The sequence below is a fragment of the Lethenteron reissneri genome, chromosome 18 (assembly GCF_015708825.2).
Source record: "Lethenteron reissneri isolate LAM-NWPU_2019-01 chromosome 18, ASM1570882v1, whole genome shotgun sequence".
NCBI classification, from domain to species: domain Eukaryota; kingdom Metazoa; phylum Chordata; class Hyperoartia; order Petromyzontiformes; family Petromyzontidae; genus Lethenteron; species Lethenteron reissneri.
The window spans coordinates 6,536,342-6,680,520 of NC_083796.1; the positions used below are offsets into that span (position 1 = coordinate 6,536,342).

Here is a 144,179-nt window from a genome sequence, read left to right on the forward strand (position 1 = left end):
AGTTGATTGGTCCACACCCGAGACAGCTTTCCTTCGAGCCTAGTCTCATATGGGTTGGACCAGATGACGCCAAAAGGCGCACAACTCAAGGACAATGCACCATCAGAGTATGAGAGCTCGGGGCAAGCATCTACACTATGGGGACCTCATTTGCCAGTAAAATATGATAATTGGTTCTTTACCCTTCTATCTGGCAACAAAACTGACACCTTTTTGCAAGGAGTCATGTTTGCATAGACCGCAATACCTGCAGTCATAATACAAACAAAAGAACATAACTCTGATAATGTGCACTGTCCTTGAAGTTGATTGGTCCACACCCGAGACAGCTTTCCTTCGAGCCTAGTCTCATATGGGTTGGACCAGATGACGCCAAAAGGCGCACAACTCAAGGACAATGCACCATCAGAGTATGAGAGCTCGGGGCAAGCATCTACACTATGGGGACCTCATTTGCCAGTAAAAATATGATAATTGGTTCTTTACCCTTCTATCTGGCAACAAAACTGACACCTTTTTGCAAGGAGTCATGTTTGCATAGACCGCAATACCTGCAGTCATAATACAAACAAAAGAACATAACTCTGATAATGTGCACTGTCCTTGAAGTTGATTGGTCCACACCCGAGACAGCTTTCCTTCGAGCCTAGTCTCATATGGGTTGGACCAGATGACGCCAAAAGGCGCACAACTCAAGGACAATGCACCATCAGAGTATGAGAGCTCGGGGCAAGCATCTACACTATGGGGACCTCATTTGCCAGTAAAAATATGACCCATCTGCGTTGAAGGACGAAGATTTAAGATGGACCCGGATGGCGGAGCAACTGGCAACCCTAAAAACCGTCATCACAGAGTTGTGTGACCTTGTCACGCCAAGGGCGGCGTTGGAAGGTGATGGTGGTGATCGGCAGGAGCCCGGGTCGTCTTCGATGGCGCCGCCATCGGCCACGCGGCGTGAAGACGCCATCTTGGGCGTGGCGCACCACGGAAGGCGGGAAGCCGCCATTTTGGGGCCGCCGCGAGGATCGTCCGCCATCTTGGCGACACCGCGTTGCGACGCCTTGCTGAACTTACCGCCGGAAGAGTCAGCAACGGACGGAAGCAGGCCAAGGGGCCGCAGTCGTCACCTTACAACCGTCAAAGAGTTCTCCATCGGGGGCGATTGGAGTGCGTTCGCCTGTAGATTTTTGGCGGCGGTACGTACGGCAAGGTGGACGGACGCTGAGGCACTGGAGGTGCTTCCGACTCTTCTTGATGATGAGTCCGTTCGTTTTTTTCGCTCTATAAAAGCTGCGAAGAAGAAAACTCTGCGAGGGGTGTTCGAGGAAATGGCGGACGCGTACGAGCCACCGGATGACGCCCATCGCCGATTCGTGCAGCGGCAACGCGCACCTGAGGAGTCACCTGTAGCGTACAGGGGCGCCGTGTTGGAACTCGCTATGGCCGCTTACCCGGAGACGGAGCCTGACCTGCTGGAACCACTCATCTTGGGGAAGATGTTGGAGTTGTCCCGAGATCTCGGCATTCCTATGCCGGCGTGCGGTCACGAAAAACTCACGTCCCGGACCGCGGCCAAGTGTTTGGACGCCCAGTTCAATCTCCGCCGCTGGAAACAGGTGACTGGCGTGGACGGGCGGTCCTGTCGTCGATGGGGGGGCCGTAGGGTGGGACCCTACGAAGGCCGTGTACGTGCCGGATGCGACCGGCCCAAAGGAGTTGTCGGCCGCCTCCACTCCGTGGCCGGCTCGAAGCGGGCCAGGGCCGCGGGCTCCGCCGCCGGCGCGGCCGCGTCGGGACGGGGTGCCCGCTGCGCGCCGCCCCGACGTCGACTGCTTCCGCTGCGGCCGTCGGGGCCACTATGCCAGGGACTGCTGGGCCCGGGTTCCGGGGCCGCCCCAGCAGGAGGCCTCGACAGCGGACGCCCCAAAGAAAGACCTTCCGGCACAGGCAAGTCGGTGCGCACCAGACACCCGGCAAGGCCTGACACCTTACTCATCGCCGTTGTTATGCGACGCGGATGTTGTAAAATACGGGAGGCCAGTATCTGAGCCTTGTCGCTCGATAACGCAGTGGCGTAAGCTGGCTCGGCGGGTTGTCGCGGCCGCTACCGGTTCGTCCACTGTACCTGGGTCCATCCAAGGGGTGGACGTACGTATTTTGGTGGATTCCGGTGCGTCCGCGACCATTATTTCGGATGTGATATTCCATCTTTTGAACATCCCACCGGGGGCCGTGAGGCCGGCTTACGCTTCCTGCATCGCTGCGAACGGGGGTAGTATGGGCATCGTGGGACAGGTGGACGCTAACATTTCTATCGGGGGTGTCTCGGCCTCGGGCGTTGTGTTGATTTCGAGGTCCCTGGCGGTTCCTTGCCTGTTGGGTACGGATTTTTTGGCTAAGATGCCCATTCTAATTAGAATCAATGAAAATTGCATAGAACTACCGGGGGGCCGGAAATTGGAATTTTTACAGTCCGCCTGGGGGCGACCGGCTCCTGTCGCCCAGGTGCAGGCGCTATCGGAAGTTTCGGTTGATATTCCACCTGGCTCTCAGATGCTCATTCCCTTACGATACCGGAAGCCGGTTCCGGGTCGGCAGGGTGCTTTTGGGATTTTGCTGTCGCCGTCCGCCGCGGTTACGGGCGGCTTAGCGCTGGTAGGGGCGCAAACTATTGTCCGTCCAGATCAGCGCCCGTTTTTGCAGGTGTTAAATGCGAGTGCTGAAAGCGTGTGTGTGCCGGCTGGTACCGTTGTGGCACATGCCACTACGGCGTTTACGGCTCAGAGTGACCTGCCGGACGGGGGGCTTGTGGGTGGTGTTTCACACGTTGGAGGGGTTGATGATCGTTGGATCGCCGAATTATGTGGGGAAAATTCGGCCCTTTCCACCGAGCAGCGTTGTGCGATTCATAAATTATTATCGAGCTATTCCGATGTGTTTAGCTCGGACGATTTGGACTTGGGACGCACCTCGCTTCTCTCTCATCATATCGACACGGGGGACGCTGCCCCTATCCGTTTGAACTCGCGTCGGATGAGTCCGGCTGAGCGTGAGCATGTTCGAGGGGCAGTGGAAGACATGTTGAAAGCGGATATTATATCTCCGTCTAATAGCCCATGGGGCGCGCCTGTTGTGTTGGTTAAAAAGAAGGATGGTAAATTGCGATTTTGTGTGGATTTTCGGAAGTTGAATAAAGTGTCGGTGGCAGATGCGTATCCCCTGCCGCGTATGGACGATTCTCTCGACGCCTTGTCAGGGGCTAAGTTTTTTTCAACGCTAGATCTCTCTTCGGGCTTCTGGCAGCTCCCCCTTGACGAGCCCTCGCGAGAAAAGACAGCTTTCCGTACGCCGCAGGGGTTATTCCAATTTAACTGTCTTCCGATGGGGTTGAATGCTGCCCCTGCCACTTTTCAGAGGTTGATGGAGTTGGTATTGACGGGGTTGCAGTGGGAGACATGTCTCATTTATTTAGATGATATTATAGTCTTCAGCCGCACATTTGATGAGCATTTACTGCGGTTGGAGGCTGTATTCGCCAGAATGCGTTCTGCTAATTTGAAATTCAAGCCTAAGAAATGTCATTTACTGCAACGCTCCGTTCGATACTTGGGACATATTGTTAGTGCGGACGGGGTGGCCACGGATCCAGAGAAAACTGCTTGTGTCCGGGATTGGGCAACCCCGGCCACGGTGGGTGATGTGCGTCGGTTTTTGGGGTTCGCCTCATATTATCGGAGGTTTGTTCCGAATTTCGCTACTATCGCCAGGCCTTTGCATCTCCTTACTGGGAAGGGGCATAAATTTGTGTGGGGACCGCCGGAGGAGGCGGCGTTTCGGAGCCTGCGCGATTTACTGGCTACTGCGCCGACGTTGGATTATCCGGATTTTGAACATCCCTTCATTCTGGATACTGATGCGAGTGACACTGGTATTGGGGCGGTGTTGTCCCAGTCAAAAGGTGGTGTTGAGCGTGTGGTGGCGTATGGGAGTCGGGTTTTATCTCCCGCGGAAACCCGTTACTGCGTCACTCGCAGGGAACTTTTGGCTATTGTGTTTTTTCTCCGACAATTTCGACCGTATCTGTACGGTCGGTCGTTTATTGTCCGCACGGACCATGCGGCCTTGCAGTACGCTCTTAAGATGGACCAGCCATCCGGACAATCGGCGAGATGGCTGGACACGTTGCAAGAATTCTCCTTCCAAATTCACCATCGGAAGGGTGTGCGTCACGCTAACGCGGACGCACTGTCCAGGTTGCCGCAACGATCCCCTTGTGCGTGTGCGTCGGGGACGCATAGGTGTGGACCGACTCAGCCCCCCCCTCAGCCTGTCGCGCTGGCAGTGGATGTTCTCGGAACTCCGCTTACACCGGGACCGGTTGATGGGGGACCGGCTGACGGGATTTTGTGTCTTCCAAGGTCTGTGTGGATTCGGGAGCAAATGTTGGACGAATCTTTGGTGTCGTTACGAAAACGAACGGAGAAGGCGGGTAAGGAAGTCGGTGCGGGTGGTAATTCGGAAACTGCTCTCCGAGATGGGTTACTGATGTGGAGGGAAGGGATACAGGAACACTGGCGTCTCGTTGTGCCTGCGTCATTGCGGTATGAGTTGATTAGATCTTTGCACTGTGACACACTTTTACACCTGGGGGTGCAGAAAACCCTATTGACGCTGCAACGAGACTATTATTGGCACGGCATGACGACGGATGTCGTCGGTCACGTTCGCGCGTGTCCCGATTGCGCCCGCCGTAAACCACCTAAACATCCATATGTTCCGCCGATACAATCGATTAAAGTATCTCGGGTTAACGAGCTGGTGGCGTTAGATATTTTGGGACCCTTTCCGCCATCCGCTAAGGGAAATAAGTATTTACTGGTGGGGGTTGAGTACCTCTCTCGCTGGCCGATGGCCTGGCCTTTGCCTGACCAGTCAGCGGCGTCTATCACTGACGCCTTTCTATTTGGGTATGTAATGGACAAAGGGGCGCCGGAGAGGCTCCTTACGGATCAAGGACGTAACTTTTCGTCCAAATTGTTGGGGGAGGTGTGTGCGGCTCTTGGAACTAAAAAGATACGGACGTCCCCCTACCACCCGCAAACGGATGGTATGGTGGAACGGTTGAATCGGACTCTGTCCGCCATGCTGTGCCATACAGTCGGGGAAAATCAATCTGATTGGGATTTGCATATCCCTGGGGTGCTTTCGGCGTATCGCATGACGCCGCACGCGGCTACTGGATACTCGCCGTTCTTCCTTATGTACGGCCGTGAGAATGTGCCGCCGATTAATGAACAGTTGGGAACCGGCGCGAGGGGGCCTGTTAAGCCTCTTCCTGAGTATATTAAGGACAACGTTCGGCGTGTCGCTGAGGCGAGGGAAAGTGCCCGCATGGCTACTGCCAAGGCTCAGGCCAGGAATGAGCGGTGTGCCCGACGATCAAAGGGGGAGTGCCCCTGGAAAAAGGGGGACCTGGCCTGGCTTCATTGCCCACAGGTGCGGCCAGGTACCTCTCCTAAATTACATAGACCTTGGCAGGGTCCGGTCCGCCTCATTGAGGTTCCCAACCCACAGTCGGCGCGTGTTCAGGTTGGTTCACGGCGCTGGTTCGTGCATACATCCCGGTTGAAGCCATACATTGCCCCGCGGCCGGATGCGTCATCTCCCGAAGTTGCCTTGCCGGGGTCTGTTGCTGCCGACTCGCCCTTGCCTGTGTCTGCTGACCCTGCGAGAGCGCCTGTCGTACCCTTCACAGACAAGCCGGCCGTGACAGCGCAGGGAGGAGGACGTTCCGCTCGTGGGACGTCGACTGGAGCCGCAGAACCCACGGGACCTGCAGCTCTTCCTATCCCTCCGCGGACGCGAGTACGGGATGTCTCTGGACGCGAGCGGGACAGTGGCGGGCCTCCAATGGCGACGGAAGAACTTGCGCCCGTCGCCCCTAAAACCCTTCCACGTTCCCGCTCGGCGGGTGGTCTGCCGACCGTCCGGGACGGCCCGGCTGCCCGTACTCGCTCGAAATCCCTCACGTTTCGTTAAAATTGTATTGTGTTGTGTTCTGGTTATATTGTTGTTGCATGCTTCGTGTCTTTTTACGTGTTGGCCCTTTACACCCGCATTTCTTGTCAGGTTGCAATTCAGCCGAGGTCGGCTGGATTTTCTTTATGGGGGAGGGTGATGTAATGCGGGCGTAAACGGCCCTCCGGAGGTGACGTCAGGAGGGGAGGAGTTAGGTCACGTGGGGGGGTGAGGGGTTAGGCTATAGAAGGAGGGGAACCGGAAGAGGACGGGGAGTGACGGGGAACCAGGAACAGAGAGAGGCCACGAAGGGCGAAGCGGAGGGTGGCGAGATCGCCACGAACACGGGGGAGCGAGGATCGGCACCGTTGGCCAGCGGTGACCGACCCGAAGCAGCGAGGAGGCTGCAGTCAGCAGCGGGGCTGCACAGAGAGTCAGCAGCGGGGCTGCATACAGAGTCAGCAGCGGGTCTGCATACGGTAGCAGCCAGAGGGTCTGCACATAGGGGTAGCAGCGGGAGTCTGCATAGAGGTAGCAGCGAGTCTGCAGGGAGGAGGTTACAGTAGATGAAGCAGAGAGTCAGAGGGAAGAAGAAGCTATAATAGCAGTGAATAGCCGGGGGCTACAAATACAGAGTTATAACAGAGTGCCGTGTGGGTGAAGACGAGAACCCAATAAAAGACACGAAGACAGAAGGAAGTGTCCGAGTCCTTTTATTACACTCTGATGGTGCATTGTCCTTGAGTTGTGCGCCTTTTGGCGTCATCTGGTCCAACCCATATGAGACTAGGCTCGAAGGAAAGCTGTCTCGGGTGTGGACCAATCAACTTCAAGGACAGTGCACATTATCAGAGTTATGTTCTTTTGTTTGTATTATGACTGCAGGTATTGCGGTCTATGCAAACATGACTCCTTGCAAAAAGGTGTCAGTTTTGTTGCCAGATAGAAGGGTAAAGAACCAATTATCATATTTTACTGGCAAATGAGGTCCCCATAGTGTAGATGCTTGCCCCGAGCTCTCATACTCTGATGGTGCATTGTCCTTGAGTTGTGCGCCTTTTGGCGTCATCTGGTCCAACCCATATGAGACTAGGCTCGAAGGAAAGCTGTCTCGGGTGTGGACCAATCAACTTCAAGGACAGTGCACATTATCAGAGTTATGTTCTTTTGTTTGTATTATGACTGCAGGTATTGCGGTCTATGCAAACATGACTCCTTGCAAAAAGGTGTCAGTTTTGTTGCCAGATAGAAGGGTAAAGAACCAATTATCATATTTTTACTGGCAAATGAGGTCCCCATAGTGTAGATGCTTGCCCCGAGCTCTCATACTCTGATGGTGCATTGTCCTTGAGTTGTGCGCCTTTTGGCGTCATCTGGTCCAACCCATATGAGACTAGGCTCGAAGGAAAGCTGTCTCGGGTGTGGACCAATCAACTTCAAGGACAGTGCACATTATCAGAGTTATGTTCTTTTGTTTGTATTATGACTGCAGGTATTGCGGTCTATGCAAACATGACTCCTTGCAAAAAGGTGTCAGTTTTGTTGCCAGATAGAAGGGTAAAGAACCAATTATCAACTCTGATAATGATAATGATATGCACTGTCCTTGAAGTTGATTGGTCCACACCCGAGACAGCTTTTCTTAGAGCCTAGTCTCCATTGGTGTTGGACCAGATGACGCCAAAAGGCGTACAACTCAAAAACAGCACACTATCAGAGTATTGAGCGCTCGGGGTAAGCATTTACACTATGAGACCTCCTTTACCAGTGGCAAAATATAGTGATAGGTTTTTACCCTTTCAACTGGTACAAAAACTGACACCTTTATACAAGGCATCATGTTTGCAATAACCACAACACAAGCAGTCAAAATGCAAACATTATCAGAGTTGTTTATTTTTGTTTGCATTTTGACTGCTTGTGTTGTGGTTATTGCAAACATGATGCCTTGTATAACGGTGTCAGTTTTTGCACCAGTTGAAATGGTACTGTTCATGAACTCTTGGAAGTGCTTGCACAAAGGATAGTAACATCTCATCCTGTGTTCTTGGAATCTATCACTATATTTTGCCACTGGTAAAGGAGGTCTCATAACGTATATGTTGTATATAAAAAAGCACATTATGCGCGCATACATACATGCATGCAGACAGACATATAATATTCATACAATAACCACATAGCCTCAGGATTTACTTTACGTTGTCTTTCAAGAAGGAAATACAAACTTCATTAAATAGCAAACACACTTGTGCACACAACCAGAATGTGTTTTCAAAATAAACAAGCCATCATCATCATGTTCTGCTCTTGATTTGGTGATTTGATATGTTTTTTATAATGTATTTATTCATACCACGCCTATGATTTGACTGAACGATGGATACAAACACATGTATTAATAGGCATTTAAGTGTTGTTTTTTTGGAGATCACAAACGACATGGCAATAAAGCACCGTTTATTAACAAGCTGTTCGCTAAGCGATGCAATCCTGTGTCCATCGTTTGTCCAGACAACCGTTTGAAGGTGAAGTCATTTTATTTTCGTTAACGTAGATGAATTTGACCTTTTAACACAACGTATAATTTCATAGACGAATGTAAAAAATGCCGAGTCCCGTGACTCAAATCACCCCTCTGCCATTCTTCACACTCCGGGCTCCTAAAGCAACAAGGCATTATTTCCCACAGGCATCTGCTGCTCGAGGCATAAGAGAAGCACAGTCCGCAATACCACATATATGAAAAAATAAGCCCATTCAATCTCCACTTGGCCGGACGACGAAACACAACACATAAATTACAGTACGGACGTGTTAAAGGAATGTAATATATATGCATATATATGGTTTTGACAGTAATATTATTATAATTTAAGCTGAGATGATTGGACGGGCTCAAACGCGATTAAGGATATATTTTGTGATATTAGTTCACTATAAAAAATCATGCTTATTGCAGTATTAAATGCTGTCATCCCATTATTTAGGCCAAGATTAAGGACATATATGATGTCTCTGCAGAATTAAATTGCTTAATATTGAGAATATTAATTAAACATAATTTTAGGCAACATTCATTGTCTTAAAAACATGTATATTTAAAAGAACAAATGAAAGTAATACTACTCATTTTTAAAGTGACACAGGATCACATTCTGTGTAAAAAGCATGCTAATTTGGCCGAGCAGTGGTTTTTCCCACTACCATATGAACTTGGTGACCTGAACTCGATTCCCAGCCACAGCTAACATTAGTGACGAATGATATCTGAACTGCTCGTGGCATCTCCCACCCCCTTCACCAACCCGTACTGAATGGCATAGTTAAGTCGTGTCAAATAGCCCTCATGACTGACATGGCATGGAGTGGCCTTCCTCCAGCAGTGAATTGATAACGGGCTGTATTTTGTATTTTTTATGGAGTGAGAGGAATGCGTGTCTCCACTGCTGGGATTCTCTGCCTCATGTCGTTGTTGACTGATATCGAATGTAACCATTGAATCAGTACTTAACTTGGCCACTACGACACACTCATTTCAGACACAGGATTACACAGCAGTAGTGGCACAATCAGGAGACAATGGCTTGCCGCAAATATTTAAATGTCCCCACGAAGGACATTATAACATACGGTTGGCATTAGAGCAACGGTTGATATAGCATGCAAGTTAAACCTCAAGAGCATCATGGCCAATGCTGTTGATGCCCTCACAGCTCACCAATGCTTTCAACCCTCCAGATCCCACGGCTGCCGCCCAATCATTAATCCCAACATCTGGTCTTTTCCCTTTGGTCGCCAGACTTGTAGAGACCATTCCCATGCCAGTTTCAGTAATCGGCCCTTCCTCTATCCTGCACACATTCTACTCAGCGCAAACTCGTTTTGTATAATAATATTTACAACACTTATCTGCCATGTTCTCCTCCAGACTCCAGCAGTGATTACATAATCCGTTTCGTCACAAAATACCTGGCGCCTGTCTCAGACACCTGTACTCAGATAAGGGGCCTTCCATAAATGACGTCACACACCTAGGGGGGGGGGGGGGTCAGACATTTGTGACGATGTGTGACGAGGGGGGGGGGGGTGAGAAATGTGACGTCACGTCAAAATGCGCAACTTTAAATAAATATAGACAACACGTGCTACTTAATTAAATAGACGTTTTAATAAATGTTTCTCCTACAACATCAGAGTGCAGTGCCACATTAAATACGCACTACAATGACAATAGTTGAAAGCGATTTGAAGCATGTTAAATTTGTTTGGGGGGGCAGAGCTTTGTGACGTCATATTTTAGGGGGGTCTGACTTTTTGTGACGCCGTGTGACGAGGGGGGGGGTCAAAAATCGTCCAAAATCAGCGTGACGTCATTTATGGACGGCCCCTAAGAGGAAAATATTATGTCAGGGAATATTGTGTCAATAGATCTATTTTGGACTTTAAAAATGGCATGTTAAATGTCACTGTACTGTATATCATAAAACTGACAAACTTGACTGAAAACAATGAGAACCCACTGTTATAGCACAAATATCAGTGTAAACCAAATTGAAAATGCTAAATTACATACAGTGAAAATAGTTAAAAGACAAACATATTTTCCCATTTTTATAAGGAACCACAGACAAGCTGGAAGGCAGCCAAGTGGTAATCCGGTACCAACAATTGCCCAAGCTCTGCAGTCCTCTATATGTTAAGATGTTTTCAGCCAAATAATGCGTCTTCATACGTATAGGCGGAAACTGGAGCAACTGGAGAAAACCCACGTGTGTGATGCACCAATACTATCCCATACAATAGGGACAAACATTATTAGTCCACACTTTTCTGTACCGCCTTCTCCTGACAAGCCAGGGTGTATACAGTACCTCGATGCCCAAGGTAAGGGGATTTTGCAGCATTGCGACACGTCAACTCAGCCTCCACAGTAAAGTCATCTCTCGTTATACGACAAATCAATATAAGAAATTTCGCAAATAAATTATAAATCCCGCGTGAACGGTGGCGGGGGGGGGGCAATGAATGAAACATTGCATAGGCTGTCGTTTGATGAAAAATATATAAATAGGTTGTACCCCTGGTTTAATTAGCTCAATTAAGGGAATACTTCGAATCATGTGTTTAAGATCAGAAACTGTGAGTTTGGTCTTCACCATACAAGTGCGTGTGGAAACAAGTCGTGCCACGATCAAAATAAATCTCTGAGGACCTCAGAAAAATAATTATTGATGCTCATCGGTCCTGAAAGGGTTACAAAACCATTTCTAAGGATTTGGGGATCCACAAATCCACTGTGAGACAGATAGTCTACAAATGAACCTTATAGCGGGACCCCGGGGTCCCATCATCCCCCGGCTATTACATAGACTGCGTTGCGACGTCAATGTATGTCTGTTGTGAACGATACGGCAATCTATTCCTCTCGGCGAACTCTACACGATGCGCTTTTTAAAGTTTAAAAGTTTTGTTTATGACTATGGCAATTTTGGCAACGACGGGTAATTGGTGAAGAACGAGAGGATTGATATCTGGTAGGTCACGGCGTTTATGTGCGTGGTGGGACTGGAGTCGCCAAAAATAAATAAATAAATTTTGATATTTACTAACGTTTTTCGGTCCCGCCATAAGGTTCAAATGGAGAAAGTTCAAGACCACAGTTACTCTACCCAAGAGCGGTCGTCCTACCAAAATCTTTTCAAGAACAAAGCAGAAAAATCATCAAGGATGTCACAAATAACTGATCCAATAATCTACAGGCCACTCACTGTTCATGGAAAGACAGCAAGGAAAAAAACACTGCTCTCCAAAAAGAACATTGCTGCCCATCCGAAGTTCGCCAAAGAGCACATTAGATGATCCACAAGACTTCTGTAACAATTTTCTCTGGACAGACGACTCACAGATATAACTTTTTGGAAGGAATGAGAAACGTTATGTTTGGCGAAAACCAAACAGTGCTTTCAAACAGAAGAACCTCATCCCAACTGCCAAGCATGGTGGTGGGAATGTGATGGTTTGGGGCTCCTGTGCTGCCTCAGGACCTGGACGGCTTGCCGTCATTGATACAACCATGAATTCTGCATTGTATCAGAAGATTATAGACGAGAATGTCAGGCCATTCGTCTGTGAGCTGAAGCTGAACCGAAAGTGGGTCTTGCAGCAAGACAATGATCCTTAACATGCAAATAGATGCAATTTTGCGTTTTACAATGGCCTAGTCAAAGTCCGGACCTAAACCCCATTGAAATGTTGTGGTAGGACCTGAAGCGAACTGTCCATGGAAGGTGGCCCTCAAATGTCACCGGGTTGAAGAATCAAAATTCCTCATATCCGATCTGAAAGACTGACCATCGGTTACAAGAAACGCTTAGTTGTAGTCATTGATGCTCAACGGGAGTGTCACCAGTGACTAAATATAAAGGTTCACATACTTTTTCACACGCGGTTATTGAATGTAGAATCATTTGAGGATAAATAAATGATTAAAGAGTGTCATGTTGTTCTGTGTAATTTGTTCAATCAGGTTTTCCCCTTTTTCTGGCAACAAAACAGGTGTTCAAGATGTTAAAACACCAAACTGAAATCTTTTACAAGGAATCATGTCTGCATTAACCACAATGCTTGTGGTCAGAATGCAAATAAAAACATACTCTGATGCATTGTCCTTGAAACTGATTGGCCCACACCAGAGACAGCTTTTTTGCCTCGTCTCAAATGGTATTAGACCAGAGGACGCCAAGTTTCAAGGACAATGGATATATTATCCTAGTTTGTTTTTTGTTTGCATTCTGACCACAAGCATTGTGGTTAATGTAGACATAATTCCTTGTAAACGGTTTCAGTTTGGTGTTTAACATCTTAACACCTGTTTTGTTGCCAAAAAAAAGGGGAAACCCTATCATCATATTTTGATACTGGCAAAGGAGGTCCCATGATGTTGTTCAATCAGGTTATCTTTATATATTATTAGGACTTAGATTAAAATCTAATAACATTTTAGGTTTGAAATACGTAAAATATGTGAAATCCTAAGGGATTCACAAACCATTTTCTTGGCGATGTAGGCGGCCGGGCGTGGTGCTGGCTACCCACCTTTTCGTAGGTGGCTGTGCCGTACCGTGCCGACCTTCATAGGTGCTCACTAACAGCACTTTCCCCAACAGTCTTGTTAAGGCTACACGAGGAGATATTTGCCTTTTGCCATGCTGCTGCTCTAAGTGGCTTGCGTGGAGCACTTTGGCAGTGTCCTGGTTCCCCTGCGCTCTGGATTCCATCGCTCTGGCTCGGCTCATTTTGTTTCCATCCATTGTGTTAATTACGCCTGGTGCAGTAATAAAATATGCAGGATTTCAGCCGTTCGTAACGTTCTTACTGCACTAAAAGTAAGTCAAGATGTTTGGAAAGAGGCCATCAAGTGCAGATGATAGCAGAGGTACAAAAAAGAGACCGGAAAGCAATTACCTTGGACTACCTGGAAAGTGTTTTTATTTCACGACTTATTTTTTTTGTTTTTTAATATCATTTATCATAAATGAATCGATTTTCTGTTAAATGTCCTTTGAAAAGATGTATTGCATTAAGTCCGGTTTTATTACGCCTTTAAGACAAGTTTTGTTTTCTTCCGTAGAAACGTATCTCCAATTATCTAATGGAAGTCAATGATAAAATAGGGTTGGACAAATGGAAAATCGCTTTACAGACTATTCAGCAACTTAGCTGTTCCGTATATAGAAGGATCCCCTATCGTATTCCAGGCGTGCGCTACTACCACCGAGCAATCAGCTTTACATTTTATCTGCTCGACATAATAATAATATGCGGGTGATTGCTTTACGAAATCACCATGTAAATGACTGGTTTGAAGCAATCAGCTATAAATCATTTGAATTCTTAAAAGTAAAATGGCCTGATAATACCAATGTTCCCACTGTGTTAATGTCATCATTTGTGTCACGAAGCTTTTTAAAAAACAATCATGATATTTACTTAAGGCTGATAATGACTTTTATAAATTTCTTCATCAACATATTTGTTGTTCAATGTACCTTTTGCCATAGTTTTAAGATAAAGAACATTGCTCCGAAATAATGTTGTCAGGCTTATACATGAAGATGCATGGGAATGGTGGTGGTGGTGGAGGAGGGAGGAGTGTGAGTCGGCAAGATCAGGGCATCACCGTGGGTTCGATCCAGACCCTGATTGCCTGTATACTTGAAGTTTGCATGTTCTCCCTGTGGTCGTGTGGCTTTTTCTCCGGCTCCTTCAGTTTTTCCTCCACATTTAGAAAAACGTGCGTTTAGAGTATTTGACTGTTATACATTTCCACATGGTAAGCCACTTCGTTGAGCTATCATTTGTGGCCAGGACAATTCTGAAAAAACATCTAAATAGCTCAGTGGGCCTTACCTGGTAAAATAAAACAAATATCTGTTGTTATCGTTAATGTATGCGTTTAAGGTCAGGTTTATAATAAGGGTTCCTGTGATATCATTTTTCATAAGATACCATAATATATTCTCACGATGAAGCAGAAATACAAAAATCCACGGCGATATTTGTGGGCACCTACAGTACTTGTGGATGCAGTCAGCGGTTCACCACGAACATTAAACCTGTAATCTGCAACACAATTTTCACACCGTCATGACGTGTCATAAATAACGCTGGTCTACAATTTTAGACGTCGTCTCATTCAGAGATGAAATGTGCTGTTTATTATGGATTTTGATGTACTGAATTTAAATATTACAATTAAAACAACTGATTGGCTACTGTTCCCAAGATATTGAAGTTTTTTTTTACATTTAACGTATATGTAGATAGTGTAGATAGTAGAGTTTTACTTATAAATTGTAAACTTAGGTTTTTTCATGTGTTTAGGGTTGCTTTACATGATAACATGTCACTTTTCCTGTTCATGTAACAGTTAAAAAAAATCAGCAAAAGGGTTATATAAATAAAATATCTTATGAAACAAAAGGCAAAAAAGCTATTATGTATATCTAAGTACATCATTTAGTCTTTATTCAGTGTCTACTCGGCGCTTCTTGGCTTGTCTCTTGTATTCATTAAATGGAGCATATCTTGTTACTGTCCAGCAATAGTCTGCAAGCATTGATGGGCTCCGTTTGCCCTGATCGCGTTTCTCCATTGTCGCAATCTCCTGGTGAAATCGCTCGCCATGCTCGTCGCTCACTGCTCCGCAGTTCGGTGGGAAAAAATCTAGATGAGAGTGTTGGTGTTTCACCATGTTTGTACCAATACTTATATTGAGCAAATCTCCCATACATTTGTATGTTAAAGTGTTTTGCATTATTCAGTTTGTTTTCAATTACCCTGTGAGCCAGGAAGCTCTTAAATCGGGTTTCATCAACAAGAAAACAACACCGCTTTTCCCGACACATGCAGCAAGTCACGGTAAAATAAATCAATAATAAAGAATAACAGATACGCAAAATAAAATATAGATAGTAAATCATAATTGCAATATGTAAACATTTTAACATAGATTATTATTAAAAAGCATGCTGTATCTCTAAAATTACTCATGGAAATCTGCCATATTAATTATAATACAAATACGGCCTTATATTGAGGAAATACAAAAACATAGAATTCACAAAAAAGGTCGTTTAAACGATGCACAAACAGTAGTCGCTTACAAGCAATTCATATTTGTACCTCGTATAACTCTTTATACATTGGCAGCTCGGCAGGAATTTACTTGAGAGTCGTGATTTAAAGTGAGTGATCGACGGAAATGACCGCAGACCAAGTTTTGTGACAATATTGTTCGACAGACGAGGGGCAGCCACCGAAAAAGCTCGTTCACCAAAACATGTTTTATATACTTAATTTGGAGCTTTCGTGACTGCAGGAATAACTCTTTGGTTCTTTCGGTAAAGTCACGTATAAAGAGAAAATAATACATTAAATACTACCATACGACGTTTCGATTGCAACACAAGCAATCATCATCAAGTATAAATGAAATGTTTAATATCTGGAACGTTCGAAATGCAAAAAAAATCCGTTCCTATTCAACAGAGAATGCTAGCAGAGCTAGCCTGTGTGATGTAAACTAAACTCTTACATCCCTCATCTTGATAATTGGTTCTTTACCCTTCTATCTGGCAACAAAACTGACACCTTTTGTTGCCAGATAGAAGGGTAAAGAACCAATTATCATATTTTTACTGGCAAATGAGGTCCCCATAGTGTAGATCCCTCATCTTGTCTCAATGCATCTCCACTTGTCTCTCTGCAGCTCCATTTGCCTCTCTGCATATCTGCTTCTCTCTCTCTCTCTGCATCTCCGCTTGTCTCTGCAGCCCCAATCGTCTCCCCCTGCAGCTCGGATTTGTCTCTGCAGCTGTTTTTTTTTGCAGCTCCATTTACCTCTTTGCAGCACCGCTTATCTCTCGGCAGTCCACCACTCTCGCGAAAAGAGCACCGCTCGCAGAGCCATGTCGGAGAGAGACGTGCTTTGGTGACGGAAACAGAGAGCTTCAAACTGGTGTCTCTGTGTTGCGAGGCTTTACCAAAATGTGTTTTTTTTAAGAGCAGGGGCACATGGGGCTTTTGAAAAAAGGTCATTGTTGTGCGCTATAAAAACCCAAGCCAGTCTCTATGAAGTGCACAATGCCTAGAATAAATAAATAAACTCTGGCTAGGTATGAGAGGAATTAGCCGTTTCCAGAAGAGATTAAAGAAATCTGGGGTAAAAACACAGATCTTAGGATCTCCGCCCCCGTAGATTATGGGAGTTGCAAATGTTAGGATGCGTGGATTATTGGAGGGCGTGTTATGGGAGTTCTACTGCATTACAATGATCACGATATCAGTTTCGCATCTGAAATTGTTTTTAACATTTTTATCATTTAGTTTTTCTGCGATGACATATTCAAGTATGGCTAAATATTTATTCAAGTTCTGCAACTGCAGTTAAATCCAACACAAGCCTTTCAGGAATCTTCTATTTAATGTGACTTTACAAACCTGCAATTCTTATAATGCACGCGCTGTCAGAAATGGTGTTATCATGTAATCACTGTTCCATAATTGCTTCGGAAAGCGTATTATAAAGCAATACATCGGTCACAGGATTTTATTTACTTTAATTATTGTTGTTAAACTTCAATTATTATGTCACAAATATTTTGTTAGGTATTTTAATGTTTGAGAAAAATAAAATGCACCACCTTAATCGTGACATTACAATATTTTGTTAATCTAACAAGACGATTACTGTGCCTCTTATATCACAGTATTGCCCCATCACAAAAACCCTCTATAGCATTTTTATACCGTATTTTTGAAATATTCCCCAGTGAATGAGCATGGATAATCCTTTGAAAATACACTCTAATTTAAATGAATATGAATATACCTATTATTTAGGTCTCAGCAGATGACTGCTGGCACACGCCTAAGTATGACTGCATTTAACTCTCTTTGCTTCTATAGTAACCACAGGGACTCGAGGGTGTGCTGACAGTATTAACAAATACCCCTCGACTTACGAACGGGTTACGTTCCTTAGACCCGTTCTTAAGTTGACATATTTGTATCTCGGAATTACATATTTAACTGTGCATACGTCCATTGTTATAAAATGTATTATGGTTCAACGTAAAAGGAATAAATACTGCATTGTATATACACCATAAAATAAAGTCACGTGAAAAGAAAACAAATCTGTTTCATTTACCTTGAGTCCTGATGCTGGTTTGTTTGTCAGAAGGAGGAATCGTTCCGCCCAACAGAAATAGTTCCACGGTTTCGGTTAGTAAGTACGACCGAACGTTCACAAGTAGGATGGTTAAAAAATAATGACGATTAATACGCGCACTAATCAATGCTCCACGCTTCCAACCGTGCATCTTTCTATTGCAGTACTGTTATCATATTGTAATACATTTATCATATTGTACTGCTGTTATTACATTGTACTATTGGTATTGCATTGCGATATTGTTATTGCATTCATCAGGTGATGGTGGTAACTGCATGTACGTGTAGTGTAAACGATTCAGAGACATAATTTCTCGGAGGCACTTTCTTAATTAACAACTTTCACGGTCTCGTCCACACACTCTCCACAGTAGCTCATTCTAGCCTGTACACAACACTAGCCTTCTAACACTGACGGCGCTGACTAAGATAGCCAACTACTATCCTTCATAGCGAAATATCCAGCGAAGACGTTTAGAAACGACGGCGACGAGACGACAGCAACGACGAGACGGGTCCATTCCCAGAACCGGCAGCCTCGAGCTCCCGCTCTCAGCTCCTTTTATGCTCCCAGCGCGGCCTGGCCCCGCCCTGACCGCGCCTCCCTTCTCGAACCCGCCAGCAGGTTCCAGGGGCCACCAGACAGGGTCCTCCGTGACCCTTGCCCCAGTTCCTCCGCCCTGCCCACACCCTGCACACACCCTCACTGGCATGTGTACTGTCTGTCCACCCTCACAGTTGCCGCTGCTGTCCACCAGCCGGCGCTATTACACTACATATGAAGTATTCAGAATGACGGCAGGAAACCTCTTGACGGGTAGCACACTTTTTATTAAACTTTGACTTGTCTCGATACACCGTGTGGTCACTATTCTTCACACTACACACACTTCACTGACACGTGTGGTCACTACCTCTCCCACTACACACTCCACTGACACGTGTAGTGACTATGGCTCACGCTGCATGCTCACACTGCATGCTCACACTACTCTCCAGCCCCGTAACGTCCTTGGAGCCTACAGACCCACCCCAGCTTGGGCGTGGGTCACAACCTCTGGGTCCCGAAAGCCGGCCCTCACACGGACGTTCGGCCCCGGGTCCCAGGGTCCCGCCTCTGGGTCACACAGAGCCCCGGTCCTTACAAGGACAGCGGGACTAGGTACCGCAGGGCCCTATCTCTTCCTCCGCCGTCTTCAATCTTCGCTGGTCACCAACTCCCCGAGCGCCCGCGCGCACCGCCTTATATAGCCCTCTTGCGGACCGCGATGTGAGCGCCCACTAGTCGACCAATCACGGCGCGCTGTTCCTATGATCCGTTTTCCCAGCGCGTGTTACCACTACACAACCAATCGCCCCGCGCTGCCACACGATCACTCCCTGTCAGCGCGCGTCACCAACACACAGCCAATCACCACCACATAACCCATGACCCCGCGCTGCCCTGTGATCCCTCACCGTCAGCGCGCGTCACCGGCACACAGCCAATCACCACACGCTGCCCCACGATCCCCACTGGCAGCGCGTATCACCACTACACATATGTAACATTGAACTTCTTTCGCACCGTACGTAGCCAACCGTGACAATCCAAAAAAGCAGTTCAAAGAAATAAGTTCTTAATCTAGACATAATCATGTATCATGCATTCCTCAACATAAGCAACTTTAGTTCAATACTGCTTTGAAGCTTTCGTGACTGCAGGAATCCATACTCTTTGGTTCTTTCGGTAAAGTCACGTAGGTATAAATAAAATAAAATAGTTCAATTAATTATTATATTTTCCAAGTTCATTCATTCATCTTCCAATCCAGATTAGAAATTAACATAGTCTTTGAGTAGTTTTATGTTGTCAGGTTTCTATATATCATTTCTGAAGTGGACAAAACGTAATTGCAGGTGGAACCCCATGGCGATATTCATGCCTGGCATTCACAGTGTGACATATCACACCTCTTACTCAACCCGAAATTCGCTGTCGACCTGAATATTGAACAAAATTTCTGCCCCCGGCCCAGTCGTACATAGTAAGACTGCCATTCTTGATTCAAAACTTTCGTGACTGCAGGAATCGATACTCTCTGGTCCTTTCGGTAAAGTCACGTAGATAGAAAAAAGTAATAAAAGAACACGACGTTTCGGTCGCAACACAAGCTGCCATGTAGGTTGTCGCAGCTGTGCTTTGCTTCCCCGATGTGTTTTCGGGATGTACTCCGTATTGTTCGGCACGATGTCCGACGCTCTTTGTGCTGGAAACATCTTGACGGAATTCATCTCCTCGTGGGGTGAAATGTCAGACAATGCCAATCAACATGCGGTACACCCCAGAAACCCCATCAGAGTTACAAATCGCAATCATAACAGCGCAGTGGAAAGCTTCCACTTCCCTGCTGTACTTCAGAATAATAAACTCTCCAGCACACATTGTTAGATTTAATGACAGCACAAATGAAGCAGCCTGGCATGGAGAGGCGGAGAGGCCACTTGATGTTTATATATGTGTTCTTTCACCTCCGATGCATCTTAAAAAATATGGATGTTGTATGCTGATGTAATTTGCCAAGTGTATGGTGAACTTCGCTCGCACCATACATAGCCAACCGTGCGAATCGTAAGTGTAGGAAAGTGTGAGATTCCATTTGAGCTTCAGATCAATATAATGGAATTTTGGCATGCGAGTGTTACGAGGCTGCAATGGTTGTTAATGCGTTGGTTTGTAATTGTGACTTCGGATAGCTGAAAGGGACTGAACCGCGTATTCATCTGAGTAATTGCTTGAACTGGTTCATTTATATTCAACCTCACACATTAAGAGACACCTGCCCATTACACGTTTATTGTTTGTTCATCAATAAATGCACACATTACATGCAGTTTCATTTACATATGAATTGAAAGCTAATGCTGCATACAGAGATGATTAGTGGGTTTCAAAGCTATGAAAATACATATTATTATAAATACAGCAAGTGCACAATAGATTAGATATTCGGAAAATATGTGTGCTGTGCAGTTATAGTGAGACACCGTACCATGGCTTCTAACAGCTGTCTAGATTTGATGCTTTGAATGCATATTTGTCTCCTGAAGTGGTGTGCGGTGAGGTCAATGGTTGGGGAGAAACTGGCTAGTATCAGAGCCAGATTTACACACATATGAACCCGATAGAGGTAGTTTAAATTCACCATTCAATTGGCAGGTTGCACAATGACTATTGGTTAGGCGGCCGTATATTTCATATTTCATATCAGCATTCTTTACAACACACGCATACAGGTCAGGTACGCATTCGATTCATGTTTTATTGGTGAATGCAGTTCCACTATTCATACTCATTCAACACAAATGAAAATATATATTGCATGGTCTTACCTTTACTTGTAAATTAAGTCCATTTGCCTATCCTTCTGGACAAATATGTCAGTGACTTTGTTGTAGAACTCCTCTTTATTCTCTTTTAGTTTGCAAAGTGTCTCCGTCTCAATAGAGATGATTGCCAGGGATGAAAGTCGTCCTTGGTCAGTCCGATTCCGACCGTATGTTTTCAGTCGTTTCAAAGCAGAGAACGACTTTTCAACGGACGCTGTTGTGGCTGGTATAGTGAGCACCACCAGCTGGAGTAACTTTGTCGCCTCGGGAACCGTCGGTATCAGATCGTTCTGGGCCAAAAATCTGAGGAGCTGTCCGGGTGATTTGCCTTCGTTCCTCACCATTTGTGAGCTATACAATCCGATGAGGTCAGCCTTTAGTCTAACAAAGTCAAAGTACCTTGCATATTTGATAGGCTCTGCAGTTTTGTGTCATCGAAATGTTGTGACATTTCATAAAATTTCGTGCAATCAACTAAACCAAGCAACGTTAGCTCACCGAAATGATCAAACCTAGCTTTCATTTGAACATTGATATTGTCCAGAATGTTCTAAAACATGATTTTCCTCTCATCTCTGATCGGCTGTTTACTTCGGGCATTGTCTGCCAGGCCAAGTGTGACGCATTTCTGCTCGAATCGATCATAGAAACTGTCAAACTCTTGTCTCTGGTGTTCCACAACTCCCATTGTGTCGCGGATTCACGCACAGCAGAATCCAATGTCCATTACTTTATTCTGCAGCACACGAAAGCGTGCATCGGTTTCATTAAAAATGCCCTCATATGCCATTATGAAGAAGCAGGTTGATGCTTTTGACAGCCAGAGATCATTTCCGGCGGCCATCATCAGGGTGTCATTGTCCCAACCATTGGGATTTTCGCTCATAATCCGGAAAACAGCACGCAGATCAGATTGGTACATGCTGATCGTCGGAACTAGTCTATAATTTGAACTCCATCTCGTGGGCGCTGCTCTTGGTAAACGTCGCTTCACAACATCGTCCAGTAGGTGGGTGCGCTTGGTCGACTTATTGAAACACGTCGCAATTCCCTCAACTGTTTTAAAAAACGTTTACACTCAGGCATACATTTTGCTGAATGCGAGAGCACCAGGTTCAATTTGTATGCATAACAATGGGTAAACATGGCTTTAGGTACCTTTCTTTTGTCTTGGCCTGCACCCCATTAAGATCTGATGCCATCACAGAGGCTCCGTCATAAGTCTGAGCTACCAGCTTTTCAACGCAATTGTTTTTCCCCAACACTCACAAAACATAATCAGCAATAGCCGGTGGTTATCTGTCATCACTGACATAATCAAATCCCAAGAACGCCTCCCTCACCTCACAATTCACCTCACTTTTAGCCACATAACGCAACATTACAGAGGCCTGGGCTTTGTTTGTGACATCCGTTGTCTCGTCTACTTCGACTGCAACAAATGGGGCTGCATTCATCTCCTCTTTGATATCCTTTCTAATTACATCACCGACTGCTTCGATTAAATCGTTTTGTATTCTGTTTGATAAGCCAGAAAACACAGTGGATGTTTCCAAATGTCTAGCTTACTTTTAATCTTTCTCAGCAAAAGCCGGTAATAGCTCTACATAGTTGCCACGATAAGAAGAGCTTGCACTCTCATCGTTACCACGAAATGCTAATTCCTGTTTGGCTAGGAAGCAGGTCGCATTAAAAAGGTTTTTTTAAACCTGTCGGTTTTCATTTATCTTAGCATTGTAATCTCCGCTGTTCAAAGCCAGATCTATCCTTGAAGCTCCAAAAGTTTCTAAAGCAATTTGGCTTTGAATGTGAGTTGTCGATTTTTAAAATTTTTTTAGGCTCCTTGGTAGATTTTTCAAGTCACAAAATCCCGCGTTAGTCCAAACGTTGTCGGTAGTGGAGAACAGAAGGCAGGGGACAGCACAGCCACACAGCCAGTCTTTTCGTTGGTACCACTCCATTTGAAACGACCGTGTTATTTTCTGTCCCTTCGTTTGAACTAGATCCTTAAGCTCGGGCATTGGTCCTCCATTGTTTTTCCACTCACTGTTTTGATTGAAAGTCCAATTTTGAGAAATTTTTAAGGTTAGATATAACGTTTTCCATTTTTTCAGCCGCTGGAATTGTTTTGCTAGAGCTGACTAACGTGGAGGGAGAGCGAGCGTAAATTATGCAGGCTCAAAACACACCCCCCTCAGTGAGGCAGATGTGATAGCCGCCTAACTGAGGGGGGCGTGTTTTCACTGAGGGAGGCGGGTCTGACACGCCCCACTCGGTGAGGCAGATGTGATAGCTGCCTCCCCTGATGCTTTTCCATTGCAGTTTCATGACGAGACCAGCGAGCCTAAATATATTTATACACATACGTGAAATAAGTTACCTAGACTATGGAAGACGAGGACATGAAATGAAGGGGTCTACAAACATTACATTGGTGACATACAGAGAGATAGTAACAGGCACGCGCTTATTGCCCACGCTCCATCCAGTTTCTGAGGGGTTGGGCAATCAGAGGGGAGGCTGAGCTCGTCGCTGCCTCACCTCTCGTCTCTCCCTGTATTTGCAGCTAAGCTCCGCAAATTTGACGATTTTGACTAGAAAAAATGATTGGAATCATATAGAAATGACATTTATAACAGAAATCAGTAGAAAAATCTTCATATTTATTTTATTATTTACTTTTCGTAACAGCTATTTTCATTGGCGTATGACAGGTGAGGCTCTGCCTCCCCTGCCTCCTCTGACCGCACGTCTCTGGTCTCCTGGTAATAGTTAATTTTGAGAAATTTTTACGCGGCATTCTTGATGACCATGACATACATCATGATGTTATAATGTCAAATCCGAAAAAGGTTAGTTAAGTCTGAACATGTTTTATCGTGCACTTTTATGAGTCCAGTTCATCACGAAAATACACAGTAAGCTCCTTGGAAAAACACTGCTTTAAGTCTCTTGCAAAACTGGCACAGACTCAAAGATGGATTCCGATCATCTGCCGGTAACTGGTTACAGGTCTTCGGGTCAGAGACTCTGAATCTGCGCTGGCCGTATCGCACAATGTTTAAATGCAGGTAAAGCAGCGCACGCACCTTGGGCTGCGAATCATAGAGGGCGTCTAATGGGGTCCATTGATGCTGGTACACACTGCTCGGCAACATAAGCTGTTCTATGAATCACTCATTGTATTGAATTTATTATTACAAGAGAAAATCCCAACCAAAGAGTGGTCCACAAAAGTGATTGGCAAGGGTTTGGCGCGCGCATAAATGGGTCCTCCAGCTATAATCTCAACATCCTGTCCGATGTGTTTTTCGGTTTGTGCCAAGTGATGCTCTGCACGATGATCGACATTCCGCATTGCATTCCAGGAGCTTCTTCAAGAATCTGAAGTTCCTGACGAAGCTGCCAGCACGGCACAACCCAAAAAGCACTTAGGAGAGTGGCGCACAGCACAACTGTGAAAAACCTCTGCAATGGCATCTCCACACCTTGTCCACTTCACTCAGCTCCTGACTTCTCTTCACCGTAACCATGTCCCCGATATATTTACATTTGCTGCCAAGTTTCAATGTAAAGTGGCGCAGCAAAAATATTGCATTTGTGTTAGCTGTTTATTTCATCACACTCACTACATCCCAGAATATTGTTATTCCTTGTGTACCTTCAGCTCAATGTCATTACCCACTGTACACCTCCACTCTTGTGAAAGTCTCGCGTGGCCAAGAGGCGTTAAATGAGACAATTACTTGCTGCGACCCACTCAAGTCACGTGCGGTGGCGGCTGCAAAGGGGTGAGAAGCACTTGCAGCGCAGCATCCAGACTGCTCTGCTCCCAGCGGATAATAATGTCACGCTGTCACGAGCATTGCCATAGTGAGTGCAGGTATAAGCACATGTTACAGAGATCCCTCCAGCTATTGCTGCCAGAGACTGTCGTAAGCAATAAAGGTACTATCGTAATAATACATGTCATGTATTTACTAAGGAAAGCCTCCTTGAGTGTGGGATACTTTTTGTTTATTTCCCCCAAGAGGATCATGTGTCAGGATGTTTCGCTGGTTCTATTTAAGAGTGGTATGTGGGTGGAAATCAGAATTGCCAGGAGAAAAGCCATGCAACATACAAAGGAACAACACTCAAAGCTCCACACAGATAGACGGAATAATGCACTGCTCTACTGCCGTCTCCTGGCCGCTTCACGGCTGTAGCATACAACGCGTAATATTCTCATGCACTATTCCATCGCAGGGTCAGCTCTACTTAGCGTCCTGGATCTGAACGCCCTCTTAATCATGGATCTCTTCAGTGAAGTATCGTGTCGTAGTTGTAATTGGGCCTGTTGTAAACAATGTAATAAATAACGGGTGTTTTAAAACATTGACCCGATTTGAAATCGCTATATCTCTGCAACCACGAACCGCCCATGAATGAAACTCTTACCACTTGAAAGGGCGGGGCATATAGTTTCAAATGATTACTGCTGGATGCCTCTCCCAGCGCATAAACAGCCCCTAGCCTCAGTCATTCGCAAGACACACTGCCTCAACGTTGGATAGGTCGCACGGGACCCCAAGACTTGGCGCTACACTCTTGGCCCCCAAGATCCCCAGACATCACACCCTGCGACTTTTTCTTGTGGGGATACGTCAAAAACCGTGTTTTTGTGCCACCATTAGCGACTAATCTGGATGACCTCAAAAACAGAATCACGGCAGCGGTAACTTCAGTGGAAGAAGACACTTTGAGAGACGTTTGGGACGAATTCAACTATCGTCTCGATGTTGTCCGTACAGCAAGTGGAGGGCACATAGAGCATTTATAAAATGGTTAGTAAAACTTGATAACTCATGAAACCGTTTGTAACTTTTCGTGTAATTGTAACACGTTGCCATCGTGAAATATATTGCTTTTAAATTGTGTCCATCAATTTTAAACACCCTGTACATTATAATAGAACAACTATTCGTTTAAAGAATCAAACATGTATGTATTGTCAAACGAGCACTTTCTTACAAATCCAATGTACTAACTTTTAGACCGCAGCAACATCCCCGATTTTAACTCTAAAGTTGAGAAAGAACCAGGTTGAAATATCGGCTCGCTGCCTGGATGTGAACACAGGATCTTAGTGGGCTCATTGCTTCAACCTTTGAGCTACCCAGCCTCCAGATGTAATATTAATATGCTTTGTGCTTTGCGTGTATTAATTGAACAAAAAAAAACATTGTCTGGCATGTACCTTTCAGTATCAAGAATTTTAAAGCAACGCATGTTTGGAATTATCAGCCTAGGAGTGTCACCGTATATATTTGTTTGAGACAGTGTAAATGCAACAAATATCGATACAGATGTATTCATAATATCGTGAATCAATCGGGCATTACGCATTTTAATATTTTAATCATAATCTCAGCCGTAAAAACCTACACGTTGAGATAGGTCAAGATTGTGGAAACAACGGACTCTGTGTGTACTGAAAGTCAGCAAATTGTTTCACTGCAGTTTTCAGTGTCCCTTGGGTAACCTCTGACAGACTCAACACCATTATCATCAAAGCAATTATGCAGTGGCTCCATATATTATTTGTGCTGGTCAGTTTGACCTCAAAATAATTATTCCATTTTATATTTGACGTAATGAAGGCACAGTATTTATATTCATACATTACATTTTTTTTCAAGCACTGTATGGTTTTTTTAAATAAAGTAATTCCCCGATTCACGCCTCCCCCTTTTACATCGAATACGTCGTCACTTTACTAGCACCCCTACCTGATATGCGTCGTCTCAAGCCACACTTTCGTCATTGACAGCATCATCCGTCCATTTCCCGTATCCGTCGCCCCTCAGACTTCGCCTCCACCTAGCCCTGCAAATTGCTTTGATTCACGTCGTTTCGAAATTCGTTGCACCTTTCAGAAACGCATGCCCGACCTAAACTGGGATAATACTGTATTGCCCTTTTGATCCTGATTGGATGATTTTTAAAGGGAAGGTTACATCCGATTTGGTGGCGCAGCGGGAGAGCGCACGGATCGAAATTGGAAGGGACTTTGTGAGGAAGTCAACAGTGGTGTGGCTATGGATAGCCTCGCCCACAGCATTAGGAATAATCTTGGGTTTTTTCGGTAAAGTCACGTAGGTAAAAATAAAATAATAAAAATCAGCAAGAAACAAATGCTGTGGTTGTCCCACCTGATGACGGACGCTTGTGTTGCGTCCGAAACGTCGTGATTTATTATTTTATTTTTATTATTTTAATTATTTATTTTTATTTTTAATTTTTACCTACGTGACTTTACCAAAAAAAACCTAAGAGTATGAATCCTTGCAGTCACGAAAGCTTCAAATCTAGAAGCATTAGGAATGCCGGGTTTCCACCAGAGGCTCAGGCCTGCGAACAGGAGACAAGCACCATCTTAATGCCTAATGGAGTGGAAATCCCTTAAATGTTTTTATTGCAAGGTCAGACCAGGAAGGAATGCCGTGTATTCAGCCTGTTGTCTGCAGTGTTTATTTATTGCAGAAATCAATAATACCAGATGCTAAATTGGTCATTACAAGGCATTTCCCGAAAGAATTTACAATGATGACAATCTGTCTTCAATTCATCGAGTGAATGAAAAGGCGCAATCTGCAGTTGAGTTAGGTTTATACTATAAATACGTATACTGTATACAAAATTCGACATCTTGTACCCTGTGAAATTCCACAACGCCACCTCACATAAACGACTGCGTTTTAGTGGCAATACATTAAGATATGGATACTGCCGAGGTGTAAAGGTTAACAAACTGAACTTGCAATCCAAAGGTCGCTGGTTCAATCTCCGACCAGGGCAAGTTAAAACAACTGTGCATGTTTCTTAAATCTCCACCACCTCTGTTCACCAAGCGGTACAGGTTGGTATTCCACAGTTGATCAGCAGGTCGGATGTGTGGTGTGGGAAGTGTGGGTACTCCCACCCCAAGATGTTTGGAGCAGAGAAGAGTCGACCACATACCGTCTCGAGGGGCTCTCTAGAGCCCTCTCAAGTAAAGGCCCTTATATTCTGGTATTAGTAAGTAGCAATTACAACCGATTTTGTATCCATCTACTTCACGTAATAACCATTATTGCGCTTGTTTGACCAGAAAAGTCTCAACTTTTTTTCAGTTAAGCTTTCTTATTAGGGGATGACAATGGCTACGCAGTTCCCAATTAAGTCATTTTCAAGTTATTATTCTACACTATTTGAACCCTGACCCCAATACGCAATGGCCCGCTTCTTTTAATAATGTCACAGGATCTTGAGTGGCTACCGTGAAGCATGGCGCGAATTTTATGGTTTAACAAATCCGCCAGGCGGCCTGCTAGGTTTTAACCGCGAACCTCTGCAACAAGCCACGTCACCATCCATTTGGGTAACTTTGTTGACGTTTGGCACATAATACTCGCCTGGCACATTCATTGCAGTGATTAAAGCATCGTAGACCACTTTGAACGCAGATGGTTGAGAAGTTTTCATGTTCCACACACTGGCAGCAGCGCCTTGAAAATAATCACGTGCCCCCCCCCCCCCCCTCGAGGTAAAAATGGGTTGTCGGGAGTTGAACCGTGAAGAACAGGCGGTACAACCCGGTTTGGTGTAACCACCAAACAGGCAGTTTGGTGTAACCACCAAACTGCCTGTTCATGGTACAACCTGACAAGCCATCGCAGAGCTATACCGCAAAACCACAACAAAAAATCTACCAACTTGTAAATTAAATAAAAAATGTTGTGTCTTCCTGGCAGCACTTGGTTTTATCCAACCAAACTGAAGTTTGTATTCAGATGCATGAATTTGTTTAAAAGTAACGACCGTCCAGTGCTGGCTGGTCATGCAAACTGCAGAAGAACCCATTTTTTTCCATGACTTGATGCATTATTTACAACCCAGTATTCAATCACAGTAAGCTTGATTGTCTCAGCGCAGTCCCTGCGCTTGAGTTAGTTGTGTCCTGCCCTGAGTGTTTACGATCAAGTACAGATTTCGGGCAAACATGAAAGATGGTCTGCCCAGCAGAGGGTGCTCTTTCGGTGCAAAGATTTTAAAATGACACGTGCATGCAGTGCTGCATGCACGGCTGAGATGCGCTCAGTGCTGACTGAGAGACCCAAGATGCAACACAATGTCTGTTCTTTGTCAACTCTTCGGTTGGACATCAAATCCAGAAAAAAGGTTTCAATCATCATTATTCCTTCAACGATATGAAAATAAAATATTGCAAGGCACAAGCTGCTGGTAAAGTCATGAATGTATATTGCATTTCGCAAGAGTTACAATTTTCTTGGTTTTTCCTAGACACAAGCGTAATTCTGACCATACTCCTACATGAATAACGCACGAGGCACCGATAATGGCAGTTTTATTGCTCCTCAAAACAAATTGCATGACCTGATTTTTTTTTCTTTTTCCAGAACACCATTGGCATGTATTCTGCATCAGCAAAGACACGGTGTGAAATCCCCGAAACGCAACCTGATCCTTGTATCCTGGGTAGCCTGTGTGCCTTGGTTTCATGATGTGCTTCTGCTGCCGCCTGGAACGCTCTCCCTTCCGATATTAGGAAGCCACTGGAGTTATGCACTTTTAAATCTAGATTGAAAACTAACTTATTTGTGTTTAGTTTGTAGCATGGTTTGCTACGTACGGTGCAAAATACGTTCAACATACATACGTGGCCCACTCACAAATAGGCTCTTTTGACTCAGGAATGACCCAGGAACAGCCTAACAGCCTAAGGCCCAGGAATGGCCTGTAATAGAACAGGGCCATAGCCTACATCCAGGCTGCGTTCTCCACCAATGGAAGTGCTCTGAAAAAGCAAACCAACAAAATGCTTGGGTCCCCAGGCAATTCAAGAGGCCGTGGATTCATGAAAAAATAGAGGTTCATGAATTATCATGGAAAGGTGTAATCCTAATAAGCATTTTGAGATCATTACATATAATACAATTCATCTTTCTCATCTCTATCTTGAACGGAACACTCTTCGCTCATATTACTTTTCTACATTTTTTTCATATTTCTCTGTCAGTTGCGTATTGATGCAATATCACTTGTGACCTTGCATTTACACGTAGTTTCCACTTCCTTCCAGTATACTCTAAACACCACTTAATAATTAAACGATTTATAATGCGTACATTATCACGAAAATCCAAGACAATTTCTGGTCGCGACCGGTGACAATTTATCTTGTGCCAGTCTATGTCCAAACCCCAAACGTGTAAATTGCTCTCAGCTAAATGATAAATAAATAACGTTTGATATATATGTATGCATACTTACGTATGTTTATTGCTGTTATTCCAACAAAATTATATTCACCTGGCAGAGAAAAATTTCCTGAATTTATTCACAATTTTTGAGATGGCGAACGAAATCATCACATTCGGCCTGCTCTCTCATGCCCTCTCTCATGACAATCATAACGTTAAATAAAAGAGCATAAATAACTCGGCAAATGAGGCACTAAAAGTATTTTTTTGTGAATGGAAATTCATGGTTTTGTACAACGAAAAGATTTAAAGACACTGATTACATCTGGTTTTCATCAATATTCTCTTGCGGACGAATACCAATTCACTGCTTCACTCGCATTCGCTTCATCTCAGCGTTTCTGTCTCTTTAATTATTAAACTTTACTTCTCTTATTATGATTGCAGCTTTGAGGTGAAGCGTAAGTGACTTTGTCGCGTTGTTCGAATACTAGACTCGCCCTTGAGCAATCAGTGCGACCATATGCACTTTCGCACTTCAACCACACAGTGAACTCATTGCGCCATGGCACACCACTGTCGCTGCTGTTGCTGCAGCACATGGATTCCACTTGGAAAAGTCATGGGTGGGTTGGCGGGTGAGTGGGTGGGTGAGAGAAGGGGAACGAAAGGGGAGTGTGGCTGGAGGAGGCGTGGGGGGGGGGGACTCACATATGCTCTGGACTGAAACATGAATCCATCCCACTGGGGGCCCCAATGCAAGAGGAACCCTGGACATAAATCCAAACTCCCCTCCCAACTAGCTTGCACCCCAACCCCACTCGTACGAGCACGCCTCCTCCCTCCTGCTAAAGCAGCACAACCAGCGCGTGTGTAAACTCGCACCAACTCAACTGTACTCCCCGCCATGGGAAAGGACCACTGACAAACGCGGACCTCTTGCTTCCCTTCTTTGTGTCGTTATTGGATTTTTGTTTTCTTGCAGGCAGCTTTAACCCCCACCACCCACCAACCTCTCCGCCGTCCTTCCCTGCGTGAACCTCGTACATGGGGCGAAGGGGCAGTCCCTGCCACGTTGGCCTGACGGTGTCAGGGGGTGTCCTGCAAGTTTCCGCTGCCGCCGCGTGCCATGCAGGGGAGCTGGGGGTGCCACGAGCCCAAGGGGCACAGCTGTGTGCGCGCGCGGCCACCGCTGCTGCCACCGCTGCTGTTGCTGATTTGCCTCCTCACGTGGTGCGCGGCGCTCGGAGAATTTACATTCCCAGACCAACGCCAAGGTGTGTCGTCGCTAAAGTGCTCTCTTAAAAGCGATGCATTTATAAGATGTGTTTGCGTACCAAAAACATATATTGTATACATTCGAGTTCATTGAAATGCATTGCTGACTGCCGTGCGCATTTCTTGTTTGTTTGCCGGGGGAAGTGCTTGTTTTTTTTGTTTGGTGCCATTAAAGGAATGAACGTCACGAAATATTCCTTACGGCAGCCACAGCAGCAAAACTTGGACGGATTACAAAATGAAACTTGCATAACAGTGTAGGAAGCGAGAAAATAAATGTTCCGTTGTGTATAAATAGGTCAAGTTGTGACTGCTGAGTGACTACATTCCAAACGAAGTCACGAGAATGAGCAAAAGCAAGCAAGAGAGAGGCACTTCGGTGGTTGTCAGCTGGGAGAAAGACTAATGTCTGCAAATAAGTAACCTTTTTTTATCATCGCCTGCTGCAATATCAACCACGGCGACAGGCTCTTGACTTCAGGCACACGCGTGTGTGTGTGTTACATTGCTGTTGTTGTCGATCTTATTGTTGTTGTGTGTGATACTGCCAGAAAGTTTCTTAAGAAGTCTACAAGACTTCCAAGTGGTGTACCCCGCGCGAGTCGACGCTTCGTCGCGCTTCTTGTCGCACGACCTGCTTTACCACGAGCCCCTCCATCAACCTGGTCGGTGGCAGGTGCCAGCGGACGCCCTGTTGCACTACGTATTCGAGCACGATGGCAGACAGCTACACTTGAACGTGACACTCAACAGTGGCCTGTTGTCGGCCGGGTACGTGCTGGAGCGACAGCAGGGTAAGACCCACCGAGAGGGCTCCAGAAACACGTGCCACCACACTGGAGACATCCTGGAGGGAGCGGCTGTCCGAGGAGCTGTTGCTGTCAGCACATGTAATAGTTTGGTATGCTTCTCGACACAACCTGTTTTGTTGTTTTTATTTCACCCCTAAATATGAAAAGCCACCGCTTGGCCCAATGTGAAGTTGACTTGATGAACGTAAACCAAGACATTGCGTGGGAAATTAGGCATGTAATGGTTTATCCCTTCACCTACCTACCTGCCAACCCCCCTCCCTCCACTCTTGCCTCCCCCACCAAAATCGATTCCATGAATTGTCAAAATTTGGGGTCGCGATTCATTTCAAGAATCACTTTGTTTTTGGTCTCGCGTCTATCATCTTTATTTCTGTCCTGTTTTTACAGGTCTGTTTGCTCCATGAGCCAAATGCAACATTGACAAACTTCTTTTATATAATTTGCCTAAATTCGAAGTAATAGATTCTCACGCATGATTTAATGTATCGCAAGTGAAAGACTCGACTTTAACCGATTCGTAAAAGTTGTATAAACATTCCACTATCTCGCATACAACTCACAGAAAATGAAGAAGAAGAATACAATCTAAAAATACTTTTCTCATCTTCAAATATTTGCCCTCTCCAGACTGGGGTTCTTTCTTTCTCCCATGGAGAGCACTACTTTATAGAACCAGTCCGTGGTGTCGTCAGAACAGAGGGATCTCCACAACCACACGTAGTCTACAAGCATGACCCGGCAAGTGGCCATCACGTCATCTCCAAACGTCATGCCCTCGTGCACCCTTCACCTTCAGGCGCGGCGATTCCTGGAAATTCCACCTCAACAAAGGGAGCGTCGTGTGGCGTGACGGGTAAGGCTTGAGAACGAGGAGCTCTGTAAGGTCCGGTACAAGGCTCAGCGACAACCGTGCCCATTTGGTTATAGATTCAGAGGTTGGCGAACGCGTGCATTTCAGATGCCCCATGGCACGCGCAGAATGTGGAAAGGCAGCGGGAGAGGTGGCAGCGGAGGCACGGGCCTCATCGGAGAATCGCCCCGAGGTCCACAAGCACGGAGCGCTGGGTGGAGACATTGGTGGTGGTGGATCCCAAGATGGTGCAGTACCATGGAAGGGACAACATAGAAAATTACATCTTTTCCATCATAAACATGGTACAGTGGAAAACAAGGTTACCGGGTGCGTAAGGAGGATGAGGCCATTAATAAACCATTGAGCAAGAATCGTTTGTAATCTTAAGACTGAAGCGTCTGATTACCATCGAGTACAGAAGTGATGTACAAATAGTCTGTTCTTGCCTTATTACTGTTGCAAATAATTTACAGGTGTGGAATACCTGACCTTTTCATAGCCCTGTCAGTGTAGATTAATAGATGTTGACTGTTTTTAGTAATCTGAGAAAAGACACAAAATGTGAATGTGTGGCTCATTGTTTAACTCAGCTGCGTTTATTGTGCTTGTGCCAGTATTGATGAAAACATTCGGTAAATTTAGACTTTATTAAGCCAGTATAATGACCAATTGTTTATCATTAATCTCAACACATTTAACACTGTAACCTTAAATGGGAATAATAATATTGACGAATGAGTAGATTTTTTAAAACACGTTCCTTCGGAGTGGGCAGGTAGGAACTTGGTTGGACAGCGCATTCGTGCACGACAGACAGACAAATAATCCCTAGTGGGCAGTGGGGAACTGTTGTTCCTACCTGTATAAAAGATAGCTTGACTTGAGGTAGCCAGGCAGCCAGCCAGGTAGCCAGCCCCCTTAACTATCGGCCCCTCCCCCTTGCGTAGGCCCCTCCCCTTACCCCCCCTCCCTTAGGCTCCTCCCCTTACCCCCCCCCCTCCCTTAGGCTCCTCCCCTTACCCCCCCCCCCTCCCTCAGGCCCCTCCGCTGACCCCCCTCCCTTAGGCCCCTCCCCTGACCACCCCCCCCCCCCCATATCCTTAGGCCCCTCCCCTGACCCCCCTTCCCTTAGGCCCCTCCGCTGATCCCCCTCCCTTAGACCCCTCCTCTGACCCTCCTCCCTTAGGCACCTCCCCTCTCCGTACTTGGCAGTAGGTCTCCACCAATCAAAGAGCTGTTTATATTATATATATATTTATGCACGACAGACAGACAAATTATCCCTGGTGGGCAGTGTGGAACATATTGTTCCTACCTATAAAAAATTGTGCTTGAGCACCACTGCTGATGCAGTGTCATCAAATAGTGTGTTCATCGTTGCATGACAATTTATTCTCACGAATCTTTTTTGTTGTCGCTGTTTCATGCTTGCAGGTGTCTGGATTATATCACGATGCGAGCATTGGGAACCCAATAAACATTGTTCTAGTCCGACTTATCATTTTGGAAGAAGACCAAGTAAGTTAAAATAAGGATTCTAATTTCACCGTCATCTGAGCACACTTTTCTGCAACTGCTGATAATTTTATTTTTATTTAATTGAAGCTGACAAAGGATTAGTCACGACTGGGAAAATGTAAATGGAAAGAATAAAACAAATGTGTAGAAGTGCACGGCCATGGCTGTAGAGAAGCACAGGCAAAATAATACATTTATTAACTAACACTGCTTTATTTCTGAAAAGGTCAACAAAAAAATTCAACATTTGGAATACTCTTGCCAAGAACATATGATAATCCAGCAAAAATGTATTAAAGTCTGACTGCTAATGAGACTCAGAGGGTTGAAATTGTACAATATTTGATGGCTTAAACAAGCACTCATTGACATTGGTCTGGAAAGTAAATCAATAGGCTGATATACAAAACATACTTTTATTCATGGAGAAAACACAGAATGGAGTTCTGTTAATGCATAACCTTTTAAGGAATGGCCCATTTTCAAAACAAAGAAACAATGGTAAGCTTTTACATGTCCATTTATGTTGACGCATAGATTCGAGCGACGTTTGTGGGCACTCAATCTCAAGCTTTTCACCGCAACAGCAGCATGATGAAGCAGCTGCAAACCTGGGCGATGCGGTTCATTCACGTTCTTGTGTTTTTGTGATATCTTCCAGCGATCACATTTGCGTGCAACACTGTTCCTTCCCGCAGGAAGGTTTAAAGATCGTGCACCATGCTGACAAGACTCTGGCCAGCTTCTGTAATTGGCAGAAGAGCCTCAACTCCAGGGAGGAAGAGTCCAACGCAACTCGGCACGACATCGCAGTGCTTGTGACTCGGTATTCAAAACGCATGCTCCGCATAACCTCTCGGCGCTTGACATTGGCCAAAAAAGAAAACCCCCAATGGGATTAAACTCTTTACTTAGTTTAACTTTTTATCTCTCGGAACTTTTGGTAATAGTACATTTCAGCAATTATTCTTTTAGGATAATGTTCTTTTTTCACATAATCTAAGACAAATTGCATGACTACATTGATTTGCTACAGCACGATTGGTGCACAGCTTGATGAAGTGGAAGACAAAAGTTTTTATCCTTTTGTGTCAAAAATCATACCGGCCACATGCCTGGTATATTATGTTTTTTTTTGTTAAAGCAACGGTCCCAATTATATCGATTTAACCTGCAGACGCATTTGTAGAGCATAGTTGAGATGACAATAATATATTTTTACATCCTTGACTCTCACAAGAAATGGGTGTTGTTCCATGTGGGAAACTAATGAACAACTAATGATGAACGAATGAACGACGCTGCTGCTGCTGCAGAAAGGACCTGTGCGTTGGGATGAATCGGCCGTGCGAGACCCTGGGACTGTCCCACGTGTCGGGCATGTGCCAGCCACACCGCAGCTGCAACATCAACGAGGACACAGGTCTCCCTCTGGCCTTCACCGTGGCTCATGAGATGGGGCACAGGTAACCAAGCGTACCTTATTTCAACATTATCAGTATCATGAGCTGGTGGTTGAAGGTCCTCCGCGTGACACTGCCATCTCTCGCGATCCTCTGTTATAATCAGTGGCTGGAGCGAGGCATAGGCGAAATCTTAGGGCCCCAGTAAGCTCAATGGGCCCCATATGCATTTAAACAGAAATGGATGTGGAAAATACTATATTAGCTTCAATACAGATCCTAATTACTATAAAATGCTCATAATACTAATAACACTACAAAAATAACTTTCATTGTATGTAGTTTATTACAGGGGTCGGCAACCAAAATAACCTTTTTTTTTTATTCGGTAAAACACTCAATATTTCAAGAGCCGCGATGCACGTGCATACAAGACGGTCCTTAATAAATAATGGCACGAAGCGGTCCTGAAAAGAAACACATGTGGCTCCGGAGCCGCATTTGCCAACCCCTGGTCTATTAGGGTAATGATTTCACAAAAACTCTGATATTAATTCGTGTAGTGTGTCCATTTACAATGTTTGTTGTCATGTGACACGCTCAAAATAATGTCCGCTTCGGTGCCTGCAAGAGTTTTGCAGCATGAGTGGATGTGACAATCCACCCAGCACCTGCACACGAGCTGATTTCATCGCTCTCTCTCCCCCTGATTTACATCCTCCTGGACATGTTCCATTCCTTGGCTGTCACTCCACGATTATTCTTGAACCATTGTACTTCATCTGTGGTCGCGATGTGTCCTGCCGAATCCCGCGTTCTTTTCTTAACAGTTTGTACGATGTCATCAATTGGAGAACATTCTCTAATCACTCGCCTTTTGCCCGTCCAAGGATGACGGGTGTATTGCAGTAAATCTGAAATTTGCAAGCGAAAAGCAGAGCGCGATGTAATATTCATTGCATTAATTCGTGTGCAATTTGTAAGGCCGTGGTGACACAGACCTATTTAATTTAAAGGTTATAATCTCTTGTTCATCATGACGTCCTTTTTACTTCGATGTCTCAATAGCGTTACAGAGATCGTGTGACGTGAGGGTTCTGCCTTTGTAGTGAGGGTTGTAAGTTGACGCTGTAGGTGCAGCTTTCTTGTACCAAAAAAATAAGCTACGCCTTAACCTGTGGGAGCAATAAGTCTGACGTGTGTTTCACGTGAGGAGGCGCCTCGCCCCCCCCATGTGGAGTGACGTCACCTGCTAATTATTATTAATGGTGGGAGGGGGGTGTCCATTTGGAAGATGTCACCTATTTATGATTATTAATGAGGGGGGCTGTGCGATGTGGAGTGACGTCACCCGCTCATGATTATTAATGGGGGGGGGTGCTACATGCGGAGTGACATCACCTGCTCATGATTATTAATTAGGGGGGCTGACCGACGTGGAGTAACATCACTCTAGGGACACACTGACATTCTTGGCTCATTATGGTAGTGAATGATGTTCCTGTCTCGAGTTGTAATTCCATGCACGCATCCCGCCATGCAAATCTATTCATACCCTGTTTACTAAACTTAACATATTAAACCCCGTTGAACATATGGCATGCCTCTAATTTCTCCTGTTAATTTGCTGAAATGAAGACAGAATATGGGTGTTTTTATTTGTTTTATAATGGTTCCCACATTTGGAACAAATATTGCATCGGCCTTTCATTCAATAACTATTCCTTTAAAAGGCCGCTGAATTCCCTACTTAGACAATACAATACGTTTCTAATATTCCTTCATTTAATAATTATAAAAGCACATTTTTATTTCTACCTTATAAATATTGTTTTAGGATTTTATATCGCCGTTATTTACATTGTCATTACTAATTAACTTAAATTTATATAATTTGTTTACATGTAAAATATATAATCGTCAACATTTTATTATTTCATTATTTGATTAATTCATCAATATTTCATGGACGCTGAATTGTTTTGTTTACACTTCTTTGCATTTTGTTTCACGTTACATTTGATCTTGTTTTTATTCTAAAATGCATTAATTTAATTCTAAGCATTCCTTAACAATGCTTCTTCTATTATCAATGGCTTCGTAATCATTTTCAGCTGTGTCAATCCACTGCTGAATGTCGGCCTCCCTATGCTGTGTCAGTCATGGGTGGGGGGGGGGGGTTACCCTACTTCACCATGTCGTTCAGTATGGATTGGTTAAGGGAAGGGGGGCAGGACCGGTTTACCTTCCATTAAATTATTTCAATGGGCTCTAACCTAGTTTTAAATAAAGGATATTTATCTATGTAACCATGGATGCCACAAATATAGAGGACTGATGAGCAGTGTTAGTTCATGTGCTGTCAATGAGCCATCTCTTCAATAAATAAATGTAATTATTTTATTATCTTATACGACGTGACATTACATTCAATAAGATGCCATTATCACTCCGGTGCCTTTAACCCACTTTTCCAGATTAGAAAATCACCCACAGTTACGCCATTCTGTAATTATTAACGCATCCTTCCTTGCCTTTCTGACTACAATAAAAACACATCTGTGTTTGCGGGTGGTGGCAGTGGCTTGTGCACCCCTGTTACCCAGCACCAGGGAGGTAATGTTTGGTGGATCACACATATTTCATGAAACTTCCTTCCCGTAGGTTTTGAGATCACCATATCCTGGCTTGCCAGGAGATGGCATTATGGCAAGTTGACTAATATCCATCTAGTTGCATCTGTATGGGGACAGTGTTGCCCCCCCCCCTCACATGTGTGGAGTTTTCTCCAGGTGCGGCTGTTTTCCTCCCACGTGTATAATGACGCATTGACGGAGTTGGCCAAACGTCACAATTCAGGGCCACAAGGCTTCGAATTTGTTTTTCACCGGTTCTGGCTGCCTTCCCACGTGTGCGTGGTTTCCCACATCTTTGAATCTACAGACACAATACCGCTACAAGAAAGAGCTTGACCTCAACAATGTCCCTTACTGCCAACTCAGGTCCCGAGTCGGTGGTAAGGAACGTTGTTCTGGGATCGTGCTGTCACCATCCCGGAATCTCATCCAGATCTGTCAGAAGGCTGGAGAACAGATTGGAACAACGTGGACATCCAGAATGAACACCTAGTTTGGAACCCAACCATCGTACCTCCTGGCTTTGACATTCCTCGAAGACACTGGTGTGACCATGAACGACATCAAAACATCAACAGGCCACTGCGCACATCTCCTTCACACAGTCGTGTGTCTGGCCATGCAACCTAAACTATGGACTGTACAATAAACCACTGTAGTCTGCGCTCCTTGAATAGCAAAGAGGAATAGCAAAAGTACACGAACTCTCTACTCAAGCCCTCTCATGGCCAGCAGATCTCATCATTGGAATTTAGCTCCTGAACATATTGCAATACTCAAGAATAGGATGTAATTGTGACTCAAGCCAAATTGGACAATAGTAGAACATGGTCGGCAAAGATTAAAGCTCTTGTGCATGAGATTATATCAAGGTTGAAGAATGACCACAAGAAAAACATCGGTAGCCTGTGCTTAAATATAATTAATGCATCAATATTTCACAACACCGAATTCCCTTGTCTTCATCATCGGGGTCAAAGATAGAAATGGATTTTTATTTTCAATGACCACTCTCTGTTGGACCATTTCTCCTTATTTAATGAGAATTATTTTAACAAAGGTCCATTATGTGGGTCACAAATTTACGTAGCGGTTAAAACCAATTCAGGAACCTTGAATACATCATGACATCGTCAGTGAGCAGTGCTTTGCCTACAGAATTACCTTGGGATGATTACAGAAAATAATTTGTTTAAATTATTCACCAGAGATAAAAAAACAGATAATTAGACAAGGGAATAAAGTTCAGTGTCCAAACATTGCTTGGGGCAAGGTTAGGATGAGGTATTGCGACCAGGAGAGTGAGTTCCTGAGGAGGACGGAGGAGGGAAAAGGAGGATGACAGATGCACACGCACTCCCGTATTTGGTCTCAACTATTTTGGCGACTGTACCTCTTGTTGAATTTTATTTCAACCGAGTACCCCCTTGCCTGACCCAACATCGTTCTGAGAAATACATGTATGAATAATGAACGTCAAAATTTTTACCAGATGTCCATTTTGTGAGGTATCTTAACTGGCTGATAACTGCAAGCAAATGCAAAAACATTTATTCGTGCTCGCTGGTTATTCTTGAAACCCACCCACATTGTTTACGATCAATGACTTTAGAAATGTATTTTTTTTATTGTTCTAGGTTACCATATGTTTTTTTATGTTATCATAGTTACTTTATTCTGTCAGAATCATACATAATTATTCACCAATGACTCTCATGTATGATTTAATTTCATACATATTCTTGGTTCTTTCGGTAAAGTCACGTAGATAGAAAACAAAAAATCTAAATTAAAAGCAAAAAAGCTACGACGTTTCGATCGCAAAACAAGCGGTCTTCTTCAGATGGAAAGAAAAGAGGGCAAACCTCAGATGTAGCTGCTTATACGGGCTCCAGAGGGAGTGGGCAGGGGAAAAGGGCTGCGCAAGAGACAGGGGGAGAGAGAGGGGGTGGGGCACATATAGGGGGGAGGGGCGAAGAGATAGGGGTAGAGATGGGAGGAGGTAGGGATTGCACCTCGTTACACCCATCAGACAATGGCGGGGGGGGGGATACACCTGCTGCGAGAGGGACAGGGGGAGAGAGAGGGGGTGGGGCAGAGATAGGGGGGAAGGGTAGAGATGGGAGAGGGGGAATTTAGACAGGGGGAGAGAGAGGGGGTGGGGTAGAGATGGGAGGAGGGAGGGATTGCACCTTCGTACACCCATCAGACAATGGGGGGGAGGAATGGTGATACACCTGCCACAAGAGGGACTGCTGATGGTAGAGGTTGACAAGGAAACACAAATTCAAATCATGACCCAAAGTGGTTGATGACATCTTTCCAATGATTGCTGAGTTTAAAACCGTCGTCTAGGTTGAAATTGTGTCCGTATATATGGATGGCTTCGTGAACGAATCTTTGTTGATAGCCAGTCGGCTTGCAAAGTACCATCGTCTTAGAGAAATCAATTTCATGTGAGCCAGCCACATTCAAGTAATAATCAGCTACGGCAGAAGTATTGGTCCTGCCGTGTTTCAGATCTGCCTTTTGTTCATGAACACGGTCCGAGACACCATTTGGTTGCCCCAATGTAACTACTGCCGCAGGTACAGCTTAGCTTGTAGACGCCGGGATATTGCATGTCAGGAATCTTGTCCTTCACAGATGGGATCAGGTCACGAATTTTGTGCACTGTGTTAAATCGGACCTGGATATTGTGTTTGTTCAACATTTTGGAAATCTTTTTGTTATCCCTGCTATGTAAGGTAAGGTGACAGTTTTGATTGGATCTTCAGATGATTCCTTCCTCACGTTTGGGTTGATGGCTTTGCAGATTGTGTAGTCAGAGTATCCATTCACTTTGAGAGCCCGGTGTACGTGTTTGAGTTCACTGGTCAGGTGTTCATGGTCGGAGAAACATTGAGCTCTGTGGTGTAGCGTTTTGATGAGGGAATTCTTCTGGGATGGATGGTGGTGGGAATCAGGTTTTAGGTAGGCGTCAGTATGGGTTACTTTCCTGTAGACAGAGTGGCTCATTGAGCCATCTGGTCTCCTTTTGATTAAGACATCCAAATAGGGTAGCATGCCATCCTTTTCTGATTGCTGGGTGAATGGACTTGATGTGGTTGAGAAATTGTTTCAGAGCCGGTCGGCCATGTGGCCAGATGACAAATGTGTCATCCACGTACCTCTTCCAGTGCGCACCGAGTGTTTTACCACACTACAAGTGTACCGAGGTGCAATCCCTCCCTCCTCCCATCTCTAACCCACCACCTCTCTCTTCCCCTGTCTCATCCCCCCTTCCCGTCTCTACCCCTCCTCCCTATCTTTGCTCCACCCCCTCTCTCTCCCCCTGTCTCTGTCCATCCCCCCCATTTTCTGCTGGGTGTGTAGTGTCTTGTAAAATCACTCAGTCGGACACGTTGTTACAGGTCACCTGCTTACACTTTATTACTCTATTCTTGCACCCATTGTAGGCACTCCTGTTTCTATCTATACGGCCACTTTTGTTAACTAACTTCCCCTATCTACTTTACATCTCGCTAACCTGCCTGCGGCAGCTCTTCCTCTCAGCAGCTCCGCACTCACAGCTCCGCACACAGACAACAGCTCTCGCTCTCAGCAGCTCCGCACTCGAGGCTCCGCACAGAGCAGCTCCCGCTCTCGGTAGGTCCGCACTCAGCAGCACTCACACAGAGCTTGCACACAGCAGCACTCACACAGAGGATCGCCCACAGCAGCGCTCACACAGAGGCTCGCCCACAGCAGCGCTCACACAGAGGCTTGTACACAGCAGTGCTCACACAGAGGCTTGCACTCAGCAGCACTCATACAGAGGCTGCACACAGCAGCTCTCACACAGGGCTTGCACACAGCAGCGCTCACCCAGAGGCTTGCACACAGCAGCGCTCACACAAATCTAAATATAATTTCATACATTTATAAACAACCTGACGTTACCCGTCGCGGTCCGTGTAGCCCCGGTTACGCGGACCGCTAGGAGTAGTTTCTGAGTCATATTGACTCAAAGGAGCTTCAAGAGGTTATAATGGTAAATGGCTGCTCGGATTGAGAGTTTGTGATTGTGGTATGGGTCTGGAAGGGATGGTGGATTAAAATAGGGTGGAAGCCAAACTCGCGCAACTCATTTTACATCAAGCCTTTAACTCAATACAATATACAAATAATGAGTTAAATCTGGTTTATTTCGTCACAAAATAAGCATTTCCTCTTGCAAAGCAAAATAGTCAAAGAAATATTACAATTAATCAATTTTATTCGTGAGGTCAAATGTCATAATTATGGGAACCGATAAGTTTAATGCAAAAAATTAAAGTGTGTCGTGAGTGAGAGCTGTACCATTTTTTTGGTAGAGAATATGTATGCTCATTATTTTCACATTACGGAATTACGTCAACTTGACTGATCATAAGCGGAGCAGATTAGGTATGGCGATTTCAACCGTGAATGTAACACGGCAGTGTTGAGGGAGTGGGAAGAAGTGCCAATCAAATCAGTGCTTATAACAAGGGGTTTTTTTTTGTATACTTAATGATTGGATTGCACCCATCTGAATGAAGACTTGTGAGATTAAGAATGACATACGGGATTTGATTACCGTGCATTTATGGAGAGGAATTTGTGAAGTAGCTGTGAGGGATTATTCCCACCGCACATGGAAAAGTAGCCAAACGCGAACTTTTGATGAACCATGCCAAAGGATTGGGAGATTAAAGAAGGCTTTTGTGAACACAGGTACCAAAATTAGAAGTCTTGTAAAGATATGTGCAGTGTAAGTACAAGTACAGGACCTTAAGATAATCAAAGGCCACCAATTGCAAGAATCCAGACTTAAGCAGATTTCTGTGTAGAGTGGTATTTTTAAATGGAATACACATTGGACTTAATCAGATTATAGTGCGAATTCTCAAATATCACTTCTAATTGTCATTTCACAGCAGTGATTTTATTTAATAGGATCCACTCAGGACGTGGGACATGTTTTGCGTCATATTTCTCGGTCAATAATGTACTCTCACAGTTGGATGAACCACCTTGACAAGTGGGATTTTTTTTCCTTCCCTTTTTAATGAGCTTCACAGCTGCTAGGTGTAATCGCATACTAAAATGCATATTTGACTCTTGCGCTGTAAAGATAGGCACACACTGAATGATCCCCCTTCGTTGTGTCGAGTTTGTGGTGGAGCACTGTGGCAGTGGTTCACGCACTGCACGATGCATCCAGCGAGCCGTGTTCGAGTCCCGGCCACGGTCAATGTTAGTGGCGAATTATTTCTGACCCGGGCTTTGTTGATGCCTCTCCTCCGACCTGTACAAACCAACCGTGGTGAAGTATGGTAAAACCAATCCCCATGACTGACGTGGCATGGGGATGTCCTCATTCCAGCAATATATTGACAAATTACTGTTAGATTAAGTTGATTGCGTGACTTTATTGTGTTGAGTGTCTTGTAAATGTAGTGGAGGGTTTATTTAAATTGGAAAAGCAGCGCTGACTCGATGGGATCGTGTCATGAACGAAGACGTTCGGAAGCGACTTGGTGTGGCCCCCACTGCTTGAGGCAAGGCTTCGGTGGTACGGCCATGTCATGCGAAGTGAAGAGTCATCAGTGGCCAAAACTGCCATACGTATTGAGCCAGAGGGCTGCCGCTCACGCGGACGTCTGAAGAAGCGATGGATGGATCGAATAAAGGAAGACATGAAGACGGTCAACGCATCCCCTGAAGATGCCCTGGACCGAGCCAAATGGAGAAGACAATGCCGAAAAGCGGACCCTGTGCCACAGCGGGAACAACGCTAGGAAGAAAGAAAGGAAAAGCAGCGCACATGTCTATGAAAGGAAAACAAATATATAGAGCCCAAAAATACTGTGGAGCATGACTAAAACACATTCCCAGCGAGTAGTATTACATATCCTTGTTAATACTCTCTTTGGTTCTTTCGGTAAAGTCACGTAGAAATAAAATAAAATAAATAATAGAATACGACGTTTCGATTGCAAACATACACAGAGAGAGACGCATAAACAGAGAGACACACAGAGAGAGAGACAAACATACACAGAGAGAGACGCATAAACAGAGAGACACAGAGAGAGAGAGAGACAAACATGCACAGAGAGACACACACAGAGCTCTGTGTGTCTCTGTGTGTCTCTCTCTCTGCGTGTGTGTCTCTCTATGTGTCTCTCCCCCATGTGTGTGTCTCTCTCTGTGTTTGTCTCTCTCTCTCTGTGTGTATCTCTGTGTATGCGTCTCTCTCCGTGTCTTTGTTGTCTCTCTCTCTCTATATGTGTGTCTCTCTCCAAGCTTGTATTCATTCACACCTGATGATGGTTGCTTGTGTTGCAATCGAAACGTCGTATTCTATTTATTTTATTTTATTTCTACGTGACTTTACCGAATGAACCAAAGAGTAATCCATGCAGTCACGAAAGCTTAAAATCATCCTCGTTAATGTTTTTTTTACAGAAGTTATATGTTAAGAAGTTATCTGCTCAGGGAATTATATAAGTAATTAGCTATTCATCAAAGCTAACACAAGAACATCCCTTCAGATCAAGTCATCTCATGGGCTCAAAGCAAAGTTCCCTACTTCACAAATCATGTTCGCCATCCTTGTTTTGATTTGTCTTCTCAGATAAATTTCACCAGAGCTAAGAAATAATATACTGCACACATGCTACAGGGTGGACTTATGCGTTCACATGAACTTGGCAGCCCGAAGTTGGAATCCCAGCCACAGCTAACATTAGTGGTGTTAAATATCTGAACGGGTCCTGGTACTCCCCAATCGTTTCACCAACCCGTAATGACCAGCATGGTGAGGTATGGACAGACAACCCCATGATTGACACACGGAGGGGGGCCTTCATGCAGCAGTAGATTGACAACTTAATGAATGCCTACCCATGCCAAGTTGATCATGGTGGGTTTTTTTCCCCCTACTTCACCACACTGCTCATTGTGGGTTGATGGAGATCAGTAAACAAAGGGTTAATAATACATGACATACACGTAGTGAAAATACAACTTTAAATACAATTCGAGCTTGTTTATCGGAGATAATTGGAATTTTCATGGATTCGCAAAGGCCACCTCTATTACAGCAACGGGATGTCATGATACCAGGTGTGAGTGACTGAGATCTACGTGATGGTAGGATGCAAAGCAATTGCCCCATGCTGTGGGCATGTGACAAGTTTTAACAACATTCAATTCGATTAAATTAACTTCAAATATAATAATGATGCTCTTTTGAATGTCTGGATCGTTTAGTGATTTTCTAATACAGCCATTCGTTTCTTCATTTAAAATATCCGTTTTCCCCAAAAGGTATAAATAATATAAACCTTTTGTTTTTTACAGAACTGCCCCAGAGGATGTCAAATGCATCAGCTGGGTTACAGATTGATGAGACAGTCTATATATAAGATACAGTACATCGGCACATCATACATAAAATGTGCTATAGAGTCAGAGATGGAAGACGTTTTTAAGGCCATATAAATAGACACGAGGATAGGCATGTTTTATTAGCAATGTGTAACGCTCAAGAGACATTCCTGGTCCTGAGTAGGTGGGGCAGCGGTTACAGCAAAAACAAGCTTCTGGAAATTTTAAAGGCATTGGGTTATGTACCCTGGATGAGTTTTGGATTTAAACGTTTTAGATTTAGGATTTTCATATATTTTTTAGAGTGATTTGAGATATTTTTTAGGGTCTTCAGATCATTTTGCACCGTGTAATCCTTTCACCTGTCCTCACGCTCACAAAAGTGACATCACCGATGTCGCATTGCCCCACTTTTGGTAATGTAATTCTTTACGATAAATTTGAAACTAACTAAAACAAATTCGGTATCATCATTTACATATATATACCCAATTTTGGTTGAGGTCTATATTAGCATGGTTGGCTACGTATGGTGTGAAAGAAATATTTATACATATACACATTTTGAGATGATCTTGGATTATTGGTAAAAAAAAATAAGGAACATATCCCGAATATGTAGAACCTACTAATCGCGTCGTATGATTTTCATCCGCAGCTTTGGAATTCAGCACGACGGGCAGGGCAACGACTGCGAGCCGGTGGGCAAGCGGCCATTTATCATGTCCCCGCAGTTACTGTACGACACCAGCCCCCTGACGTGGTCGCGCTGCAGCAAGGAGTACATCACCCGTTTCCTTGAGTGAGCGTAGCACGGAGCCATGGCCGTGATCGATCACACATGTGTGCACCGGTGGGGCCGCGAGTCGATCGCAACACAAAGCCACGGAAAGCCAGCGAGGGACGGCACCGTCTCTCGCTGGTTTAGACAGCTATCAACCACATAGAGAGATGCGAACTTAAAATAAGTTGAATTGTCTCAAGAATGACATTGTTGGCATCTTGGGGCATGGTAGGCCACTGCTGTGAATTCTACAGCACTCTGCCTGTTAAGTCACCCAACCAATATGGACACATCACCTTTAATGTGGCCCAACTTGGTGGGTCGCAGAAGCTAAGCCGGCTTGTGCCTGGTTAGTACCTTGGATGGGTGACTAGCAGGCGTTGTAGGCATGGTTTCTGTGGGGTGGCTGGGCAATGCGAGTGCTGAGTGTCGCCTCCTCGTAGACTTGGGTTTTCTCGAGACGCTAAGGTTTCCTCTGACATTCCACACACACGTAACTAGTATTGGTCAGACATTCCAATGCAGGACCTTCCTGAAAACAAAAACAAAACATCTTGAGACATTACTGGGTAAATAATTTGCATTGTTATTAGTATTAGATATAAGGTGATCATCTACGATTGGCAATATTGGTGAGGCTGTAGACAACGTATTAGTGGTAGACACGTTTAAATAATGTTTTAAAAACGTGGCTACAGTCTTCACTGCAATTCATATTAAACCGTTTAACCCCATTTAGGAATGGTATGAAAGCAGCGCAAGCCAAATTTGCTCATTAATATTTCTATGCAATATTTTAATGTGTAATGAAAGGGAATAACAATGTGCCACTGCCACCACCCATGCCACAGAGTGCAGTGCATACCATATACGTTGTGTCTCAACGTTAATAATCTCTAACGTGGCCAACATCACTTTCACCACAATCCATCAAAAAAATATATTGTGTTTTACAGGCCAGAAAGCAACAATAAGAGGCCATGTTACATTCACGACTGGCTTTGCACAATCACGAAATACGTTTTTTTATATGCCAAAAATGTTTAATCAAAAATATCTGCAGCACATTAGCAGCAACGTTCCACACTAGCCTCAGTTATAAACGTAAAATGATGGCTTTGTTCAGCGCAGAAATCCTTTGCCCCACATCTCGTGACATTAAACTCTGTTATGATGCCCAGCCGAGGCTGGGGATTCTGCCTGGACGATGGCCCAGCAAAGCCTCATGACTTGTCCGTGCCATCCCTGCCTCCCGGGAGCCTCTACGATGTCAACCAGCAGTGCCGGCTGCAGTATGGGCCGGACTCACGCTTCTGCGATGGAGTGGACGTGAGTTGCTGATTTCGACCACAGATTTTAGTGGTGTCATGGTTATCACACTGTTACAAAGTGATAATCAATTACTTCTGATTTATGCAAATGAAATGCCAATGTTACATATAAGCCAGATAATGAAACAAGAGAATGCAATAGTCAATTCAAAGATAACCCATAGAAATTAGATGATACATTCGTACTTAATTTAATCACGATCCTGATTCGTGACAATTCACCAGAGACCATCATTCATTAAATGTATATCGACTTAGACTCCCAGAGAGTATCCTAACTCATGAGAACATGTTTTTAAAATTATATATGCAGGAGGTTGTTAGGTTCACAACATACTTTTTGTATTCGTTTATTTTTAATGAAAAAGGGCCAGTCGTCGCCAGTGATATATTTTTTTCCTTTTAAGGCCAGAGTGTTATTGACGAATGTGTTGAGTGTTTCGTTACTGTCTTTAGTGACTTGAACTGGCATTCTGCTGCAACTGCAATTGAGTTTCTCATCACCATCTAACAACAAGAGATCAGTGTGACCTGCCAATCCCGCCTCCGAGTTGCAGCAGAATAGGAAAACCACACAATTCCCTGAACATTACGAAGTGTTCATTTTCACACCACTGGAATAGTATTTTGCATATTTTTTTCTACTCGTTTTACAGAACCTTAATTAATGACATGTTAATGCAAATGTATATTTTTTTCATCCCATACAATGCCCTTTTTATCACTAATTGTTTTCACCAGTTGTTTTGTATAGGGAAAGAAAAATGAAAAGCATTTATTTGTTTACGTAGTTGTTTGAATTTTGCCTCAACTTATCTATGTTGTATGTTGTTGAACTTCTTTCGCACTGTACTTAGCCAACCGTGCCAATCGGTGTTTCAACTATGAAGAAAGACACATTGAACAACAAACAAATACGCTCATTTCTACTTATACATATTTAGCTTTAAAAAACAAAACCCAATTTTCAGAAAAGGCAAGGGTGCCACGGAGGCAAGATATTAACTACCTTGCCCGGTATACAGGAGGTCGTGGGTTCGATCCCGACCCTGACACCTGTGTTTGTGGAGTTTGCGGTGTCTCTCTCCCCGTGGTCGTGTGGATTTTTCTCCGGGTCCTCTGGTTTTTATCTCCACATTTAGAAACATGCTTTTAGAGTATTTGGCTGCTATACATTTCAATGTGACAAGCCACTTCGCTGAGCAATCATTTGTTGCCAGGTCGCTTCTGAAAAAAAGCTATATAGCTCAGTGGGCCTTACCTGGTAAAATACAAAAAAAACATTGCACAAATGCAATTCACGATATCCTTGTGTTTTACTCTTTCAAATGTCAGAGTACGTTTTAAAGCTTTTCTTAAAACACGTCAATACGCTTCAACTTGAATCATTCCGCCATTTCTTAGTTTTCAGTTTCACGAGTTATCGTCATGCTGAAGCTGCTGTGTCTTGTCCTTGTATTTTTTTTCTCTTTCATACACCAGAGTAAGTTTGAAAGCTCGTCTTAAAACATAAATTCGCTTCGACTTGAATAATTTAGCCATTTCTTCGTTTTTAGTTTCACGAGTTATCATCATGCTGAGCGTCCGCTGCTGTGTCTTATCCAGTGCTTTGGGATCCTCGATGAAAGGCGCCTGATGAATATAATTATATATCAAGCGTTATGTGTTGATGTTGAAGTGAGCCAGTCGAGGGCTACGGGAGCGACGCCGTGAACATTCCGAGACGTCGCCAGCGGGCATTGCCGGACGACGCGTTCCACCGTTTGGCTTCGACGGCCGCGGCCGCTCCTCCATCCTCCGCCGGTGTGACCGGCGGGGCGCCCTGTTGTGCGACGTCCACGCGCGGCTCGAAGCTGACCGTTGCCTTCCTTGGCAGCTCCTGCTCCAGCGGTCTCTGTGCCGGGGTCGGCGGCGAGGCTCTCGGTGGGGACGTTGCCATCGTCCCACATCGTTCTCCACCACCGCTCGACGTCGAGAGCTTGAGGGCACTGACTGGTTGAAGGAAGGTAGTAAAAATGAAAACCAAAATAAACCTCCTTGTGCGCGAGCAGGACGTGTGTCGCACGCTGTGGTGCACCGTGGGATCGACGTGTCACTCCAAGATGGACGCTGCAGTCGAGGGGACCAAGTGTGGCGAGGATAAGGTAGGATGATGCCCATCGCGCTGTGGAGATTACCGCGGCCACCTGTCCTTGTTTATCCTGGATCGTCCTCTTGATGAGGTAGATATCGTGGAAAATCTGCAGAACATTAAAAGTCCCAATTTTTGTCAGTTGTGTACTAACACACTGCTCAAGACAATGCATTCAAATGTAGTGCTCACCTCTTCTAGTATTGTGAGATATTTTTCTTGCCATATTTCACATTTTTTCCCAATCTCAGGGGTGTCAGCCCTTGCGGGGTTGTGCACAGATGTCCTTATTTTGTAATGCAAGTCAAATCCAAAATGGTTTCTTCCAAAAACGAGTAGAGCTCCTTTGTAGGTTTTTTTTGGTTGTGCTGGATAGCTGTCCAGTGGAATTTCAAGTTGTAACCCTTGTTTCAACTTGTTACACAGAGAACAACTTTGGGAGCAAAATATCAGAGACGTCATGCTAAACAACACCCGGTAGAACCTGAAAACACACCGGAGTGCTATGAACAGAGCCCCTCACCCAAACTTGTTCCCGCTGGAAAACCTCCGATAAGACAACCTATATTGACTTCCCACAATGTAGCACGCGTTTTAGCAACCCCGTGGAATGGAGGGCTGAGTCAAACCCCTGGCTGGCACATGAACTCACAAACTCACGTGAGCCACACATTCTAATAACTGCAGCACCCAGTAAGACTCGCTATGCGTCGTAATCTCAGTCCAAGCAATTAACATGACTGACTTCTAGATTTGAAGTTTTCGTGACTGCAAGGATCCATACTCTTTGGTTGCGTAGCGTTTGTGCTTTCACTACGTTGTCCCCACCTGAAGAAGGACGCTTGTGTTGCGCCCGAAACGTCGTGTTTAATTTATTTGTTTTCATTTTTAATTTATTTAATATTTTTAACCTACGTGACTTTACCGAAAAAACCAAAGAGTATGACTGATTTCTTACCAGGTCCCCCTTGCAAAAGACGTTTTTAACCTCGAGGATTTTTTTTTACCTGGTTAAATAAAGCTTAAATAAATAATCCCCCCGCCACTGGTCCTGTTCACATCTGCCGATCAACATATTCGCATGCATCACACTGAATTATACAGGGTGCTTCAAAAAAATGTTAACCCTTGTATGGGACTATCGTTTTGAATAGAAAAATAACGGACAATAATACACTGTGACATAACAAATGTCATGTTAATATCTTCAAAAAATCAAAGAGTCTCCACTTGTTCGCCATCATTGTCAACACATTTTTTTGAAGCACCCTGTACATTATCCAAGTCCTGTTGTTCTACAATGTCTCTTTCTGTGGGTGATCTTCTAATACATGAGGGGATAACTGCTCTGCAAGAGTTCTGGATTAACACTTCGTTTCATGGCGTTGGCCTTGATAGCAACATCTTATGCTGTATTTTTTTCAAAGACTCACATTTAAATTTTGGCAATGAGGGACAATTTTAATTTACAGCAACTCTACTTAGAAGTTAGACTTTGCTTAGAAAGGTCATATGAACAGAGGCTTAGAAGTGGTGGATTAGATGGGTGAAACAAAGCTCACGTCAGTGTCTATTAAGTTTGTATGTCGGCGAAGATGAATACAATTGTTGTGGTTCCACTCTCGTAGGTGCTAAGCTCAAAATCAAATCGTTGCTTTTGGGTACACTTCTGTAGTTCTAATTAACATCTCAGACAACTTGTATTTATCCATAATAATAATTATCCATAATAGAGCTTATTGGGTTAGATCGCGTAAATATTTACTTGAAAACCTGTATTATGGATAACACTGGTCGTGAAATCCTACGTGTTAAACTAACTTGTATTTAGTCTGACAAAACTCGATGAAAAACGTCAGTAATTCCTATTGCTCTGGATTGTTTGGATAATCTATACAAAACCTTCAACGTTCAGAAAAATGTCCCATAATTGTCACCGAGGGCCAACAAAACAACATGTTTTAATGTATTTGTGCGTACATTGCATATCAATAATAAACCATGGGTATAATTTCCAAGGCATGTGTAAATTCAGAGCTTCATTTCAGCAAGAACTGTCTGCAGCCAGATTTATGTCAGGCTAGCTTGGTTGTTGTTGGGAGGCACTGTAAAATATCCCATGAGAAATTAAGCCCTGTGTGCTTTAATGCTCTAAGTACAGCTTTCAAAAAAGGGCCACGACCCCTTTTTGCTTCACATTCATATTTTGTTTACCTTGCCTGGCCTCGACACTGGTGCATATGATTGTGTGCAATCACGTATTGCCATTCATAAGCCTACGTATTAAAATGTATTGCCATGCGTGTGTTCCTGCGTGTGTGTGCGCGCGTGTGCATGCACGTGCGCATTCGTTCGTTCCTGCGTTGGCCCAGTGGTGCTTCCATGGCGAGTGCGTGACCGTGGCTCAACGATCGGGCTCCATAAACGGCGACTGGGGAGCGTGGAGCTCGTGGTCGCACTGCACGCGCACATGTGGCGTGGGCGTGCAGTCAGCTCTCCGCCAGTGCAACAACCCCACGTAAGATAGGCACCGCACACCCATGCCCGCCAAAAGCACTGCTCCACTGATCCTCTACCCAAGCTTTCGTGACTGCAGAAATTATACTCGTTGTTTTTTTCGGTAAAGTCACGTATGTAGAAATAAAATAAAATTTTAATAAATAAAATGAAATTAAAATAAATGGTTTCGAACGCAACACAAGCGCTCATCATCAGGTGGAAATGGGGTGAAACATATAGCGAGGGAACACACATAGCACATAGAGAACGGCAAACTTCACGTAAGCAAATGCAACAATACCCAAGCGCGAGATGAACGTGATTAAAGAGGTGGCTGGGTATTCCTTTCCAGCTCAGACCCCACGTGGTGGCCCATATATAACCTTGTTGTAACGGCTCTCTCGCTGGTTCAGCAGTTCCACTGCTGGATTATATATTGTTTTCCGCCTGAGGACGACCGCTTGTGTTGCAATCGAAACGTCGTGATTTATTTTATTTTATACCTACGTGACTTTACCGAAAGAACCAAAGAGTATGGATTCCTGCAGTCACGAAAGCTTCAAATCAAGATTCAACTTTAAACAGTCGTTCTCAGGGTGTATGCATGAAAAGACAGAAATAGTTTTACATCAACTAAGAAAATAAGAAGTGAGAAAGACGTTTGAAAATAACTAAACAGAGAAGGCAATTTGAAAAATATTTTCAGTCGAGATTTGAAGATTCGTAGTGTATTGGAAGTCCTGACCTGTAAGGGCAACGAGTTATAGAGTTTAGGTGCCGCAATTGAAAAAGCACCTTCACCCCCCAAGTGTGAAGCCGATACCGTGGAAGAGTGAGAAATACACAATCTGAGGCTCTTAATGATCTTGATGGTATATATGGTTGAAGGAGGTCATGAATGTAGGGATGATCAATTGCATTTAAGGCCTTGAATACGGGTACAGACAGTGAGCCAGTAAAGGGACATCACAGGTGTAATGTGATCGTTAAAGGGTATACCAGTTAATACCCTGGCAGCCGAAATTTTGAACATACTGCAGCCTGTTTAGGAGCTTGCTCGAGGTTCCAAAAAGCAGGGCATTGCAGTAGTCAATACGGGAGGAAACAAATGCATGCATCGTCTGTTGAATGGGACTCAAATGATAAAGTTTGATTGGCAACATGTGTACATGTGTATGTCCCTGTCGAGATTGTTCAGCGAGCCAATGGATGGCTTCAGGAGTAGCCGACCGATGAATATCTAAAAAGCGAATGAGTTCAGCTTGCCGTGGTATGCTATGTCATGAGCCGGCACCTTTGAGCCCTCATAGGGCTCTGAGACTGAAAGTTTTGTTGCGAATGATCTATTCAACATTGATATAGAATGATGTAACTTACGGCCAAATATAGCAACATCTTATTTTGTGGAGTAGCTGTGAAGATGTCAGTTCTGGGTTGTACATGAACACACCTGATGGGATAAGCAACCATCCTTTTAAGACTGTGACCCTACTGTCAAGCAGCCAGCAACAAACAGCACTAATGAAGGCACAATAGATACTGCGTATATATATAGGACTACTACTGTGAGCTCGGAAGTAGATCTGTAACATTGTCTTCCACACTATTCTCTGACACGGGGTGATGCAGTGCTGGATGCAGCTTTCCCGCATTGAAATGTCTTCGTCTCCATGAAGCAATGTTGATCAGAGTGCCATCGCCATGTGATTGGGGGAAAGGGCCAAAAAAATTACAAGAAAAAAAAACATCCCAAAAAAATACAAACCAATCAAAAAAGCTAATTATAATTGTATTGTAATTTTAATTACTGAACTATAAATGTGTAAATTGTTTAGTGGTTGTTGATCTCTTAAGGTATGCTCTTTTAATGGTTATTATTTTGTATATTAATAATTTTTGTTTTGTGTATTATTGTGTTTCTCAAAATATATCATTCTGTAGTCCAAGAACAAAGCAGAGAAGTAGTTCTGTCTATTTAAACGAATGATGACAATAATCATCATTTCTCAATTCTCGACCCAGCCATTGCATTTCCTTTTCATGGTGTGCAGGTAAAATATTCACAAAGGCACTTTTCAAAGAATTCTACAGAATCACAATACATGCTCCTTTGAATTTAATGAAACTGTCACGGTAAATATAATCAGATGCATACAGTGAGGGAAAGAAGTATTTGATCCCCTGCTGATTTTGTACGTTTGTCCACTGACAAAGAAATGATCTATCTATAATTTTAATGGTAGGTTTATTTGAACAGTGAGAGACAGAATAGCAACAAAAACATCCAGAAAAACGCATGTCAAAAATGTTATGTTCAAATAAACCTACCATTAAAATTCTATGTCAGTGGGCAAACGTACAAAATCAGCAGGGGATCAAATACTTCTTTCCCTCACTGTACATGCATGAACAACAAAGAATGCAAAGCCAAATTTAACATTATAAATTATAAAAAAAGTGCTACTTTTACTACAGTTTTACTACATTTCAGAAAAAGGTTTATTTGTATTTTGTGCACTCTTAATAATAATTTACAGCCCCTTTTTAATTAACCAGTGAATGACGGCTTCCCTTCACCTCGTCATGCTGGTCATAAGGGGGTTGTTGAAGCATATTTCACCATGCTGGTCAGTGCGATCCTTTCAAGGTGGGAGAAGCTCAAGACCAGTTCGTATATCACTCACTAATGATGTGAGCCATGGTCGGGAATCAAACCCAGGTTGCCGGGTTCATAGCGCAGTGATTGAACGACTATGCCAGCATAGACTTACAAGCAGGAAATATGCCGGTCTAAATTACGTAATTTGTTATGTTTTTCATTCTGCTGTAATTACTCTGGGTGGGGGAGGAAATTTAGGGAGTAGCTGTGAAAATCTGAGTTCTGGATTATAAAGGAACACGCCTGAAGGAACAAACAACCGTCCTTTATAACTTAGTTTTTTTCACCCAAATATATCCTCTTTTATATGTGCAAATGGCTTGAGGTCAGAAATAAGAGACGTAAGTAATAAGAGGTGTGTGTGGGGGGGTAGTCTGTAAAAGATGTATTCTGCACTTATGCTCATGTATTCTCTCAAAAAAGCATTAGCAGCTTCGTTAGAATGAACTTTTGAAAAATGGGTTCGAGTTATTTTTCCTATGCCGTTGAGTTCCTAACTGCCTGCCAAGTACAAACAGCAATGTGGCCATATGTCACGCAGATGTAGCTTGAAAAATCTTGAGTTTTACAAACCCTCCCCACCACGTCACGTGGCTCACTCTCTTGGGTGCCTTATATAATGCAGATTATAATTTCCCCTTCTGTTATTATAGTTGGTCTTCTAATTTAAAAGACATTCTAGTGGTTGGTTAGCACATTGGACTTGCGATCAGAGGTCGCCGTTTGGAACTACGGCACGGAAGTTGAAACAATGGTGCAAGTTTCTTAAATCCCACCTCACCCCTCCCTCTGTCCACCCAGCTGAAAAAAAATGGGTTCACCACAGTTGGATGATCGTTAGCAAGTGTGGGGTGAGGTAAAGTATGTGTAATCCCACCTCCCCCAAGAAGGCATCTGGGCAGAAGGAAGGGGAGGCCTCCACTACAGAGGCCCTTCCACCAGCAGTAGTGTGATCAAGCAGTTGCAGCCCTGCACCTTTACCTTGGCCTCTTACAGATATACAAACACGTGTTTACGTGAAACAGATTTTTTTTTCTACTCCCATTTCCCGGCATTGCATGAATCTGGAATATAAACACAGCAGTCTGTGGCATGCATTATAGTGCCTCGTATATTAAATTGGCTGGAATGGTGGTGGTGGATTGGTGCTGTGAACCTGGTGACAGGATTTTTATTCCTGGCCAATGGCAAACATTACTGACAAATTACATCTGAACAGGTCCTGGTTGCCCTTTCAAAGAACTGCACTGATCACTATAGTGATGTATGGACAAAACTACCAGCATGACCAACGACAAAGAATGGAGGCCTTTATCCAGCAGTAGATTGGCAAAACGGGACAATAAAATAGTATTTCTTATTACGCACATACTATTATCATGGTTGGCTATGTATGGTGTGAAAGGAGTTCAACATACATATCTATGAAATATGTAGGGAACAAAAGCTAAATCACAACTCCTAAAACACCAAAACATAAAATGTCATATCTATCAATGATGAGAAAACGTATCATGTCTTGCAGTGCACATTTTTGCATCCTGTTGAAACTATCTCTTGTTATGCCATTTATTGCAGAGGATTGAACCCCATAGCAGTCCCATGTGTTAGTACCCTTCATTTAACCAAGACATTAAATATTGTCCCATTGAGACTGTGATATATTGCCTCGTTTGCAAGGGGGACCTGAGTTGTTATAGTGATTTATTAAAGAAAAGAAAATGTATACACATTTTAAGATGTGACACATCTAAAGACTAAATGTTACAATAATTTGATACAGATTTTAATAAGTGAGACGGGAAGTCAGCCAAGAATGGAAGACACATGGGAGGAAGCCGGTGTTGGCAAAGCACGTGTTACATACACATGAGAACACGTGATACGGACGGTCGAGTATGGAGGCTGGCGAACATTCGAGTGGGAGGATGTTCACTGGCGAGCACGCACATGGATGATGTTATACAAATTATCAACAAAGGGCCACGTGCTTTATTAATGTGCACCGGCCACCATGGAAATTCTGCCACAATTCTATCATCAGTGACCACGTCACAGTATTCAGCTGCCAGGGTGGATTATGGAACACGTAAGCTCATAAGCCTTGGCAAAAAAAATTAACATTTAAACTGCAGTAAAAATGTTGTGCACAGTGCCTGGCGTGCTAATGACTAAGGTTTTCAGTCTTGAGTTGAATTACTTCATGCAAATTCACCTCAGATGTGATGTGTTTTGTCGCTGACTGGACTGTAGTCGTCCTTGTGTGTAGAGATGGAATCTGATCTGATGAAGCTGCATGAAAGTAGTCCTTGTTGCCAGTCATGGCCTTTAGCCTCTGACTTCCCCACGCGCGTTCCCACCCCCGCGCTCCATTCAACTGTTGTTCAAAAACATTTCACAGCGGTCACTTTTATTTTTTCAAACACCAGTTGCTCTATAAAGTAGGGTTGTACCATCGGATCAGATTGGATTGTATCGGAAAGTGTGCAATCCCCGACCCATCCTGTCTAGCAGTTTGGGAGATTGCCTTTGCCTTACCATTACAACGGATTGCAACTTATTCAAAAGAAAATAGCATCATATTAAGTCAAATCTCTATCTTAAAAAAAACATATACCCGCATTAATTGATTTAATGTGCAGCGCAACAGTTTTAACCTTTTAAAACACATTCAAGTGGCTATAATTCGTACATAGAATAGTAGTTAATCACGTAAAATGTAAAAAACACGTTTGAATAGAAATATCATTAAATTGTGAATGAGTAAACTAACTTGTGAACAACCTCAGAACCGCACAGTTATGTAATTGCAGTCGGTGGAGTTTCAGGACAGGTGGAGAATATACATCATGTGCTGAATTTTATGCTGAAATAAACCATGGCAATTATCATTGACCCCTCTTTGGACGTGTATATGGAGCAAATAACTTTTTTTGAATGACATTAGAAACAAACTATTCTGCAAAAAAAAATCACCCGCCACTGTTGATCTGACAATATTTCTTCTTACAACATTGAGAAATATTGTATTTCACTCGGCAAAGATGAAAAGTTCTTTGATTTTTTTTTCATCGGTTGGGTCCATGTGTGTGAAAATAAAGTCCTTCTTTGATCAACTCCTTTGAAAATCACCAGAGGTTAACGTGCTTCTAAAATTCTAATTTCCAGTTATATTTTATTCTGAAGCATCAATAGTGACGCCGGGAGCCATACAAACTCTCAATCCTGCCAACGATGTCATACCCTCCAGGGCAATTCCACGTCCACTGTGAAGCAGATGCCGCATATTTTACAATCATTACACCGCAGTAGCCAGGGCGGCCTGTTGGATTTGACCCGCAAACGTCTGCAACTTATGCGGAATGTGTTACCCACCATTCTGAAATGATGTCCAAACCACCTCGGTCTTCTTGTCTCCAGCCAGTGCCTAACGCTGAGTTCACAGTCAACATATTTTCTCTATAATTAAATTTAAGTACTCTCATAGTGAATACATTTGTTCATTCAATTGGTTTCCCAGTAATGTTTCATGTACAGAGTGGCAGCGCTAAGCAAAAGCAAACCAAACAAAAGCTTACGAGAAAACTTAAAATAAAACTCGTTTTTATGAAAGCCTTTTTTTTTATTCACGAAGCGCTGAACAATTATGCAACAGTATTGTGGCCACACGAGTGGTCGTCCTGGCCGTACAGAAAAGAGAGAGACGTGTAAAAGCTTTAACAATCACAGTGGATTATGACGAGGGAGAACCAAAAGCAACAGAAAAAACATCGATTTTGAAGCGTCCCTTTAAATTATGAACAGAGGCTGAGTCACGGATGTGAATCGTGAGTGCATTCCATAGGCGGGGAGCCACGATGCAGAATGATTTGTTACCCTTAGATGGAAGACGTCTCCTCGCGATGCAGAAAATAAAACGTTCTGAGGAGCATAGGTGTCAATATGGTGCACGTTGATTCAATAGGTCACGACTATACTGTAGGTCGATGCGAGCCCTCTAAATGCTTTAAAGGTTAATAGTAGCATCTATGCCTTACTAAAAGCCAGTGGAAGGAGACCAGCACTGGGGATGTGTGTTTGGAAGGAGCAGTTTCGATAAGAGGTTGCATCATGCATCACCTAATTTTTCAAATCATAATAACAAGATCGTTCATGTTTAAAAAAAACCTAATTCATCTCTACACACATCTCTTCTCTTATTACGCTACATCTCAATTTCTGCCTGCATTTTTCTTACCTCGCTACATCTATATCTCTTGTCGAAATGTCTCCTGTCATCTCAATGGAGCCCAAATATTACTTCGATTTCAGCACCACCGGAGCAAGTCCATTGCCCTCGCTTTTTTGCCAACCGTCGCGTCGGCTCTCCGTCTGCCCTCAGGCCTCGCTTCGGCGGACGGTACTGCGTCGGCGAGCGCAAGCGCTACCGGACGTGCAACGTGCAGCCCTGCTCCGCAGACGCCATCTCATTCCGGCAGATGCAGTGCAGCGAATTCAACACGGTGCCCTACCGCAGCGGGCTGCACGAGTGGGCGCCACTGTTTGGCACAGGTGAGCAACGGGTTCGCCAATGTTGCTCTGCACGGGCAGCACAAATTAGCCGTGCCTTCCCTTCTGCGGTTACGTCAAGATGTTGCTCGTGATGGAACGGTGTAATGCTGTAAAACTGGGTAAGAACACAGAAGATAGATTTATGTATTGTATTTCGCCGAGTTAAAGATTCATGGCATGCACCGATCATAAATCATTCAGTTTACACTGATAATATCTGGATTTTTTGGAAAAACTGCAATCTTACAAAATAATAGATTTTTTCCTAAATGTGAAGCAAACTTATCTCCCAAATGTAATGATTTTTACTTTAAATGTTAAATGTAATTTTCAGAATGCCTTAAAAAGTGTAATCCCCTTCCTGTCATGTGTACATTATATTTATTAATTAATTAATCAATATTTTAATTTCAGTGACCACTTTTATTTTACAAATATTAAAAGAAAAAGTCAAACGGTTTCAAACTCCATTGTTGAAAGGCATGTATATACTTCATCTAATCTACACACATAATCCACAAACATTGGGTCCGTTGAGTTCGGTTAACTGTGAAGGACTAAATTTCGATTTAAAGCTTTCGTGACTGCAGGGATTCATCTTCTTGGTTCTTTCGGTGGTTAGAGTAACTGCAGCTACATATCATTAACATTCCTTTCCTTTGTTACTGCTAATCCCTGCACCCCCCCTTGGTGCTGTTGATCCTGCACAATGCATGGGCATAATATGACTTTGAAACCCCCCGCCCACCTCCTACGCATTTCCATGAATATGCTAAATTCCTCTTCATATGCACATTCTTTTGTTAAGGCGCTCTTTCTTCCACCTCCAACGCAGCTTATATATAAGCTCCTAGCTTGGTATTGTCTCATTCTTCACCTGAAGACGGCTGCTTGCGTTGTAGCCGAAACGTCGTGAGAATTATTTTATTTTATTATGTTTTATTTTTATTATTTTATTACTTCCCTTCTACGTGACTTTACCGAAAGAACCAAGAAGATGTGAAGGACTAACTTGATGTTAAGTTTTTCAAATTATAGACCCATTTTGTTCCACATAATATTTTTATAACGAAACTATTTTTTTTCCCAGGTAAGGCCTACTGAACTATGTAGCTCTTTGTCAGAAGTGACCTGGCCACAAGTGATTGCCCAATGAAATGCCTTAGCATGTGGAAATGTATTGCAGCCAAATACTCTAAACGCATGTTTCTAAATGTGGAAGGAAAACCAGGGGACCTTCAGAAAAATCCACGTGACCACGGGGAGAACATGCAAACTCCAAATATACAGGCATCAGGGTCAAGATCGAACCCACAATCTCCTGTATAGCAGGCCAGGTAGTTAATATCTCGCCACCGTGGTGCCCCATGCCATATAGGAGGTATTATCTCCAGTTAAATTGCTGACATAAGATGGCATTGAGTACACTGCCTTTCGACCAATCCACTTCTGGATGAAGGTTTTACCACGCTGTCAGTTGTGGGTAGTTCTTCTTGGTTCTTTCGGTAAAGTCGAGGGTGCCACTTTCGCCAATTTCAGACGCTGTCTTATCGACAGACCTGTTCTTCACCTGAGGACGGCTGCTTGCGTTGTGGCCGAAACGTCGTGAGAATTATTTTATTATGTTTTGTTTCATTTTTATTATTTTATTATTTCCATTCTACGTGACTTTACCGAAAGAACCAAGCAGATGAATCCCTGCAGTCACGAAAGCTTTAAATCGAAATTGTGGGTAGTTGTTTGACCGTACTCCACCATGCTGGGTAGTGTGGACTGGTGGATGTGGGTGGGGGGCAACTAATGACCAGTTCATCTACCACTCTCCACTGATGTTAGCCGTGAGAGAAAATGAAACCCGAGGCCGCCAAGTTTCATAGTGCTGCGCATGAGCCAACGCACCACCCTTAAACCCAAGAGGGAATCACTTTCACCACAGAGCGATGCTATTTGTGTCCCTTGAAACCAGCGCTTGCGTGCTTTACTTTGTTTCTTTTTTTATCACCAGGGGACACTTGTTTCGGTGAAATGCCCTAATGCATGGCATGAGGGCAAACTGTGCAACGTGAGAGTGCCACTTTCACCAATTTTAACAACAAATTGTGATACTGCATTAGCAGTAGTGCACAAACAAGGAATAACAAAAACAGAACACGGAGAGATAATCTCTGTTATAAAAAAGGGCCATTGTCCAAAACATTGGTATTTTTTAAATATATATACTGTTATATACATCAGCGGTGGCCAACTGATGTCTCCCGAGCCGCATGCGACTCTTTCATCCACCACATGCGGCTATCTATCGAAGTGGCATAACGTAGAACATACTATCACAGTAGCAAATAATAATAATACATTAACGTTATATAAGTTGTATGATATAATAGTATATATATACACTTGGCTCTTTGCATAACTCAAGGGTACATTTTGGCACTTGGTCTGTTACAGGTTGGCCTGTTAGTGATGTCTGTGTTGAGTTCTGTCACTCACCAAAGTTGGGCTCACGATCTCTCCTCCATCTCTGCATGTGCCAGCAAACTCGTGTGAGCTGCACTGTCGACCTATGGTGGGCTATTTTTCTGAGAAGATGCTGGATGCCGTGATTGATGGAACCCCCTGCTATGAAGGCAATGCGAGCCGTGACGTTTGCATCGATGGCATCTGCAAGGTGCCGGCTGCTGGCAGGATTCCTGCAATTTTATTTAATGCCACACGTAGGCACAATAGTTATTCCTAATCAACGGACCATGTATTTTTAACTCTCAGTAATGCTGAAAAAAGAACTTTGGAAATGCCACTTTTAGTTTGCAAGGAGATTGCGATTTTCTATTTGGAATTGAACTATCTTTGTGCCACTATGAACTTTATTGTACTTTTCTCATCTTATTGTAATTTATATAGTGTCTTTGCCAAATAGCTTGACAGATAATTACCAATTCGAATTCAAAACCTTGAAGACGTCAAATTCATGAACAAAATTACCTTACAACACAGTTCACAATGATACATTTGTCACTGTGTTAAAAGTATTAACATGTTTTACTTTTTTGCAGTGAATGCTCACAAAATAGATTGTTTTAAACTCAACATAAAATTATTTATTACTTATATATAGAATGTTGTCTTGCTAATTGCATATTGCTATTTGAGATACGCTTCTGACAGCCACTCGAGCTACACACTTTTAAATTTAGATTGAAAACGAATTTCTTTAAAACTGCTTTCCGTGTTGAGTTTGTAGCATGGTTGGCTACGTACGCTGCTAAAAAAGAGTTCAACATACATGGCCTACTCAGAAATAGGCTGTTTTGGCCTAGGAATGACACAGGAACAGCCCCCGAACCTCTAATTAGCACGGTTTGCTACGTACGGTGGGAAAGAAATTAAACATACATGCACACATAGACTGACACAGATACCAGTAGGCTCACACAGAGACCCACAGTTTGTTGTCTTTCCCCCACACCTCCGATTAGAACAGTTGGTGCAAAATAATTTCAACATACATTATGATTATACCTAAACCGCCACCCCCACCCCCGCCTCACATTTCCACAATGTGGGGATGAATCCTGAATGAGTTCTGTGGCTAAAGCGGACGTCTGTTACAATTTCCCGTTGCCAGAACGTAGGATGTGACTACGAGATCGACTCCAACGCCATGGAGGACCGCTGTGGAGTCTGCCAGGGTAACGGTTCCTCCTGTGAGACTGTCAAGATGACCTATGAAGAGACGGAGGGGCTCGGTAAGGGAGTGGCCACCAACGCACAGATTTTAATTTCCACCTGGCTGTGAGCTGCTAACACGTGTCAATGTGTATTCGTGTGTGCGCCATCTCAACATTGTAAAAATAACATTGGTGCGAAAACCAAAAGATAGTTCCACAGCCTGGCAATAATTATATATCCTGCTTGCCGCATCACGTTATAGTTGTTGTTAATAATAATGCAAGCGACATGTACTCAGAAGTATGCCGTGTTGATCAGCCAATGTGTGCTTTTATAATTTCATTGTTATTTGTGACGATACATTATTTTTCTTCTTCTTGGTTCTTTCGGTAAAGTCATGTAGAAGGGAAATAATAATGTTTCATTTTTATAATTTTATATTATTATTATTTTATTATTTCCCTTCTACGTGACTTTACCGAAAGAACCAAGAAGATGAATCCCTGCAGTCACGAAAGCGTTAAGTCGAAAGATACATTATTGATAATAATAACAGTCACAGTATAACGTATATTACACCTCACAACATAACAGAAACTCCCAACTTGCTGTACCTGTCATGATGGCTGTACCTGTCATGATGGCTGTACCATTCCTGTGGATATTGAGCACACAGCCTTGCGAAGGCTGCCAGCTCTAAAGTGGAGCTCGTGTGTGGACTTTTCATTTCTGGCAGCAATTGGACAACTCAACACCCGAATGCTGGTTTCGTTATTATTATGATTCATCAGTACATTGTCTACATCTACCATTTAGGTCTTAAGCAGTGAATCTCCCCCACTACAGTCAGCCAGTCAGGTGCTTTTAAACATATTGGCTATCGTCCCATCTGATCACTACCAGTTCATACAACCCTCTCCATATATTTTTTTGCAGATGGCACCCACTGCATATGTGATCTCGACACCATCATCTACGTGTGACCTAGATACTGTGTACAAATCTGGACACCATCTCAATATTGGATGTTAAACAAAGAGTTGGCTTTAGGTAGCACACGTTGCTAGAGGGCATGGTGGCTGGTGGCAGCTAAAAGAGGGCGATCGAAACTCGTGGTTTGTTTTTATTTTTCATTTGTATTTTATTATTATTACTGAAAGAACCAAGAATAAGTCTACATTATAGCCTGTCAGTACACTCACCCAGCTTAATAACCATTGCTACAGTCTACATTATAGACTGCCAGTACACTCACCAAACTTAATAACCAGGCGACAGTCTAAATTATAGACCGCCAGTACACTCACTCCGATTAAGAACCAGGCTACATTCTACATAAGTGGTTTGATTTTATTTTTTATTATATGTATTTTATTTTATTCACTTTATTTTCTATTTTAAATTTTCTATCCACGTGACTTTACTGAAAGAACCAAACAATAAGCCTGATCACTGCAATGAATAAAGCACATCATAAAGATGATGAATAAATATATTACTTTGTAAGTAAACTATGTTCAAGTGTTACCAAGGCCCCGGTGCATATTTTACACATCTGGTGGCGACCATTCGTGCTGGCAGGCTACGTGGACGTGGGCCTCATCCCCGAGGGGGCCCGGGACATCCGAGTGGAGGAGGTAGCGGAGGCCAGCAACTTCCTGGCATTGCGGAGCGAGGATCCCGCGCGCTACTTCCTCAACGGGGACTGGGTCATCCAGTGGAATGGAGACTACAAGGCAGCGGGCACCACCTTCACGTACGCACGCAGCGGCAACCTCGAAAACCTCACCGCGCCGGGCCCCACCATGGAGCCCGTCTGGATACAGGTGGGGGCTTCTCTGCCACTCTCGAGGTATCCGCGTCGTTACACACGCCACACGCGTGCAGGTGTGGGTCTTTTGATACAACTCCAAAACGCTGGTCAGTGCGGGTTTGTAAAAGAGGGGTCCCATGACCGATTCATATCTCGCTGGTCATTGGCGTTAAATGTGAAAAGAATCAAACTCAGGTCACCAAGTTCCGAGAAAGCCTGGATTCATTGTTCATAATTGCGGTGATGGTGCTGCTTTGGCTGCTGCTGGTGGTGGTATTGGCAGCTCTTTCTCGATATGTATTCAGACTTGTCACTTTGCAATTGTTGCCAATGTGTGCCTGGAATAGCTGCTTTTCCAGGAGAAGAATCCAGGCATTCGCTACGAGTACACCATCAGGAAAGACACCGACTCCGACAACGAGATTGATCCTCCTGAGCTCTTCTGGCACTACATGCCGTGGTCTAAGTGCACAGTGACGTGTGGAGCAGGTGAGACGTGGATTTCTACTTTCAGTTGTGTTTGTTGCTCAAAGCAAGCTCAGGGAAGCAGAGTGCATCCCATTAGTGGCTCGATGTTTATGTCGATTTTAATCACCGAGCAAAATGTATGACAGGTCATTGCCTGAGGGTGGCGTGGGGGGTGAGGTGATATCCTCAATTTTCAGCTCAAAACGAGATTGACCATGTCGTAATGTAATTCTGACTCTAATGCTCTTCAGTGGGTGGACAATAATAAGGCACTGGGTCTATTAGAGGGGAAATTAAGCCGGATTGCTCATTTCCATGATAATGCTGAAAACACCACGTGCACTTTTGGCTGTTATTCATTTGTGCCATTAATTATAAATGTGTTGTATTCAGTGAGGAACGTGGCGACCAAATAAATACCCTCAATCCCTTCCTCCCTTTCCAGAGATGCCATGAATTGCTGTGACTCATGGCCTCAATGACTATCGAAGAATATATATTATTGGTTCTTTCGATAAAGTCTTGCTGTGGTTTTCACACCTGATGATGATTGCTTGTGTTGCAATCGAAACGTCGTGATAATTTTTTTGTTTTATATTTATATTATTTTATTGTTTCCCTTCTACGTGACTTTACCGAAAGAACCAAGAATATGAATCCCTGCAGTCACGAAAGCTTTAAATCAAAATATTGAAGAATATATTTGTTTGGCTTACCACTATGGGACTTGCGTTATCTCTTATTTCGTAGTAGTAGTACTGGGAGTAGTAGTAGTACAAGTAGTGTGTCAATTCACTGCTTTACCACATTTGTTAAGTCCAGGTTGGTGTTGTTCCAAAACTAAAACTCGGGTTGCCCAGTTTATATAGCAATGCGCTCTTCACTGCGCCACCACTCCACCATCGTGCCAAAATAAACTAAGGAAGACAGGTTTAAAATGCACACTTTGCACTGAACATTTGACACGGCTATCTTGGCAAGGCAGATGCCAAATCAAGAGCAGACTTTCATTCACCTAGGCCAACTTGGCAAAATATCCTTATTATTAAATAAAAATATAAAGAGCGAATATATTTGGAGCTCTAAAATACCAACTGCTTCATTTTAAGTTTCATAAGATGTAAAATCATTCACCCCCGTCTGTTTTTTTTTAGAATCCTGTTTCTGAACCCAATAGCTGAAACACATTCCTGAATCGATAAAGCCCTGTCAAGTCTGCTGAGTAACAATTAATTTAAGAGCGTTCTCCCACTTTTGTGGCTGTGCAAAAGCACGTTTGAATACAAATAACAGTTCAGACAAGAGGCCGCTGGGTTTGAACCATCACCTCTTGAGTTGTGTATAAAGCGACAAGGCGAGCACTATTTTATGAACATGCATATGCACAAAAACGTTTAATTACTGCACTCTTAAGTACCGTTAACTTTTGACCTATGTTATTTTAAAGTTTAATGGAGCATTTACATTTCTGGAAGCAAGCCAAAAGCTCCGATTTTTGCACATTAATCTTACAACGTTTGCCAATTGATTCCATGTGAAAAGCATTAAAATGACAGAGGCAAATATGTAAAACCAATGGAAAATGTATCTAAATTACACATGAACTTTTATGTTAAAAAACATAATCCAACTGTAATAATTGTATGAAAGAATGTGTTAATTATTATGAGCCACAGTTAGCTATTCAGATTCATATTTAAACTCGTAAGCTCGAGTATATACACAAGTTAACGGATATATGAGTTATACCGCTTAATTTCAAAGTTAATGTTGTTTTTCCCATGCAATTAGTTTTGTTTTTTCCACATGAATGTATGTACCAGAGGTGGTCTAACTTCTCGATACTATAATCCACATACAAACAACATCTTCATATGGCCAAGAGCTGCAAGACAGAAGACTTTGCACATGGCTGTGGGGTTTTGAATTGAGAAATCTGAGTACGCCCCAGGCGTTCTCACTTCTAGCTACACTGCCAGGGGGCTAGTGTCCCGGGCTGCTTTAGAAATCTGCGGGAGCACTCTAGGAGTGGCTCATGGATAGCTTCACTGCCAGGGATGAGTGTCCCCCGACCAGCGCTACTGCCGCAGGATTTTTTTCCTGTTTGAAATAAAGATGTATTGAAGTTAGAATTACCAGCGTTTCTCTCTCAAACTCACCGAGGGCCACATGCAGACTCACGAGTCGTGGTTTTGACCACCCCCAGTTGATTACTCTCAGGCTTAGAATGCAGACACGGCAGTTGCCACAAGGGCAATATTTTATCCAAGCATACCTTGCACAGCCATAGGCAGGTGACAAAGGCACAGGTGTACAAACTAAATTACCAGTGTAGCTGCTGGACATGAGTGGAATGTACTGAAACCCACCATACGGGTCTGGTTCACTCCACACGAATCCATACTTCAAAGACCCCCCCACTACCTCCAAACCTCCACTCCACTCCTCCCACTCTTGAAATTGCCTCAAGCACTCAAAGAGCCTTTTGCCCCACTCTTAATTAAACTCTAGATGCCTTGGCTAGACAAGGTGAGGCAAGGTACATTCCTAAACCTCATGTAATAACAAAGCACCATAAGACAAATCCTAAGAAAGAAAATTTACCAAATGTCAACACATAACTTTTAAAATATAACCCTCTACTTGCCGGATGTTTTAATCTGTGCACAAAGCTATAAATAATATTATCTCCAAAAATCTGACACGTTCCTGAGCGTGATGATACATTTGTATTGAAGGGATAGAGCAGCGGCCCATTCGTTACCACACTGCACTACGAACATCGGATACTTGAGTTCGATTCTTGCCCACATTTAGCAATGATGGCTAGTGAACTGGTCCTGGGCCAATATTTTAATCAACATGCACTGGCCAGCCTGGTTAAGTATAGTCAAACAATGCCCATTATTAACACGGCATGGGCAGAGCTTAACCCAGAATGTGATTGACAAAGGGCTGCAAATAAGTTATTATTGTTTTTACATACCACAATCATAACAGAATGATGCACTTATGCATACCACAATCATGAACTTATGCAAACAATAAAATATAGAAAATGATTACACTTGACTTTGGAAATAATAACAAGAATCCAATTTTTTATACTAGGTTTACAAAACTGTCCTGCATCCGATTTGACTCGATGGTTTTAATGTATAAATGACCTCAACTTCGCAGTGAATTTGCAAGCATGATTTTGTACTTGTGTTTTTGCAAGAGTTTGTCGTCACTGGCAAGCCCTTGAGTTGTATCTGAAAATAATTAATGGGCTTTACTGGACATGCGGATGGAATGTAGAAGCTTGCAGATAAACCCACGAAATAAAAAAAAGTTAAATCTATTCCAGATGGCGGTTTAACCAGACAGCTTGAAGTCTTTCAATTCGCCTGGAAAGGATTCAGCAGGAACTTGTAACGATAAGATTTTCCGTAAACTATCTTGCGGTTTGTTCTCCTATTTATTAGAAATCTCCATATACAGTATATCAAAGGCAAAGTTGTGAATGTGTGTCTGTTCAAAATGTTTAGCGTACTTCCCGACATGCAACAAACTGCACATTTGCCATGTGGGTACTTTCCAGACTGTACACCGTGCACAAATTATAAAAATACACTTTAGTTTTTGATTTTTTGGGGGGGGAGGCTCAATAATGCATTTATTTTTTGCACGTCAAGTGAGCTGTGACGTCAAATCTGTCACGTGACCCACGCATGTGGAAGCGTCACGCATTGTAGTGTAGCGGTTAGCGCGCTGCGCTACGAACCCGGCGACCCGAGTTCGATTCCCGCTCACGGCCACCACAGGTGACAATTATTTGAACCGGTCCTGGGCCTCCCCTAGGTCGACTCAGCCTCAAACGAGTAAATGGTGTGGTGGGGAGACAAAGGCGGCCGGGCGTGGTGAATCCATGTCCCGGGCGAAGCCGGGTAGTGAAGCTAGTATATTATATGGGTCATATTTTCAATTACATGACAATGCTAGAGATACTAATGGTGTAACCATCGATTCTTAAACTTGTATCAGTTCTTTAGATTCCAACTTGAATATATATAATGGATTCACATGACCCCTGCATCCACTAAAGGCAACTACATTCAATACAATGTAAACACAATAATCTGGAATGGAAATGTGACCCTAAAAGTCACAAGAATCATTACACCCCTAAGAGGTACAATTTGTCTTCAATATTCACAATCAGTCCTGGACTGTACATGAATAAGAACAAATTCATACAAAACCTTTACACAAATACTTGAAATCCTGGGGTGGAGTGGTGATGCAATGGTTAGCACACTGCACTATAAACTCAGCCCAGAGACCTGAGTTGGATTTCAGACCACAATATCTGTGCAGAGGGATATCTGTACCAGTCGTCATATCTCCCTCTTCACCAACCAGTAGTGACCAATAATGGTGAAGTATGGTCAAACAACGCCGACATCATCGCGAGGCCTTAATCCAGCAATATTGATCAAGGGCAGACTAAAATAATGATTGTTATTGACTTAAGCTCTTGCTGCTATACAGTGCCAACTGAGAATGTGTTGACATGGAGGCATTTATTTTGAATTGTATTCATATCAGTAAGCAACAGTTAGTTGTTCAATAATGATATGGAAATGTGGTAATGCCCTTTGGATAGCTTGCATGGTTTTGAACAGAGATCAGTGTCCTGTAAATATTTATTTTGTCATAAAGGGCACTCTCTATTGTGTAAATATAGCAAAAAAATAAAAAGCTCCATCTCTCCCCAGGCCAGATCTCTATTGCATGTGTGAAGTGTGTCAAAGAAAGAAAATGAAGACAGTGTCTATCAAACTCCTCTAAATCCAGCAGGCAATTCCACCACAAAGCTTGCCTCTCAACATTGTAATTATATTACCATGTTTTCTGACAGCACTGTACGTTTTTTGCAATTAAATTAATTTCACTAACCTTTACTACAAAGATTGGACAGCTTCTGGAAAATTTTCGATTTGTAGAAATAACTTTATAACTATTTTTTTTACTATTTTGGTTTATTTTAATTGGGGAAACTAAAGTGTAATTTTATGCAATGTGTATGAAATCCATAAAAATGGTCGCCTTTGTCTCCCCACCCCACCATGTGGTGCCACGTTGCATTTTTTTTTTCTAAACCGTGTACAAGATAGCATGGTGCTTGACAGTTTGATGAATAGTTTCATACAAGACTATAGCATCACTTTTTTAGGGGTACTTGGGTCCTTTTAGCGCAAGATATGTTACAAAGAAACCATAGACGGGTGATGAGTGGATGGTGATGGATAAGATGGGTGGCAGATGGTGATGGAGATCACGCGTGGTGAATGTGATGGAGATGACGAGTAGTGATTGAAAAAGATGGTGGTGGGGATAATAAGTATATTTGTCATTCACTACATTCTTATAACACAAAAATATCATGAAGGTACAAGCTAGGTGTATACCTCGTAAGCTTTACAGAACATTTATGTCTTGAGTCTAATGCAGAACTGGCTGACAGTGACAAATCGCGGACAGTGACCTGCACTAACTTACATGTAGATGAATGTTATGGATGATGATGATGACACTGAATGTGACTGATATGATTACATCATTGAAGACAGCATAACCGCTACATGTCGTTCGTTGACCAGGCCAGTGTGCGCGTGCGTGTGTGTCCCACCAGGTGTGCAGCGGCAGACAGTGAGCTGCCTAGAGAGGACGGCTGGCATCGTGGAGGAGAAATTCTGCAATTCCACAACACGACCGGACGATCGCCAACGTGCGTGCAACGAGCAGGAGTGCCCCTCCCGGTGAGCATTCCTTCGTGCACGCCCCCTACCACCCCTCCTGTATGGCAAGCGGCTATTTATATAGCTAGCTAGCTTTTTTATGACTTACAGTTGCTAAGCACAGGCCCAAAGGCCCAGCATGCCAAAGTGGGCAGCAACAAACAACACTCCTGATCGTGTTGAAGGTGTAATAGATGGCTGAGTAGTGTGCGCAGCTCGCAATCAGAAGGTGGCCAGTTCAAATCCTTGTTGAAAATAAGTTCCACTTTGTGTGGCGTAGTCAGCAGTTGTCCGTTGGATGGACTTGCCCCCGCCATAAGAATGAGAACATTTCAACCTTTGACTGGATAGAGCAGTTGAGCACCGCCTCAATGCTTGTACACATATATAATAGCCCAGATCTGTCCTTCTGTGACTGTGATTAACACCCCCGGATTGGTTGACGTGCATCACGTGACCGCGAGCTGGCCACTTGCTGTTGTGGTGCGCCCTACATATCGGAGGCCTGAGAAGCAGCAACATGACGGCCACAGCGCCGGAGACGCAGCCATGGAAAGCTGACGGTCGATCCACTCGCACATGGCTCACTCATACACCACACAGCTCACTCATACACACAGCTCACTCACACTCACTCACAAACTATCGCATGCACCTCAGAGGACACGGGTGAGTCAGAGTGAGGCAGAGCCGTGCTCCGTCCACTGCTGCCCTGAGGGACCCCCGTGCTCGCCACTGCTGGCTTGAGAGAGAGCCACGCTCTCTGCACTGCTGCCCTGAGGCAGAGCCGTGCTCGCTCTGCTGCTGCCCTGAGGGAGAGCCGTGCTCCGTCCACTGTTGCCCTGAGGGAGAGCCGTGCTCTGTCCACGTCTGCCCTGAGGGACCCGCGTGCTCTCCACTGCTGCCCTGAGAGAGAGCCGTGTTCTGTCCACTGCTGCCCTGAGGGAGAGCCGTGCTCTGTCCATTACATTAGTACTCGAGGTTTTTTGGTGCTTAAATCCACTTCTGGATGAAGGCCCACCGCACGCTGTGCGAGTGGATCGTAAGGATTTACTTGACCAGTCTGTTGGGGTCCGCCGTATGCTGTGGTTGTTGGGGGGTGCCGCAGGCTGTGGTTGTTGGGGGGTGCCGCAGGCTGTGGTTGGGGGGTGCCGCAGGCTGTGGTTGTTGGGGGGTGCCGTATGCTGTGGTTGTTCGGGGGTGCCGCAGGCTGTGGTTGTTGGGGGGTGCCGCAGGTTGTGGTTGTTGGGGGGTGCCGCAGGTTGTGGTTGTTGGGGGGTGCCGCAGGCTGTGGTTGTTGGGGGGTGCCGCAGGTTGTGGTTGTTGGGGGGTGCCGCAGGCTGTGGTTGTTGGGGGGTGCCGCAGGCTGTGGTTGTTGGGGGGTGCCGCAGGCTGTGGTTGTTGGGGGGTGCCGCAGGTTGTGGTTGTTGGGGGGTGCCGCAGGCTGTGGTTGTTGGGGGGTGCCGCAGGCTGTGGTTGTTGGGGGGTGCCGCAGGCTGTGGTTGTTCGGGGGTGCCGCAGGCTGTGGTTGTTGGGGGGTGTCGCAGGCTGTGGTTGTTCGGGGACGCTGCAGACTGTGCTTGTGCGGTGGCGCCATAGGCGCCCCCCAACAACCTAATTCATAATATGCAGGTAATCAATAACACATGGGCTTTTTTAATACATGAGAACTATGTTGCAATAGTGAAATATAATTAGTATTGATTTTAAAACATCATTCGTAGGGGTTGCTGGTGGAAAATTACTTTTCCGGTGGGAATATGTTCTGGAAAAAAAAAAGGGTCTAGCAAACTTATTTTGAAATATAAAATACAACTAGGCGCGTAAACATGCATCAATTCATCGAATAAAACACAATCTTTCACATAAACTTTTATTTTTTACTTTGCCTCATTCGCACAAACTCCATCGCAACAACGCTGCACAATCTGCAAAGCACGAATGGGCATATTGATTTAAGATATATTTAGGAAATTACTGAGTGTTTTTACCTGTGGGATAATACTGGAGCACCTGGAGAAAACTCACGCAGAAAAGGCAACACGATATCCCATACAGATGGGACAGATGATTTCAGTCTGCTCATCGCCGTACCGCCTTCTGCTGGCGAGCGACGGTATGGCATCTCTATGGCAACAGGACGGAAGTTGCCGTACATTTGTGTGGTTCCCTCAACCCTTGCCACCACAGCGCTGCATATTGTTGCATGCCTATGTAATTATTATCATTTACAGTGTACAACGGTCTATATATGTACGACACAAAATAGACATTCGTACAAAAGCAATGTTTTCGCATTTGAATTGTCTGCATATTTGCATAGAATATATTATGTTATACCCAGTGGCTGGCAATCAGTGCAAGCTAGTGAGTGATGGGTTTGGATTAAATATAATGAAGTGGCTGAATGGCTCAAGAGGTCAGACCACTGAGCCAGTACCGCTGAGATCCTGAGTTTAAATCCAGGCAGCTACCTGTGATTAAACCGGGTTTCAAGTGCAGTAAGTTGACGGTGTCAGCCTGATCACCAATAACTACATCAACAACAAAATTCAACACATCACAGTTTTTGTGAGTGTTTAATTTGGCTAAATTCAGCTGTGAGAATTCATATCGATTTGACCGTTATGTGAAGAACATTTATCTCATCTTATCTGAACGTAATTTATATAGTATCTTAACCAAGGCGCTTTACATAGAATTAAGAATGGTACAAAATGAATGTAATGGTGGAGATGAGGTGAATACAATATATGAGAGGAAGTAATGGACAAATCTGTGATACGTGAATTAGGTAAAAGCAAAATTGATGAGAGCAAAGATGATGAATCAATTTAATGGATGGAGAATGAGTGGTGGCCATGTAGAGAGGTGATGAAGAGGGAGCCGGAACGATAGTGGTTATTAAGGGGAGATTAAGGGGTCGTGGGGTGAGCTAAAGAAAAAAAGTGAGTTTTGTGGGAGGAGCAGAAACTCCTGAGCGATTATGACTGTTTGAACGTGCAGCGCCTAGTGGGAATGTGCTGCCTTTTATATTGTGGGCCAGAGGTCACTTGAAGGAATCTCACAGGTAGCTCTGTGATTCCTGCATCTGTGTCCCATTCTCTCACGAAGAATCGCATTGCTCTGAAAAATATCTGAATAAAATCTTTGTCTCATTACATGATACCAACAGCACAATTGGTATACAACTAGGGGGAAATGACAAAAATCGTAAAGTAAAAATATTGCACGTAATCTTCCAAAGGGATTATTTTAAGATTGCTTCCTGCTGTAATAAATTTCACCACAGCTGCATTCTTGGCTGATTTCAATACTGACTTGCGAGTGAAAACAGGTGCAATTACCCCAATGATGAATTGCTAGATCTGTTAAGTATAAATTCCGTTAGGAAATTACAACATGGGTTTGCACATTAATGACAGATCAGGCGCTGTATTCATACAACAATACCAGAATATTAACTTCAGCACTGTGGTGACAGATGGTAAAGGTTTGTTGATTCAAAAATGTATGCAATTTCTGCTCAGCAATGCTGAACTGAGAGACCTCATCAGTGTACACCATCTGTTGGAATGTAGGTGTTAATAGATTGTGTGAAACTTACATTGAATAATAATACTATGGTAAGAAGACCCCATGCCAAATTTTTTGGGGGGGGGGGTATCCTTTGGAAAAAGTGAACTTAATGGAATGCAACCTACGAATGTGTCTCAAGAAGAAGAAAGATATGAATCAGTGCGTGCTGCCTGCTATAACGTGGCTAAGAAAAATGTATGTTGACGAAGAAAATGTAAAAAAAAAGCTGAGAGAATGTGCAACAAAATTCTGAAAGGTGCATGATTGGAATTCTACTGAGAGATGAAAAGAGCAACACATGCACAAGTTAGAAATACAGTGATTGTTAAGGAACATGAGTGGGCTTGGGCACGACGCGTCATGGCTAAGAAGGGGACAACGGAGGTGGTCGCGTGTGATGGGGTAATGCGTGTGTACATCTGACCAGCATGGAAGGATAAGCAAAAATTCCCCTTTAGAACTCCCTCGAATGGAGATCTGTCTGCCAGCATTGGTAAGTAATGTCAGGACTGCACCTTTATCCTCTTACCTGTTATCCATATGTATGTTTTACCGTGAGGATAAAATGAGTAATCTGTATGAATAACAAATCAGATCAAATAAGTATTTATCTCTGTCGCAGTAATAAATGATCAGAATATTAACAGACAATCTTTAGCAAATAAAACTTTGTAAATACTGTAGACACAAAATGATAAGTTTCTACTTCCTACAATCACAAAATTTTATTTTAATAAATATATTCAAGTCACACAACATGAACTTAATATCACAGATTTATTGTGAAAGTCCCATTGTGCAGAAATTTGCATTTTATTTTATACCCAAGTATAAATTATTCAAAAATGGAAATGCAATTGTTAAGGCATACAATGCTTGAGCAGCTCATGTCTGAGAGTTCAAATACACGCAGGCTTAACTTACCATAAAATCTGCATACAATAAATAATAAATTACTAAAACATTACTTTCTAAAGTGCAAGATTGTGAAGCCGGGAAATGCTTTGTAGCCTGTTGCCTACCACTATTATCCCTGAGATGAAGAACATTTGGTTCAGAAATAAAAACCCCAAAGGCATTAAACATATTTATTTGCACACATAAAATCAGAACTGCTACAAACTATACACAACTTCAATCGAGGAAAGAGATATGTGAAAGTCAAATATCCACATCAAAAAAATCTGTTTCAAACGAAATACAAAAATAGACCTCACGTCGTATCTCCACATTGAAATGAAATTGACATTTTGTCCATCATTATTGGAAATTTTATGTAACCAGCATAATTAGTTTAAACAATTATATTACGTCTTGATTTGAAGCTTTCGTGACTGCAGGAATCCATACTCTCTGGTTCTTTAGGTAAAGTCACGTAGATAGAAAAAATAACAAAAAAAACACGACGTTTCGGGCGCAACACAACAGCAGATAATTTTCTCACCTGAAGACGGACGCTTGTGTTCTGACCGAAACGTCGTGTTTTTTTTGTTCTTTTTTTTCTATCTACGTGACTTTACCGAAAGAACCAGAGAGTATAATTATATTATGGCCTGCTTTCAATACTCTGGATCAACAAACCCGTCTGCTGACGACACCTAGGAGATCAAAACCGCGCAATAATTTAACTTGCTTGATTCAATGGTGCTGAATAAAATATGTGTGGAAGAACTAAAATATATATTTTATGCATTAAACAAGCAAGCTTCCCTATTAGCACGTCTCTGTCGCCTGCCAAAGTGTGTGGAGGTCAGGACAAGCAAAAAAATAATGCAATTCAAGAGAGTGAATCGTGTGTTTAGGATTGGCCTTCCATGCAATTATTGTGTTGAAAATTACGAAATTAGAAATATACGAACAAGCATCGCCGCAAATGTGAAATCTTGGCAAGACCCTCCTGAAAAACAGTCACGAAACTCGTGGTAACAAAAAATTAATTGGGCTAATAATGGGGCCTTGTGAGTTTTGCAGATTCTTGCCATTATGCTGTTTAACCTAAATATTTTGCTTCCGCACACATTACAGGACAATACTGTATATTTAAGTGAGTATAACATACCTCGGAAACCACTCCCAACTTATAGATTGCATGCATATACTGTAACTATTGAACAGTTCTGAAATTGTATGTATGTCAATTGTTTGCCTGGAAAAGCATCACTGAGTCTCAAACACTAATAATCAGGAGGGTCCTGCTACATTGAGATATTTGGCCAATCCTATTACTGAGTGTTTGGCTTTGTAGGAATAAACTGAAGATACGACAGGGTGACATTCACCATTGCCATCTTATGTCCACCTCAAGACATATGGTGTATTTTTTTTAATAAACATCACCATACAGTTTTGCCATCATTTAGAAAAATTATGTTATGAAGTTCAGTTTGTTATTTTTCTATCTAAACAGAAAGGCACACACGTGTTGCCAGCTGTATTTGACAGTAGTCAAATATGGCACAACATATCACACATTCTGGCAGAAGGCCATGTACCAGAGCTCAATCTACACACATCCACTCAATAAAATTGAGCAATTATTTTGTCTTTTGTCTGCCTTTAGATGGGTGGAAAAAATTCCACGACACACCTTGCATGCGTATGTTTGTTGTAAAATATTGAATTATTAAACAAATATTGAATGATATGGACAAAATTGCGGCTCGTGGGTTATTAAGGATCTTGAGCCTTCCTTAATTATTAAAAAGGGGGAGATGGATGACAGTGTCCTGTGCACAATGCTGCAGCAGATTTTCCATATTGGGTCAAGAATAATGTTTAAAATATGTATACACCCTCTGTATTCAAACGTGCATAGGTTGCTTAAGCTGTACTTAAAATGATACAAACGTTTCAATGTAGGACTCGCTATCATCATTGGTGTCACCTATGACTTCAGTGGTAACTTTTTTATTAGATACAAGAAACCATGGCAATATATGAAAACATGAATCGCTTTATTAATGTGGCAGCTAACCTATCCATGCTGTTTATGGTAGTCAATACTTCATGTTGAACATAAATCAAAACCAGAGGCTCTTCCAAAATTGTACTTACATCTTGTTTAAAATATACGCATGTCCTTCCTCGAAACAAATAATACTAATTTATAGTCCTGTCGGTCCACTGCTGGGTGAAGGCCTCCCATACTGTCAGTTATGGGAGGGTTTTTGTTTACCATTCTGCACTACGCTGGTGAGTGTTGATTGGTGAACGGGATTGGTAAACGAGTCCAGCACTGTGTCCCAGTATCACTCGCCACTTCGTTAGCCATGGCCAGGAATTGAATTCAGGTCACCATATGCAAAGTACAGTGAATGAACCACTGAACCACCATGTCTGCATTTGTTACGGTAGTCTGCTTTTTATTTGACCCATACATGTGTTGTAAATTAGGCAAAAATTGAATAAATCTCATCATACTGTGATGTGTGTACAGCATACATACAACTGTAGTAATAACCTCTATTCTTGCGACAATGTCTTTCTCTTTCTGATATTAACCTCCCCTGCTGCTTATAGGCCCTATCTACTCCTGTATCCTCGGCCATCCACACCCAATACTCAGCTATCCCTGCCCTTTGCCCATTTCATGAGTCGAGCATGAGTCCAGAGAGTGTTAAACCAGGACAAAAGTCCAGAACATCACGAATACTTCATGAGACATTGGAAGCAGCCTTTCAAAAACAGGACTGATCGGGCCAAACCAGGAGATTTCGTAGTCATAGCAATGCTTTAACAACCGCAAATTGAGTTGGTGCCCTCTCCTCCTCCCTCATTTCATCAGGTGGTGGGCAGGAGACTGGCAGAAGTGCTCTGCCACGTGTGGACGTAATGGTACGGCGCATCGCACAGTCCTGTGCTTGCGCAGCATCGGGCCGGATGCACAGAAGGCTCTGACCAACTCCGAGTGCCAACATCTGCCCAAGCCCAAGCTGCAGAGCCCCTGCAACCAGCACGTGCCGTGTCCCTCGCGATGGGTGGTCGGCAACTGGACTGAGGTCAGAACGGGAACCCGCAATGGCATTCAATCACTGCGGGAGCAGCCATCCACAGCCTCTGCTCGCTTGCCACCCTGTTTATTTACTTTCAAGCATTTGCGTTGGTAGCTCTGTGATGTGATTTTGACTTTTCCACATGTTGTAGTAATAGGTTTTTACCCTTTCAACTGGTACAAAACTGACACCTTTATACAAGGACATCATGTTTGCAGTCAAAATGCAAACAAAAAGAAACTACTCTGATAATGATAATGATATGCACTGTCCTTGAAGTTGATTGGTCCACACCCGAGACAGCTTTTCATAGAGCCTAGTCTCCATTGGTGTTGGTACAGATGACGCCAAAATGCGTACGTTGTTCAGCAGGGTGTTTGCCATTTCGCTCCACGTGCTCAGATCTCAATTATGTTTCTGAAGAAGCACCCAGCAGGTGGAGCATAATGTTGTACATCATGCCAAACAATACAAGGTGCAACCTGAAAACATCAGAGCTGTAACAGAACAGCCACAAAGATCTAAGTAGCTGTATTTTTTGTTGTTGATAACCGATGTGGTGGAATGTTGCCGATGGTGAGCAAATAAGGTTGCATGTGGGTCAACAACTCACATATTTGGTACAAATAATTTTGAAATGTATTTGTTGCACATACAACAAGTTCCCTTATTTGCCAAGTGGGGTCATGTGGTGATCATGGCAACCCAACTTCTATATCCATCATGCTGTAAATGACGTAGCCTCAATTGTTATTTGTTATGTTCACATTTTTTTCTTATTCTGTATATTCAGAGGCCGAGCAGACACTTTCCCTTGCGTACATTGTCTGCGCTCCCCAGGCCAAACTGCCCAGGCAACAGGGGAGGGTAGGGGTCAGGCCTCCCAGGGGGTTTGTATCATAGACATCGTATGCTGTGATTTTGCAATTGGGAGTAACTTTGTTGCGTCTCTTCCCTGTTGATTTGTGCAGATAATGTTGTAATTTGGCAAAAATGGACCAATACGCCTGCTCACGTGGCTATACCTATACATTATTAATAATTATCGATTTCGGCTGAGATTAACTTTAATGGCTAAGTAACGTGCAAGCATGTTGGAAAAAAACAGAAGCAATAACGTTCCATTGTTCAGAATTGGATTTGTAAAACATTGGAATGCATGCAACAAAGTTGTACATCAGAAACTTAAACCTGTTTATCGTCGGCTTGACACGTACTGTTACATTGCGTTCCGTTTGTCAGACTCGAGTCATGAATTTGATGACTTCAGACTCGACTTGGACTTGCATAACAATGACTTTGTCCCACCTCTGGTACTGTTACATTGCTGTTCAAGTACAGTGTACAATGTAAGCATACAATACACAGGGTCACACGTATACAGTCCTGTGCATGTACACACGCTTGTGCATGAACATATACCCGTGTACATATATGTCACATCTATGCATATTCACACTCAGACACACGTGGAGGTTGTGTACATTGGGGGTGTGTCAGGTTGTAAACCTGGTTAAAAAATAATTATCCGCAATCAGGAATGCAGCCAGTATCGTGACAGCCCGAGAAAGTTGTTCTACATAGAAGAGCACTGAGTGCCAAGACGTGAGCATTATTTACACAGGTTTTTGGCCAACACTGCCGAGATCCGCAGGGTCATAGTGCAAATAATCAGTGAGGAGCTTTGAGGGAGCCAGTGGCATGCATGGAAGGCAGCTCATTTAGCGCCTCTCAAGAGAGTGAGCATAAAAGCCTATACTGTAAACCCAAGTTTCCATGACGGTGAGAAATGAGGCAGGAAAGGCAATGGTCTCCACATGATGTGGTTGATTCTTTGCAGCGCGTTATTTTAGCTTAAATGTGTTTTTTAAATACATATTTTTGTCTAATGTGATGGTAAAGTGGCACAGTGCTAACACGTGTGCCTCACAGCAATACACACCTGGGTTCGATTGCTAACTCAAGTGTCTTTTCTGTGAGAAGTTTGTATGTTATCCCACTGTTTCGGGTTGGTTTCCTCTGAGTTGGCCAACGATCGAAATGCTGAAAAATTACCTGCAAATTACTGAATTGGAGATTGACTCCCCTCAAGAATCTTGAGATTCAATTAGGCTTTCCTGCGTGAACAAGAGTATATATGATGAAATTAATATGGACAAATGAATATAAAATAGCCTTTGTAGACTATGAAAATTAAACTTAAAGGAAATTAATTCAGTCATCAAATTGATTGAAGCTCTCACAAACCAAGGCCTAAGTTTAAAATTTCCAAAATCTAGAAATGACAAAAAGTATGTACAAGTATGAAATATGCACAATGGGTTTGCATGAATAAATAATACAGTTTGTAATAAGAAGATTCAGGCAAAAGTTACACGTTCTCACCAAAGTTATTCACAGTAACATATTGTTTTCCAAAATGTATAGATATACTTCAATGGTAGATGTTTAATGATGCATTATTATACTCATATTACGTACTCCCCCTCGTTATTAATGAGAGGTACGTTCCGGAGATGCTCGTGAATAACACATTTCACGGATAATATGTTGGCTTATGAAAACCTATCTTTGAAACAAATCACCTTAAATAAATACATAATACTACCACTTTTTCGCATCACATTCTCTCTCGTAGATTTATCTCATCACTTTCTCTTCGTGAACAACGAGGGAATACTGTTTCGGGGTAGAGTGGGATAGTTTCTGGGAAGCGGGACATGGGATTGGCCGAGATGTTCATGGAATTGGGAAAAAGGCGAGAAAACAGAATGATTGGTGGAGAAGAGGAGAAGATGAGACGATGAGAAGATGAGAAGATGACAGATAATCTGTCCAAAAGTATTTTTCAGGCAGCCTAGGGAAACGTTATGTCTTGTGCAACGTAAACCACTTTGATTCAGTCCGGTAAATGGCAGATTTTTATTCCTTTAATTTAGGAGCTCCCCCTTACAAAACTCAGCTCACACAAAAGTTTAGGAAGTGACGCCCTGCTATGGCCAGGGGCTTGTCCTTACATGCTCTGTGTATATTAATATGCATGAGCACACCTCGCATGAATATGCATAACATGTTACATCACATCGAGATGAATATACATGAGCTTGCTCCATGTCACACCTAGGTCCATCAGAACGGTCCACTATACTGTCATACAGTTCAACACAATACCACCAGATCTCAATACAAATCAACTCCTGCCACCTGAACACGGATGCCATTTTCCGAGCTGTTCGGGTCACATAGGACACATGGCAATCCAGAATGTTGGCAACCCGACATTAACACGACCGCTGCAGTGTCTAGAGGCCACTATATTCACATCATGACCATGAATTTCAATAATTTGTCGCCTAAAATTGGAAAAGGGGTGGGGGATCATAATATCTCTAATACATCTTATGAAATGCATATTTTCAACAAGGGGCCATCTTGTACATGCTTCTTCTTATGTATGGCTGACGTAAATTCAGAGCAACAACTACAATTTCGCATTGTTTGGCTCTGACGAGGGCCCTTGGTGTGGCTTGTGTTGTTGCTCTGGAGACCGGGAAATCAATGGTTGATGTTCGGTCGCCGCGTTGATGCCATTTGTTGTGATTTCTCACTTAACAGAGTGGGTCGCGTGAAGTCTGCCATTAGCAGCGTGAAAGTTTCCTACCACCATATTGCCTTGTCCCAGATTTCATTGGATTTCTCACGATTCCCAACGCTAAAATGGACACGTCAATTGCACACAGGAGCCCATTTAGCACGGCCTGAAAGCAACCCCGTTAAGGAGACATTGTCACACCAATTATTTCCAGATGCCAAAATATGGGTAAAAAAATATCCAAATGTCATTAACCCTTCACCGAGAGTTGCAACAATGAGGTTCAAAGTACAACTTAGTTCTATATATATCTATTTTCTTTTTCTCTCTTTCCATTGTTTTGGCATTCTCATTGTTTCACAGATGATAGCTGAGGACTACTGTTGTGCTGGTTTGCCAAGGTCTATTGAGAGCATTGCACCCTGGTTCTTTGTCCCTTTGTACATTCATAATGAAAGGAAATGTTACAAGTGGGTCAGTTTCGTTGCTGATTACTAGCCTGAATAAACTAAGCATACAAAAGATGTTAAGTTATGACAGCAGTTGATGTAAGTTTGCTGTGAAATCAGTGATAATTTGCTGTTTCACACCTTTGTTCCATAGGGCATTTAACATGGCACATTGGGTGCTGGCTAACTGTAATAGGTCTACATTATGCCTGTAGCAAAGCTTCTTTCTCATCATCTTCCATTCTTTCCCTTGAACTGCAGATATCCAAAAGTGCTCATTAGTGGTAAATATTTGAGCAAATATTACTTTATTTCATTGTGAGACAGAATTGTCTAAGTTATGGCAGTAGAACCAAAAAAAAACATACTTCAAAAACAATTCTGATTGCTGTTTACGACTGGATATGCTGAAAAGTGCCGTAATTTTCAGACGTTAAAATAGAGGGCACAGCTCAATAATTTGTGTGACAATTCCTCATCTCAAACTTTTGAAATGCAGTGAACGCTGCCGTGCAAAGTTGAGAAAAACTGTGCAGTTAAATGCATAAAGCCCAACTTAAATAGTTCTAAAATCGGCATTGAGTTTAACATTGTGATTGTAGTATTCAATTGAGTCGACTATTCCTGTTGTTAAAAATGTTCACCAAAGAGCAGAATTGCGTTACAAATGAATCCTATATCAGCATTTATACTTAATTAATTTTACATTTAAGAGGAATTACTTTCACAGACAATAGGATGAAAACTCCTCTTATCTGCAAATGTAATTATCCGTGAACACCCACCACCACAAATTCAGTACAAAATAGAGTTCCACATCAATACGCCGTCTTAATAAATAACACGAGAAACCAGTGGGCCTTTGCAGTACCAGCAGTACACAGAATCAATGTAAAGCAGCCAGGTTTGACTGATGACCTGGAACCCACAGATTCACTGCGATCACTCGCTCGTCAGTGGCCAGTCGCATCCTTATCACCCTCGTATCACTACTATCGCCATGGTCACAGCAACACATTCCTCCACCCACATTGAGGAACTCGCTCTCCCAACCAGACTGACGTTCATGTCACCTGTGACGTGTGTTCAACCACCACACTGCAGGTCAAAATAATTATCTTTCTGCTTCTTCTCTCAAATTGCTCGACTTTGGAATCCCTCTTCCATTGTTTCTTTTCCCCAAGTTCGTGTAATCTTGCTCAATTCACAGAACACATGAACGCTTATCGCGAATCAATTAAAGTGCTGTTTGCCCATGGGAGCTTGGCATTTTGAAGCGTTGGACCCTGTGCTCAGCAACTGTGTTAAATAAAAATATTTATATAGAACTACCAAACTTTTGAATTCCCATCTGTAGTCTCTTCTACAGTTTTTATAATCTTACTCACCTCAAGATTAGTGTAAGTATTTATACTGACGATAAGCTCACTTGGTGCGTGAAAGTTTTTTTGTTTAGTGGATTTGTTAAGCGCACTTCCCCTTCTCCCCCCACCCACCCCTTTTTCCCTTTACCTGTGTTGCTCTTCCCTTGCCTTCCCTTCCTCATATAAAACTCTAAGCTCCCGCTTGCAGTCCCTACATGAGCGGGGCATTGAGCCCAAACGTCTCCCCTTCCTAGAACCCAGGAGCAATGAGTTCAGGCATCGGGCTGAAACATTTGTGTACCCCCCCCCCCCCCCCCCATTGTTAGTTTGTGCCTTGTACCAAGTTCTTGTCAAAAATATAGTGTAAGCCTTATGTATTACAACTTCAATAGTGCTGTATTATTGCTGAGCTTGTGCTCAACAACTGTGATTTGATTTTCTTTGTTAAATGTATATATACACAGTCAAAACACAGTGCTGCGTGTGTGTGCTGTGTGCACAATGACACCTTGCTGCCGGCTCGACGATCCTTGTTCACTTTTGTGTGTCTCAGTGCTCGGTGACGTGCGTTGGCGGAGGGGGGAAGAGGACGCGCTCGGTGGAGTGCGGTGACGATGCTGGCGCCACCTGTGACCGTGACACGAGACCGTCCTCCGAGAGTGCCTGTAGCACGTCGGCAGCCTGCCCTATTGGCGGAAAGGAGGCAAACTCTGGCGGTCCCCTGAAAAAGCAAAACAGCAGCTTCCCGGGGAAGCAATTTGACGGCCTCGCTAATCGCGGATTGGAGGGCGACCAGCTGCCCATTGCGCATGTGACTGTGCCTTCCTTTGTTGCGCCCCAAGTCTTTCCATCTAATAATGTGTCATCAGGTAATGATGACTATTATGTGCAGCCCACTACACAATCCATAGAAAATAGTGTCCCAAACAGCCAAGCCACACATCCCACAGTGGGCAGTTTGTATGATGACTATAATTTTATTGGTTTCCAGGAAGACCTCCTCTATGATGCTGATACTAATGACCCGATAATCAATGGCAGCAAATTACCTCTTGTCTATGACGATGAGTTACTCAGGTCATCCAACAAACCACTGGGGGAGGAGACCACAACTACTTCAGCTACGTTTGCACATTCACCAGCCCATGTGGGACAAAAATGGCTGTCTTCAGAATCTAACGAATTAAACCCGACTGGCAATCCAAGCACGGTCACAGGAGGGTTAGTAGTAAATGTTGAAAAACTCCACAATATTTCATCATCTTCCAAAAGTCAAAACAAGCTGACAAGGAATAAGAGTGGCCACAAGAAGAAGAAAACTCCCCTCGGGGCATCTGTGGCTCCCAGTGCAAAGACCGCAACGTCGACCTCACTGGACACTTCGCTGCCACCCAACGGCAGTCGCTTTTTCCATCCGACTTCTTCTTTCCCAACTCGGCCTCACATTGAAAGCACTGTGTCAGCAGCAAAGAACATGGTCCACCCTACTCAAGATCGAGATCCCCGCTGGGTGGTCGGCAACTGGAGTGAGGTACTGAGAATTTCTCGAACAAAATACAAAGTGGTCAAAGACTCCCCTCCTTTTCTGCCACTCTGTCGTTAGTCTCAACCACTAGCCATTGTCCCGTCTAGCCACATCCTGTTCAAGCTCACTTACTTTTCTTAACAGATTATCCCATTTAGACTTCAGGGGAGATGATTTGTAGAGGAAGCATTCAGGGAGGGGACAGGGCAGATGAGTGGGGGAGGTGAGTCAGATTCTGAACTTTCTGCGGCATGAGAGTCCTGATATGCGCTTGTTTGCAGTGCTCAGTCACGTGCGGCCTGGGGTCCATGTGGCGCCGGGTGGAGTGCAACGCAGGGGAACCGTCGCTGTGCACGGCTACAAAGAGGCCCACCCCAGCCCGGCGCTGTCACGTACAGCCCTGCGCCACCTGGATCGTCGGCGAGTGGACCAAGGTGGGGCGACGGAATCGGTGGCGTAGCCTGGTTGGTATGGGCACTGGTTAGGTTTGCCACTTCTGATGTGCCAAAAAACCGAGATATATCATGGGAAGAAGAATATCTCACAATACCAGAATCGGGGAGAACTACACGTGAATGCGTCGTCTTTAATGGTATATTACACAACTGACAAAACTGGGACGTTTGATGTCCCGGGGGAGATTTACAGATTTCCCAGGACATCTCCCTCGACGAGAGGACAATCCTGGGAAAACCAGGACAGGTGGCAACGCGAGTCCTGGTCCAAGGAATGAACCGGAGCCCCGTTGTGCACCCTCCCCCTCTCCGCTGCCCGGTGCCTGGGTCTCTGCAACCCGAGAGCCCAGTTGCAACACCTGCACCATTGATAGCTGCAGCACTGGTTACAGTAATTAAGGTGGTCTGAAAAGTGGTAGGTGGGAATTGTTTGTGCGGCGGTGCTAAGATAATTAGTCTCCCCTCTGTGTATGTGGGTTTTGCCGATCATCCGGCATAGTTAAGCGTTAAGGCGGAGGAGTTTATTGCTTTTTTTCATATTCATGTATTCATTTTAGAGCAACAGGAAATGCAGCTGCTTCCCTTTGAAAGTTCTCATCCCCATGGCTGCGCTCATTTTTCCATTTACAACAGGAGATTTAACAGGCAGTCAGAGCAGTGTTCAACTAACCACAGCATTGCAATCATTTCCCATAAAATAGGGCTGCCATCATTCACCAATTCCCCGCTGCACAATGATCTCCAGGCATGTCAAGCAGGATAGAAAATGTTTACGTTGAAGGTCCCGCCATTTTCATCAACACGTTTTCGTCAAGGCTACACAATTAGACAACTGTGTTGTGGACAAAGCGTTTCAACAACCATACATTTGGTTTTATATAAAAACAAACTCAACTATAAGTTTGAAAATCTCTTAAGGTTTATGGACTTTTTCCAAGGATTAAATGAGCCTTTAGAAAATGTATTTTTTTACATTTCGTATGCCTTACACTTTGGAGTGTTTTAGCGCGAGCTATTATGAACATGCCGTCAAACCCAACCTTGCCTTAAAGGCCCGATTCATGACGGACACAACCAAATACACATTGCACGCAGGCCCTGTTGAATGCGATTCATCACGCCTCATCACGTTCCGCCCATCCACGTTCAATTTGACCGATTCAGAGGCAAGTTCAGCTTTAGCACACAACAGGAAAAATCGTCTTAGACCAGAGAACGCCAAAAGACGTTTTGGCATCCTTTGGTCTAACACCGTTTTGAGACTCGGCTAAAAAAAAGCTGTCTCTGCTGTGGACCAATCAATTTCAAAGACAATTGCATATATTATCAGAGTATGTTTTTTGTTTGCATTCTGACCACAAGTATTGTGGTTAATGCAGACATGATTCCTTGTAAAACGTTTCAGTTTCGTGTTCTAACATCTTAACACCTGTTTTTTGCCAGAAAAAAGGGGAAAACGTATTCTCATATTTTGGTACTGGCAAAGGAGGTCCCATGATGTAATTTTTATAAATGTTTAAATGTATTTGTTCTTACCTTGTCTACTTCCTTGCTGTGCTTAAGTGATTTGATCTTTAAAAAAAAACTCACGGACTTTCTACTACGTTGTACAGTCGAAACATCACCATGCAAAAATATGTTCAGTTATGTTGGAAGAGGTCATAAATGACATTTCCGTGTCGTAAATCTATTAATGGTGGCCTCATACTGTATACATGTCGTAAACGTGTGTCGCATTACATGCAGGATTGTAAACTGGATGTAATGTTTCCCAAATTTTTCATCAACATCTTTTTTTTAAAGATTACACACACAGTTGCTTGCCACAAATGAACCACAATACCTGGCTGATCTCGTCAAGGAGCATAAACCATCACGCGAACTCCAGTCATCCTCGTAGTCGCGTTTGGCTCGTCATCGAACAAAGACAGTCACTGCATCACGCGCTTTTCAACGCTAATGCGGCTGTCTGGAACGCTCTTACGATATTAGGAAACCACTGCAGCTATGCACTTAGATTGAAGAGTAATTTATTTAGAACTGCTTTTTATGTTAATTGTTGTCCTTCCCCCTCATCTCCGATTAGCATGGTTGGCTATGTATGGTGCGAAATAAGTTAGTTATATATATTTGTACATGCATACCTAAGGGTAAACTAAATGCCCTCTAGAAAGGTTCACTGGAGCTTTCTCTAGTGGAGGCCTTTCTGCCAGCAGTGGCATGAGCGAGCAATTCATTACAGGACTGCATCTTTTGACTCGTCCCAGATGTAGATTGTTGTCTCCTACGTGGCACGTGGTGCAGTGCTTGGAGGGCTGCGGAGGAGAGCGGCGGACGCGCGAGGTGCTCTGCGTGGACAAGCGGGACGGGCGACCCTTGCGACCTTTCCACTGCCAGTCCCTGCTGTCCCAACCGCCCGACTCCATGTCCTGCAACACCCCGCCGTGCCTTGCCTGGGACGCTGGACAATGGAGTCCCGTAAGTGGCAGGGACTCGGCCCATTAGGGCGTGCAGACAGTGAGTGGATTGACGCTGCATAGCACAAGCCGCTTGGGGTATTCGCGAAAATAATTTCAACAGTATGGTTGTGAAATGCGGTCATGGAATTGGAATATTTTGGGCAGTTTTTTGCAGGAATTACCATTTGTTTTGTGTGACATCTCATGGCTCACTCCCTCTTTTAATCGGAGGTGATGACAAGAGTGAATGTTTGACATACATTTTCATCTACTTGTCTAGACAATGTCGGTACATGGTTAAAGGCTGTTGAGTAACAATGCAATAGTTGCCAGAGAGGAATTAAACAACGAGGTGTAAGTGCTTGGACTACTCAACAAGAGACGATGCTTTCCACAACAGTGAAAAAATATATTTTCATTCATCCCACAACTGCATGAGACAATATAGTGCATTTTAATTGGTTTCTATTCCAAACTTTGTTGGTTTCTTGAGAGTAATTCTTTGTATTGTTTAGAACTTGACCATGAGGAGCTGGTCAAAGCTGAAGATGAGGGTATGAATGAGTTATTTCTTCCTAAATTTGAAACAGATGATACTGGTATACATTGATAAAAATGAAACGTACCGGCTGTATACAAACACCACTGTCCCTGGTCGTCTCACAATCAGGGGAAGAGTGTTAAAGGACATCCACAACTCTGTAGCGTCACCATGTGTAAAGGGGGAACCATGCAAAAAATAAAGGGGGCTGAGCCTTCAGAAGGTGGGAATCAGCCCCCCTCATCCCACACATTATGGAGGTGGATATCCATTATTACACATAAACAAGTTTAACGTTTATTTTGTTTAACCAGGTTAGAACTCATGTGACCAGGATAATCTTATTATGTATATATGTTGAACTTATTTTGCACCATACGAAGCCAACCGTGCTAATGTCATGAGCAAGAGTGACTTGAGGCATTTGTCTGCCAGTAGGGGGTGATACTTGCCATGTATAACCCCGGTTGAGTAATTTGTGGCTACATTTCAAAGTTGGCAAATTTTGACCCTGACTCCAGCACACAATGGCATAGTCTTGCATATGTTCGCAGCAGCGGCCAGACACAAATATGATGGACGACAACCATGAGTGAATGCGTGCTTGTGGAGAAATTAACAACAGAGTGATGGGTTCCTGCGGTCTCCGTTCCGTGGCGGCAGTGCTCACGTGCGTGTGGGGGAGGGACGCAGCGGCGCCCCGTTCTTTGCCCCAAGCCGGGACGATGCTACAAGAAAATGAAACCTGACAGCAGCCGCGCTTGCAACCCGCAGGCCTGCGCCGAGTGGCTGAGCGGACCCTGGGGCGAGGTGAGGGAATTGACAATTGCAAATCTGTTATCTTATAATATATGCAAACATATGCACAAAGCTTCTTTGTAAATCACTAATTATGCTCTCTTTAACTTTTTTTTGTTTAATTTCAGGTGCCTGCAAGTTTAATGTATATTGCTGATTTTATCCAAATTTGTAGCATAATCTTGGATTTATATTGCAAACAGATTTGATAATTAACTTTTTGTATTCTTCCAATATTCAAATTGTGCCATCAGTCTCATGAGACAGTGTCCAATCGGAACTCTTGCAGAGCCATGTATCACTCCCCATACGTTCGAGAGTGGTCCATGGAGAGATATATCACAGAACCGCGGCACTTTTGACATCCCTTAAAGTGATATTTTTAATCAACACTCAAGGAGTTGCACTTCCCACATGCCGTGCTCCAAAAAAGTGTTTGTCTCACAGTAATCAAGCTTATATTGTTTTAATTCTTAGAGCTGGAATTCGGCCAAATTAGGTAGAAAACCAAATTTTACGTGATGGGATTTTTTTGTTGCATTAAAGGGTCGAGACCATCAACTTTGCTTACACTTGAGAACCTAGTTGATCACAGGCAGGTTACCCAGATCTGAACAAAGAATCTCAGTGGTGCCAGCTCAGGCCTCTAAACTCTGATCCACCAAGCCACGACAGTTTACAAGTGTATTACAAAAAAACGCAAACGTGTGACAATAAAAAAAAAATTCTGCAGCACATATGAACACATCAACACAACAAAAAAACTAATTTATAAAATGCCACGCCAACAAGGCATTGTACAGATCACTTTGAGTCCCCCACACACACAGCACAGACAGTCAGCACATCTGTAAAGCATCTCAGGCACCTCTTTAACCTCGCTGACACATCGCTTCTCAATGTCCCACCCCACAACTACCCTCCTCCCAACCCCGTGTTTTCACAGTGTTCGGCAGCCTGTGGGGGAGGCGTTCAGAGGCGGCTCGTGAAATGCGTAAATGCCACAACGCGCAGAGCAGAGGACAACACGACCCTGTGTGAGCACGTGCCACGGCCGGACAATGCTCAGAAATGCAATATCAATGAGTGTGAGACTCATGACCCAAGTAAGTATAGGCAAGGCTTAACCCCACTCACCTCTGCATTCCTATATCCTCTTAAGTGTTTGGTGTGCTGCAACACTCTTAGAGAAATTGATTTGATTAAAATAAGTTAGGGATTCTATCCTTGCACGAATCACAATTCTCCAGACTGTGCGCTACAAATTCCAGTGATCGTTGTATCTCCAAGTAATGGTCTGCAGAAAAGCTTTGGAAAATAACCGTAGATGCATCATCAGTCTGGCACTCGCATGCAGGAAGTGATTAGGTAATGCATCAAAACGAAACGAAAAATATAAGTTATCAACACTGCCACATTGAACTTGAGGATTTATATACTACGAGCTATACGGTGTGCCTGACCATCCAAAATCAAGTTATATACATTAATTAAATTTCAATTATCATAACTACAAAAGCTAGAATTGTATCTACTACTTGGTTGATCATTGTAAAACCACTCACGTTGCTTTTATATTATGTACCCTATAACCTGCCGGCTCATGAAATATTATTTTAGATTTGCTTCTCTCTCCAGTTAAACTAGACTTTGCATTTACATGAGAAGTGGTGCATGAGTGTGGATTTGTTATACTGACAGTTCCAGTTTACAAACACATTATAAATCTGCAGTTTGGCTGATAAGACAGCTGGTAAAGTATATCAGAATATATCTTTTTTTGGGTGAAGGTCAGGCTGGGGGAATCGTGCAGTTGTCTTTCTAAAATGCCACCCAAGAAGCATGGATTGGACGTATGTAAATATTAGATGGCACTGCCTCTATTGGAAATGAAAAACAAATTTTGAAAGCCTGCAAGACCCAGGCAGCTATGTACAGTGCCGAGAAAAAGTTTGTGAACCCCTTAGGATTTTCACATATTTTACATATTTCAAACCTAAAATGTTATTAGATCTTAATCTAAGTCCTAAAAATATGTAAAGATAACCGGATTAAGCAAATTACACAAAACATGATACTCTTTCAACGTGTGTTTATCCTCAAATTATTCTACATTCAATAACCATGTGTGAAAAAGTAGATTCACCTTTAGATTTGATCACTGGTGGCACCCCCTTAAGCAGCAAAGACTGCAACTCAGAATTTCCTGTAACCGTTAGTCAGTCTCTCGCATCAGATTTGTGGAATTTTGGCCCATTCCTCCTTACAGAACTCATTCAACTCGGTAACATTTGAGGGTTGCCTTGTATGGACAGCTCGCTTAAGGTCCTGCCACAACATTGTAAATGGGGTTTAGGTCCGGACTTTGACTAGGCCATTGTAAAACGCAAATTTCATCTTCTTCTTTTGCAGATATATTTGTATGTTTAGGATCATTGTCTTGCTGCAAGAACCACGGTTCAGCTTCTGATACAATATAGAATTAATGGTTGTGTCAATGATGGCAAGCCATCCAGGTCCTGAGGCAGCAAAGCAGCCCCAAACCATCACATTCCCACCACCATGCGTGACGGTTGGAATGAGGTTCTTCTGTTCGAAAGCGGTGTTTGGTTTTCGCCAAACATAACATTTCTCATTGAAGCCAAAAAGTTCTACCTTTGACTGGTTTGTCCAGAGAATAGTTTCAGAAGTCTTGTGGATCATCTAATGTGCTATTTGGCGAACTTCAGACAGGCACCAATGTTCGTTTTGGAGAGCAGTTGTTTTCTCCTTGCTATCCTTCCATGAACACCATTCTTGTTCATTCTTTTTCTGATAGTTGAGTCATGAACACTCACATTAGCCAAGGCGAGAGTGGCCTGTAGATCCCTGGATGTTTCTCTGGGGTTCTTTGTGACTTCCTTGATCATTTTCTGGTTTGTTCTTGGAAAGATGTTTTTAGGAAAACTGCTCCTGGGTAGAAGTGACTGTGGTCTTGAACTTTCACCATTTGTAGACTTTCTTACAGTGGTTTGGCGGAGCCCCAAATCCTTATAAATGGTTTTGTAACTCTTTCCGGACTAAAGCGCCCTGGAAAGGACACTATATAAATCCGAAATAGAATAGAATAGATGAACATCAATAACTCTTTTTCTGAGGTCCTCAGAGATTTATTTTGATCATGGCACGACCTGTTTCCACACACATTTATGGTGAAGACCAAACTCACAGTTTCTGATCTTTATATTGGGTGGGGCCTCCCAAACTCACCTCTGAAGATCTACCTAAATATTTAAAAAAAACCAGGGGTTCGCTTACTTTTTCACATACCCTGAACCTTAATTACTCATTGATTGTTGAATTCATATATGATTTTGTTTCAAAGAACACGGAATTGGTTAATATACATCCTATTGTATATTTAAGAAAAAACGGGTTTGATTCAATAACGCTATGATGGTAGAACTATGGAATTTCCATAATTATCATTGGGGTTCATAAACTTTTTTGGCACTGTATGTATGTAAATTGAACTTCTTTCGCACCGTATGAAGCCAACCGTGCTAATTGCAGCTTTCAGTGCGATATATAAATCTAGACTATTGTTGATAACCATTTGGTGCTGTTAGTTGTGCAAGAAAGAAAGGCCTTGACTTCTGTGCACACAACAAATGAAATGAAATGCCCTTGCCTTGATATATTCCATTCAATTTCTCTATTAAAAATAAATATACGTCTTTCGGTAAAGTCCAAAGAACCTATCTACGTGACTTTACCGAAAGACCCAAAGAATATGAACACCGTACATCTTTCATTACTTTGGGTTCATAAAGTGGGCTTTAAAACACACACACTTACTTGAGTGACATGCTGTGTGCGTGGCTGTGTGTGTGTCAGCAGTATATGTGCTCGCTAATAGCACTTTACTCAACAGTCTGTAAAGGCTGTACGAGGGATTTTTGTCTTTGTGGGCAGCATTAGCGCAGTGTTTGGTGCACCTGGCGACCTGTGTTCAATTCCTGACAACGGCTACCGTCAGTGGCAAGTAGGCCTCGGCAAGGTAAGGTAAAAGTTAAAAGGTAAAAACGAGCCTATTTTTACCCTACCTTTTACCCTTTAGCAGGTAAGGTAAAAGGTAAAAAGCAACGAGCCTACCTTTTACCCTACCTTTTACCCTTACCCCATAGAAATTACCCGATTATAGGGTAATTACTAGGGAACTACACATGAACAAGGTTTATAACGGTAAATGCTAGGTAGAGCGCTTTACTCATATAAAATACTCTCGATGATTCCAATTTTACACGCTTGTTGTCATTGTTGTCGTTGTTGTCATTGTTGTTGTTGTCGTCGTCGTCGTTGTATCCTCAAATCTTGTAACTAAATTTTTACCCACTTCCTAATATGGTATCGACTGCAAACTTGGTATACTTATGTCATACTGATGACAATATTATATTCTATCATAAAATCATTTTTTAGATGTTATGTTTCGGCTTGAGTCTAATTGTCCACGGTCAACTGACGTTGGCTGTAAATCACCACGGTGCCTTACGTCATGGCAAGCTTCGGGGCCACTTCCTGGAGTCGTGGAGTTCTGCCATTACTCGTACATTTCATAAAAGCGTGTTTTTTTAAAAGTTGTTTTTAATATTACTTGTTAAATGGAGGCCACGGACTGCGCCACGGAGCTTTTAGCGGTAAACAAGGCACCGTATTTACCGGGTAATACTTCAAGCTACCTTTACCCTACCCTTTACCTTACCCCTTGGCATGTCGACATCTTTACCCTTTACCTTTCCCCTTTTACCTGGTAAAAAGGGTAAATTACCTTACCTTGCCGAGGCCTAGTGGCAAGTAATATCTGAACAGCACCTGGGCCTATTTAGAATCACAATTTTATGAGTATCTGGTGCAGTGTATCAACATCACCACTGGGGAGACAAAAGCACTGGTCTTGGGCACACCACCACACTCTTACGAGCCATGTTGACGTTCATAGGTGCTCACTAACAGCAATTACCTACTATAATCACCCATAAATGTCTGTCCGTCCCGCGCGTGGCGTCCCTCCACATGAGAACCATCCCCCAACCTGACGCCACTCCACACGAGGCCCACCCCCACCATTAATATTCATGAATGGATTTTTACACGAACGCAGAGGAAGGTCGAGCCGAATTAAATAATTTATAACACAAAGTCGCTTCAAATATGACGTTTCTTTACAGAAAGTGACGGTAAAAAATAAATCTACGCAGTACAGTGCGACATCCGTGCGTGACGTCACTGCAAAAGAGCCCCCCCCCCCCTTCATTAATATTCATGCCCGCGTGGAAATTTACACTAACGCACAAGAAGGTCGTGCACTCCACATGCCGCACCCCTCCCCTCATTAATAACCATGAGGGATGACGTCACTCCACATGCCACACCCCTCCTTAATAATCATGAGCGGGTGACGTCACTCCACATGCCACACCCCTCCCCAATAACCATTAGCGGGTGACGTCACTCCACATGGGGCAACACCCCGCCCTCATTAATAATCATGAGCTGTACAATTTTTCTATTGAATATTTCAGATTTACTGCAATATACACCCGTCCTTGGATGGGCAAAAAGCTAGTTGCCCCAATAGTCTGTTAAGGCTATACAGGAGATTTTTGGTCTTTGTATGTGTAACGACATAAATGGCGACAGTGGGTGTACTATGCACAAAGCCTCACTAGAGGGCAGATTCCGGATGTCACGGAGGTCGGGTCAGGACATGATACTCTGGGTGAACCCGTGAGAGCACGTGACCGGACGAGGGGGCACTGGGGCCCCCAGAAAGGGGGTGAGCGGGCCACGTGATGTGGACCTAGACTCTTCGTGAAGGATCGAGAAGGGGGCGTGTCCAGAGGCGGAGCCCGGTCATGCCACAGGAGATATAAGCTGAGCCCCGAGAGGGAGCATGGCTGTTCAATCCGGGAAGAAGTCGTCTTCTCCGATCTTCGCTGTTCAGTACACGACGAGACGACGGCGTGTCGGCAGTTCTTGTTCAACCATATCGGGAATCCGTTCAAGTGGTTAGGTAGATAGGAACGGTGGCCACCACCTTACGTAGTTAATCTGTAATGTACATAGTCGCTCGGCATGTACATAGTTAACCTTGGACTGTTGAATAGTGTTGGTTGTGTTAGAGAATAAAACGTGTTACCTCCCAGTCTTGGTGTGTGCCTTATTAGACACCCACTACGTATGGATATGATTATGTACATTTTTGCATGTACAGTAAAACCTTGGATTGCGAGTATTTTGGTCTGCGAGTGTTTTGCAAGACGAGCAAAATTTTAAAATAAATATTAATTTGATAAACGAGCGAGGTCTTGCAATACGAGTAGTACGTGTATACGCTTTGTCTGCCGAGCGTCACGTGATCACAACTGATATATGAGTGATTTGATATACGAGTGCTTTGGATTACAAACACGTTTCCGGAACGAATTATGCTCACAATCCAAGGTTTTACTGTAAGTCTGTTTGTGTGGGTGGGAGCGGTGATGTTGTGCTTATCGCACTGCGCTACAAAACCAGCGACTCGAGTTTGATTCTAGCTTATGGCCAACACCAGTGATGATTATCTTAACCGGTCATGGGCCTTCCCTACGTTGACTCAGCTTCAATCGAGTACCTGGTTCGGTGTGTAAACTTTGCCACTAGGGAGACAAAGGCAGGTAGGCGTGGTGTTGGCCACCCACTCTCTTGTGTGCCGTGCCGGCCTTTAAAGGTGCTCGCTAACAACACTTGCTCCTTCAGTCTGTTAAGGCTATATGGGGGATCTTTGTTTGGTTTTTGTGTGTGAATTTCTCAGAGCTTTAATTTTCTGCCACAAATGGGAATTCTTTATTGATGCCACTGCCTCAATTTAGTTATGCCAATTATCAGAGCTTTTCAGAGAATTACATTCATAAGAACACTGCCCCATTGGGCACTGCCGTTCTTGCACTCATGGAGAAAAGGGAGGCAAAGAGGTTTTTTTTAGTTTTCAGTCAAAACATCCTGAATCTGTTCTGACAGCCCAGATTTCAGAAGGCAGATGTACTCTTTGTAGAGTTCAACAAATTTGGCCCAAGGTCCCTGTGTCTCATAGCTGTGGCATGTATCTCCAAGGGATCGTTCACACTTGTCTTCACTGTTCCTTCTATTGTGCAGCAGGCAATCAATTAAAGCGTGCAAATGTGCTTTTTTACAAGGGCACAATTTCTTTTATGCTCATTTGTGATGGCATTGTATGCCTATTATTGTCAACATTCCAGTTATTTTTCAGTGCCATTTTTTCCCCGTTCGGAAATTATTTGACAGTTATGATGAGGTCAAGGATATTTCATTTTTTTATGAATGTCAAAAAAGCAGCCTTAGTTGCAGAAATATAACAGGCACTAACATTATTACAACTCTAACGCTATCATAATATCACAGTATCCCAAATGATGGTGCTTTAATGTGATACGTAAAATTTTGACTTAAAACTTTCGTAACTGCAGGAATTCATATTCTTTGGTTCTTTTGGTAAAGTCACGTAGATAGAAAAATAATAAAAAAGAAAGTGAATAAGAATAAAATAAAAACCAAAAACCACGACGTTTCGATCACAACACAAGTGCTCATCATCAGCTCTTAAGGCAAACTGTTTATAAAGGTTTAGAGATGGGCGTAGCCCAAGTGTGTCAGCAGCATGGGCGGAGTAGCTAATGTTAATGTCGGAGAAAACAACGAACCGGCAGTGGGTCTCCACTCTCCACCAAAGGGCCGCTAGGCAATCCTTGCACCTCGCTCCACACACCCACACTGCTGACGGTGGAGGTTGACAAGAAAACACAAATCAAGTCATGACCCAAAGTGGTTGATGACATCTTTCCAATGATTGCTGAGTTTATAACCATCCTCTCGGTTGAAATTGTCTGTGTCTGTATATATGGATGGCTTCATGAACTAATCTTTGTTGATAGCCAGTAGGCTTGTAAAGTACCATCGTCTTAGAGAAATAAATTTCGTGTGAGCCAGCCGCATTAAAATAATGATAATGAGGCTAACCCCCCTTTTCCTGATGACTACCACTTGTGTTGCGATCGAAACGTATTTTTTTAAATCACTTTACTTTTTATTATTATTTTATCTACGTGACTTTACCGAAATAACCAAAGAATGTATAACATTACTTATATCCATTAACAACTGCCTTTTATGAAGTTATACCACATACTTGCAATATGGGAAACATTTTACATTTCATTATCTCCCTCCACTCATACATTGCCTGTTACCAAATCACCTGCAATGGGCCCAATCTTTGACGCTAAGCACGGATTGAGCCTGGATAGCGCGTGCCAGGTTGTCACGGGGGACTGTGTGGTCAGCAACACAGCAACTCCATTGTTATACAAAACTGTACTGTAGTTCTATGCTCCTCGCCCTCACTAACCGGCACTGACCAGTGCGGTTGAAGTTTGGTCAAATAACTCCCATGACCCAAAGGGTGTGGGGGAAGCCCTCATTGAGCAGTGGATTCACAGACAGGGATGTTCGTGTGCTTTCATAATGGTTTCAATGTTTACTTGAACAAATTTAGTTAAAATAAAATTTATAACCTAGGATATGTTTTTGTTACATCACAAATATCTGCCTTGTTACTGACAGTTATGCGTTGTTTATAACAGTATTGAGGTGGGAAGGGGGGACATTTTGTTCTTGAAAAAATTTAATGGTTCAGTGTAATTGTAACCATTTTGATTTGGCGTGGGATGTTGACATCTCAGTTTGCTGTGTACATTTGTGGCTTTATGTGGATAAAAACAAATCACCATATTTTGTGCACACATGCTGCTTTGACCTTCCTTTTCAAAGCAGCAGAACTGACAAATTTAACATCAGGGGAACTTTCCCCAGAGAATGTTATAAACTACCACTGTGCATCTCCGTTATCTCTCCATCCACAGCGCACTGCATAATGAGGCATACTAAAGTAGTAACCTGCAGAAAAATAATTACAAGCTCCCAGGTGTTTGTAATACGTACTTTGTTCCAAACGGTATTTTATATTCAGAAATACATACATAAAGCTGAGATATATATTGTAAATATGTAACAATGAATAAAAACTCACTGCCATATCACAGCTGATGCCGATAATTATTATGAGCATGAGAATAAACTAAGCTCGAGTCTGCCTAACAATTTTATTCGGAACGTTATATATGCAGCACTTCACAAATAACACAATATTGCTCATAATATACATTTTTCTCCTGAGATTTCACTTGCTTTGAATTATGCAATTAATATCAACAGAAGCTTCAACGTAAATTCCTCCCCTGGGAAGGAAGGTCATCGGCTGACAGTATGCCATGTTCAGCCTGCTTTATCATCACTTCAATAGTTTCCCCTTCCAATTTAGCTTTCATTTCGAGCCTTATAAGCAGGATTTACTGGTAATCTCCAAGTGTAGTGATGTGTGTTTGCTGCTATCTGTCATAATGAGTGATTTAATAGTACTTGCACGGTAATGGCATCATGCAGATATATTGTTATTTATGCGATTGAGAGATTAAAAATATATTTTGCTCCGACACACCTTATTCATTTTTAATTCTTATTTCATCTTAATATTGTAATGGATACGTATTGGTGTTTATTCATCTCGTAACCTTTGTCCCCCTTCACGGTTCGATACATTTTCTGAATTCAGGATTCGATTTAATATTAAATTAGGTATTGGCCATTGTGGTTAATTTGTCAGTAGTCAGAAGTTTATTTCCAGCCCTTTTTCAATAGCAACTCAGCCAGTCGACAACAATAGCAACTCAGCCAGTCGACAACAGTGGCGGCAAAGTTTTATTACACATTACAAGTTATACACGTGCTTTATGTATATATATCTATATATCGTTAATTACAACATAATCTTCAAACTAAGTTTTTCCGCAACTATCTACATTCACGGGATTGCTTTAAGAGTGTATCTGGTGGCTGCATGCTTTACAGAACCAACCGAATACAACACATGCAAATGGAAAAAAAGCATCATTCTTCTGTGCACAGTTCAATACATGTATCGTGAACATAGCCACTGATCGATGCATCGTGCTCATGGAGAGCAATTTTTTGGCCGAACTTAAAAGTAAAATGTTAAAATACACCAATAAAAAGTGTCGTACCAAATTGTTTTGGTCAGAAAACATAATTAAGGAGATATGAAAAAATGTAAGAAGAAATTAAGGAAGGAAATGGCGTTCCACCGTATAGATCATCACAAGCATAGAGACACTGTGTGTCTCTGTGTTGTCTCTATCTGCTTGTGTGTCTGTGTGTCTCTGTGTTTGTGTTTTGTCTCTCTCTCAAATTTAGTTCTACCCGATGACGACTGCTTGTGTTGCAATTGATATGTCGTATTCTATTATTTAATTTATTTTCTTTCTACGTGACATTACCGAAAGAACCAAAGAGTAAGTCATTTAACTCTTAGATATGAATTGATACTGTCCTTCAATGTCTGCAGTGGTCTTCCTCTTTGAGTTTAGTTTGTTGTCCTTCACCCGCACCTCCAATTAGCACAGTTTGCTACGTACGGTGCAAAATAAGTTAAAGATACTTACATAACTAGGCATATTCCTTCCTTGGCCTGCAACAATTACCCATAACAATGTTGGTTTTGTTGCATTCCCTACAAAGGATTATGCCACTGTTGCTCCTGCTGTCAAGAAAAACGACAGGGGGGCAGTAAAAAAGGTGACAGCAGTTCTAGTGTGAACTATGCCTGCTACTCCTATGCAGAATGTCCCTAAGAAGTGTGGATAATACGATATTTCAATCCAATTTCCCATTGAGTGTTCAGCTGCTCCATTGTGCAATTGGACTTGGTGTGGCAGTGAAATGCATTTATGTTATCAGAGCTGAACCCCCGTTTCTTCTTCCTGCACGTGCTTCTTGATGTTAACTACAGGAGGCCGTGGGTTCCATTTCCGACCCTGATGCCTGTATATTTGTAGTTTGCATGTTCTTCACGTGGTCACGTGGATTTTTCTCCGGGTCCTCCTTTTTCCCTCCACATTTAGAAACATGCGTTTTGTGTATTCGGCTGCAATAAAATTGCACAAAGATAAACCACCTGACTATGGGGACCTCATTTGCCAGTAAAAATATGATAATTGGTTCTTTACCCTTCTATCTGGCAACAAAACTGACACCTTTTTACAAGGAGTCATGTTTGCATAGACCGCAATACCTGCAGTCATAAATACAAACAAAAGACATAAGTCTGATAATGTGCACTGTCCTTGAAGTTGATTGGTCCACACCCGAGACAGCTTTCCTTAGAGCCTAGTCTCACATGGGTTGGACCAGAAGACACCAAAAGGCGCAGATAGAAGGGTAAAGAACCAATTATCATATTTTTACTGGCAAATGAGGTCCCCATAGTGTAGATGTTTGCCCCGAACTCTCATACTCTGATGGTGCATTGTCTTTGAGTTGTGCGCCTTTTGGTGTCTTTTGGTCCAACCCATGTGAGACTAGGCTCTAAGGAAAGCTGTCTCGGGTGTGGACCAATCAACTTCAAGGACAGTGCACATTATCAGACTTATGTCTTTTGTTTGTATTTATGACTGCAGGTATTGCGGTCTATGCAAACATGACTCCTTGTAAAAAGGTGTCAGTTTTGTTGCCAGATAGAAGGGTAAAGAACCAATTATCATATTTTTACTGGCAAATGAGGTCCCCATAGAGCAGTGAAACCTTGTTTCGCATTGGTCCTTTCTCAGAAGAATTAACAAACCCAGTCCATTTGAAAAGCATTATTCAAGTCAGCATGATCATTTTCAGTTTTATAATTTTTGGCTGCTATACATTTCCACATAATAAGCCACTTCGTTGAGCTATCATTTGTGAGCAGATGGCTTCTAAAAATAGATATATATACTTAAATGGGCTATATCTGGTTAAATAAATAAATCAGTTTTCGTTTGTTATGCCAAGGGAGATGTGAACTGTGTAGAAGGTTTGTATTTTTATGTACGACATATTCAATTTATTCATGTGGGTTTTTTTGCTAACTAAACAACGCGTTCCCAAATGCCTTTAAAAGTGGAGCATTGCCAACTGCTTTTCTGAAATCTACATTCTTGCCTGTGTAATAATCCTTCTTGAGACGGCTTCCGGAATCAGTCCTTTTAATTTTCAACTTCCACAGTTACATTTTACACACACACTCTCCGTTGCTGGCAGACAACGGAGAGAGGGCAGACTTCCCGCCAAGTCCCCACCGCGCACGTGGCACCCAGAGCCCCCGTACGCGCGTGACTCCTGCTCTTCTCGTTCCCAAGTTTACTCACGACCGCTCTCTCTCTCTCTCTCTTAATCCCTTCGTCACGTGGTACCCCCCAGCCAATCCTCCATAGACAGTGTTGACCGTTCCCGATGGTTCCCTGTCAATCCCGGGACCACGCCTCTGATCCGGCTCCCCATTAGCTGAGGCCCCGATTGGCCAGGCCAATCACCCCTGCTAACATGCCGTGATCACGCCGAGGCCATGCTCCCAGGCTCATCCGTTATTGGCTACAAAGCAGGACCGGCAAGCCAATCTCCACATAAACCCTCTATGGCTGTTATTACATCTCCCCCCCCCCCGGTGAAAAAAATCAGCCGTCTCGGCTGGGAAAAGGGTGATCAACCAATTCCGTAAAAACATCTTATTAGGGCACCAAGGTGCGTTTAACAATAAAGGGTGAAACGGCATCCCCGCGCCGAACAACACTTAAAAACAGTCACCCATGAAAAAACCCGACATACATTAGGGCGCCCCTGCAGCGCGGTAACGACAGGGAGAACAGCTAGACGATCAAACGTTAATGAAACGGGAGAGATTTCGATCGCGTACGCGACGCGGGACCCTCTCCGCTTCCAGCGCATGGTCGCTTTGCTTTCGGATCGACAGGAGGTGGTAGGCTTGAAGAAGAAGAAGGTTGTTGGTTCTTGGTCATGTCCAGGGCAGGCCCCGTTGGAGGGGGGGCAGCGGGGGCTTCCTCAGCCCTCAGAACCTGTTCATCTGTAGGAGGCACAACACAGTCCCCCTTGGGATCAACGGGTGTGGCAATCAGCGTAATCGGCTCGGCAGAACCCGGCAGGTCAGCTAGTGGGAATGAAGGACCGACACGCGTGTCAACATAGGGTTTAAGTCGCGAGAAATGAACATACCACCGACGTTTTCCGTACTGAACGCGGATACTTTGTGAGTTCTGAACATCTACCAGCGTCACAGGCCCCCGCCACGGCCTGTGCAGTTTAGGGGACGTGCCCGCCGGTACCTGGGGGCAGTGGAGCCACGCCAGGTCTCCCACTGACCAAGGCATGCGAGTATGCGATCGACGCGCATACCGTTCGTTCCTTGCCTGGGCACGGGCCGTCGCACACCTGGCAGCCTCTCGCGCTTCCGTAACTCGTTCAATCGAGTCCCGCACGTGATCAGGCAAGGAGCGGGATGGTTGTTTACTCAGCTTACCCAGTTGCACATCGATGGGTGGAACATTCTCACGGCCATACATAAAAAAAAATGGTGAGTATCCCGTGGATGTGTGTGGAACCATGCGGTATGCCGCTAAGACGCCTGGTATGTGCAAGTCCCAATCGGTTTGCTTTTCACTGACCGTGTGACACAGCATAGCCGAGAGGGTACGATTGAATCGTTCCACCATACCCTCTGTTTGTGGATGGTATGGGGAAGTGCGAATTTTCTTTGTACCCAGCGCGTCACAAACCTCCTTAAGCAATTTAGAGGAGAAGTTCCGCCCTTGATCTGTGAGCAGCCTCTCAGGTGCCCCCTTGTCCATGACATACCCGTTCAAGAAAGCGTCGGTGATGGACGCTGCCGTTTGGTCGGGTAGAGGCCAGGCCATCGGCCATGGAGAAAAATATTCCACCCCGACCAGAAGGTATTTATTGCCCCTAGCCGACGGGGGAAACGGGCCCAGAATGTCCAGAGCAACTAATTCGTTGATGCGGGACACCTCAATGGAACGTAACGGCGGTACATAGTGGTTCCGAGGCGGTTTCCTCTTCGCACAATCATGGCATGAGCGGACAAAGTCATTGACGTCTGCCATCATACCGGCCCAGAAAAAATCCTTTTGCATCGCGGCCAAAGTCTTTTGGACGCCGAGGTGTATCAACTTATCAGCGTGCAGAGCGCAAAGCAGGTCGTAGCGAAGCGAAGTAGGCACGATCAAGCGTGGTCGGTCAGACAACCCGTCGGTGCACATTAACAGTCCCGACTTGCCTCGGAACATCTGCCACTTCCATCCCGCCAATTGAGATTTTTGTTTCCCTACCAATTTCCGTAGCGGAGACAGCGAGGCATCAGCCTCCTGCTCACGTAACCAGACCGCGTGCGGCAGCCGTAAGGTATCATCGGTGTCTACCGACACCTGCTGGTCGTCCTCATTCGCTTTCGCCCCTGCGTCGTCCTCATTCGCTATCGCCCCCATAACCGGGCAGGGCGAGGTGGGCGGTGCCGCACAGCGGTGCGTGCCCATCAGGCAAGTGCACGGAGGAACGGGCGGCAGCCTTGAGAGCGCGTCAGCGTTCGCGTGACGGGCCCCCTTACGATATGTAATATTGAAGGAAAATTCCTGTAACGATTCCAACCACAGAGCCAATTGGCCTGACGGCTGATCCAATTTCAAAGAGTATTGCAAAGCCGCATGATCAGTGCGAACCAGGAATTTCCTTCCGTACAGGTACGGCCGGTACAATCGAACAAAATGCACAATTGCCAAAAGTTCCCGCCTTGTCACGCAATATCGCGTTTCCGCAGGGGACAGAACCCTGCTGCTGTACGCCAACACTCGCTCAACCCCGTCCTTACGTTGCGACAAAACAGCCCCAATGCCGATATCACTAGCATCCGTATCAAGGATGAACGGCTGTGAGAAGTCTGAGTAATCTAGCGTAGGCGCCGTGGCGAGGTGGTCCCGAAGTGCCTTAAAATAACTTTCTTCCTCCACTCCCCATTTAAACCTTAGATTTTTGCCCGTTAGAACGTGTAATGGTTTCGCCAACGTCGCAAAGTTCTTAACGAAGCGGCGATAATAGGAAGCGAATCCAATAAACCGCCGAACATCACCCACGGAAGTGGGTGTGGGCCACTCTCGAACACATTTGGTTTTCAGAGGGTCAGTGGACACGCCGTCTGAACTGACAATATGACCCAAGTAACGGACGGAGTGTTGCAAAAGGTGGCATTTCTTAGGTTTAAACTTGAGGTCAGCCGCCCGAACGTGCGGCTGAAGACAATTATATCGTCTAGATATATGAGGTACGTTTCCCACTGTAGTCCAGCCAACACCAATTCCATGAGCCGTTGAAACGTCGCCGGGGCCGCATTCAAGCCCATAGGCAACCGATTGAATTCAAAGAGACCTGGCGGCGTGCGGAATGCCATTTTGGCTTTTGACTCGTCATCCAGGGGAAGCTGCCAAAAGCCCGAGGACAGATCAAGGGTGGAAAAGAATTTAGCACCCGATAAAGCATCCAACGAGTCATCCATCCTCGGTAAGGGGTACGCGTCCGCCACCGAAATTTTGTTCAACCGGCGGAAATCAACGCAAAATCTTGTACCACCATCTTTTTTGTTAACCAGAACGACGGGCGCGCCCCAAGGGCTGTTGGACGGCGAAATAATATCCGCCGCCAGCAATTCATCTACTGCTCCGCGCACGTGTTCCCTTTCCGCTGGGCTCATGCGATGAGGGTGCATACAGATGGGAGGTGCCGCACCGGTGTCAATATGGTGCGACAAAAGCGACGTGCGGCCGAGGTCCAAATAATTTCTGCTGAAAACATCAGCGTACCGTAGCAATAGTGAACGCAGGGCATTCCTTTGTTCATTCGACAAGGAAGAATTTTCCCCGCATAAATCTGCGATCCAGCGTTCTTGCGAACGATCGTGCGGAGGCCCACCCGCGGGCATCCGGGCGCGCGGCGTTTCGTCACAAGAGGCGAAATCGGTAGTGACGTGAGCCAGCACCGATCCCTCCGGAACAACAACGCGGTCAGGTCCCCCATTCAATACCTGTATGAAAGGTGCCTGACCTGGTCGCGCGATCGTTTGTGCCGCCGCCAAAGAAAAAGATTTAGATACCGAATTCGATGGGGATAATAGCACGCCCTTCGCATCCCTTCCAATTTGAAGGGGTTTTCGGTAACGCAGCGGAATGAGCATTTGCGCTCTCGACGGAACCTCCACCGTAGCAGCGACTACGGCAGTAACTGCGTTACCTGTAGGCGCACTGGCCAGCAGGGAAGGCAGGAACGACATCCTACGACCCCCCGGCATTTCCAAACAATCCTGGTCGACCCGTATTTTCAGCGGCATCCGGCGCAGGAAATCAGTACCAAGCAAGCATGGGACAGCTAGCGAGCGAGAGATCAACACAGGTCCTGCGGCGGTAATATTTCCAATAGCGATGTTCACATCTACCTGACCACAGATACCCATGCTTCCCCCATTTGCGGAAACACACGCATCATTAACCCTGCGTATCCGTGACGTAGGAATGGACAACAAATGAAAAATAACATCTGAAATGATGGTAGCAGATGTGCCAGTGTCCACCAAGATACGGACGTCAACGTCGACGGTACGGGGTACCATCGACGAGCCCGACGCCGCAGCCACAACCCTGCGAGCCAATTTCTTCCACTGTGTAGCAGAGCGTGTAAATGGAGCAGGAGAAGTAAAATTATCCTTAGGAGTGTAAGAATGAGTGCGAGTGGATGAGTGATGTGACACGACCTGCCGGGTGTCCGATTTGTGCCGACTCGCCCAAGGTTGTTGCAGTTCCGCAGCAGGTGGAGGAGATGGAGGTCCCCTTGGCGGAAGAGGCGATAGCAGAGGTCGGCAGCGGCAGTCACGGGCGAAATGGCCCCGTCTGCCGCACTTGAAACACGCGGCCGTCGTCGGCCGGCGGTCGGATGACCCGGCCCTCGCACGTGGACGGCCTGCGTAGTCGCCACGCTGGTCGCGCAGCCGCCGTCCCGGAATCCTATGCGGAACAGCAGCAGCCAGCATGTCGTCGTCGCCAGAGTCGTCGGAGCAGTGGACAACCAGTCGTGGAGACCACCCCAAGGGCGGCCCGTCGATTTCGGGTTTCCCCGTCCACGCCGCCATCTGGTCCCAATGCTTGATATTAAACTTAGCGTCCAGGCAGCGCGCCACCCATCGCGATGTAAGCGGTTCGTGGCCGCACACTGGTAGAGAAATGTTGAGCTCCTGAGACAACTCCAGCATACGGGAAAGGATGAGAGGATCCAAATGATCGGCCGTCGCGTCGGGGTAGGCAGCCATGGCCAGCGCCATCAACGCCCCCCGATAAGCCAAAGGCGACTCCTCCGATCCTCGGCGACGCGACATAAATTTTCTGGTGGCTGACGTCGGTGGGTCGTAAAATTCCGCCATCTCTGCGAACGCATCTCGCAGTGTCTTCTTCTTGGACGCCGGGATGGAGCGGAAGACCCCCAGAGAAACATCATCAAGCAGTGTAGGTAGCGCTCCCAGCGCTTCATCCTCCGTCCAGTTCACGGATCTAAAAGCTGACTCGAAGCGCCACGTAAAAGCACTCCAATCGCCGCCGGCGATAAATTCTTTAATCTGTGGAAGGCGATGTCCGCGGTGGCAAGCGCGCGCCGCGGGCGTCTCCGACTACTGTTCTCGCGCTCCACCCGTTGCAGGCAAAATGGCGTCCGGCGGCCGCGTGGCGGCAGGCGCGCCCAAAATGGCGGCCGACGGCTCCAGCGCAGCCGCCCCGCCCAAAACGACGGCTTCCTCCCGCGTGGCAAGAGCAATGGCGGACTCAGATTCTTTTGCAGGACCCCTTCCCGCGGCGTCCAGCTGGCGACCCACGGCTGGTGAGGACGCCACCGCGGTCACCAGGCTTAGCAGAATGGCGCGTAACGACTCGATCTGCTCCGCCATCAGCCGCCATTCGTCTTTTGTTCCTGCGGTGGTCGCATCTTCTCCCAGTCGACGCTGAGAGGCGTCGAGGAGAGCAGTATCAGCAGGCGGCATAGGGGCTGTAGCCCCCAACAGCTCATCTTCATCCGTCTCGACCTCTTCCTCCGATGGAGGCACGGGCAGGTTCTTTTTTCTGAGGTGCTTGGACATCTTGCCAATCGTCCAAACGGTCGCTGAAGAACTTCTGACACCAACGTAATAATCCTTCTTGAGACAGCTTCCGGAATCAGTCCTTTTTATTTTCAACTTCCACAGTTACACTTTACACACACACTCTCCGTTGCTGGCAGACAACGAAGAGAGGGCAGACTTCCCGCCAAGTCTCCACCGCGCACGTGGCACCCAGAGCCCCCGTACGCGCGTGACTCCTGCTCTTCTCGTTCCCAAGTCTGCTCACGACCGCTCTCTCTCTCTCTTAATCCCTTCGTCACGTGGTACCCCCCAGCCAATCCTCCATAGACAGCATTGACCGTTCCCTGTCAATCCCGGGACCACGCCTCTGATCCGGGTCCCCATTAGCTGAGGCCCCGATTGGCCATGCCAATCACCCCTGCTAACATGCCGTGATCACGCCGAGGCCATGCTCCCTGGCTCATCCCTTATTGGCTACAAAGCAGGACCGGCAAGCCAATCCCCACGTGAACTCTCTATGGCTGTTATTACACCTGCATACACCTCCAATGCCAAACTGAATAAGGATGAGATACATCACAACTGTTTAGGTTTTGGCAGTTATACTGTATATCTTTCTGATGTGGTACAGCTCAAAAACACATCAGAAAGCTATATTAACATGCCTGCAAATGCACCCAAACTAATATCTCAACCTTTAACTTGTTGTGCAAAACCTAACCAATTATGATGTTGTGAATGACTTGCAACCGTTTCAAGTAGTAAATTGTCTATTTAGAGTTGAGAAGTCAAAAGTCGCCCTTCTATAAGAGACCTAACATGAATTTGCAGGCGGCGCTCCTCAGGAAATATTTGGTTTTGACAGCGGTCGTACATTTGGAAAGCATGCCTGTCTTGCTTTTGTTTCCTGTGTTCTCACGGCCCTGTTACACCACCACCGTGCCCCTAACACAGTGGTGGAGCTATCGAGTGGTGTGCTGCACTGGGATCCATGGGCTCAAGGAGCCAAGGTGCCAGGCTATGAAGAGGGTGGCCTAAAATTACAATTCTGTAGTTGAACTCTGGCCTGCCTGCCTGTTAAATCTCCGGTCATAGAAGCAAGGACGAGTGAGGCCATGGGGGCGAGATCTTTTCATGGGAAGCAGCTGCATTTCCTGTTGCTCCCAAATAAATACATGAGTGAAAATGAATACATTTTTCCTCATTAACACTTAATTGTGCCGGATGATTGGCGCCAGATGAGAGATATAAGCATTGACGCCATGACCACTTTTCCACTCATTACTTTGCAGATCGCCATAATTACTGTCCAGCTATCGCGTATGAATGCTGTGTGACTGAACAAGGGTCCACAGCACAGAGGAGTCCAGGTGCCGGGCTAGAAAGAGGGGTTAATAAGGTTTTACTCATTGCACGAGGGAACGTGCCAACGACGCTAAGCAACTGCCCCCACGCTTATTGATTTGTCTACAGAGCACACGTGCGAGAAGGATCGAATGTCGTTTACATTCTGCCGGCGTCTCAAGCTGCTGGGCCGATGTCAAGTGGCAACCGTGAGGCTCCAGTGCTGCCTCACGTGTCACCGAGACGTTCAACGCAGCCGCCCGAGGGGCAACGAACACGTCTCCAAATAACGACCAAGGCAGCGTCTGTCAAAACCTGTGCTCTCCATTTTAGTTTCCTCCAGTCCGGCAAGACTGCTTAAGAGTCACGTTAACACCACCGTTCGTTCCCTTGGCCCTGTCGAAACGGCTGTGGATAAGCGATGAATAACTAAAGAACGCCGACAGCAGTTAAGGGTAAAATTAGTCCGTTCATGTTCTGTATGCTGGTTAAAAAAAATGTTCAAAGTGGTGCCCGTGCTCTGCTACGTGTGTACGTATGTTGAACTTCTTTTGCACCGTAATGTGCCAACCGTGGTAATCGGAGGTGCTACAAGCATGGAGTGTCTCATATGCAATTTAGAAAATATTTGACAAATAGGACAAGCCATTGAGGGCAGTTGTAGCCATGTTCTTGGACCATGTGATTTAGTAATCTTTTGTCCTTCATGTACTATATGCTATCCAGAGGTCCTTAATGACTGTAATACATTTCAAGTACTTGGAAATGTTTGTACGTCACATTATTAATATGTTTATATCGATTTTGACTGTAACCACTACAATTCAAGATGAAATGTACTCACATATTCAAAGAGCTTACGTGCACTCAAATGTTTGGTTCCAGGTTGTTGTTTTGTTTCAATGGTACCGAATGAATAAACACGTGGTGCTATGAAAATGAATTGGTGTAAAATCCCTGTGGTTCAAAGGGTAATAACCATGTCAAGTGGTGCTGATAGTGTACTGTATATCCACATGCATGCTTGTAGCTGAGTAATGTATGGCTTTGTTATTTGATTGTGTACACCCTTTAAACAACTGAAGTTTATACCGGATACATAGTGCTTATTTCTTTGTAGCTGTAAATTATTTCCACACTTGTGCTAAAGTAGGTTTCATACCGATTTTTTTTTTCAAGTTTAAATTGCCTCTCACTGCATGTCTACTCAGGAGGCAGGTGCCACCTCAACTAGGTTCATCCTCGGGCTCCAAATTAATGCATTGGATAAAATATAAATAAAAAATTATGATTTGAAGCTTTCGTGACTGCAGGAATCCATACTCTTTGGTTCTTTCGGTAAAGTCCCGTAGTTAGAGTTCTTCAGCAGTTGCTGAATAACTCTTCAGCAGTTGTTTCTTGCTGTCGTCCCACCTGATGACGATTGCTTGTGTTGCGATCGAAACGTCGTGATTTGTTTTATTTTATTTCTAACTACGTGACTTTACCGAAGTAACCAAAGAGTATACATTTAAATTCTTGTGGGTTTTCAGATTACTTTTATTAATTGTTGCAACATCGTTATTGTTACCTATCACCTACCACTGCTATGTGGAAAATGAAAATCTTCAATTTGGTAAACAATTACAAAATAATGATTCCATGATACAATTGAAATTGTGAGGTATATTACTGAATCCAGACTGACAGGAAGTGCAAGAGATTAAAACAAGTATAGTCTTCAGTTTTATATTACTGTAACATAGTTTATATATGTAGACTTGACGTTCATGGTCACTGATTTTAATCGGTAATGATTTGTGCCTTGCATTTCCTTGCGGTGCTCTGATTTGGACTTCGTATGGATTTCTTTTCAAAAAGTGTCATCTTTTCACTGAATGTTGGTAAAAACAATATTTAATAAAGAAAATCAAAGACCCTCCAATTATTTGAGGAAAATGCTTTTCAGAACTCTGCCAAAGTGAAAATTCTCTTTACTCAGCAGAAAGGAACATTCACCCCAAGAAGCAAATAAAATGTGGTGAACGGTAAAGGTGCAGCCTTCCAATTTCTTCTTCTTGCCACTGCTGGCATAAAGGTCTCCAGTAAGGCGTATTTTGGCCAACTCTTTCACGCTGGCCAGACGTCTTAGAAGAGGCGAACGTACCTACACTTTACCCCACCAACTCGACCTCACGATCGATTGCAGTATACCGATGTATACTGTTGGGTTGACAGAGGCAAGTGGACTTTGAAAAGGTATTGTTTCAACTGCCATGCTGGAAGATTGAACCGGTGACCTTTGGATTGCAATTCCAGTGTGCTAACCCCTATATCATGACAGTAATCCATCAAGCATTGTCATTTATAACACAAGGGGTGGAGTGGGTAGCAAAGTAATTATCACATTTCACTGGGAACCTGGTGACCTGAGTGATTTTTGGGCACAACAAACAACAGTGGTGAGTGATAAATCAACTCTGGTCACTTCTGGGTCCTACCACCACACTTCAACCCACTGACTAACATGGGGAAATATGGTCAACTAACTCCTGCGACCAACATGGCATTGGGAAGGCTTTAATCCAGCAGTGTTTTGACAAACAGCTCCAAATAAAAAAATACAACTTTATTCATACGTCTATGACACCAGAGCAGCAAACAAATGTCCGTTTTTTTATAGACCATGTTCTGCATCCTAAAAGATGTGTAAAGGAGAGCCGACACAAGATTGCAGGGGGTTCGTCTTTTAATCCTTTTCTCCCATCCACACCTGTCCCCAGCCGCCCCAATCTCGTTCCCGCCAAAGGCCCCTTCTTCCCGCCCGTTCTCCCCTTATATCTCCTCGATTACCCCTCCCACTAACCCTCCTATTGGTGGGAATCCTTCCCCTGACACCCCTACAGATGTAAAAAAAAACACATTTCCTGAAGAAGTGCATTCTGGTCCTTTTATCTCAGGTCATCATCAAAATACATCAATAATATAGGTTTTTTTGGGGGGTTAGATCGCATAAATATATATGTGTCGTTAAACCCGCCACCACCTGACAGAGCCAACTAGTAAGGGTTGTCACGTAAACAGAACGTGGCCAATTCGTCACTAGTACAGCACACCATTGTGTTGGAGAGCAAAACCACAACATTTGCAAACTGAGTACGACGTTTTGCAAATAATTACAACTAGCTTCATCAGGCGCTCTCCAACACACAGGTGTGCTGTACTAGTAACGAATTGGCATATTCTGTTTACGTGACAAACCTTACTAATTGGCTATGTCGGGTGGTGGCAGGTTTAACGACATTTATATGTACGCGATCTAACCCAAACAAAACCCTACATTATGAATTTTCTTGGTCGCCAAAGCCTACGGTGTTAAAATACATACATTTAAACAATTGTGACCAGGACTGCTGCTGCGACTGAAGACAAGATGAACCACAATGCACTTTCAAACTAAACTAAAACTTACCAGGTAAGGCCCACTGAGCTGTATAACTCTTTATCAAAAGCGACCTGGACACAGATGATAGCTCAACGAAGTGCCTTATCACTTGGACATTTATAACAGCCAAAAACTCTAAAAGCATGTTTCTAAATGTGAAGGAGAAAGCCCTTAGGACCCGGATAAAAATCCACAAGACCACGGAGAGAATATGCAAACTCCAAATATACAGGCGCCAGGGTCGGGAGCGAACCCACGACCTCCTGTATCCAGGCGAGGTAGTTAACATATCGGCACTGTGGTGCCCAGGGAACAAAGTATGTGTGCTTTCAGGTGTTTGCATAAGGCACAGAGTGCTTTATGTACAAATGTCTGCATGTTGTTTTAAACTTTTGGGGTTTCCTGCCTTCGAATTTATCCGTTACGATGGGGGTTTTTTCCCTGGAAATGAAGAGATTTTATTCTGCACACGTTAGTATATTTAACTTTATTTGACATTGTGAAATTATTTAAATGTAGTGCTTGAGATATGCGTCACACGCTGAAGTCGGTGTGCGCGCACGCGGCGTACAGTGGGAGCAAATGAGGACACAGGGCGCTGATTGGCTGGTCGTTGTTGTTGTCCCAAAGGAGGTGGCGTGATGTCTGAGGATGGTAGCAGGTGGCAGGGAGTAATTAAGGGTGCAGGGCGCTGATTGGCCGAGAGGGTGTTGTTGTCGGAGAATGGCACTGCAGTGTCTGGAAAAACATGCCGCGTGGCAGCGGGGGGCTGGGGGCGAGTGGCGTCGCGGGGGGTGCCCCTGATTAATTGGGAATTAATTGGCTCGGGGATAAAGTCAGGGGTTTTGGAGGAGACGGGAGTTCGCGCTTGGGAGAAGACAGAGGATGGAGAGTCGGAGCAGCAGAGTAAGTAACAGTATAGGGTAGCAGTGGAGAAGCGTAGGGTAGCAGTGGAGAAGTGTAGAGTAACAGTGAGACGACGAAGAATAGGAAGCGGCTGGAGTGTGGGAAGAGAAGCTGATGTAGTTACGACAGAGCGGGACGGCGGAGCTGATAAAGAGCAGCCGAACTTTGGCGGAGAGAGTGGAGAGGAGAGTCGACGGAGGAGTGAAGAGGAGCGAGTGAGGCCGGCGGAACGCGGCGAGCGAGCGGAGAGCGCGGAGGAGAAATGTGGATCGGTGTTAGCAGGAGGAACGTTGAGCGATGTTGGATGGAGGAGTGTTGTGCGAAATACGCGAAATAAAGTAACGAGGAAAGACAAGAAGCTGTCGTGTCGGTTCGAGCACTACATATATGCACGTGTATTCCAATTAGGTTACGTGCAATTTTCAATAACGTAGTGCAAATAAGATTCAGCTTATGAAATGATTTATTAAACCAACCAACCGTGCAAGGTTGATTGCAAGGTCGTGTAAATTTGTAAAAATTGCTAATCCTTTTCATTACATGTAGCACTTCGACACTGAATTGTAATTATACTTAAAGTTGATTAAAACAAGCTATAATTTGAGCAAACATGAATATGATTGTCATTAATACAGCTACAGCCACACATGTTTTATATAATGACACATAATTTGCACTTTCCTCATATAATTTTACGGTTTTTTTTCAAGTTCTGCAAATGTATTTCTATCAGGCAGTGTCCATTCAAATCAATCACACGTTTCATCACGGCAACCTCTCTATCCCTGCAGGCAATGACGTTTTATTTCGTTCCATAATGTGACGACGACATCAAGACCAGTGATGCTGTTGCACTATTTCTCAAGAGCAGGCTTTCTGAGTTGTGTTTTTCACACTTGCACCTTCATGAGCCACATAAAACGCACATAGTGTCCTTTTGCCATTTTCTCAATTACCAGCCAACAAATTCTAATATCTCCACGAGCCCTACTTTTAATTACCCATGTAACTTGCTCGTACCGTAATTGTCAAAATATTAAATGATCTACTAGTATCATGCAAAGGCACGCTCTGGGTGTGATCATGAATTATAATTCAATGAGCGCACAACATGAGCTGGCAGAGGTGGAGTTTTTTTTCACAACCAAAAGCATATGATGGTGATTACCATCCCACCATAACCTTACAAATCCAGATGTATTCCATTGTCATTTTTTACTCCAGACACACACCAACACTGGAGAATGTTCAGATTACTCGGATACCGCAGATATATTTCATTTCAATACTTTACCGTTACACAACTATGCCTTTTATATATATGGAGATGTATCGGGTCAGGGAGACGGTTCGGAAAGCATGTGTGTAACGGTAAAGCTCATTGCGAATAACATACATGCGCACTATTTTTTTCTTTTTAAATTTATTCTGTCCTCTTGGTTGATTTATTTAATAAATGCTTCAAGTTTTTAAATTGAGTTCACTTCATTCTCATCACGTACACACATCTCCAGAAAGTTTTCCCTGGGCCAAGACAAATTGGTGTGAAATCTGCATCATTACACCTGCAGTGGCAGGTGGTGTGCATTGGTCGTTAGTGCAGTGCCCCACCTAAATGTTTGCTTCAAAATGTTTTTTTGCTTTGATAAAAAATTCTAAAAATATGCCAAATTTAAAACCTGAATAAAAGAAGCTAACACACAAGCTTATTTAATCTTTCCATCTCTTTGTGGGACATGTCAACATCAGCCATGGTCAATCCACTGTTCGATGTGAGGCTTCCTCAAGCAGCCAAAGCCTTTCACTATCCTACAATGTAATAATCAACCCAGCACCTGCACATTAACTTATTTAATTGTCCCATCTCCTCGTCGGATGTTTGCTTGGACGCGTTCCATTCTTTGTTGTATAACATTGTACATGTGACATTCTAGATTTGAAGCTTTCGTGACTGCAAGGATTTATACTCTTTGGTTTTTTCGGTAAAGTCACGTAGGTAAAAACTAAAATGAAAACAACCAAATTAAATCACGACGTTTCGGGCGCAACACAAGCGTTCTTCTTCAAGTGGGGATGCTTGTGTTGCGCCCGAAACGTCGTTATTTAATGTAGTTTTCATTAATTTTATTTTATTTTTTTACCTACGCGACTTTACAGAAAAAAAACAAAGAGCATACATGTGACATATATGCATAACGATAATAAGAGGTTTGGTGACAATGTGACGTCTCAAACCAGCAGTGGGACGGACAATCGTGTGTTGGTAATGATTACCATACTCAAAAAATATACCTCTTCACTTTTGTTATGGACGTTTGGGAATTTGGGCAAAATGGCATTGACACATTTTGGTCTGCTCATTGTGCATCAATGTCTGGTCTGCTCATTGTACAATTCTGCAGAAATTGCTGGATGATGACAGAATCCTTATCGTGAAAGCCATAATTACCGGCTCAGCAGCAAAGGATACCAAGAACAAGGTTGAAGACTTTTACTTATAAAAGATGCACGCTAATTCCCAACATTCCAAATGCCAAATTTTCAATTAGCGATGTTTATCTGCCTAGCATTTATGCAAGAATTCTAAGGTAAACATAATGGTTGCACTGTAATGCAGAACATATTTTCAGTTTTATCCTTTGTGTGTATTTATTCGAATAATAATCCACGGCTTTTTGTGGCTATTCACAGTTCAGATATTGCTCTATACTTATGTGATCCGTAGCTTGAAATTTGGACTGCCCGGTTCATCGCGCAGTGCACAAACCACTGCACACGTCCATTCCACCCATATTTTCTTAAAGTCTAAAACCAAGAGGCATGTAGGACATTTTTAGAAAAACTAAAGATGCAGGGGTTCATATTCTTTTGTTCTTTCGGTAAAGTCACGTAGATATAATTTTTTTTTAAATTAAGTGAATAAAAATATCACGACGTTTCGATCGCAACATAAGCGGTCGTCACCTTTTTCTAGCCTGCTGCCATTCCGCCTTCCTTCTGGTGGAGAACACTGTAAAAGTTATAATGCACCTTCCTCCGTGGCAACTTGCAACGGGTTTTGATAGCTGAGCTGCAACAGCTGCCTGGCAATATAATGGGGGCATTAACCCAAATGCATGAAGTGTTTCTGCAACATTACATTAATCAATTTGGCCGTTTGACAAATAACGGTCAATTCCTAGTCACTTTTAAAGTGTGTTTAGACTAGTTGCTAGGCCAGTGTTTGTTAAGCCGTGGATTGAAGACGGCTAGTGGGAGAGGCGGGTTCTGGTAAGGATACCGTGTGCCACGCTGCAGTGACAAAATACTTATATGTACGCATCATTTAAGAAATGTACTAACGCACGCGTGGAACTAAAGGCGTGAGGACTCTATGCTTTTGCACGCCAGTAGTGTTGTTGCATGTCATGTACACCGACAGTGCCAGGCGGGGGGAGCAGTGATCTTGATTGGGGGGCCACCATAACCGAAAACTGAGGATCACTGCTCGACACAACAGAAGGTCTCACAATGCACCTCAGCATTGCAATGAATTTTCGCGATTAGATTTACGAAAAAAAAACATTTTATTTGACATTGTGTTGAATGTAGCGGCCACAACATATGCACAGGGTAATTACTGGGGTACTACACATGAAAAAGGTTTATAACAGGTAAATGCTAGGTAGAGCCCTTTATTCATTCATTCATCTATGTATAAGGGAAATTTGTGAATATGTGTGTCTATTCAAAGTGTTTAACGTACTTCCCGACATGCAACAAACTTGACATTTGCCATGTGGGTACTTTCCAGACTGTACACAATGCAAAAAGTATAAAAATAGACTTTTGTATATTGGGGGGGGGGGGGGGGGGCGCAATAATGGATATATTTTGCACGGCAAGTGACCGGTGATGTCACATCTGTGATGTCACCCGCATGCGGCAGCTTCACACAGTGTGCCTGCCGACGTCACACATCTCCCCCCCCACCCTCCGCGTAGGCCGTGTATTAATCCAAGACAAGAATCCAAGTCTCGGGGGAACTCGAGATGATTCCAATTTTAAATGAAGGCCACGGACTGCGCCGCGGAGCTTATAGCGAGCGGTAAACATGGTATTTACCGGGTAATACTTCGCGCTACCTTTACTCGACCAGGTTATTCTTCCATGCTACCTTTACCCTACCCTTTACCTTACCCCTTGGCATGTCGACACCTTAACCCTTTTACCCAGAAAAAAAGGGTAAATTTCCTTACCTTGCTGAGGCCTACCCCCGTCTCAAATCAGGCCTTCTTCGTCCGACATTGAGGCTTCCATGAAACTCGTTGCCCCTCCGACTCTATCTCGAATGAGTCCCTGCGATGGTTAAGGCTTAGAGGCAGGGGTCCCACTGCCCTGTGTCCCTATTCCCTTGTTCCCCCCCTCCCCTCATGAAAAAAAACCTCAAGCCCCCCCACGTGGCACAATAATGGATATATTTTGCATGGCAAGTGAGCGGTGACGTCATTTGTGTGATGTCACCCGCATGCAGCAGCGTCACGCAGTGTGCCTGCTGACGTCACGCATCACCCCCACTTGGCTGGGGGCAGTGAGCCCAATTTTTTTGTCCCCCATCATAGGGCCCTGTCGTGCCGAGACCGGGTTGATGTCGCGGAGTTTTCCATATCCCCTCTTGCTTTGCGAGCGGCGTATATTGTGCAGGGCACACGTTGAGTTGAAATGAAAAAACAACACGTCAAAAGAAAAAAGGGTTAGAGGCAGGCTGTGCCAGAAATCAGTCTGTACTTTGGTTGGTCATCGAACAAAGACGGTCACTGCATCACGCGGCGCTTTCAGATGCGCTTCTGCGGCCGTCTGGACCGCTCTTCCTTCCGATATTCGGAAGCCACTGGAGGAATGTACTTTTAAATAATTTTGGTTGAAAACTCATTTCTTTACAACTGCTTTTTGTGTTTAGTTTGTTGCCCTTCCCCCGCACTTCCGATTAGCACGGTTGGCTACGTACAAGTAAACACGCATACATTTTAACATGTAGGCTTTCGCGACCAATGTTATTCATAATAAAGGTTTTTTGGGTTAGATCGAGTAAATATAAATGTGTCCGTAAACCTCCAACACAACGGTGGGCTGAAGTAGTAACTAATTGGCGAGTTAAATTTCGATTTAAAGCCTTCGTGACTGCAGGGATTCATCTTCTTGGTTCTTTCGGTAAAGTCACGTAGAAGGGAAGTAATAAAATTATAAAAATTAAACATAATAAAATAATTCTCACGACGTTTCGGCTACAACGCAAGCAGCCGTCTTCAGGTGAAGAATGAGACACTACCAAGCTAGGAGCTTATATATACGCTGGGTTGGAGGTGCAAGAAGAGCGCCTTAACAAAAAGAATGTGCATATGAAGAGGAATTTAGCATATTCATGGGAAATGCGTAGGAGGTGGGCGGGGGGGTTTCAAAGTCATATTATGCCCATGCATTATGCAGGATCACCAGCACCAAGGGAGGGTGTACGGAGTAGCATTAACAAAGGAAAGGAATGTTAATAGTATGTAGCTGCAGTTACTAAACAACCACGTAGAAAACCAAAGTATAAACTACATAAAAAACTAAAGTATAAACTGCATAACACCATCAGTGTACTTACTATACTCTACAATAAGCTGAGTTACTCACAGCAAGTAATACATTATAATTCTACGTCGTAAAAATTATATAATATGCTTCCATCTAAACTTTATTCTCTTACATCACACGAGCATACACCGTACTATATACTGCCATAGATAAACCCAACATTAACTTATATACTGTATTGCTATAAACCACCCTATACTTTATACATTTTAATATAAGACTATGTATTATTCTACCCACCTTAATGTGTATCACACTGCTATATGTTTACTATACAATTACGATACTATATATTACTTTGTACATTGTATTAAGCATATAAATGTTATACTGTTTGTTATTATACACTGTACAATTGACCATCGTGTCAATGGGTGAGTCGTGGGGGGAAAACTTGCAGCGGAGCAAAGAATCCATTCCCTGCGGAGAATACAATGCCAGTGAGTGGAAACGCGGTCTGAAAGTCACCGTAAACGTGAACACAATCAGTTAAGATCCGAAATGGTTTATTACGTCCTTCCAATGATTGCTAAGCCAGAATCCATCTTCTCGGTTAAAATTGTCTCTGTGTTTGTATATGTGGATCGCCTCATGAACGAATCTCTCATGATAGCCAGATGGCTTGCAGAGAACCTCTGTCTTTTAGAAGTCAATGTCATGTGAGCCCACTGAGTTGTAACAGTGATCTGCCACGGCTGAGGAGTTTGTCCTACCGTGTTTCAGGTCTGCTTTATATTCACGGATGCGGTCCGACACATGTCGTTTGGTTTCCCCAATGTAACTGCTACCACAGAGGCAACTTAGTTTGTAGACGCCAGGGTACTGTATGTCTGGAACCACATCTTTTACAGACGGTACCAGATCACGGATTTTGTGTACTGTGTTGAATCGGACCTGGATCTTGTGTTTAATCAGGATTTAGGAGATTTTTTTGTGACCCCAGCAATGTAGGGTAAGGTGATGGTCTTGAAAGGCTCCTCAACAGGATCCTTCTTAATGGTTGGAGTGATGGCTTTGCGGATTGTGTAGTCGGAGTAACCATTAGCCTTAAGAGCTTGGCATACGTGTTTGAGTTCACTGGAAATGTGTTCCTGGTCGGAGATGCATTGGGCTCTATGATATAGAGTCTTGATGAGGGAATTCTTCTGGGATGGATGGTGGTGGGAATCCGGTTTTAGGTAAGCATCCGTATGGGTGGCTTTCCTGTAGACAGAGTGGCTCATTGAACCATCAGGTCTCCTTTTGATTAGGACATCCAAAAAGGGTAGCTTGCCATCTTTTTCGACTTCAATAGTGAATCTGATGGCTGGGTGTATGGAATTGATGTGGTCGAGAAATTGGTCTAGAGCAGGCCGGCCATGTGGCCAGATGACAAAAGTGTCATCTACGTACCTCTTCCATAAGGTCGGGCGTAGAGTGGCAGTCTGGATGGCGTCCGTCTCAAATTTCTCCATGAAGATGTTGGCTACAACCGGAGATAGGGGGGAGCCCATTGGGGTGCCCTCAGTTTGCTTGTAGAAAGTGGTTTATAGCAATACAGTATATAATTTAATGTTGGGTTTATCTATGGCAGTATTATAGTACGGTGTATGCTCGTGTGATGTAAGAGAATAAAGTTTAGATGGAAGCATATTATATAATTTTTACGACGTAGAATTATAATGTATTACTTGCTGTGAGTAACTCAGCTTATTGTAGAGTATAGTAAGTACACTGATGGTGCTATGCAGTTTATACTTTAGTTTTTTATGTAGTTTACACTTTCGTTTTCTACGTGGTTGTTTAGTAACTGCAGCTACATACTATTAACATTCCTTTCCTTTGTTAATGCTACTCCGTACACCCTCCCTTGGTGCTGCTGATCCTGCATAATGCATGGGCATAATATGACTTTGAAACCCCCCCGCCCACCTCCTACGCATTTCCCATGAATATGCTAAATTCCTCTTCATATGCACATTCTTTTTGTTAAGGCGCTCTTCTTGCACCTCCAACCCAGCGTATATATAAGCTCCTAGCTTGGTAGTGTCTCATTCTTCACCTGAAGACGGCTGCTTGCGTTGTAGCCGAAACGTCGTGAGAATTATTTTATTATGTTTTATTTTTATTATTTTATTACTTCCCTTCTACGTGACTTTACCGAAAGAACCAAGAAGATGAATTGGCGAGTTGTTTACGTGACAAACCTTACTGGCTTTGTCGGGTGGTCGAGGGTTACAACACATTTATACCATTGGTACCTCATTTGCCAGTAAAAAAATCTGATAATTGTTTTTTTACCCTTTTTTCTGGCAACAAAACTGACACCTTTTTGTAGAGCCTAGTCTAACATGGGTTGGACCAGATGAAGCTGTCTCGGGTGTGGACCAATCAACTTCAAGGACAGTGCATACATTATCAGAGTTATGTTTTTTGTTTGCATTATGACTGCAGGTATTGTGGTCTATGCAAACATGACTCCTCGTAAAAAAGGTGTCAGTTTTGTTGCCAGATTAAAGGGTAAAAAAACAATTATCAACACATTTATACTTACGCGATCTAACCCAAAACCTTTATTATGCACGCATAAATTGTCTGCCAGGCGATTAGCCCTTGAAAAAATATATATATCTCTTTACCTCAATCGGCTTTACTCGGGAAATATACTTCTGATTTTGAGACATACAGAGAAGCCGCTTATCATGTAGAACGAGTGAGTGTCCGACTCCATTCAACTTGCGCTGACCACAGACGCCCTGACACGTTTGCTTGTCGCGACGCACAGACGCAAAGAGGCGCAAGCAGGAAAACGACTGTGAAGTGAGACGAGCTTAAACGATAGCTCTTTTCACGTGGACATCTTGGCAGGACGATGCTAGATTAAGTCTATTGTGCGACGAACGTCCCAACAGCTGAGTTTCATATTGATATTTCATTTTGTGACATTCAATGGATAAAAACACTGGCTATGAAATGGAAGTCAAGGCAATGTGACTCGCTCAAAGGATGACTGACCAAGGCTACAATTCGTCGATCATAATTATAAGCCGACAAGAAGTCGGTGGTGCACATCTGTTGTATGCATTGTGTTACATGGGATACATTCTACAAGGTAATGATATACGGTCAAGCAGTTGAAAAGGGGTTTTCATTACATTTGTAGAGGTGATACGCGCTGGGATTAGGGATCGTATGCCAGCGCGTAATGATTGGCTGTGTAGGTGGTGACGCGCGCTGACGGTGGAGGATCAGGGGTCAGCGCGGGGTCGTGGGTTACGGGGTACTGATTGGCTGTGGGCCCGTGACGCGCTGAGAGGGAGTGATCGGGTGGCAGCGCGGTGTGATTGGTAGAGGAGTGTTAACACGCGCTGGGAAAACGGATCGTAGAGAGAGTGCGTCGTGATTGGTTCACTAGGGAACGATGCTCACGTCGACGTCCGGATCAGCTCCGTCTCTCGTGAGCAGGGGCTATAAAAGGGGATGCACACAGGCGTAAGGGCAGTATGTAACCAGCGAAGAATGAAGACGGGGATGAAGACCTAGGGCCCTGCGGTACCTAGTCCCGCTGTCCTAACGGGACCGGGACTCTGTGTAACCCAGAGGCGAGTGTAGTGTGTGTAGCCAGAGGCATAGAGTCTACACGAGCCGAATGTATTGTGTGTAGCCAGAGGCATAGGGTCTACACGAGTCAAGTGTATTGTGTGTAGCCAGAGGCATAGGGTCTACACGAGTCAAGTGTATTGTGTGTAGCCAGAGGCATAGGGTCTACACGAGTCAAGTGTATTGGGTGTAGTCAGAACCATAGAGTCTACACGAGTTAAGTGGAGTGTGTAGTCGGAAGAAAGGAGACCACACGTTGTATTGTGAACGTAAAGATTTAATAAAAGTGTGTTACCCGTCAAGAAGTTCCTGCCGTCAATTCCAATACTTCAACTGGCGTCAGAAGTGAAACGGTCTTCCAAGCATGGAGACAAGGAAGACCCGTCGGACCCACGGGATTGACCGCGGGGACAACCTCGACGACTCGGGCCAGCTGGCATCGGGGGGTGAGGACGAGGAATTGCCCACGCTGCAGGATCCGCCGACGGCGCCGGACGAGCGACGGGGGACCGACGCCGTGCTTCGCGAGGCGCACTCCCGCCTGGCGGAGCTGCTGCTCGCCGCCGCGTCCATCCTGGCGGAGATCAGCTCGTCGGGAGGAGCGGGGACGGCGGCGGACGTTCTGCAGGGTCGCCCCGCAGATTCCCGCCAAAACGACTTGGCGATTCCCGCCATTTCATCTGCGCCGACTTTTGGCGGGAACGGCCATCACCACGTGGCAGCGGTTCTCCAAGCGCGCCCGCTTACGTCACCAACGCGCGCTGCGGACCGCCATCAGACACCCGCCACTGGGGCCGCCATCTTACACACCGACGGGGCGGCGGAGAGGAAGCACGAGGAGGAGGACGACTTCATCTTTCAACAGCGCCTTCCCACGTTGTCAGCCTTCAAGGCGGAAGGCGGGGATTGGAGCCAATTTCAGCGCAGGTTTTTGGCGCATCAGGAGATGTCCGCCTGGTCCGACGCTACGGCACTGCGGGCACTGCCTGCCATGCTGGACGACAACGCGCTCGCGGCCTTCACGTCCGCACGCAGGTCGGACCGCTCCACGCTCAAGGATGCGCTGGCTCTCATGGCCAAGGTCTATGGTCCTCCCTCGGCGTGCCGCCATCATTTTTATGCAAGACGGAAGGCGGACACGGAGACTGTGCTCGCCTACCGCACGGCGTTGCTTGCTCTCGCCGACGCCGCGTTCCCTCGTATGGACGAGGAGGGCCAAGATGCGATGGTTTTGGAGCAACTGCTCAAGTTGGCGCAGGACCTGGGGGTCCCCATCAACACGGCCGACGAGACCGATATTTCTTCCTTACGGGTCGCTACGAGCATACAAGCGCACGAGGTCCTTCAACGTAAACAGGGGGTCGTCTGCAACGCTGCCGTGGCCTCAGCTCCGGGCCCGGTAGTCACCGTGCCCCAAGTCGTCAGCCCACGAGAGGAGGCGTTCATCGCGGAACGACCGGGGGACTGGAGGTCGGGGGGCCGTTCGCCTCTGCGAGCGGCCCGCAAGCTGGAGCAACCGAGATCTCCGACGACTGTCATCACGTGCTATAACTGCGGCCTCCGGGGCCACGTGGCCTCCGGTTGCCGCGCCCCACGTCAGCGCGCCATGGGATCTCGGCGGGACGACGAACAAGGCCCCAAGTCATCCCTGCAAACCCCGGCAAGTCGCGGCACCTCACATGCTCGGCCCGCATACTCGACACGTATGGGTCGTCGCGTTGCGGCGGGGGAGAGCCGAGTAGAGTTCGGGGATTCGGTTCGGAGAGGGGGGTTCGGCCGGGACCGGGGGGACATTAAATGGTAGGAGTTGGGGCACAGAATAGTGGCTGCCTCAGCGGGTTCATCCGTCGTTACCGGATCTATTGATGGGGTCGAGTTCAGGGTGTTAGTGGACACGGGGGCATCGGTGACTATTATATCAGATCTCATTTATAACATTCTCCCTGTACAATGTCGTCCGCTTCTTCCGGTGGATGTGCCATTTTACGCCGCTAACGGGGGATCGTTGGGCATTATCGGTCAGATTAGGGCGTCCATTTGCATTGGTGATATCAAATTGTCGGGACCCGTCTTCGTTTCGTCCTCCCTGGCGGTTCCCTGTCTATTGGGCACTGATTTTTTGGCAAAAATGCCCATCAAAATTCTCATTGATCAGCGTTGCATTGAACTACCATCGGGTCGCCGTATTTCATTTTTGACGAGCCCTAATGAAATTCGGACGGCGTGCACTACCATACAGGCGTTAGCGACACAGACCGTGCACGTGCCCCCGGGTTCACAAATGTTAATTCCCCTCCGGTTGCGGAAGCCATGGGTGAGGGAGGCCTCGGAACAGGGCATGCTTTTGGGTCCTTCTAATAGGGCTGTTGGAGGTCTCGATTTGTCGGTGGCTCACACTTTGGTTGGGGCTGACAGGGATCCGTTTGTGATGGTTTTAAATGCTGGGGCGCGGCCGGCCGTCATTCAGCAGGGCACCGTGCTAGCTCACGCGGCGCGGGTCCCTGCGGAGGAGAGGCTGGTTGCGCAGGCTGATCCGAGCCCCACGAAAAACGTAACATTGAAGGAGGACCTCGAATGGGTTGATTCGCTGTGCGCGGATTCTGACGATTTGTCAGTGGTACAGTTGAGTGCGCTGCGCGGGTTGCTGATTGAATTTTCGGATGTCTTCAGTAAACATAAGTATGACATTGGGTGCACGGACCTGCTACGCCACCACATTGAAACGGGCGATGCGGCACCGATCAGGCAAAATCCCTTCCGATTGAGTCCTGCTGAGAAGGAACATGTTCAGTCGGCAGTTAACGATATGCTGGAAGCCGACATTATTTCGCCTTCTTCCAGTCCTTGGGGAGCACCTATTGTGCTTGTTAAAAAGCAAGACGGGTCCCTGCGATTTTGCGTCGATTTCCGTCGCCTGAATAAGATCTCTGTGGCCGACGCGTATCCGCTCCCCAGGATGGACGAGTCTCTCGACGCATTGTCTGGTGCGCGATACTTTTCGACTCTTGATTTATTATCCGGATTCTGGCAGTTGCCACTCGACGAAGAGTCTAAGCCTAAGACTGCATTTCGAACTCCGGGGGGCCTGTTTCAGTTTAACCGGTTACCCATGGGACTTCACTCCTCTCCTGCGACGTTTCAGCGTCTTATGGAATTGGTTTTGTCGGGCTTGCAGTGGGATACGTGCCTCATTTACCTTGACGATGTCATTGTTTTCGGTAAAACGTTTGAAGAACATCTCCAGCGATTGAGAGGGGTGTTCTTGCGAATGCGATCGGCTAAATTAAAGTTTAAACCGGCCAAATGCCACCTTTTTCGTAAATCCGTGAGGTACTTGGGTCACATTGTCGACTCTTCGGGGATTTCTACCGATCCTGCGAAGACGGACTGTGTCAGTTCGTGGCCGACGCCCACGTCAGTGTCAGACGTGCGCAGTTTCATCGGTTTTGCGTCATATTATCGCCGATTCGTTGAGCACTTCGCCACCATTGCAAAACCCTTGCACGCTCTAACGGCGAAAGGAGTGAAGTTCCGATGGGGACCGGAGGAGGAGGCTGCATTCTGCTCCCTCCGGGACGCCTTGGTAAGGGCCCCACCCTTGCGCTATCCGGACTTTGCGAGTCCCTTCTTGCTGGACACGGATGCTAGCAACACGGGCATTGGGGGAGTGCTGTCCCAAGTCGTTGGAGGGGTCGAACGAGTGGTCGCCTATGGTAGCAGGGTGTTGTCGCCGGCAGAGCAGCGCTACTGCGTCACCCGTCGCGAACTGCTTGCCATTGTTTTTTTCGTACAACAATTCAGGCCATATCTCTATGGTCGTTATTTTACGGTCCGGACGGACCACGCGGCGCTCCAGTATTCATTGCGGGTCGCCCAGCCCTCGGGCCAATTGTCGCGGTGGTTGGAAGTCCTCCAGGACTATCAGTTCACGACTACATACCGTAAAGGGTTGCGACACACAAATGCCGATGCCCTGTCGCGGTTGTTGCCTTGTCACAAATGTGCGTGCTTGTCGGGATCGGCGCGCTGTAAACCGCCAGTTACGGAAGGTATGGAGGAGTTGGTTGCGACCGCGGGCACACCAATTGGGGATGTTCCCGCTACCCCAGGGGGTCAGGACTCGCTGCTCTCACGGTCGTTGATTGAGTGGGGCCGTCTCCAAATGGCGGACAGCTCCCTGCTAGCATTGCGCCGCAAGACGGGGGGTTCCGAAGGTGACCATGAACGAACTGGCTCCTACGTGCTTAAGCAGGGCCTGTTAATGAGATGGGACAGTTTGTCCCGGCGGCACGCGATTGTGGTGCCTTCTGCTGTGAGGGGGAAGGTTGTCTTGGCCGCACACGAACGCCTCTTGCATTTGGGAGTTAACAAAACGCTTGCCCTGCTTCAGCGTGACTATTATTGGCCGGGAATGGGGGGTGACGTAGTGAATATTCTGAAGGGTTGTGTTGAGTGCGCCAGACGGAAACCACCGCCTGTGGCAGCTAATCCACCGCTGCAATCTATTCAGGTCTCGCGCACTAACGAGCTCGTTGCACTCGATATTCTGGGGCCTTTTCCAGTCACGCCTAGGGGTAATAAGTACCTGTTGGTGGGGGTCGAATATTTTACCCGGTGGCCTATGGCGTGGCCACTCGCCAACCAGTCGGCGGCGGCTGTGACGGACGCCTTTGTCCAGGGCTACGTCCTGGACAAGGGGGCTCCCGAACGCTTGCTGACCGACCAAGGGAAAATTTTTTCGAGTAAATTGCTGCAAGAGGTGTGCGACCTGTTGGGTACTAAGAAGGTGCGTACCTCCCCGTACCACCCGCAGACGGACGGGATGGTTGAGAGGCTCAACAGGACATTGACTTCTATGCTGTGCCAGCAGGTGTGTGAGGCACATGTTGATTGGGACCTGCAGGTTCCTGGGGTCCTCGCCGCGTATAGAATGGCCCCCCATGCAGCTACGGGATTTTCCCCGTTTTATCTGATGTACGGTCGGGAAGCCGACCCGCCCATGGAAACGCAGCTGGGTCTGCCCGCACCACGGACTAATTCGAAATTGGCAGAGCATATTAAATTTAACATTCACAAGCTGACAGAGGCAAGGGAGGCCGCACGGCTTAATTCGCGGGCTCGCCAAATTGCTAACGAGCGGTTGCGTGCACGGAAGGTGTCCGTGCACAACTGGGAACCAGGTGACAGGGCCTGGCTGCATTGCCCTCAGGCACCTTTGGCTACGTCGCCTAAATTGTTGAAGCCATGGCGGGGACCCGTGGAGGTCGTGCGGGTTGCACGCCCCCAGTGCGTTCAGATAAAATGGGGAAAACGCCGTTGGTACGTCCACCCCTCCCGACTGAAACCGTTCTCGCCTCCATATGGCCTCCCCTTGTGTCGTGAGGGCCGACCATGTGACGTGACCGACGACCCTGAGGGGGAATTGTCTTTGCCTGCTCCTCACATGTCTCCGCCTGATCCGCTCCCAGGTGTCTCGGAACTGACAGCTGCCGACCACCGGCGGCCGGATCTTCGCGGCGGGGCCGGTCCTTCCAGGCCCGATCCGCGCCGTCTAGAGCTGCCGGAGCCACCGGACGTATGCCAGCGTCCCGTCCCATACGACGGACCGGCCAGACGGACTCGCGCTAGGTCGCGCTACTTTGTGTGACCTACCATGTGAGGAGTCGTGGCAGACGGAGCGCCTCGGCACTGCGTTTAGTCACAGAGACACGTGGCGCGTTCGTTTTCGGGTGTTCGCTCTTATTGTGTTGTTCGTCGGGCTGTATATTGCTTCATATTTAAGTGTTGTGTTGTGTTGTTGTTGTTGCGTTACGGGGCACACTGGGAGGTGGAGTTTCTTTATTACTGCATTGACGTTAGGTTGTGTTGTTGGTTAACAGCCGGGCCGGCTGCAAGCTATGTGGGAGGGGGTGATGTAGAGGTGATACGCGCTGGGATTAGGGATCGTATGCCAGCGCGTAATGATTGGCTGTGTAGGTGGTGACGCGCGCTGACGGTGGAGGATCAGGGGTCAGTGCGGGGTCGTGGGTTACGGGGTACTGATTGGCTGTGGGCCCGTGACGCGCTGAGAGGGAGTGATCGGGTGGCAGCGCGGTGTGATTGGTAGAGGAGTGTTAACACGCGCTGGGAAAACGGATCGTAGAGAGAGTGCGTCGTGATTGGTTCACTAGGGAACGATGCTCACGTCGACGTCCGGATCAGCTCCGTCTCTCGTGAGCAGGGGCTATAAAAGGGGATGCACACAGGCGTAAGGGCAGTATGTAACCAGCGAAGAATGAAGACGGGGATGAAGACCTAGGGCCCTGCGGTACCTAGTCCCGCTGTCCTAACGGGACCGGGACTCTGTGTAACCCAGAGGCGAGTGTAGTGTGTGTAGCCAGAGGCATAGAGTCTACACGAGCCGAATGTATTGTGTGTAGCCAGAGGCATAGGGTCTACACGAGTCAAGTGTATTGTGTGTAGCCAGAGGCATAGGGTCTACACGAGTCAAGTGTATTGTGTGTAGCCAGAGGCATAGGGTCTACACGAGTCAAGTGTATTGGGTGTAGTCAGAACCATAGAGTCTACACGAGTTAAGTGGAGTGTGTAGTCGGAAGAAAGGAGACCACACGTTGTATTGTGAACGTAAAGATTTAATAAAAGTGTGTTACCCGTCAAGAAGTTCCTGCCGTCAATTCCAATACTTCACATTTAAAGGTATCTAATTAAAAAATGGTAATTGCTTTGGGAGGTCTTCAGGATCAGCATATGCATTTATATTGGAGGAATCTGATGAGCTATAAAGCTCCTTTTCACAGATGTCCAGTATGGGCAGGTCAGAACGTTACAACAATAAAACAATACAAAAACACGATAGGAGTGCAAAGTGAAGGAAAAGTAAGAAAATTACTTTTTTAAATAAACAAATAAAAATCAACTATGTTTTTCTTACCAGGTAAAGCCAACTGAGCTGGGAGCTTATTTTTCAGAAGCGATCTAGTCAGAAATTATAGCTCAACGAAGTGGCTTATCACGTGGAAATGTATAGCAGCAACATAATCTAAACGCATGTTTCATACAGCAGCGGATTGATGATTGCTGATGATGGCTGATAATAAAGAGTTTATTGGATACAGTCACTGGAGTATAAACAAAGCGAAAGGTAGCCAGGGCGAAGTCAGACAGCAAGATTAACATAATGAAGCCCTTAATAGTCTGGAGGGCCTGGATGACTGATAGTACTGAAGTGTAAATACGAGTCCTAGCTTAAGTGCCGATGCTTCGGAGTTAAGAAAGAACATTGGTTATAATTGAATTCATCTTTACAATGGTGTCATTTGACGTTGCAGACAATGCATTGTAAAACGCTCACCTTCCTCCTGTTGTATGAATAATAATTGAGACCTAAAACCTAATTTGTCTCAAATTTTTTTTATTAAACTGATATTTTTTTAAATGTATATGAATGCAAATGTGTTGATAATCTTGATATTTTTCCACATAGTATTCACATTGTTATGTGCACTTGTGCCAATTAGGAAGCAGAGCCCGGTATTCCTTCATGGTAAGAGGATTAATTAGCATCGCATAACCGTCCACAAATAGCATCCTGTACAGCAGTGTCAGGTACATAATGTTTCTTTGGCCGGCCTTCAAAGGGACACAGATCAAAAGTTAAGGGGAGCAGATCTGGACTTATATCGGGTTGCCAACTGATTTTCCCACGATCAATGTCCTCTTGTTGATGTGCTGGGAAAACTCCAAGTCTTCCCCGGGGACATTGTAAGTCTCATTGGACCCCACAGTACACCACTTCAATCATCCACTGGCAGCATCTCAGACATTCATCAGGCTATTTTTTTGACCCCGACATGGACAAAGACACGCTCCTGATCAAACTCCCCACCATGAGAAAGAAGAAGACCCCATCTTAACGAGGTCTGTGGTGGTCACCACAGAACCTCGTCCCCAAAAAAAATATATACACACAAAATAATCAACAACAGCAGTGCAAAATATACAGAGCTAAAGGTAAAGGTGCAGCCCGGGAATGCGTTGATAAATACCACTTCTGGAAGAAGGGCCGCCAATACAGCCCGTCTACAGGGTATTTTAGCCTACTCTTCCACGCTGGCTAGGAATATTACAAGAGGTGGGAGTACCCACACTTTACCCCACCACACGCGACCTGCCAATCGACTAATTGTGGTGTACCTATTTACACTGCTGGGTGAACAGAGGCAGGGGGTAGGGTGAGTTAAGAAACTCGCAACGTTGTTTCAATTGCCGCGCCGGGAGATCGAACCGACGACCTCGACATTATAAGTCCCGTGTGGTAACCATTGCACCACGGTGGCAGTAGGCTTTATACAAAGTGCCGAACAAGAATAATTCGCAAATATTCTTGAACGATTTATATAATCATCTCATGTGTTGTGCACAACCTTTTAAAGAGAGGTTAATCATTAGTATTGTAATGAACACAGCTACGATCGACAACTTCGCGACAACATGTCTATATTATTCCAAAGTACCAAAAACACTGCCAGAGTTGTTGAATTGAAATCTGCCTTCCTTCTTCATTCGATAGTCAATTAATAGTCATGTGTAATTGAACTCGGTGTACTTGGCTCGAGAACCGGCGTTTATACGGTTCCATTAGCAGTCACGACTTTAACATCTAACGGAGGTGCGTACTTTCCTCGTGTTGACACTTTCATATCCCGTTCCCACACCTGCACATGCTGGATAAGAATGGTTGTGATAAATCCACTATAGTAATGACCCTTGGAGACAGAGATGTGCAAGCAGAAGATTAAATCGTAAATGTAGAAATGGCTTTTAAACTAAATCCAAGTATGTAAACAAATAACATGTCGATAATTAATGTTTGTGTCGCTATAAAACTCCATGCAAAGCAGAATGCGTTAGTCGGATTATATTCCTTGCATGAAATTTCACGACTGCTAAATAAATATTTGTTATTATTCTGGATGGAGACAGGAATTAGCAACTTGACTTAGGTTTCCACCTTGAGAATAGTGTTGTAATAGCAATGCATATTTGCCTCCTGATTTAGCATACCTGTTTAATTGTCTGGCTACGATGTGTTATCACATAGAGGCAGTGCTGCACATACAAAACAGAACACATGAAATGTAAATGATTTAAAACGACAGTATTTGAGAAATAAAAGTTTTTTAAAGGTTTAAAACCTATGCAGGATTTCATACCAAGTTTGAAGGTATTTTTATTACCCAAACCATTGTTTGGCATGCTCTACCGTATAGCATTAACAGAATATTGGGGCAAGTACTGTTAGTGAGCACCTATGAAGGCCGGCACAGCACACTAGGGGGTGGGTGGCCAACACCACGCCCAGCCGCCTTTGTCTCAGTTAATCGTCACTGGTGTTGGTCGTGAGCGGTAATCGAACTCGGATCGCCGGGTTCGCCGCACAGCTCATACACATTCATACACACACAGATCTATCTATATAAAAGTCAAAAATTGTCTTTGGGTTTGTTTGTGGGTTTGTGTGTGTTTGCACGCTTGCGAACAATTTGCCTCTTCAACGGTGGGTTTACGTAAAAAAAAATAGCCAGGTACCATGCTGTAAGCCCCACGGTGAGCAAGCGCTATTCCTTTTTCACATCCGTCAACTTTAAATTAGTTTAATTAGCGATTTAGTCCGATTTTTGTGCGCTTCCCTTTTATTTATTTAAGACGAGTGCACGACCATACCAACTAACGCGCCTTTGGTGGGGGGGACGGCCCATGCCAAGTCGCACGCCTTCAGTGGGAGTGAGAGGGACATTTTATTTTGCGTTAAAAATGCTATAAAAATACACTAAACGCTGACGTTATTTCTTCACTGTGTGATGTCCCCCCCACCCCGATGCGTGAAGTTATTACTACTGTAGGGGTGTTAGAGAGAGAGCCGTTATGCATGGCAGCCTATGGCAAACAAACACAGTGGGCGGGGCTACGTAAGTGCACGGGGAGGTGCCCTCTACGACGTCCGAGCCAGGCACCCTGGGGGGGGCTGGTTCGAACGTTATGATGCCCCCGGGGCCCCACCCCTCAGGGAGGGGTTGGGTATAAAAGGGGATGTATCAAAGGGCTCGGGAGTAGAGTTAAAAGCTAACCAGAGAAGACTGAAGACGTCTTAGATAGAGCCCTGGACTCCCCTAGTTCGATGTCCTTATCAGGGCCGAACAGGACTGAGCCAGCGGCGTGGTCCCGAAAGCCAGAGCCGGTGCTCTTTTAAGAGCTGGTCTGGGACTCCGGGTACCGGGCCCGACTTACCAGTGTCGGGCCAGATAGCCTCCCCTAGCCCGTTAGTGGAGGACTCGGGGGTAGGACAGGGATAGCTAGGGGGGATAGCTAGGGGTGTATTCCCAGTTATACGGGTGAGGGGGCCGATACCCCCTCGAGTGTTATATGCCCACTGTTGTACTGTAAAATAAATACACGTGTGCCTCCACCTCGGTGTCAAGCGTCCTCACCGGTACTTCACTACTATACAGTCGCTAAATGCTACCACTATAGGCCGTAGATATTACTGTAGAGCGGCCGGGGAGATCGTGGCTGGGGGGAGGGGGTAAGGGTTAGCAGCCCAGCCTGCCAAGGAGCCACCTCAGCCGGCTGGACAATCTAGGCGAGGCCGGAGGCTCTGAATGGGACTAGGCCTCACCACACCACTCTGTCAGGTGAGTACTTTGTGCTATACAGTCGATAAATACTGCTATAGAGTCAGCATGTACGACTGTAGTGATAGCTGGTACCACCACAATCGGTATGCTGTAATCATAGCAGGTACCACCACAGTCAGTATGCACTGCTGTAATCATAGCAGGTACCACCAAAGTCAGTACGCACTGCTGTTAGATTTTTAAGAGTAGTTTTGAAATATTTTTAAGACCCGGGCAATGCCGGGTACTTCCCGCTAGTTAAATATAAAGCCCAATTAGACAGCTTGAATACAGACAGAATATTTTTATTCTATATAAACTATACATATATATACGTCGAATATTCAGCAAAAACATCGGCTCGTGTGCAAGTGCTGGATGGATTATTGCATCGTGAGAGTTGGTGGCCTTTATGCAGCAATGGATGATGAAGATGATGAGAAATACAGGCGCGAGTGGTGGATAGCTTAGCGAGGAGTCTTCCAAACCCTTTCCACTCTGGAGGGGAAAAAATGCTGCATGGCACGTTGACAAAGCACAGCCAATGAATCCGACAAAGTCCCCGCTCCCAGCTGCCTGCAAAAAAAAATCCGCCATTATGAACCGTCAAACAGCCACAACTGAGGACCCTTTGTACTCTGTCACCCTTCGCAACCGCTCAACGTTCTGCATCTTTCTGCTCAGGTGTTTCATTACGAGAATTCAAAGCATAGATACATAAGTGGGTTTTTTTTTCTGATCTCAAAAAATAAAAGTTGACAACCAAATGAACTTGAACACGCGTGCCCCTTATACTTGGTACTCCGACCGTTTTTTTTGTACTGTTCTATCTTTCTGATCCGCCACTGTTGGGCATCTGTGAAAAAGATCTTCATAGCTCATCGGATTTCTCCACGATGAATAAAGATTCTGAGAAAGATTCTGATTCTGAAATATATCGGAACGGAACCCCAAGCAAATTGGCCACACAGTAAATACACTTAACTGCACTGGAAGTGGGAGAAGCTCTGCTCAGTGGTGTCTTGTTCATTTGTGTCCATTTAGCATTTTAGAAACGTCTCCTGGGGTTCAAGGGTAGAATGGTAATTGGTAACCTGGGCTCATTCGGCAGCACGTCGATCCCCACTTAAATTCCCTCGTCGGGAAACCTATTGTTAACCTCGTTAGCAAAGCCCTCAGCTGGAAGTGCCAAAGTCCCACTACAAGATAAACAATTGATTTTCTGTCATTGCTTATGTGGTGGGTAAATGTCAGGCGTAATACGCCGATCACCACTACTGGAAGTATGTAGCTCCAGCCATGGGCCAACGGGGAAATAGCGGGTCCATCCTGTACCACGTAGGGCTGTTGAGTCAGGCAATCTGGAGGGCAGTTAGGAACCGGAGGTGGACACCCCAAGCCCCCAGTGGGGGCTGGGGGATTGCACAACAATCTAGGTCCCTCCAAAAGGTTCCAGAGAGTGGGCGTGGCCAAGGGCGGAGTGACCCTGGGAGCCCCATAAAAGCGGGAACCCAGAGCGGCTCTGGCAGTGAGCGTCAAGCCGAAGATCGAAGAGCTCGCCTGAAGACTAGGACCCTGAAGATCCCCGGACCCGAAGTCCTTATCAGGGCCGGGTCTGAGTGGGCCAGTGGTCGAGACCCGAGGCCCTTGGCTGGGTCTGCTGTAATCATAGCATGTACCACCACAGTATGCACTGCTGTAATCATAGCAAGTACCACCACAGTATGCACTGCTGCAGTGAAAGCAGATACCACCACAGTAAGCACTGCTGTAATCATAGCAGGTAACACCATAGTCAGTACGCACTGCTGTTACGTTTTTAAGAGTAGTTTTGAAAACAAATTAAGACCCGGGCAACACTGCTACTTGTTAAATAAATACGTGTTGCCTCCTAAAGAAGACTCCGTCTCCATACAACCCACTACACTTGTACCGACAATGCGGCGCTCACATTGGAAGGGGCAGAGAGAGATTAACAAATTGTTCTCCGGCAACATGACATCACAACTCAACGACAACTGTGCGACAGTTCAAAGTGGCTCTCGCGACCAGGCGTGGCATCTTTTGTAAATGTCATCGAAGGACATTGGGATGAAGATTTGTTTATGTTTGTAGTACTAGTACATGTAGACATACATTAGATTTAACCAACCCAGGGACAACTGAGATGACGGGTCTCGTTGCAAAAATGTGCAAGATGCAATAGCAAAGGAAGGATATAAATACATGTATGTACAGTAATTGTACCCACGGGATGGATATGTGGCAAAGTAGTTAGCGGACTGCACTATTAATACACCATGTTACGTGAATTTCATTCCTGGTCATGGGCTAACATCAGTGGCAAACGATATCTGGAGCAATCCTGCCCTCCCAATCTCCTTCACTACCCTGCACTTACCAGCGTGGTGAAGTATGGCTAAACAACCCCTATGGCCTAAAGAACTTGGGAGGCCTTTATCCGACAGTAGATTCCTGCACTATGCTCAATAGCAATATATTGAGGATTATAACATTATTTGTCTGAGCGTAGTGGTGGCTCATTGATGTATATTCAAGTGTTGCGTGCACAACTTCATAAAAATAAAAAATAATCAATCTAATCAATGTATGTATTTGCAACACCTTTTATTAATAATATACTGTTAGCTTTTCATTGACAGCGATGATAGAGGAGCTTTTTTTACTTTATCACATAGAAAAAAAAGCAACACAATTACACCCTACAAGTGCAATGCGAATTATCTAAAGGCTGGACAGAATTGTGTACACGTAATGTTACCCTCTTCAGACCGCAAAGGATTTGCTTCTGATATCTCAAAACTGTCAAAATGGCCATCAAGTCAGTACTCATCTGCCATTTACAGCCCTGAGCCAGTGGTGGAAATTCCACTTTCCTATGGCAGGGGCGGGTTTATCTAAGGGATAACCGAAATACCCAAAAATATGGAATAACCGCTGTTGCTCTTCCACGCAAAGTTTTTTTTTTCCCCCAAAAGTATTTCACTGAATAAACGATTCAGGGACACACAGAAGGCGTGTATGGGAATTGACACCAGTATAGACACAATGTGAAGTACAATGATTATTGACAACGTTTGATATTTGAACCTGTCTATGTGTTCCAATAAACTCTATATCCCTGGTGTTTAATTCCTTAACTCGGAAAACCCTCTAGGAGTCTAGGGAAGGATGGGGTGGGGGAGAAGTAAATGGAGGGTGGGCGAAAAGGAGGGGTGGGCGAAGTGGTACAACTTTTATCGAGGGAGCTAGCCGAGCGAAGAACAGACGAGTGAGGGTTCGTGTGAAGAACCCAGTGTAGGACCCCTACCCCTGGTGAGTGTATCGGAATCCCTTAATAAACCTCTGGCGAAAGTCCTTAACCAAAGACCTGCCTTAGCATCGTCATTTGCACCTCAACACATTGACTGCATTTCCGTGTGTTTTTGTGAGGTTGTAAAATTCGCAGGCTTATCATTTGCCGGTTTGTTTTTTTCTCCGGGTTAAATGCAAATCTCGAAACCACCTGTGGGAGTCAATGCTCGGTGGGGACACTAACACAACTTCACGCTATCCTGCAGGCAATATTTTTACGTGGCATTGTCGTAATTTTAATTATTTCCAAATGCAGCGCGCAAGTTGTACCCCCGCCCACCCCTGAAATATTATTCGTTCTGTGAAACATTTTGTTGTTAATTAAAATAACGTATACACCACCCTATAAGTATAGGGGAGACCTCTTAAAGCTTAAGGAGCTTTCAGCTTCAGGAGCTTTCAACTGCAGATTGTGATAATGAAGAAGATTATGATGGTGGGCCAGTATCATCCATCGTTATATTAATTCCCTCCGGAATTAGAACAATACGCAACACGACATTCCCATCTCCAGTAATGAATGCATTATACTGGAATCCAAATTGACTTTTAATTTGCTTCAAAGGAGGTTAATAGTTCGATAATATTATCGTCACAATTTCGATGTGTTCTCCACTGCTGGGCAAAGGTCTCCCTGCATCGTCACCATCCCTCATGATTCAATCCTGCAACCCCATCCATTTCACTCCTGCACATGAACTCATCTCATCGCTCCATCTCCACAGTAGTCCTCCCCGAGGTGTTCTCTGTCCATCGGCCATCGTCCCGGCAAGTGGTGTGTCAAGCCAATTTACTTTTCTCAACAGTCGGTGTAATGTGAGACAGATTTGTGGATGTGCCTTCGGTTCACGTGTTCCCTTTTCTGTCTCCAGGTGAAATTCTAAAAGTGCATCTCTCTCCATGCACGTTTCCTTTCTTCTTCAGACGTACTGGTACATTCCTTGAATCAACGCCTTTTCACAACTGAAAAAAAGCCAACCGTAATGGTATTTGCTATTCATTTGTGTTTTTTCTTCTTCTTAAAAGATTTGATTAACAGTTCCGTAACTGAATTATCATCTTACCGAAATGCAATTTATTTAGTGGTTGGTCGACCTCTAAAACCTCCATTCATCGGTTCCCTAAAATCCTTGTGAAAAATGTATATACCTACACTAGCTGTACTACCCGGCTTCGCCCGGGACTTGTATCTACCACGGCCGGCCGCCTTTGTCTCCCCAGTGGCGATGTTAATACGCTACAGCAGTTACTCGTTTGAGGCAGAGTCGACCTAGGGGAGGTTAAAATAATCGTCACCGGTGGTGGCCGTGAGCGGGAATCGAACTGGGTTTGCCGTGTTGGTAGCGCAGCGTAGCGTTAAGCACTACACCCACCGCTCCTCACACACCACACACGCACACACACAGACACACACACAGACACACACACAGACACACACACAGACACACACACACAGACACAGGCAGCACGCTAAGCACTACACTACCGTTCCCCCTACACAACACACGCGCGCGCGTCCATAGGTACACATACACGCGCTTGCTGCAGACACACACGACTTTCAGGGTGCGTACGGCAGTAAACGACTGAAATAATAAAGCGGCAATGCTGTGTAAGGAACGCCTTAGACCCGCATTACACATTTGTGTAATGCGAGCGTAAACACACAAACACACACGAACACATACACAATACACACACACATACATGCAGACACACAGACAGACACATAACACACATACATACACACACATACAAACACAGAAACACATACACACACATACATAGACACACACATACACATCCACAGACGTACATACACACATACATACAGGCACGCAGACATACACATAAACACATACAAAAAAACCCACATACATACACACACACATACATACACACAAACACATGCACACACATACATACACACATGCATACAGACACACAGACATACACATAAACACATACACACATACACATGACCCGGCTTCGCCCGGGACTTGGATCCACCACGCCCGGCCGCCTTTGTCTCCCCAGTGCCGATGTTAATACGCAACACCAGTTACTCGTTTGAGGCTGAGTCGACCTAGGGGAGGTTCAAATAATCGTCACCGGTGGTGGCCGTGAGCGGGAATCGAACTCGGTTCGCCGGGTTGGTAGCGCAGCGTAGCGTTAAGCACTACACCCACCGCTCCTCACACACCACACACGCACAGACACACACACAGACACACACACAGACACACGCAGACACACACAGACAGACACAGACAGACACACACACACACAGACACACAGACAGCACGCTAAGCACTACACTATCGCTCCCCACACACCACACACGCACACACACAGACACACACACAGACACACACACACAGACACAGACAGCACGCTAAGCACTACACTACCGTTCCCCCTACACAACACACGCGCGCGCGTCCATAGGAACACATACACGCGCTTGCTGCAGACACACACGACTTTCAGGGTGCGCACGGCAGTAAACGACTGCAATAATAAAGCGGCAATGCTGCGCGAGGAACGCCTTAGACCTGCAACACATTTGTGTAATGCGAGCGTAAACACACAAAGACATACAAACACATACACACACACACATACACACAAACACACACACACACATACACACACATACATACACACAGACATACACATACACACAAACACACACATACATACACACAAACACATACACAATACACACAGACATACATGCAGACACACAGAGACACACATAACACACATACATACACACACATACATACACAGAAACACATACATACACACACACATACACACATACATACACACACACATACACACAAACACATACACACACGTACATACACACATACAGACACACAGACATAGACATAAACACATACAAAAAAACCCACATACATACACACACAGACATACACACAAACACATACATACACACATGCATACAGACACACAGACATACACATAAACACATACACATGACCCGGCTTCGCCCGGGACTTGGATCTACCACGCCCGGCCGCCTTTGTCTCCCAAGTGCCGATGTTAATACGCCACACCAGTTACTCGTTTGAGGCTGAGTGGACCTAGGGGAGGTTCAAATAATCGTCACCGGTGGTGGCCGTGAGCGGGAATCGAACTCGGTTCGCCGGGTTGGTAGCGCAGCGTAGCGTTAAGCACTACACCCACCGCTCCTCACACACCACACACGCACAGACACACACACAGACACACGCAGACACACACAGACAGACACAGACAGACACACACACACACAGACACACAGACAGCACGCTAAGCACTACACTACCGCTCCCCACACACCACACACGCACACACACAGACACACACACAGACACACGCAGACACACACAGACAGACACACACACACAGACACAGACAGCACGCTAAGCACTACACTACCGTTCCCCCTACACAACACACGCGCGCGCGTCCATAGGTACACATACACGCGCTTGCTGCAGACACACACGACTTTCAGGGTGCGTAAGGCAGTAAACGACTGAAAAAATAAAGCGGCAATGCTGTGCGAGGAACGCCTTAGACCAGCAACACATTTGTGTAATGCGAGCGTAAACACACAAACACATACAAACACATACACACACATACACACAAACACATACACACACATACACACACATACATACACACAGACATACACATACACACAAACACACACATACATGCACACAAACACATACACAATACACACACACATACATGCAGACACAGACAGACACATAACACACATACATACACACACATACATACACAAAAACACATACATAGACACACACATACATACACACAAACACATGCACACACGTACATACACACATACATAGAGACACGCAGACATACACATAAAGACATAAAAAAAACCCACATACATACACACACACATACACACAAACACATACATACACATACATACACACATACATAGAGACACACAGACATACACATAAACACAAACACACATACACATGACCCGGCTTCGCCCGGGACTTGGATCCACGATGCCCCGCCGCCTTTGTCTCCCCAGTGACGATGTTCACACACGACAGCAGTTACGCGTTTGAGGCTGAGTGGACCTAGGGGAGGGCCAGGTCCGTTTCAAATAATCGTCAGCGGTGGTGGGCGTGAGTTGGAATCGAACTGGGGTCGCTCAAGCAGCTTAATGACTGTTTGTACAAAGAACATATAAAGAATCGATTATAATAACCAGGCTACAGTCCACATTATAGACTGCCAGTACACGCAGTCAGCTTCATAAGCAGGCTAGAGTGTACATGATAGAGTGGCAGTACGCTCACCGAGCTTAATAAGCAGGCTACAGTGTACATGATAGACTGGCAGTACGCTCACCCAGCTTAATGAGTATTTGTACAGTGAACATTAAAGTAATCGATTGTTGGCGCGTTGGGTTTAAAAGTAATATTAATAGCACACATTGTGGTGGGGGTGTAGTGAAGAGTAGGAAAAACTTTGATGAATTTACCTCAGAGTGGCGTGGTGGGTGTCGAGGCCTAGTAGCGTGCAAAGCCTGCGGCCTCGCCTAAAATTGTCGGCTTGGAAGAGGCAGGGTACGGGTGGCGTTCCTTCCCCCCCCCCTCAGCGCTCCAACAATACTGTGTAATGTCTATTATTTAATTAAATACGGAGCTTATGAAAGTGGCGAAGGCGTGGCTAGCCGTTGGCAGAAGCAACCGCCGTCCAATGAAACTGCAGCCCTTGGCGAAGGCGTCGCTAGCCGTTGCCAGGTCCAATGAAAGCGGCGAAGGCGTGGCTAGCCGTTGCCAGGGGCAACCGCCGTCCAATGAAAGTGCGTATGGGCCGAAATACACACACACACACACAGACAGACAGACATGAACGATTTTATATATATAGATTCAGAGGCTGATTGGTCTGTAATTCTTTGTATTACGTTTTTTGTCACCCTTTTTGAAAAGAAGAATGATTGCGACATCATTGCACGACCAAGAAATGTCATTTCTGTGCAAACCTTTTCATGAATACGTGAAGACATGTTATAAAAGAACACATCCCTTTAACCAAGTGATAACAGGGTTTACCCAAGTACATTTTGTTTTCAATTTATTCGAGCAATGAGTGCTTCATTTCCTGGCGAAGTTTGTACGTTGAAAATGTAATGGTTTTATTTTTATTTTGTATGCACGAAGGATTTATTTTTCATACTGCATAGGGTCTTGGGGAAATTATAGCAAAATAGACACGTTAAAACAATCACTTTTCCAAGAAAATACGCCAGGTACCATAATTAATAAGCCAAGCCTGCTAGACGTTTTCTGTGAACGTCATTATACCTTATTTATCCAATTATTTATTCCAAAGTGCAATATTGGCATTCTGTGATTATTAATGTTCCGAAAACAAGATTTAGTATTAAGTTGGTTCGGATGTTTTTTTTAGATGTATTTAAAATGTGAATTTAACTGCATAAATATGACAATTGTCCTATTATAGGGTTCTGCGTACTTTAAAAAAATTCCACTCAATTTAATCTTCAAACAAACATGGGAAGCAGTGCTCATTTACTGTTCACATCCCTCAACTGACGGTGGAAGTTCCACATTCCTATGACAGGCATTACTTTATCCATTGGACAACCAATGTTGACATTTCAGAAACTTCACAGTTCCTGTAAACCAATGCAGTTTATACATTCTCTCCGAGTCTATGATCTTCATATCAGGGTCGTTGGGGCCATCACCGAGCAGTTCTTTTCAGTCGTGATCTGCCACGTTTTTTCGGGCCCTCTCTCATCCTTTTTACCGATGATGCCCATTCCACACACGTCCTCTCAGCTGGTCTATCCCCGCTATCCTCATGACATGACCACAGCACTTCATCCTCTTCCTCTTACAAGCTTTTAAGAATCTCAACCTGGTGACTTTTTCGAGCTACTTCATTCCCATTATTCCCACAAAGTAGTGCTCGTCTTATCAACGCTAGAGGAATCAAGGTGTGATTTGAGCCCTGCCAAGCTTTGCACTCGCAACCGTGCGACTTCAACACAAGGGTTACCACCCCTGAGGCCCTGAGGCATAAAACCACCAGGACATATCATGGGGGGGGGGGGGGGGATTACCTCCTAATACTGGATGAGGGGAAAACTGCATGTACAGTAAATGCCCTGTTTTGAATGGTGGAATATTATTATGCAACTGACAAAAACACGTGTTTTGGGGGGGCGGGGGGGGGAATGTCTTTTTGTCAGATTTCCCAAGAGGACAATCCTGGCAAAACCAGGCCACATGGCAAAGCGATGCGAGCCATGTGCACCAACTACTGCAGCGGACAGCAGAATGAA

The 144,179-nt window shown here is 44.7% G+C and overlaps 1 protein-coding gene across 2 annotated transcripts; it reads left to right on the forward strand.

The window, feature by feature from the left end:
- The first annotated feature begins 31,203 nt into the window (after positions 1–31,203).
- Positions 31,204–112,142, forward strand: LOC133343771 (A disintegrin and metalloproteinase with thrombospondin motifs 7-like). 2 transcript variants are annotated; one of them, XM_061553589.1, is made up of 24 exons: positions 31,204–31,651; positions 32,204–32,553; positions 33,095–33,320; positions 33,426–33,622; positions 34,755–34,838; positions 35,537–35,664; positions 36,155–36,304; positions 46,934–47,077; positions 48,241–48,388; positions 50,442–50,534; positions 52,894–53,039; positions 60,061–60,230; positions 62,765–62,898; positions 63,856–63,976; positions 65,481–65,725; positions 66,060–66,201; positions 71,858–71,984; positions 79,327–79,540; positions 85,493–86,470; positions 86,746–86,898; positions 89,224–89,397; positions 90,583–90,729; positions 91,664–91,823; positions 110,348–112,142. In XM_061553589.1, the coding sequence occupies exons 1-24, from the start codon at positions 31,504–31,506 to the stop codon at positions 110,506–110,508; spliced, it is 4,740 nt and encodes a 1,579-aa protein (XP_061409573.1). In that variant the 5' UTR covers positions 31,204–31,503; the 3' UTR covers positions 110,509–112,142. The 2 variants fall into 2 exon arrangements, with proteins under 2 accessions (XP_061409573.1, XP_061409574.1); XM_061553590.1 differs by lacking the exon at positions 33,095–33,320 and having other exon boundaries at positions 32,204–32,446.
- The last annotated feature ends 32,037 nt before the right edge of the window (positions 112,143–144,179 follow it).

Excerpts from the sequence above, each read along its gene's own strand:
- LOC133343771 (XM_061553589.1), top strand. The coding sequence starts at position 31,504 with ATGCAGGGGAGCTGGGGGTGCCACGAGCCCAAGGGGCACAGCTGTGTG. Across the intron at positions 31,652-32,203 it reads ATTCCCAGACCAACGCCAAG|AAAGTTTCTTAAGAAGTCTA; the intron begins GTGTGTCGTCGC and ends TGATACTGCCAG. Across the intron at positions 90,730-91,663 it reads TGAGCGGACCCTGGGGCGAG|TGTTCGGCAGCCTGTGGGGG; the intron begins GTGAGGGAATTG and ends GTGTTTTCACAG.